The sequence below is a fragment of the Puma concolor genome, chromosome A1 (genome assembly GCF_028749965.1).
Source record: "Puma concolor isolate L17-30 chromosome A1, mPumCon1.1.hap2, whole genome shotgun sequence".
In the NCBI taxonomy this organism is placed as follows: Eukaryota; Metazoa; Chordata; class Mammalia; order Carnivora; family Felidae; genus Puma; species Puma concolor.
The window spans coordinates 222,717,653-222,831,082 of record NC_141667.1 but is presented as its reverse complement, the minus strand read 5'-3'; the positions used below and the strand labels follow the sequence as shown (position 1 = coordinate 222,831,082).

Here is a 113,430-nt window from a genome sequence, read left to right as displayed (position 1 = left end):
AAGTGTCCGACTTCAGCTCAGGTCATGATCTCCCAGTTTGTGGGTTCAAGCCCCGTATCGGGCTCTGTGCTGACAGCTGAGCCTGGAGCCTGCTTTGGATTCTGTGTCTCCCTCTCTCTCTGCCCCTCCCCAGCTCACGCTCTCTCTCTCTCTCTCTCTCTCTCTCTGTCTCAAATAAACATTAAAAAAAAATTTTTTTTAAAAAGGTCAATGTTTAAGAATAAGCCTATCAAGTTTGCTCCAATGACAAGATGTGTGGCTAAAGTCTCCTTTAGCTAACAGCCACCAACCCTTATTCATTGTAAGATTTTTAAATCTTTGCTGTAAAGTAGGAAGTATTCATTGTGATAAGTATACATATCTTCAAGGTTTTTCAACCTACGTCAGCTCCTAATTCACTTTACCCATCTTACGTACACTGTTATCTAAATCATGTTCTTGAGGCACAATTGATTACTTTATTCTGGGTTTAGACGTAGCTGCATTTGTTAAGTTGAAACTATTGATTACACCTGCATGTGTTTTTAGAATAAATTTTATTAAAAATTATGCATCTTAGGAACTATGTATCCTAGCTATCAAACTGATCATTCTTTAAATGTGTACAAACTTTTAACTTCCCTTTTAAGTATCTCGTACCATGTATAGTCCAAGTGAGCACGTAGCACTCGAATATTAGAACTGATGCTTCTTTGAAGCCAAGGGTGGCCTTAGATTTAGGGTGGGGACAGAGGAAAAAGAATTAGCTGAGGAACAGTGGGAGAGGTAGGGGAAATTACAGGGGCATAATGTGATTCTAGTAATTTGCAGAATTGCTTCTCATGGTTAACTTTTTTGTTGTGTCCACTGAAAGATTTAGCACAGACACCCTGTTCATATTAGAGTCCTGGAGTCTAGGGTACATTCACATAATTAAACACAAATATTCTGAAAGCACTGATAATTACAGGGGCTACTCAGAATTTTGTCTATGACTTTGTAAAAAAGAAACCCCAAAATTATTAAAACATATGAAGTTCTGCAGTGTTTGGTAGGTCCGAAATATTCATTAAAAGGAAAAAGTCTATTAAACTTGACAACCTATTCTTCTTGGGTACTAGAAGAGAGACAATTTTACTTTATCTTTAAATTTTTCATTTTTATTTTTTTGAATTCTTGGCATGTGGAGCTTAGAAGTACTGGTAGTAGATAACAAATAATTCTGAATTGAGAGCCTGCATGAGGGGACAAATACACCATATGCAGAAAAGTATCCAAGAGACTGAAAACCACTTCCTATCATACTTAGAGACAAATAGATTTTGTATCTATTAAAGTCATATTTAGATACAAGTAGATATACAAAGAACAGGTATTTTGTTATGCATAACTGAAATAAGAATGTGCATCCCCACTGCTGTGGGTTCAAAATATACTGTGTTTGGACCACTCAAAAACAATGTTTTACAGGAATAGTCACTCAAGAGTTCTTCAGACAGACAGCAGACATATTGCTTTGATGCTTTCCATGGTTATCAGTCCTTCCAAAAAAAAAAAAAAAAGACATGTCCTATCACATTAGGAACAGGGAAGATGAACATATATGCAAATTATGTTTCCAGTGATGTTTATGACAAATGAAAAAATAATTTTGAAGAAACAAGATTAAGAAATGCTTTATGGGATTTCAGAAACCGTTCTTCCTTTACTTCTTAGTCCCTTTCAATTTCTTTATCTTTATTCTCATGATTTTCTATGGGCTGATGGGTAAACTGAGGGGGCGGTGGTATGGATCTTACCACAAAAGACTAGCTGTAAGATAAGAAAGTGAACTGGGCTGGAGTCAGAAGTCCCAGGTTATAATCCCGATTTTTGTCTTTAAACAGCTTTGTGAAATGGAGTCTTTAGGTCTTTAAATTATTCTTGACTGTAAAGTTGAAAGGAAGAAAACTGGATTAGAGGATTTGTAGGGTTCCTTCCAACTCCAATGTCCACTAGTCTTCTTTTTCTTTTTAAATGTTTATTTTTTTTTTTTTATAAGAGAGAAAGAGCACAAACAGGGGAGGGCAGAGAGGGTGACAGAGGATCCAAAGCGGGCTCTGCGCTGACAGCAGAGAGCCTGATGTGGGGGACTCGAACTCATGAACTGCGAGATTATGACCTGAGCCAAAGTTGGATGCTTAACTGACTGAGCCACCCAGACACCCCCATCTTTCTTTTCTAAACTGAATCCTCTCCACCCAAAGCTATGTTGGTGTGTCATATCATCCTGGGCCTCTGTTTTGCTGCTTTTTGACCTGATGACAGAAGGTGGCCTGTAGAGGAGTCAACGACTGGACATAGACGATGAAGCTGGCCAGGTCGGTGACTGGATGAGAGGAGTTTGGAAGGGAAAAACATACCTCTTTCACATGCTCCTAACACAAAAATGTATCAGATTGACAGAGAAAGACAGATACATGATTTCACTCATGTGGAATTTGAGAAACTAGATGACCATAGGGGAAGGGAAGGAAAAATAAAATCCAGAGAGGGAGGCAAACCATAAGAGACTCTAAATACAGAGAACAAACTGAGGGTTGATGGTCATGGGTGGTTGGGGGGCGGGGAATTTGGGTGATGGGCTTTGAGGAGGGCACTTGTTGGGATGAGCACTGGGTGTTGTATGTAAGTGATGAATCACAGGAATCTACTCCTGAAGCCAAGACTACACTGTATGTTAACGAACTTGACAATAAATTAAAAAAAAAAAAAAAAAAAAAAAAATATATATATATATATATATATATATATATATATATATATGTATCAGACTGTGCAGGAGGTGGATTCACTGAACTAGAAGGAGCTAATTATGTGTGCAGAAAATGCCAAACGCTGTAGTTCTCTGTAATTGCATCTGCACAGCCACATACTTTTCGTGCTAGTTATTCAGCACAGAAGTCCCGTTAAATGTGTACTGATTTGTAGCTACTGACTTAGTAACCACTCGCCTACACTGAAACCTAATGCATTAATAAGGAGGATTACGAAAGACATATAGTATAAATTGTTATCTTTAAATTACTTTATAAAGGTACCTTTAAAAAACTTGGATAGTTATCCAGGTATTTTTCACATACTTTCCATCTCAGAATCACTAGGAGGTAGTGAGGACAGGTATTAGCATCTCCAGATTATAGATGTAGAATGTAAGTTTCAAAAAGATTAAGCAGCAGCTTGAGTATTAAGAGATCAGATGTTTGCAAATGATGACACAGGGATCAGGCCCAGGTGTTTTGCTAGTCCGGTGCTCTTTTCAAAATGCCACCTCATCATCTTACAAGGCATGATGCTGATAACGGAGACTGGGTGGACGGATCTGGCTACTCTATCATGGCTATCAGAAAAACAACTTATCAAAGCGATCTCACTCAGACCTTCTGAACAACTTAAACCTAGCTTCCAGCCTCCTGCGATGTGGAAATGTGAAGGGATGATGAGAGCATCCTTCTCAAATGTACTGATAGCACCAAACAAAAACCTAATTTCACAAATATGGAGCCGTGGGAAGGATCTCTGGAGGCCTCCTGGCCTCTGCGAGCCGACACATGCCCACGGGGCGGTCCCAGTCCCTGCCTTTTCACTACAAGCTTTCAGAACATGATTAAGCCTGCTTAAAGTCTCTTTTCTCTTTTAAGAGAATCTTTAGATATATCCAAGAAGGTCATCCACAATTATTATTTAGGATTTAAATGTACTAGAATTTTTCTGTGTTCCCAAGATAGCAAAACATTTCTAAAGTACCAAACTATTAATTATCAGTCTTCCATTTTCCTTTCGACATTTCCTTTTTTTCTAAAGGTAAATTCTCTTTCCTGGGTTCTAAAGTACAGTGATTTGACAAATAGGACTTGAAAAATGTGAATTAGACCAAAATTAAGATGGTTGGTTCATTTTTTTCTTTCAGATCCATATTTTTCAGAATTTGAGACAAAATCCTAATCTAAAATTTTTTCATTGAAACAATTTAGGTAATTTTGACCTTTGTCATTTTCACTGAAATAAATATCCTGTCTATATACATACTGCTGAGAGCACTGCTTAGGCTGACTTTATTACAATACAGAAAAAGCTTAGAAAAATTACTCACGAATGAAGGTATGTCGCCATTTCATATAAAATATCTTTCATCTGTACAGATATGACATTATTTGAATAAGCTCTCCACAGATGACAGGAACGCCAGTTCAAACTCCTGATCAGAGAATCTGCTTACAGATGCCCGAGCACTGCTTCGGATTTGGAGTCTCTTTTCCTCAGACATGGAAAGAATATGAGCCATGGTTTCCGCGTAGCCTTCTTCGCTTTCAGCCAGAAATCCAGTTATCTCTCCTTCGTGAGGGACGACAATGTCAAGCTTGGGGCCCCCTGAATTGTGTGCGAGGATAATCGTGCCAGCTGCCATACACTCGACAACTCCTGAGAAAGAAACAAAACCATGTGGTCTTTGAACTTTCTGAGAGTGTTCACAAGAACAAGGATGAGCAGAAACCTCTATAAATTTTAGGACACTCATGAGAAATTTAACCACATGTCTGTTGGGCCTATAAATCTGCTCACTAAACTTCCATGGTGTCAAGTAATTTTAAGTTTTTTAGTTTTTAGCCTTCACAATAATGCTACTTGGTTCTTAATTGAAACAGACAAGCAGGCGAGAGAACAGTCTATAAAAAAAAGATCCCTGCAGGTAATAAAACGAAGTAGACTACAGAATGCTGGCAAGATGGCAGACTGAAAGATAAAAGGTGTAAAGAGATACCAAAAGCAAAATTTCAGGAGTTCCAATTCCAGCATTAGGAGGTTGCCCTCCTCCCTCTACTTCTTCTTTGCTGGCTCCTCCTCTTCTGCCCACTTCTGAACCCTGCTCGTTCTCAGCATTTTGCAGCAGGGGCCTCTTCTCACTGGGCACTTTCCCTAGGCCACCTGACCCTCTTCCGTGGGGCTTCCGTAACAACCCGGTCGGCAACGAACTCCGCCGTCTGTGTTTCCTGGTCAGGTCCCTCACCTGCACTGCAGACTCGTAGAGACAAGTGTCCACTGGACACACCCACCTCCGTGTCCTGCAGATCACTCTAACTCTACTGGGAACCTGGCTCATCAACTGCCTCTCCTCTTGGGAGTCTGTCTCAAGGTGAGAGCCATCCACTGTTCATACATTTGCCTACACTCAAAACCCCAGGAGGTCCTCTTGGACTCTTCTCTCTCCTTCACGTAAGACGTCCAATTAATCACCACGTCCTGTTCAATCCTGCCTCAGAATTTCCCTCGAGCATGTTCGCCTACCGTGTTTGTACCACAGCACGTCACCCAGGTTGCCAGGGCAGCCCAACACATCCTCCTGCCTTCCTCCCCTGGCCCTCCCTGCTCCTCACTGATCCACCCCTCCACGGCAACCACAGTGAACTTGAGGAAATAGAAAGCTTTTAAATCCAATATTCAAAATCAGTCTATCTTTTCCCACTGGCTTCACCTGGCCCCAGCTCCCCTCTCCATCAGCGTGCTGTTCCTCCTGCATGCTCCGGCCATACCGAACCCTTAGTTCCCTGAGTGCACCTGCTAGTGCCCTTATGGTCCCACCTGTCACGATGCTGTTCCCTCTGCTGGATATTCTCCCATCTCTTGCAAGGCTAACTTCTAATTACTGTTCAGGTCCCAGCTTACGCATCACACCATTTCCTCGGGCAACTGTTCTCTGACCTCACAAATCTGTTAGGTGTTTCTCTTTGGTGCTTCAAATCACCCTGCACTTGCCCTGGCACAGCACTTAGCACCGTGTCCAGTAAAGTGCTGTTTAACTGGTCTGTATCACACACAGAGCTGGAAGTCTCGGAAGGGAACAACAGGTCCTGTCTCCCAGTCATTTTCCCAGCACCCGCCACGTGCCTGGCACACTGAATGCTCCAGTAAGTCTCTGTGGGAGGAGCCACAGGGAGTCAGACCCTGTGCAGAAGGTCTGAATCAAAAAGTTCTTGCTGTATGTCTGGGCTCAGTAATGTGCGACCCACTAGGGATAGACAGGAGGGTAAGAGAAATCATAGCCTTAGCACAGGAAACTTCACTTTATGTTTTTCCATTTTCCCTGAACACCTAGCAGTGTGGACACAAAGCAGCCATGTGAGAAATAGATGTTGAACCAAATTAGACACAAGACAGCAGTTGACTTTATACCAAATGTATGCATAACAGGAAGTCAGGATATAGAGAGCAGCTTGTGCTAGAATAAACAAGAAAGGCTAAATTAAAGGCTAAGGAGATGAAAGTCAGACACTTATAATGGGATTTGGCAGAAAAAGGAGGGTAGGCCATTTCAATAATGGGTAGGGAATCAACAGAAGAAACAACAGAATTGCCATGAGGAGCCCTATCAGCTCAGCTTTTGGTGTACATGAAAATCACCTGATGAGCTTTACTGAAATACATCTACCTGGGCCCCACCCGGAGATTCAGATTTGGTCCTTCAGTGAGATTAGGCCAGGAATCTGTACCAGTCCAGACATAGGGTTAGGTGGGGCAGAGAAACTGGTAGGTAACAGCAGGGGCTGAGTTAGGATCCAAGCTCTATCTCTTATTGCTAAGGCTGAACAAGGGCAAGTTCAAAACCTCTCTGTGCCTGAGTTTCTTTATTCGTCAAATGGAAATAACAGTACATCAAGCAGGGTTTCAGAGAGGATTAAATCAGATAATACTTGTAAAGATCTCAACAGTGACTTATGCACAGTAAGCTGTCAATAAATATCAGCTATTATTATTGACTACATACTGTTATGTCCTGCGGGGTCTCAAATGAAAAAAGTTTACTTGGCAGACTGGGAGAGGAGAATTAGACCTGATGTGAACTTCTAGAGTATTATTATTTTATCAAGAGAACCCAAATGTACATCTCATGACACCAAACGAGTTGCTGAAAGGACAAACTCACCAATCCCAAAATGCTCGTTCCACATGGTGTGCAGACCAATTGTTGCTTCAGACAAGTAAGTCTTTAACTCATCAAATGGAATGTTTATTTTAAATTCCACATCTTCTTGAACTCCCAGATCCTCAGAAAGCTTTCTCAGTTGGTTTACCCTGAGCTCATCATCTTGGTTACGACACCCTCCAATGAGGACAAGTTTAAGGGAAGGAAGTGACCCAGCCACCTTCTTATTCAGCAATTTAGCAAAGGCTTTGATCTGCAAAGGATGATTCTTTTCAGGCCGGAACTGGCCAATGGAAACCAGCAAATGTCCTGGGGTTGTCTTTTTCTCGTGTAAGGGAATGTCCAGAAAGGTCTGTACATCACAAGGTGGGTAAACAATATTAGTGCAATTCCCGACTTTCCACAGTGAGAGAATGTGGTTTAGTGTCCAAGAAGAATTGACCATCACTACATCACTGCAAGAACCCACAAGTCCATAAATAAAAGCAAATAAATAGTAATAGATGAGCTTTACTTTGCTGAGAAAAGGATTCCTGGTAATGAAGGCTGCGTTATTAAATCCGACATTTTGGTTCTTCACTACAGACAGCATATCAGTGCTGATCGTGGGATAATGAACGTAGCTGCCAATGCGACAACCACCTAGATACTTAAACAGAGGCAGTGTGAACGCGTATCCCATTGAATCGATGTAAACGTCAGGAACACACTGCATTAGAGCTTCCCAGCCAAGAAAAATGGATCCTAGACTTTGGCCCAGCAGTGTGAAGTGAGGATAGAGCGAATCTTCCACAAGGTAGCGTTTCCTCAGGAAAACAAACTTCACTGGGTGAGTGAGCCTGATGTTAAATCTTCGGAAAGCACCTTCTAGAATCTGTTGACCACTGACGTTCACGTCACCAGTATACACAACATAAATTGCTTCAGGATACCTAAAACAGAATGCAGTAGTTAAGATTTTCACTGGTTTAGGTTAAAATCGAGCAGAAAAGTTGGAGATAATTATTTTGTCACAATCATAAAGAAGGTTATTTCTATATTGAAAAAAAATGTTTTCCACTGTTTTTCCTTCATTGCACTTGGTCTGCTGATCCCGAGTCCTCTGCTGTCCTGGGAGTTAAATGTTAGTCCTCCAAATGAGACTTCGAGTTCTTTGCTATTTCCTCTTCTGAGAGTTTTGCATGGAGCAGACATCAACAGAAATTGCTGACATTTCCGCTTTTATGAAATACACAGAAACTTTATTCTGACGACCTTTTCAGTATAAAATGGTAATATCAATAACGTACTCCTAAACAAGAGTTAAAACTTACTAAATGTATCTTTAGACAGGATCATAGATGCTAAAGCGTTACTCTATTTTTATCTGAGAAATGCAATAAGATTCTAAAAGCTAGATCAGGTGCCTGCATCAAAATCAGATAGGGTAGAATAATAATGGAAGTCTTTAAAAGTATATATTCTTATGACTATGCTTTTGGCATTTGCTCTGATGGTGTTTTTGGCTACTGAGTCATAAAACATTTCTTAAATATCTAGTATGAGCTACTAGGTTCTGGGGATTCAGGGATTAGAGGGTCTTTACCCTCGAGGAGCTGAGTTCAGTGGGGAAAACAGATATATAAACAGAAAACTGCAAAACTGTGATATGTGTTGATAAAGACAGCCATGGGATGCTGTGCAGACCCAAAGGATGAGCATCTAACTGCACTTCCCCACAGGCAGAATGATACTTAGACTGAGGTGTTTTTTTTTTTTTTTTTAACGTTTATTTATTTTTGAGAGACAGAGAGAGAGGGAGAGAGCTTGCACACATGAGCAGGGAGAGGGGCAGAGAGACAGAGAGAATCGCAAGCAGGCTCCGCACTGTCAGTGCAGAGCCCAAAGCGGGGCTCAAACTCAAGAACCGTGAGATCATGACCTGAACTGAGATTAAGGGTCAGATGCTTAACCCACTGAGCCACTCAGGTGCCCCTGGAATGATCCTTATAAAACGTAAAAACGATTGTCATCTCCGATTGCTTAAAGATGGCCACAAATTCTTTGACACTTATCAAGTGGTGGGATCTATGTCCCTTCCCCTGGAATGACGGGCTCTGTGACTGCTTTTACCAATAGACTATGTCAAAGGTGACATTTTGCCAGTTTCTAGAGCCAAGTTCTATGGGGATGGTAATTTCTGCTTTGCTCTAGAGAAGTCAGCTGTCACATAAGACGTCCAACTATCCTGAGACTGCCATGTTGTGTGCAAGCCCAAGCGAGTCACGTAGAGAGGCTGCGGGCGACAGAGATGCCTGACCAGTGTTCCCCACCCTCACCCACTGTCACTGTTGCAATCATCCCAGCCCAGGAAGCAGGTATGTTAGTGGAGAAGCCTTCAGATGACTTGGAGCCAGCTGCCATCTAACTGCAGCAGCTTGGTATGCAGGATTTCAAACAGGGCCCATCAATCCCCAAACTGTGAAAAATAATGAGAAATTCTTGCTTTAGCCATTACGTTTTGGGGTGGCTTGTCACGTAGCAGCAGATAAGCAGAATATCATCTCTCTGTCTGAAACACTCATATAGTTTCCCACAGCACTTAGAATACCAGCTAGACTCCTCACTCTACTCACTCAAGCCCTGAATAATCTGGACCCTGCCTCCGCTCTCTCACGTACCCACAGGGTCAGCCAAACTGGATTCCTTTCTCTGAACGAGACAGGCTCCTTCCAGTCTTAGGGGACTTGCAAGAGTTGTTCCCTCTGTTTTGAACTCTCTTTTCTCATCTTCACTGTGTTTTCCTGAGGCAGACGGTATGGCATGTGATTTACAACATGGGCTCTGTAATGCAGTTCCCTTATCTGTCAAATGAGGGTAACAGTAACAATCTCGTAAGGTTACTCTGAAGATTGGGTGAGCTGACACGTGTAAAACACTTCAAACAATGCCTGGCACATAGTAAATGCTAAGTACACGTCAGCTGCTTTTGTCATTTAAACTTCAGTGAAGTATCACCTCCTTGGAGATTTTCCCTACTTACTCAGTCTAAAATATGGAATCATTCCCGGGGCACCTGAGTGGCTCTGCCCGTTAGGCATCTGACTCTTGATTTCGGCTCAGATCATGATCTCATGGTCATGAGATCAAGCCCCAAGCTCTGCTCAGTGCAGAGCCTGCTTGGAATTCTCTTTCTCCCTCTCTCTGCCCCTTTCCCATTCTCTCTCTCTCAAAATAAGTAAACGTTAAAAAAATAAAGTATGGAGTCCTATTTTAATTTCTTGCGTAGCATCTCTCACCATTTGGTATTTTTCTTTTTAGGTATTATTTTGTCTCCTCTCCACTAAAATCTAAGATCCATGATCTATTTTGTTCACCATTCAATCTCAACTCAACAGTGCCTGACACAGAGTAGGTCCCCAAGAAATATTTCTAGATCGAATGAAAAGTGTATTGTAGTTTATGCTGAGTCAGGAGAGGCTTGTAGAAATTAGCTGAGGAGAAAAGGTCAGAAAAAAAAGGAACACCGTATGCAAAGGCAAGGAATCTATAGAGAGAGCCTGATGCTCCTAGTTTGGTGTGCTGAGCAAAGTATACATGAAGGAATGGGGAGGGATGAAAAATAAAATGTGGCAAGAACAAGATGAAAAAGTATCTTCTATGTCCTACTGAGGATTTGGACTTCTTTCACTGCAGGTGACTTGGGAATTACAGAGTTTGCTGGGGAGTACAGTAGAGCTATCACAAAACTTTACCGCTGCCCTCAAGAGTGAGAGAATCCAGGTAGACAAGTTAATGCACAGAGTTAGGAGAAGGAAAGAGCAGTAGTGATTAGAGAAGGAGCAGGGAAGGCCTCAGAAAGGTGGGCAGTACGCTGAGATCTAAGAACATGTTTTAGATCCAGGGAGTTATGGAAGATGGCAGAGGAAATACAAGGGTGGTGGCTGGAAGCCAGGATGAGCCGAGAAACAGAGATGTAGAGTGAAGGGAATTCTGTGTGAAGGCTCTGGAACTGGATGAAGGGCATGTGCCAGGAAGTAGCATAACCAGGGAAGAATAATAGTTTCCTCCTATGATAAAACCACAAATGGAATTTGTACTTTACTGTGTTTATTCCTCCTACGTTTGGAGATGCAGGTGGGGAGAAGGAAGCCTAAAACATGAAATGACCGGGTAGTAGCATATTCTTTCGAACATGGTAACTTAAGACTAACTGGTAATGATATCAACATTAAAATCAGATAGATGCTCTCACAGAGATTATCTCCTGTGTGCCACTATGGACTAAATGTATTCAGGCTTAAAGTGTTCCTTGGTATTGCTCGATATATTTCTGTTTACTATTCAACTTCTCCACACGTTCTTCCAAGGTGACAGTTATCCCCGCTAAATTTTGCCATTAAAGGGTGGATACTTTCCATTTCTTTAGCATATCAACTAAAATTCAACAGGATCTTGTAAGGCAGGCTGGCACATAACAGGAGTGTTTCCTTATTGAAGAACAATTAATTTCTGGCCACCAGTAAGGTGAGAGAAAGTTAAGTTTCTGGGCAATGATTTTTTTTTTTTAAAGGTAATACGAGAGCAAATGAGCTAAGAAAGATGCATACCTACTTTTTCTGCAGAGCCCTTAAGGCACACCACAAAACTCTTTCTCCTCCGCCACCAGCATTGCAGTACGGATGAAAAAATGCAATCACCAGTTGATTTTTCCCATTTTTGCTAGTTGCTACTGACTCTTTCTTTCTTCGTACCAGCAGTCTGATTCCCCAGAGGATAATGAACAAACATATGCATAAAATTCCACATACTGTCAGGCCAGGGAGGAATAATGAATAAAAAAACCTGAAACAAGAAGGAAAATATAAAAATCAACAGAATGCCCATTCAAAAGAAACAACAAATTAAAGTCCACTTTTACATATCCACTTTATGTATCAGTAGTAAAGACAGATTTTTATACCTGGGAGTCTGCTAACGAAATACTTTTTAATCAGCAGTAAAAATCAATGTTGAGCCACTTTTCTCCTAACAGTGTATGTGTTAAGGGACTAAAAACAGGGGCACCGGGGTGGCTCAGTCGGTTAAGCGGTCGGCTTAGGCTCAGGTCATGATCTCGTGGTCCGTGAGTTCGAGCCCCGCGTCGGGCTCTGTGCTGACAGCTCAGAGCCTGGAGCCTGTTTCAGATTCTGTGTCTCCCTCTCTCTGACCCTCCCCTGTTCATGCTCTGTCTCTCCCTATCTCAAAAATAAATAAATGTTAAAAAAAATTAAAAAAAAAGGACTAAAAACTAAAATTTAATTATTAACCTAAACAAGACATGATCAGGAATGGCATCTGACCCCCAAAAATCACAACACAGAACCCGAGCAGTATGATCTTCTGAATGATCAATAATGAACATTTAATTAGTTAAAAGTTTGGTGAGGTAGCAAATCATTTTTATTCTTTCACTTCGCCTCAAATAGAACAATTTCTGGGGTGAGAGGAACTTAGATCTCTCCATTTCTATTACAAGTTCTGCATCTGATCTGTTTCTATGACCCTAGAACACTGCCTTTCCTTATGTGCCTCTAAATGAGTTGCCATAAATGCTCTGACAACATACTTCTACTCCATACTCACTCCCCCACTGACTGCTAAAAGGCTCTTACTGCCAGGCTGACTGAAGCTCTGCAAAGGCAAGGAAGGACCCAGGCTTGTTTACCACTGGATGCCAACGCCTAGCATAATGCCTGGCCCAGAGAAGGCATCCGTGTTTGTTGACTGCATACAAAATTCTTTACCTCTTCAGACGTCTCTTAGATGATGTTAAAATAATTTTTCAAAGTGTGTTTTTCTGTTAGCATTGGGCAATATAGTTGGTATCTAGCTTCATATTTTTTATATCCTGCCTACCCTTTATAAAGGATCCGGGGAGCTTGTAACACATAAAGACACTAAAATACTAAAACTTAAATAATGAAAACGCAGGGCCGGGGAGTTCAAGTATTTGGTGGGGAGCAGTGACAGGTGGGGGACATAGATATACAGACTCTAAGTTTGTACGTGGTAGTGAAAAGCAGATTGGGCTCTGAAGGGCTTAATGATCCAAGCATGTATGGGGATATTTTGTGTACTTGCATAGTTTTCATTGTCCATAAGCAGAAGACATAAATTCTTCAGAGAAATAACTTTTTTTCTTAATTTTTAAAGTTTATTTATTTATTTTGAGAGAGAGAGACAGAGAGTAAGTGGGAGGGGCAGAGAGGGAGACAGAGAATCCCAAGCACAGAGAGAAAATCTGACAGTGCAGCCTGACATAGGGCTGGAACTTACGAACCATGAGATCATGACCTGAGCCAAAACAAGAGTTGGATGCTTAACCGACTGAGCCACCCAGGAGCCCCGGCAGAAATAAATATCTTACTTATATTTAGTTTGGAAACAAACTTCTCATGTGGGACTTCCTATTGTGAATAAGTGCACTGTTTGAAGACGTATTTGACTTATTAGAATGATTGATCTCAGGATATCTTTAAACTCTTAAAAATTCCTGAAGACCCCATACAGCTTTTATTTCTATCAGGATTTCCCAACCTCGGCACTGCTGACATTTTAGACCACAATAATTCTTTGTCTGCAGGGACTGTCTTATGCATTATAGGATGTTTAGCTGCATTCCTGGTCTCAACCCACTGGATGCCTACAGTACCCTTCCAATCATGACCATAAGAATTATTTCGACATTGCTAAATGTCCTGCAGAAGTTAAAATCAGCCCTTGTTGAGAAATACTCATTTACACTGATTATATCTACCAATATTTAGCATATCAGAAATGAAACTGAGGAATTTAATGAATTATTCTGACAATGACAAATCCATTACAAGTTAATATAAAACACATTTTTATTAAAAAAGCCCTTTTTTCCAAACAAACAAAAAAGAAATTCAGTAAGAAGGGTATTACTGTTTTAGATATTTGCAGACCTCTTTAATGTCTGGCTTAACAAAAGACAGTGGCTTTTAATATCTGCTTCTGCATTCAATCTTAGTGATATGTTGTTTTACTTGAAGTATGTGAAGGAAATCTAAGCTCACTCAGATATGTAGTAGGAAAAGGGAGTGTGTTTAAATACCCTTTTCAGATGGTTACAGCATTTTTCTGTGATGTTATACCAAATTAGACAAGTGGTAATTTCTTAATTGTCAGGTGCAACATGGAGTTTGAAAGCCAATCAATGCCCTTTTCATACTCTGTTATACTGAAATCTTGTGCTTTAAGTGGATCTTTTACCTATACATGATTTTGTAAAGCCATGACTTGATTATTTAGAAAATATTGGTTCATGACTCATGTAGACTTTCCAAATGTGGGCACATTTTTTCATTGTATAATATCCCCAAATCACATTTGTTAATATCACTACCCATCTCTTCAGGAAAATCTTTTAATTATTGGAAAGTGGTCAAGCTTTGGATGGCAGATACAGGTTCTCCAAATTCTAATTTTCACTTGAGAGTTCAAACTTTATTATTAGCAATAAATTCTGTCACTTGTTTTCTTTGAACTGACAAGGTTACTTCATTCATTTTCAAAGCCAAGTCAGAAGAACCATACTTTGTCAGTCATTCTTTCAAGTAGAAACCACGTCCCATAAAAAAGTGTCTTGAGCTTTCAACTTAGCAATCATGCAAGAACTTTTCCTTGAGATAAGCATCATACTTCAGTATGAAGACATTATATATATTAAAAAGATATGTATTCAACTCAAGGTTAATTCTTAAAAAAATTAATTTTTACTGTTTCATCAAGGACATTCTTAGTAAAACTGGCTTTAGCAAGTGCACGGTGGTGAAAAACACAAGACTTCTCGTATACTTTGATTTCATTGCCTCGATTTGTAGTAAGTAGCAGTTTTATCCACTATTACTTTTGCACCATTGGTGCAAATGTAAACATAATGAGAAAGCAAATGTTAGCATAAATTATTTTAAAAATAGTTTTGATCTTGAAGAACTATTAAAAGAGTCTTAAGGACCTGTCAAGGTCTATGGACCATACTTTGAGAACTACTGACTTAAAGGATGAACAGGGTTTGACATAAGTGGTAAGATTTGTCAATTATTTAATGTTTGGAATATATCTGTTCATAAAAAGAATATTATACAGCTTTCCCAGGAAAAGTTAAAAGCCCATTTAATTTAAAATGAGGCTGATCCATAGAATCCAAGGATTTTTATGGCATTTCCTTCTAATGATTTAAGTGGGAAGATTCATGTGATAGGATTTTCAAACTGAACTATTTAACTTAAAATCAGAAAAAATAAATCCTACTAATAACTAAAGTTGAGCCAGTCCTTATTGAGTCTCTTAGTTTCAAAGATACAGACTATATAAATTTATTAAACATCCTACAGTACTTGCACATCAAAACTATCCATTTTAGAATTTGTTTAAATCTAACTAAAAATAGGGGCGCCTGGTGGCTCAGTCCAGTTAAGCATCCAAATTTTGGCTCAGGTCATGATCTCAGGGTTTGAGAGTTGGAACCCCGCATCTGGCTCTGTGCTGACAACTCAGAGCCTGGAGCCTGCTTCAGATTCCGTGTTTCCCTCGCTCTCTGCCCTTCCCCAACTCGTGCTCTCTCTCTCTCTCACTCTCAAAAATAAACATTCAACTATACAGTATATACATACACACACACACACACGTATATAAACTAAAAATATGTGCCATTAAATAATGTTTACCACAGAAACCCAAGGCTTTAAAAGATAATTAATCAACAGTGACTCATTCATTCAACAAACATTTATTTAGCCATTGTGATGCGCAAAGCACTGAGTCAGGGATATTTCAAATGTCAGGGAAGAATATGAAGCCTCTGAAAATAGACTTTCCTGTTCAAAATGTTTTAAATAACCATTATAGAAATTGGAGTAGAGGGGACAAAAATGAAGAAACAATACCTGAATTTTGGAGAGAATATGTATACACTGCAGGATGCTATCATGTTAATTACAAATTTCAACCTGAACAAAAATAGGTAGGTGTTAAAAGAACTGTGTAGATGGAATATAATAGGTCTTTTTTTTTTTTTTTTTTAATAAATTTAGGGCAAGTCAGGTAAAAAACAGTAGTATTACAACAATAAAAGTAGGGGGAAAAAAGTCTGGGTTTTTTTTCACCAAAATGTTAACAGTAGTTATCTTCAGATGGTAGCACGCCTGGCCAGTTTTCTTTTTTGCTCCTCTATTTCCTAACTCTTCTATAAGAAACAACGTATCACCTACGTAATACAATTTTGTATTACTCCTACATCAACCGGAAATAAGGATCAATGGATGATCATGAAGCAGATGATTCAACATAAACTTTTTATTTGTGAAAATAAAGAGAAATCTCACTAAAATGGAGTCAGGAGGCCAGAAGGGGGAACGCAGAGGAGCTCTATCACTCAAATGTCAATTTCATGAAGAAGTGTCAATTACAGCATCCAACAGTAGAATCCTAAACACGATGGAATGGTCACTAACAGGCCCCAACAGGGAGAGATGTACGTCGCATTTCCTACAAGAGTACTCCTGCAACTCAGCCAATGAGAAACCCTCACTACTCTTGCTTTTCTCCAGCGGACTTTACTTCAACCCCCCCACCCCTTCAACTTCCTCCTTCTCCATAAAACAACGGTCCTCTCGTTGGTAGAACTTGCCAGGTATGGTTTTGTCATAGCTTGTATATCCAGAAATGCAATTCTCTGCTACTCCCGAAAAAAACAAACAAAACCAACCAAACCACTTTTGCTGGTAAGACAGCTGTTTTATTTTTAAGGTTAACATATTTAAGTGACATATGTTAACAGTGACCATTTTGGTGAGTGAAAGAGGGGAAACTAAGACGTGACAAGAGCTAGTTTATTCTTTACCAAAAAGAGACACGATAGTTTGGAAAATGACCCATGGCTCAATTATAAAGGAAAACGAGAAATGAATATGGATAATTTATAACAGAATAGTTGGAGTGTGAACAAAAAAGAAAAAGGAAGGGAAACTACACCCTTCAGCCAGAAGTGGGGCAGGCGAAGAAAACGCGGTTAACTGAGTCTTTAACCCAGTCAGCTTCAGTCTAATTAAAAGACTCCGGGGGCGCCTGGGTGGCGCAGTCGGTTAAGCGTCCGACTTCGGCCAGGTCACGATCTCGCGGTCCGTGAGTTCGAGCCCCGCATCAGGCTCTGGGCTGATGGCTCAGAGCCTGCAGCCTGTTTCCGATTCTGTGTCTCCCTCTCTCTCTGCCCCTCCCCCGTTCATGCTCTGTCTCTCTCTGTCCCAAAAATAAATAAACGTTGAAAAAAAAAAATTTAAAAAAAAGACTCCGAAGTGAGAACAGCGCTATCCTTGAGGCCTAGATTCGTGACTAGAAGATCCCCCTTCCCCGCAAACTTCAGTTGCCCTGGGCGGACAAGAACCCCCGCAAAACAGAAAACGCCTGGGAGCCCACACCACCAGCTCCTCACCTCAGTAACTCGCACAAGCACCAACCCCCTTTGGTGGTCGCCATCTTCCCTCGACCCCCGAACTCAGGAAGCGCTTCGCTGTTCCTCTTCTCTATTGGCTCCAGAGGAAGCGGGCGGTGTTCTCTCCGCCCCCATGGGGCAGGTTTCGCGTCTCAATTGGCTGCTGGTAGTAGCTTCCCACGGCCTTCCAGTCAATAGAATCTCCCGGGGAGGAGACAAGTTTTCGGCGTGGCGCACAAGGGTCCCGCCCCCCCAGCGGGCGGGGCCGTAGTGGGAGTAGGGCTGGAGAGGGCGTGGCCTGTGATAGACAGCCGGGCACCCGCCCTCGGCCCCCTCCCCCACTGGAAGCCCCCAGCCCGGGGCCCGCCGGCCGTTGAGACCAATGGGAGGCCCTTGCGCATCTCGGATCGATTTCCCAGGTGCGGAGTTCACTCCCGCGGCAGCTGCGGCATTTGGGACCCGCGACGCCCCGGAGCGAAGCGCGGAGCTGAGAGGCAGCTGTGCGGAGTGGACCCGAAGAAGGTGCCCGCCACGCCGCACCTCTCCGCCGGCGGTTGGCGGGCCCTGGGATCTGCATCTCCGGCTCGGCTCTGCGCCGCTCGCCCGCCCTCTTGTCCTTCACACGCCGGGGGCCTAAGTCCGCAGCGTACCGGCCCGAGGTAGCGGAGACTTGGGAGGGAGGACCGGTCCCCGCCAGGGGCATGGGCAGGGCCGCCTCCGGGTGTGAATGAGGGTCCGAGGCCAACCCTCCGCCCTTGCGCTTATCCCCGTACCCCCCACAAGGGCCAGGGCGCCAGGGCGCGCAACTTTGAATTAGCTGGTGGGGCGAGGGCTGCTGATCCCCTGGTCTGAAATGCAGGAGACCTTTTCCAGACCCTTCCCCGGGTGAGAGAGCCGAACCGCAGAGATGCCACCCACAGCCCGCTCCCGGGGTTTTAACACCGCACTTCTCCACTAACCAGGTGACCTGTGGGCTCTGGGCGGATCACAGAAGAAATTGGTTCCTCCGGAGGAGGATGCTTGAGCAGGAGAGGCAGCTTACTGCTAGAGTAGGGGCCGGTTGGAAAGTAAGTTTCCCTACCCGAGCGCCGCGTGCTCACACCTACCTGGAGGACTTTCCACGCCCACCTGCCTGCCTTTCTCTGCGGCCTGGCCTGGCTTGCTCGGGGAAGGCAGGGGGCTAGAGCCCTAGCTCCAGGAGAGCGCCCTTAGAAATGCTATGCCTTTAACGGGTTTGCAGGAACAATTTAAAACCCAGCACTTTCCCACTCCTCTTTATGTCTGAAGCTGGATTTGTAAGTGAGCGTTGAGTTGCTGTGTAAGAGCCCTAATTGCCCAGGACGAGTAAATTAGTTACCCAGAGAAGTTATGAAGAGTGCGCGGGTCTCTTTTTATCCAGGTCCTGCAACTTTTTTTTTTAAAGAACTGTTTTGAATTCATTTTAATTATACAAGTAAGGCATTAATGTGGTGACTTAAAAATGCAAACAGCACAGAAATATTGAGCATGAAAAGCAGATCTGCTTCCTAATCCTTTTCTGTACATTTACATATGTCATCCTTTGTTCTGCAAATATTTATTGAACACTTACTGCATGTTTCAGGCATGGTACTGAAGAGCTGAAAATACAGTGGTTAAAAAATATGTGTGTGTGTGTGTGTGTGTGTGTGTGTGTGTGTGTGTATCTCCAGATAAATCTTTAGGTTTTGTATGTATGTGGTTTTAAAATTTTTGTTTGTTTGTTGTAAATGAGATCACATAGTGTGTATTCTCCAACCTTTCTTTTCTTCCCCCTCCCCCCCCCCCCATAGAACTGTCTTTTGGAGATTGTTTCATATCAGTACATAAACATCTATCTTGTTGTTCAGTTTAACCTCTATACAGTATGGATGCATACCATAGTAAGTTTTATTTTTTCCCTGTGGGTGGACATTCTGTGTATTTCTAACTTTTTTTCCTCCCTTCACAAGCCATGCTGTAGAGGACATCCTTGTACATGGTTTTTAATGCTGACACTTGAGTATTTCTTCAGGATGGACATGTAGGCCTGAATTGCTGGTCTACAGATTTCTAAAGTGAACTCAACAACATTATTTTGTGCCCTTTTGTAGTGAAATTTGTCTTAGGTTCTGGTGGTACAGAAATGAAAGGTAAGTGGATTAATGGATGGGTAGACAGAGGCTGGTCAATAGATGCCTCTAAGTGTGATGGCTCTGCATTTAATGGAGGTGCAAAGAACACATGGGGGAGGGTGGCTCAGACAGGGGCACACTTCTAACTCCCTACGGTGCCCCCCACCTCTCTACCCATCAGAACAATCCTTATCATTCCAGATCAAGCTCAAGATGCTTCCTCCTTGAAACTTTGGTGACTGCTTCTCCCTGTGTTGACCTCACCCTCTTCTGGATTTCTTAGAGAATAGTATTAGCTGATATTACTGAGCCTACTCCCTGCTAGGCACTGTACTAAGCACTTTATATTCTTTCATGTGCACTGTCTTATTTAATCCTCACAAAACCCTTTGATGTAGGTATTATTTTTTGTTATCACCACTTATTTAACAGTTTTTTTTTTTTTGAGGGGGGGCATGAGTGAGTGAGGGGGTGAGAGAGAGAATCCCACATAGGCCCCACACTGTCAGCGCTTCAACCCAAAGCGGGGCTCGAACTCATGAACAGTAGGATCATGACCTGAACCAAAGTCAGATGCTTAACTGACTAAACCACCCAGGTGCCCCTAACAATTTTTTTTTTTTTTTTTTTTTTTTTTTTTTTTTTTTAGTATTTACTCTGTGCCAGCCATTCTAGGCACTGGGGATCCAATTAAGACTAAGACTAAGACCCTGCCCTCAAGGAATTTATGTCCTAGTGGGAGATGCAGAAATAAAAAAGGGTAGGCAAATAGTGTGATTTTTGGCACTGGTAAGTGTTGTGGAGTAAATAAATCCGAGTATGGGCATTAGGCAGGACATGGGAGGGGAGATACTATCTAGGGCAGGTCGTCAGGAAATTATCTCTGAGGAGGTTGTATGAGTAGAGACCTGAATGGTTCAGATTTGGGAGAAGCGTTCTAGGTTGAGGAACCAGAAGGTGTCAATGTCCTAAGTCCAGAGTGAGCCGAACAGGGGAGGAACAGTAAAAGAGAGCCAGAGTGGCTGGAACAGAGAGAAGGAGAGGAAGTAGTACAATACGAGGTCAGAATTCATCCTCTTTACAGGTGGGGGGACTGAGGCAGAGAGAGGTTAAGTCACTTACTCAAGGTCCTACAGATAATAAGAGCTAGTAACAGGGAGATCTGGAATTGAGTCCTCGCCAGGCTGCTTTGACTTTCTTGGGTATATATTTTCTTTCAAACTTCCTTGACACCTGGTCATATGGTATGATTATTTAAATTTATCTGAATATAGCTTTTTTTTTTTTTTTTTTGCTCAACTGTGTGTTTCTTGAAAGCAGGGACCAGATTTGTATCTCTTAAAAAACATTCTCCAGGGGTGCCTGAGTGGCTCAGTCGGTTGAGTGTACGATTCTTGATTTCAGCCCAGGTCATGGTCCCAGGGATGGAGCCCTGTGTTGGGCTCCTTGCTCACTGTGGAGCCTGCTCAAGATTCTCTCTCTCTCACTCTGCTCCTCTCCCCTACTTACCTGTTCTCTCTCTATCTCAAGAGAAAAAAAATTCTCCATAGCTATTATAATAGGTGCACCAGAGTTGTTCTTGAATGAATGAGTTATAGCAAGATTTTTCCCTACCCCCACCCCCAACGCATTGTTTTCTCTTCGGAGGCCTGTCTGGGGCAGCAGTAACCCTGAAAGGGAGGTGGTCCATGAGCTGGGTCATTCAGCCTTCACTCTACAAACATGGAGTGCCTTCTGTTTCTCTGACGCTGGGCCAAAGCAGAATAGAAGTGCAGTAGTGGCACAAAGATGAATAGAGGTCAGCCCCTGTACTCTTGGGGCTGACAGTCATAGGTGCCAGAACAAAGACGTCTGTATACAGCATAGCACGCACAGGCAAGAGCAATTGGCCTTTCCTGGGAGGAAGGGATGCAAAAAGAACTTCAAGAAGAGGTATTTCATGACTGAGGTTTTGAAGGAGAAATGTGTCAGCTGGGCACACAGAAGAATGAGAAGAAGAATGTCGCAGGTACAGTCCGGCATGTGCAAAGGTGCAGAGGCTAGAAGTGGAAAGACAGATTTGCCCTGAGTGGCTTGACAGCCTGGAAAGTGGTTGTGGAAGGCTCTGTTTCTCAGGCCTTTGGACTTTATCCCACAGACGGGGGAGTTTGCACAGGGGGAAATGGTGTATGGTGCTCTTCGGAAGTAAAGGGCGAACTGGGAACAGAGGTGCTGGAGACATGATTAGAGGCCTTTGCTGGGGTCATCCCATCCAGATCCAAGGTGGCCAAAGCCCTACAGAACTGGGAGTCCCGTTCCCAGTGTCATGTCAGGAGACAGTGGAGGTTTTCTGCACTCTTCAGTGTCCAGAGCATCAGAGGCAATGGTAGTCCTTCTAGCAACAACACAGAGAATGGTGGGTACAGGACTAACTGGGAGTAAACTGCGGTGGGGGAGGGGTGCCGGGGTGGTTCAATCAGTTAAGCATCCAACTCTTGATTGTGGCTCGGGTTATGATCCCAGGGTCGTGAGATTGAGCCCCACGTCGGGCTCTGTGCTGATAGTGTGGATCCTGCTTGAGATTCTCTTTCAAAACAAAGAAATAAACACTAAAAAAAAAAAAAAAAAAAAAAAAAAAAAAAAGCTGGCGGGGGGGAAAGAGAATTGGATTTTAAGTGCTTCTTTATCTGACATCTTCACTGCAAGGATGGAGATGACCCAAGTCCATTACTGTCCACCGATGCCATAGCACAGGTAGCAGAAAGTGTCCATGTTCAAGCGTGTGCAATATTATTTTATCAGTAGGATTAGAAATCCTTACCCAGTGAAATTCTCGAATGTCTGACTTTTTTTTTTTTTTTTTAAACTAAGTTAAAGGAAAAAAATCTAAGCAGATCAAAGGTCAATGAGATAAAGTAGAGGGCAAAGCAGAGAGGGACTTTTCATTGTGATGTAACCAACATGGCAAATAAGATTTAAAAACACCAGTGGTTTGAAACCTGTGGATTCAGAATGCAGCAATTCTGTTGAAGCCTCCGTTCCCACAGAAACTAAAAATTACTATTATAAAAGTAATTTAATTCTGTGACTGAAATTTGGAAAATAAAGACCAAAAGGGGAAAATTCACTTTTATTCTTTCTTACTCTTAGGATGGCTGTTAGCATATTTCTAAACTTCCTTCATTGCTTGCTTTCGCTGCATCAAGTTACTAATTATTAGAAATAAATACAATCTTGTTTCTGAAAGATAACCACATTAACGTCTTAGGCCTATTTCAGTCCATTGAGCTCAGTCAGTCTTTCCTGTGTGTGTGTGTGTGTGTGTGTGTGTGTGTGTGTGTGTGTGTGTGTTTCTTTCTTTCTTTCTCTAAACTCAGTGGTGTTTTTTTTTTTTTTTTTTTTTTAATAGGCTTTAAAAGCTGCCTATCATGGAGGCTGTTATTATTATCAGTAAACTTGTATGCTCTCTCCCTATCTTGGAGGACCACTTGGTGTAGTCTGAAGTTTCCTCCCAGGCTCCCTCCTGCTGCCCCCGCCCTCCAGTCCAGGGTCCTCCAACTGCTGTCCCAGGGCCCTGCTGCCACACCACAGGGACAGAACTGCTGGGAAATGCAGGCAACCTCCCCTTGATGCTGCTAGTGGTTTCTTGTTCCTCATCTCATCTGTGCCTGCTTTTCACTTGTTCTGTGTCAGCTTCTTGCGACTCTTTCAAACCTTCCCTGCTTGCTCATCTCTGCCTTCCTTATTTTCAACAGATGACCTCAGTGCTTACTTCAAGAAAGCTGGATACCATTGTATATGGTTTTCTTCATCTTTCTGCCTCCCTCAGTGCATCTTCTTCCAGAATTTTATTTATATCTACAAAGTATTTTCACTTCTTCATCTAGTCTCAGGACAGGCTTGCTTTCTTTTCAAGGTTCTCTCCCTGGCCTCAGTGCCCTTGTCCCGTAGCCCTTCTTCTCTACCTGTTTTGGAGCCCTTACTGGTCATGTCTTTTCTCACTTCCAGTCTTTTCCTCTTTATGCAGACTTCTCCCTTTGGTTTATAAACTCATGCCATTTGACTTCATTTTAAAATCTCTCCCATTACCTGTGTCTCCCATTTGCTCTTGTACTATTTCTCCCCTCTCCTTCTTTCTCAGTCTTCCAGAAAGAATCGTCTTCATTTGCAGGTTTCCACTCACCTATTCACTTTAAGATTTTTCTTTTATTATTCTATCAGTTTATTGGACATAAAAGAAATATATATAACCATATATGTAGTTATAAAGCATAGTAAGATAGAGAATGCCTGTGAACCTACCACCTGACCCAAGAACGAGAATGTTGTCCATGCCAACATGGACATGAATGGCATCCACTCAACTGTTCCTTCTCTGGTGTCACTGTTAGGAGTACCCACTATAGAGGTAACTGCCATCCTGTTCTTTGTTCGTTGTAACTCAGCTTTTGTTTTTGTTTTTGTAAAATTTTATCACACATATATGAATGCCTGAACAATACATTATTTAGTTTTGCTTGTTTCTGAGCTTTATAAAAATTCTGTTGTCGTGTGTTTAGTCTTCTGTGCTAGCTTCTCTAAGTAGACATCACATTAAGAAAATTATTTATTTTAGGGGCACCTGGGTGACTCGGTTGGGTGTCCCACTTCAGCCCAGGTCATGATATGTGGTCCATGAGTTCAAGCCCCACGTCAGGCTCTGTGCTGACAGCTCAGAGCCTGGAGCCTGCTTCGGATTCTGTGTCGCCCTCTCTTCTGTCCCTCCCCCACTCATGCACTCTCTGTCTCTCTCTCTCTCTCTGTCTCTCTTTCTCAAAAATAAACAAACATTAAAAAAATTAAAACAAAAAGAAAATTATTTATTTTAAATAAAAATTTTTAATTTTTAATTCCAGTATAATTAACATACGGTGTTTATGTTAGTTTCAGGTGTACAATATAGTGATTCCCCGATTCTCTACATTATCCAGTGCTCATCATGATGCGTGTACTCTTAATCCTCTTCTATTTGCCCATCCGTCTACCTACCTCCCCCCTGGCAATAGTTTGTTCTCTCTGTTGAAGAGTCTGTTTTTTTGTCTCTCTCTCTCTCTCTCTTTGCTCATTTGTTTTGTTTCTTAAATTCCACATAAGAATGAAATCATTAAGTATTTTTCTTTCTCTAACTGATTTCACTTGGTAATATACTCTCTAGATCCATCCATGTCGTTGCAATGGCAAGATTCCATTCTTTTTTTTGTGGCTAATACCCCATTTCATATATATACACACATATACCCCACATCTTTAGCCACTCATCTGTGGATGGACACTTGGGCTGCTTCCATATGTGGACTATTACAGATAATGCTGCGGTAAACATAGGGGCGCATATGTGTTTTCAAATTAGTGTTTTAGTTTTCTTTGGGTAAATATCCAGTACTGGAATTACTGGATCGTATGGTAATTCTATTTTTAATTTTTGAAGCAACTCCATACCGTTTTCCACAATGGCTGCATCAGCTTGCATTCCCACCAACAGCGCATGAGGGTTCCTTTTTTCTCCACATCCTCATCAACACTTGTTGTTTCTTATGTTTTTGATTTTAGCCAGTCTGACAGGTGTGAGGTAATATCCTATTGTGGTTTCGATTTGCCTTTCCCTGAAGATTAGTGATGTTGAGCATCTTTGCATGGGTCTGTCAGCCACCTGTATATTTTTTTAGACATATGTCTATTTAAGTTCTCTGCCCTTTTTTTTTTTTTATTTTTTTTTTCAACATTTATTTATTTTTGGGACAGAGAGAGACAGAGCATGAACGGGGGAGGGGCAGAGAGAGAGGGAGACACAGAATCGGAAACAGGCTCCAGGCTCTGAGCCATCAGCCCAGAGCCTGACGCGGGGCTCGAACTCACGGACCGCGAGATCGTGACCTGGCTGAAGTCGGACGCTTAACCGACTGCGCCACCCAGGCGCCCCAAGTTCTCTGCCCATTTTTAATTGGATTATTTGTTTTTTTGGTGTTGAGCTTGGTGTGTTCTTTATACAGTTTGAACATCAAGCCTTTATTGGATATGTCATTTACAAATATCTTCTCCCATTCGGCAGGTTGCTCTTTTGTGTTGTTGATGGTTTCTTTTGCTGTGCAAAAGCTTTTTATTTTGGTGGAGCCCCAGTAGTTTAATTTACAGGCCATTACATTTCTGAGATTCGTTGTTGTTCAGTATGCCATTGTGGGAATATAGCACCGTTTATCCATTTTGCTTGAAGGATACTGGGTGGTTTGGGTGCTTTTGCAAATATGAGCATTCTCCTGGCATATACACTGGCGCTCTGTCCACTTCTGTTCCTGTTGCTTCACCTCTTGTCTGGAACCTCCTTTGTTGAGGATTCCATGAATGCCAAAGGCAGATCCTCCCTAATTCTTATTTTAATGGTCTCTCTAACGATGTCAAAAAGAAAAAAAAAACCGCTTAGGGGTGCCTGGGTGCCTCAGGTAAGCGTGAATCATCCCACTCTTGATTTGGCTCAGGTCATGATCTCTAGGTAGTGAGATCAAGCCCTGCAGCGGGCTCTGCACCAACAGCGACAGTGTGCCTGTGTGCTCGTGTGTGGGTGCTTTCTCTCTCTTTCAAAATAAATAAACACTAAAACATTTGAAAAACAGCTTTATTAAGATAAGAGTCACAGGTACATGCAATCATCACAACAATCAGTTTTATAGTATCTTCATTACCTCAGAAACAAAGCCTAAACCCTTCATCTATCACTCCCCACCTCCACATGGTCCCCTTGCCTAAGCAACCACTGATCCACTTTCTATAATCTTTAGATTTGCCTATTGCAAAGATTTCATGTAAATGGAATCTTTGTCTATTTCTGATCTTAGGGGAAAGCTTCCAACCTTTTGCCATTAAGTATGAGGTTAGCTCTTGGTTTTGCGGAGATATGCCTTACCAGGTTGAGGAAGTTCCCTCCAATTCCTAGTTTGTTGAGCGTTTTTATCATGAAAGGATTTTGGATTTTGTCAAATGCTTTTGCTGTATCTGTTGAGTTGACAATGTGTCTTTTGTTTTTTATTCTATGTGGTGTATTCCATGAATTGATTTTGGATGGTAAGCCAGACTTGCGTTCCTGGAAAGATCCCCCTTGGTCATGGCATGTAATATTTTTTATATGTTGTTGGATATGGTTTCCTACTGTATTGTTGAGGAATCTTTGTGTCCATATTCACCTGAGATATTGGTTTGTAGTTTTTTTATGATATCTTTGTCTGGTTTTGGTATCCAGGTAATGCTGTCCTTATACATAGAATGAACTGAGACACGTTCCCTTGTCTTTTGTTTTTTGGAAGACTTTACTGAAATTTTGTATTAATTCTCTTTAATTAATCTTTGATGGCATTCAGTGTTGAACCTGTCTGAGCCTGGGCTTTTTTTCTTGGAAAGCTTTCCGATTATTAATTCAGTATCTTACCTCTTAACAGTTGATTTAGATTGTCTGTTTCTTCTTAAGTCAGTTTTGGTAGTTTTTCTTTTTAGAATTGGCTGTTTCCATCCAATTTACCTTATTTGTTGGCATATAGTTGTTTCTAATTGTATCTAATATAAACCTTATTTCTTTAAGATCAGTGATAATAATCCCTCTTTCATTTCTCATTCTAGCACTTTGAGTCTTTGTTTCTTTGGTCATTGGTCATTCTAGCTAAAGGTTTGTCAATTCTATTGATCTTTTCAAAGAATCAGCTTCTGGTTTCAACAGTTTTCTGTATTTTTCTATTCTCTATTTCATTAATTTTTTTTCTCTAATCTTTATTATTTTATTGTGTTGTGGGTTGAATGGTGCCCCCAAAAGATAGGTTGAAGTCCTAAGCCCTCGTACCTGTGAATGTCATCTTACGTGGAAATAGGCTATTTGCAGGTGTAATTAGTTACATTCAGATGAAGTCATACAGGATCTGGTGGGCCTTAAATCCAATTACTGCTCTCCTTATAAGAGTGCCATATGAAGGCATAGAGAAGAGAAAGCTTCTTGATTACCGACACAGAGATTGGAGTGATGCTTCTATTAACCAAGAAATGCTAAGGATTGACAGTAACCACCAGGAAGTAGGAGAGAGGCATAGAACACTTTCTCCTTCAGAGCCCTCCAAAAGGAAAATCTTTGACTTCTAACCTCCAGAACTAGGAGAGAATAACGTTCCAGTACTCAATTTGTGGTATTTTATTACAGCAATAGTAGGATACTAATATAACTTCCTTATGCTTCTTTAGGTTTAGTTTAGTTGTCTTTTTTTCCCAGTGTCTTAGGCAGAAGGTTAGGTTATTGATTTGAGATCCTTCTTTCTTAATAGAGGCATTGACAACTATAACTTTCCCTCTAAGCATTGCTTTAGCTGCATCTCATACATTTTGGTACGTTGTGTCTTCATTTTCGTTTATCTCAAAGTATTTCCTAATCTCCCTTTTGGTTTCTTCTTTGACCCATTGTTTATTAGGAGTGTGTTGTTTAATTTCCACTTATTTGTGAGTTTCCCAGATTTCTTTCTGTTACTGATTTTTTTATTCTATTATGAGTGAAGAACAGACTTTGCATTATTTCCATTTTATTAAATGGGTCTGGTTGGTTTATAGTGTTGTTCCTGTCTTCTGTTTTGTGATTCTGCTACCAGTTCCAGCGTGTGGGTCTTTTTCCCCACGCCAAGCACTTCTTGGGCCAACTGGGTGTTCTGCAACCTAACTTAATTCGCTTTCTGGAGATAGCATCAGATCCCACAGGTTAAGAGCTCAATTCTGCAAGACTGAGTTCTAAAGACTCCTGCTTCGCCAGTTCAGACACCGGTTGCAAGTCCAGACTGTTACCTGTGCTTCTGACTGACTTTTGACTCCTTGGGTTCAGTTAATTTGCTAGAGGGGCTCACAGAACTGAGAGAAGTACCTACTCACATCGTGTGTTGTAAAAGGATGTCACTCAGGAACAGCCAGGTGGGAGAGTTGCATTGAGCAGGGTATTAATGAGAATTTTAATCTGCCATCACTTAAGAGATTCCAAGGGCTTTAGGTTTCCTATAAATCACAGTGCCACATGTTTCCTTGTTGATATTCTGCACAGTTTTGTTCATTTTTGAAAGTGGGTATTGAAGTCTCCAACTGTCACTGGTGAATTGTCTTTTTTTAAAAAATATGTTATTTATTTTTTAAAATTTATTTTAAGTTTATTTATTTATTTTGAGAGAGAGAGAGAGAGAGAGAGAGAGCGAGCATAAGCAGGGGAGGAGCAGAGAGATGGAGAGTCCCAAGTGGACTCTGCACTGTCAGCGTAGAGCCCCATGCAGGGCTCGAACTCACGTGATCATGACCTGAGCGGAAATCAAGAGTTGGACACTTAACCACTGAGCCACCCGGGCACCCCTGAATTGTCTTTGCTCTTCTCATTTCTGTCCGTTATTTTTGTCTGGGAACCCATTTTGTGTTCTGTTTTTAGATGTATATGTTTGTAATTTTTACATTTTCCTCATGGAGTGACTTTTATCATTATAAAATGTACGTCTTTATTTCTGGTAACATTGTTTTCAAGTCTGTTTTGTTTGGTATTAGCATAACTACCTCAGTGTTCTTGTGGTTGCCATTTGCCAGATGTATCTTTTTCCATTCTTTCATTTTTAATCTATTTGTGTTTTTGAGTCTAAAGTTCATGGAACTTTTTGGATGTGTAGGCCATTATTATTAGTAGTAGTAGTAATAGTAGTTTTTCACTAGATTTGGAGAAGTTTTCAGTCAATATTTCTTTGAGTATTTTTCCTACTTTGTCTTTCCTGGTCTCTCATTACACCTGAGTTGGCATGGGCAGTGGTGTCCCAAATTTCTATGAGTGTAACCGAACCCAAATCCATCTGCCCAATATGCAGCAGAACCGATCACCAAAACATTAGGTTTGCAGCCAGGAAAGGGTTTATTTGAGAGGCAGACAAGTGAGGAGACAGGAGGGCAAGCCTCAAATCGGCCTGCCTAAAAGAGGAGAGAACAAGTGTTTTTTTTTTTTTTTATAATCGTAGGGGTTGAGATTGCATACATATTGATGAATAGGGCAGGGAAACTTATGACTGTTCATGAAGCACAATGTAGCATGTGCGTTGAGCAGACATGCATATAACATGTATCCCATGTTCACTTTAGAGGAAGACTTAATATTCAGCCCTGATGTCAACAGGTTATCTTATATCTTAGGACACGGAGACGGGGTGTGGGCATGTTCCAAGAGCTAGTATAAACTGGATGGGGTCTTGGCTTGTTATCTTGGGTAAGGAAGGCAGGGCCTTGCTTGTTCACAGGCTGGAACTGTATCAGTTGACCACGAGCCCAGGCTTCTGCAGAGACAACTAGTGGGTTTGATAGCGGGGTCTGAAAAGACACAACAGGTGATTAGGGGGAAAGAGTTCTCTGAGAAACAAGCTTTAAACTTTATGCTAGTTTCAACCTCATTAACCTTGTGGGTCACAGTTTCATGAGGTTCTATTAATTTTTTTGCATTCTTTTTTTCCTCTCTGAGATGACATTATCTCTTTGATCTCTCTTCTTGTTGGCTGATTCTTTCAGCTCAAATCTACTGTTAAACTCAACTAGTAACTTTTCATTTCAGTTTCTATACTTTTCAACTGCAGAATTTCCGTTTGGTTCCTTTTTTACGATTTCTGTCTCCTTACTGATATTTTCTATTTGATGTGACATTGTCATCATCCCTTTCTTTATTTCTTTAAAACTTTTTTAATGGTTTCTGCCTTTGTATATTAAATCCTACATCTGGTTGCAATTATAGGCTGCTCTTTTCCCCTGGTGTATGGGTCATACTCTTTTTTTGCGTGTCTCATAATTTTTTGTTAGAAACTGGACATTTTATTTTTTTTTTTTTTTTTTTTTTTTTAATTTTTTTTTTCAACGTTTATTTATTTTTGGGACAGAGAGAGACAGAGCATGAACGGGGGAGGGGCAGAGAGAGAGGGAGACACAGAATCGGAAACAGGCTCCAGGCTCCGAGCCATCAGCCCGGAGCCCGACGCGGGGCTCGAACTCACGGACCGCGAGATCGTGACCTGGCTGAAGTCGGACGCTTAACCGACTGCGCCACCCAGGCGCCCCGAAACTGGACATTTTAGACAATTCTGCATGCTGCTACTCCCTCACCACCCCACCCAAGGGGTTGCTTTTTTTTCTTTAATTTTTTTAATGTTTATTTTATTTTTGAGAGAGAGAGAGAGACTGAGACTGTGAGTGGGAGAGGGGCAGAGAGAGAGGGAGACACAGAATCTGAAGCAGGCTCCAGGCTCCAAGTTATCAGCACAGAGCCTTATGCGGGGCTCAAACTCACAAACCATGAGATCGTGACCTGAGCCGAAGTCGGTTGCTTAACTGACTGAGCCACCCAGGTGCCCCCCAAGGGCTTGCTTTTTTGTTATTTAATGACCTGCTAGATTATTTTAGTGGAAACCTTTTTTTTAATGTTTATTTATTTATTTTGAGAGAGAGCAAGAGCAAGAGAGAGAGAGAGAGAGGGAGAGAGAGAATCCCAAGCAGGCTCTAGCTGATGTGGGCCTTGATCTCAATGACCATGAGATCATGACCTGAGCTGAAATCAAGAGCCAGACCGTTCACCCTGGCAGTGTTGAGCCTCTGTTGTTGTTTCTCAAGGGGCACAGCCCTGAGTGTGCCCTCAGTCACCTTGTAATAACAATTATTTAGTCTTTGTGGTTTTTCCTGGCTGCACCTAGCTATTAAGCTCCACTAATTGCTGGCTGATCTATTGTTTTCAGTAATGCCAGGGGCATACATTGCTCCACAGCTGGGCCCATTCAGACTCAGGCTCCTTTGATGGGATGTTCCTGAGCTCAGTGTTTTGAGATTTGTTCTGACCCTGGTCATATTCTCCCTCGTGGCCTCTTTTCCCAGGTCACTCCAGCAAACTGGCCAGCCTATAGTTTCGTCTATATGTCCAGTCGATCCACCTGTCTCCTCCCAGTTGCCTCTCCCAGGCACAATTTCTGAGCCAAGGCTCGAACTGGGGATGGCGACGATGTCACACTTTTCTCTGGCTCTCCCTCTTTTAGAGTTGAGTGCATGGAGAAGGGAATTTGCCAGGGGCACGGGGTCGGCAGTACCCTCCGTTCTGCTCAGCTTTCCCCTCATGGGTTGGAACCACAATGTTACGAACCAGAGCAAGGACAGTTGAGGCCCCATATTCTGGGTGCACCATGCTCAAGGTAGAGCCTTTGTACCACCAGCGGGGACTAGTTGGAAGAAGGGAACCTCCACCTCTTGGCTGCATCAGCCTGCAACTTAGCTTCAACGTCAGGATGAGATGGACAGGGTAAGAAGTGCCGATGCCTTGCCCCTCCTGGGAAGAAAGCCCACCGACTGGTTGCTGGGTGGAGAGTGATCCCTGTGTTCTTGGCTGCACCAGTCAAGTGGAATTTACACCTCGCTGAGTTCGGAGAGGTGAGGGAGTGAGGTCTTGATTCACACAGCGCAGACTCGGGGCTCCGGGGAGGGGGGCGGGGAGGAGGGCCTCAGTCAATTAAGTGATTAAGCATCTGACTCTTGATATCGCTCAGGTCATGAACTCACAGTTCTTCATCAGCACTGTGCTAGCCAGGAGCCTGCTTAGGATTCCCTCTCTCCCTTTGCTCCTCCCCCCACTCTCTCTCTCAAAACAAGTAAATAAACTTAAAAAAAAAACAAAACAGCACAGACTCTTGCTGTTTTTAACTAATGTTAGTAGGTTTTCAAAAAAAATTTTTTAAAGTGCTTATTTTTGAGGGAGAGAGACAGAGAGAGAGACAGAGAGCAGGGGAGGGGCAGAGAGCGAGGCAGACACAGAAACTGAAGCAGGCTCCAGGCTCCGAGCTGTCCGCACAGAGCCTGACGCGGGGCTTGAACTCACGAACTGTGAGATCACGACCTGAGCTGAAGTCAGACACTTAATCGATTGAGCCACCCAGGAGCCCCTAGTAGGTTTTCTTGAATTAAATCGTTTCTTCATTTGCTATATGTCTTTAGGATCATTTCCAGCTATTTTTCATATTTGTTTGGTTGATTTAAAATAATTTTCAGAGGCACCTGGGTGGTCCAGTTGATTAGGCGTCCACTCTTGATTTTTGGCTCAGATAGTGATCTCATGGTTTGTGAGATCAAGCCCCGCATCAGGCTCTGTACTGACGCATGGAGCCCGCTTGGGATTCTCTCTCTCCCTCTGTCTCTGTCCGTCCCCCAAATAAATAAATTCAAAATAAAATAATTTTCGCCAACTTCACTGGGGAGCTGATCTGCATAACTCATACTGCCATGCCAGAAGTTCCTACTCCTCTACCGCATTTGACACTTATAATAGAATTGTATTGTGTTTGGCTGTGTATAAGAGAAAGCCCAAAGCAACGTGGCTGTCAGTGAAGTCTAACGGCATGTGTCCCAGGTTGGTTTGGCATCTCAGGGTCATCAGGGATTCCGCCTTCCTTTTCTCTCTGCTCTAACAAGCTAGGATGCAGCTGCATGTTCCTGAGACCTCATGGCCTTAAGCTGGCTGCCAGGACTCCAGCCATCTAATCCATGTTATACACAGCAGAAATGAGGAAGGGGTAAGGGCAAACCCACTCTCTCTTTTAAGGCGCCTTCTCAGGAGCCCTGACAAACAGCTTTTCCTTATATTTCATTGACCAGAACTTTGTGTCTGTTTTCAGCATTTTTATTTTTTTAATATTTATTTAATTTTTAAATGTTTCTTTATTTTTGAGAGAGAAATAGAGAGGAAGAGAGCACAGGGGAGGGGCAGAGAGAAAGGGAGACAGAATCTCAAGCAGGTTCCCATGCTACTAGCCTGTCAAGGGGCTCAAACCCACGAACTGTGAGATCATGACCTGAGCCCAAATCAAGAGTTGGGCTCTTAACCTACTGAGCCACCCAGGTGCCCATGTTTTCAACATTTTTAAGTTAGAAGATTTTATTGTGTAAAATTTCAGCTACTTACCTTCTCTTGGAAACTCTGACAAGGCCCTTTGAAAATAATTGGCCAGAGTGCAGGAGTAACTGCCTCTTTTAGGTGGAGCAGGTTAACAAGAAAACCACAGGATCAAAATGGTGCCACTTAGGTTAAGGACCCAAGACTGTAAACCAGGGGTTCCTACCTAACCTAAGTGAAGTTTCAACCTCCTGCAGAAATACAACCCTTAACTGGTTAGGAGTTTTCTGATAAGCGCCAGTGAGGTATTCTGTCATGCAGGTCTTGTCTGTCCCCTAAAGGAAGATGAGGTTTGGCACATAGTAAGACCCTCTCCCCTTCCCTCTCAGGGAAGATGATCTTGTCTGAAACAATCCTTTCAGTCTTTTCTTTTCTGTTGCTTACAGCTTTCAGGCGCCACCCTCCTTCCCTTAAAACCTTCCATTCTGTCCAACCCCTTGGGGTGCCCCTTTACTTGGTCGATGGGGTGCTGCCTGATCCATGAAGCATTCCATAAAGCCAATTATATCTTCAAATTTACTCAGCTGATTTTTCTCTTTTTTTTTTTTTTTTTTTTTTTTAATAAGTCCTGTTCTCAATAGTAGTTGAGTTTAGACCATTGGCTTAGAGGAGAAAAGAAGTAAGGGAGGAGAGAGCCAGCTTAGGATGGGGTACCTTCTGAATGTTGAATACTTGTTTGAAAGTTTGGCAGTCTGTTTTTTATAGCAGAAAATTACGTGAGTTGTTTTTGTTTAGTTTTCTGTGTCATTCATTCAACAAGTACTTAGGGAGAAACGTAAACGTAAGCACTGCTGTAGTGCTGGGAATACAGAGGTGAGTAAAGAAAACAGACAAGGGTTTCCTGCGCTTGTGAAACTTACATCCTAATGGAGAGACAGTCAGTAAATATGTAAGTAAGTAAAATGTATATCACCGTATCAATGGCAGTTGAGTACTCCAAAAGCTTGGCAGGAAACGATGGGCAGCGGGAGTGTTTGAAATGAAAAGGGGGTAAACGGGTAAGTCACTGAGAAGGTGACATTTGAGGAAGGTGAGGAAGCGAACCACCTGGGTATGGGGTGTTGGAGGAGGGTAGTTTTTAAGCTGAGAGAGTAGAGAGTGGTGGGCACAAAGGCCCTGAGGCTGGAGCATTTGTTTTGTTACAAAACTGCCGGATCAGAAGAGATTTAGCCCAGTGAGTGAGGGGTGAGCAGTGTGTGGATTGGTCGCAAAGGAGACGGGAGTGGAGCTGACTGCTGTCGTCTGACTTCCCCTTTAAGGGGACTTCTCTGGTTTTTGTGTTGAGAATAGACTTTAGGGGCCAAGAACCACCTGGGGGATTGTTTTAGTACCGCAGGTGAGATGTGCTGGTGGTTTGGACCTGAGCTGTATGTAGTAGGGGGTACACATGGATACTGCACATACTTAAACACGGAACTGACAGGATTTGCTCAACATTTACCTGCGGGTTTGAATGCAGGACACAGTTCTTATCAAGGGTTAATGCAAGTGTTTGCGCTGGGCTAGTGGAAGGGAGGAAATGGGAAAGACGGTGGTAGAAGCAGGGAAGGGGCAGAATACTGGGAGCTCAGTTTTAGGCAAGTTCACATTAGAGATGCATATTAAATAGCCAGCAGGGGATGCTGGTTGAGCCTTTGGATCCCTAAGTGTGGAATTGGGAGTTACTGGGTATAAGTGGTATTTCTACTGGACTGAATGAGTTCACCGAGGAATGCGTACAGACGGGGAAGGGGTCCAAGGGCTGAGCTGCAAGCCACTCCAGCACTAAGGGGTTTGGGGACCAGTAGGCTCCTGTGAAGGCCTCTGAGAAGAATCTATTGGGGGGGGGGTGGGAGGAAACCCAGGAAGGGGTGGGTACTTGGAGCCTGACCTTGGGGGTAAGAACAGTTCACCCTACCGCCAGAGGGAAGGCGCTAACACAGGTGGGCGGATGGTTGAGATGTTGGCAACTTGTTTTCTGATTGCTTCTGTTATTTCAGCGTAGTAGAAAGCAGGCTCATCAGTGGAGAGAGACTGGAGCTGGGGGTAGGGAGTGGAGGTCAGAGGAGCAGCGGGGGGGGGGGGGGGGGGGTTGGTGGTGAGACGTCTGGCACGTCCTCCAGGAGAGTGGAGAGGGAGGGGACTAGGGAGGTGCACAGTTGGACGGCCAGCGGCCTCTCCAGGTTCATGGTCTTGAGGCAGCATGGCCGGCCAGCCTGGCCATGTTTGGTGTCATCCTCATTCAGCTGGGGGCCGACAGACCCGGAGTTTGGGGTAGTCTGGGGCCGTGGAGGAAACCAGGGCTGGGATTGCACCAGGTGGGCATCAGATGACCAGAGCAGCCAAGGGAGTTGAAGGTGTATGTAGTTAACTGTGGAAGTGAAACATTGGCCTTTACTCTGACAATCTCAACTGTTTCTCTTTTGGCCCTGTCCAGTCTCTTTATGGTTTAGAACTATTGTAATTTTTTTCACTGTAGGCTATCAAGCCAGGCATGTTTTTTTTTTTTTCGTTTTTGTCTCCTGCTAGCAAGCTAATATAAAAACTGTGTTTAGCTAACTGTTTCAGTCTCAGAAACCACCAATTCCTGGGATGTGAGGAGCAGCCCCCCAGTCCTTCCCCTGGCAAGTCTGCCAGGGTAATTGGCCTGCAGCAACCCCTCCCACCCCGAACACCTAATGTTTGAAGGATGTCTTTTATACTTTCATACTGTCCTCTCCTGTTCTTCTCTCCTAACCTGCTAATGAACTCCTGAGGGCAGAGTATGTCTTGTGTCTTCTGTTGCACATAAGCGCCTGAATGGTTGGCTCTCAGGCTGTAAATTATATTCATTTATTAACATTCCGCCTCCGTTGTGAGGGATGTGCTGTTTGTACTGCTCATGTTCTCTGTATGGGAACCTTCTGGGCCACTGCTTCCCAGCATATGGCTTAGTGTCAGGTTCTGTTGTCCTGTCCTGTCCTGTCACAGGATCTGGGGTTCCTCTGCCTGTCTGGGGAGGACTGGCCCAGTGTTTTTCCTAAGAAGCCCCACCCAGGGTGAGCCTCGAGCCAGGCCAAGCTGGTCATCTTTGGAAAGTGCTGAAATATTTGAACCAGATGGCCCTCTTGCATATAAGGTCGTCTGTCCCGGAGGCCCTGAAAACGTGAGCTGCCCATCTGCCTTTGGGCCCAGGATCCTCAGGTTGCAACAGGAGGGTTTAGGACATCAAAGGGATTTTTATTTTTATGCAAACAAGATCCACAGAGACTGGGAAGGTGAGTCGGAGATAAACAAGGTGAATTTATTTTGGAAAACCGCTGAGATAATTTGCGCATGTGGGAAGCAAAACAGTTTAGCATGAGGAGACCCTTGAAGACCTGTAGTTCTGGAAGGAATACGTGAGAGGTGAATGTGCCCTTCCCCCGTGGTAAGGGGGACAAAAACCACCGTGCAGTTCTAGGTGGAAAGCGCATTCAGATCTGTCTGTACTTCATCTCTGTGAGCATGTATTTAACATCTGGGGGATGATATTTGTTCATCACCGTGTTAGGTAAGACGGAAGAACCTTGTCTTCGGGTGCTTGCAGTGTTTCCTGCCACTGGGCACAAGGGCTGGTTCGGATACAGCCTCAGTGGAGAGAGAAGGCTTGGCCTCCTCTAAAGAGGCTCCATACCTGCCAGGTCTGTGGTGTTGCGTTAGTGACACTGGAATTCGGGTGAGGGAGAGAGAGAGCCCTGCTGGCGTGAATAGAGGCCAGTCCGCTGAGAGCAGGACTTAAAAGGATAAGGAGGATTAGCCGAACAGAGGAGGGGACCCGGGGGTCAGGTGTGAGGAAAGGGGGAGGCGCAGGAAAGAGGAGTTTGGACCTGATACTCAACCAGGGAAAATGGCTTATGCTTTGGCTGTTTGGCAGGTCCCCTAGAACTTATGGGAACAAAGGAGAAGGCACCGTGTTCACCCCAGAGGTACCTCCCCACCATTCCTCCTCATCTCTGCCAAACTGGAAATGGCCCTGTCGGCCTCAGGTCCTCGCCAGCTGTGATCACTTGATCGCTGAGCCTGGAGGCCCTCCTCATTTGTTTAATCCTACTCTACTATTCATTTTCTCTGCTTCTTGTAACCTGATAGTCCCCTCTTCTCTGAGTCTTAGCTCTCATGCCTGCCCAAACTGTATTTCTAAGTCACAAATGATATAAGTCCTCTGTGTTAAAAATTGGCAATTCTCTGCTGTCTGTTGGACAAAATCTAAACTTGATGCCTCTTCTAACCTGGCCCCCAGTCTCCTTTTTCTTTTCTTTTCTTTTCTTTTCTTTTCTTTTCCTTTTCTTTTCTTTTCTTTTCTTTTCTTTTTTTTTTAAACATTTATTTTTTGAGAGACAGAGACAGAGCGTGACTGGGGGAGGGGCCGAGAATGAGAGGGAGAGACAGAATCGGAAGCAGGCTCCAGGTGCTGAGCTGTCAGCACAGAGCTGGATGTAGGGCTCGAACTCATGAAAGGTGAGATCATGACCTGAGCCGAAGTCGTACACTTAACTGACTAAGCCACCCAGGCGGCCCTCCAGCCTCCTTTTTCTAGCTGTGTTCTGGGTCTGAGTGGCCATTTAGGAGAGGTAAAAATATTTTACAGTAAAGCATTTATATTTTCCATAGGTCATGGAACAGGATAGACTCTTGAAAAGCACTTGGGATGTATGATGCCAACTACTTTCATTATTAACTATTCATATCTGTAACACAGAACTAGTATTTATATTTAGAATGATCCCATATCACCAAGGAAAATTTGAAATATGGTTAGTAACTCAGCTTTTAAAAAGACAGCAGAAATACACGGCATCTTTGGGGGAGGATTTCTACCCAAAATGACAAAAATTTTTTAAATATCTGGTGCTTAGGGGCGCTTGGGTGGCTTAGTGGGTTATGTGTCCTTCTCTTGATTTCGGCTCAAATCCTGATGTCACAGTACGTGGGATCAAGCTCAGAGGTAGGTTCTGTGCTGGCAGCATGGAGCTTGCTTGGGATTCTCTCTCCTCTCCCTGCCCTTCTCCCCACTCACCTGTGCTGTCTAGTGCGCGCGCTCTCTCTCTCTCTCTCTCTCTCTCAAAATAAATAAACATTAAAAAAAAGATCTGGTGTTTAAAGAGATCAGATTAGGTTATCTGGAGAACGCACTTACTATGCCCAATAAAGGAAATGTGGGGGGGTCGGCAGGCACACCCAGACCCTGGGTCTGGACCTTATCGGGAAGACCAGAGATGAGCAAGATTTGAGTGATCGCGAGAAAGCAGGGGCAGATATACCGGACTCCTCTGTGCCGGCGGCCCCTACATGGAGTTGGGGCCCTAGCATCACACATGCCATTCCTTTGTTGTCACTGATTTGAATGGCACTTCTTAGAACTGCAGGCAGATTCTTTTTTGACTGAGCACAAGGAGGATAAGAAGCCAAGGGAGACACATTTTGGAGCTGGCTGCCTGGAGCGTTTTTCAGAAGTGGGAGCAAACACGTAGTCACATCCCCACAGGCTAAATAAGAGGCAGAAGAGGAACCGGGTCTCCTAGGACGTGTGGCTCATGGGCCAGTGGTGAGGCCGCCTTCCCTCAGGCAGAACAGGGCTCTTGCTCAGCATTTCTGGGGGCAGCAGTGGCAGTTTAACGGGGAGGAAGGGTCACTGTAGGTAACTCCTTAGGAGGCAGAATCCTCAGGGAGCTTGAGCAGAAGCGGATGTGTTCTAAATGCCCTCAGGTACCTGCCACTGTGACCTCACCCTCCCCTGCCAGGGGCATGTTCATTCCGCGAGAGGAATGTTTTTACCAACTCAATTCAGTGGGCAGCGTGGACACTTTACACACACTGGCAGGGGGCGGCGTTGCCAGGATTAGTGGCTGGCGGAGCCTTTCCTTCCCGGGGGATGAGGTTGCCTCCTTCCCGGTCTGTGAGCCAGTGGGGGTGGGAAGGGAGACAGCGCTGCCCAGCCAAGTGGGAGGCTGCCTGGATTACCACACTGCCCCCTTCTCTTAATCCTCCTGTGGACAGCGGGGGGTAGCTGGAGAAGCCTGAATTGTGGGTTCGTTCCTGGCTGTCCTCCCACGTACAAAAAAGGATAACAAGGATGAGCCTTTGTTATCCAGTGCATTTTTGCAGTCAGTTCTTACTGAAGCCAAGCCAAGTTGGTCCAAGGGAAAACAAAGCTGCAGGAAACATGGACCTTTCTTACACCTTCTTGAAAATGCAAGTCATGTTGCCTAGGAAATACTTCTGTCCCCTAGCGTGCTGCACACCGCCAGCATTGGAGCTATGGAAGAGGCCGCTGAAGTTATTCCAAGAAAGCGTTGGAAGTTTGGTAATGAAAGGAAGTGTCATCTCTCCCCTGCCTCGAGGCTGGGTTTCTGGGAGTGCACACGGCCAAAAGGAAACTGTGCTCAGCTTTGGGAGGTGACTGTGTGCCGGGCTCCTGCACACGCTGGCCGGGTGTCCTGGCAGGGCTGGGTGAGGGCACGCGTGGGGCCGTGTGCAGAGATTCCCAGGGCCGAAAGCAGTGTGGTGAGTGAGAGGGTGCCAATTGGTTGGAAGGATGTAGGTAAACAAGAGTAAATATACATACAGCAGTGTGCAGCCTGCCCAAGTTCAGAAGCTGGCTGCTAGACTTGGCCGGCAGCCTCTCCCCCGCTGGCTCCAGAGCAGAGGGGAATCTGCAAGACTGACAGATCACAGGTGCCTCCCCCTGCTAGTTAGGAGGACACTTTTAAAGCATTTCCTTCTCACTCGACCAGGTAGCCTGGTGAGGGTGAACAGCTTGCTTGAATGGTGGGTAAAGGTGTGACCGTGGACACAGCGATGGAGAAAGCCGGGGGTGACACGCCCGGGAGCCCTGAGCCGTCCTTCCTGGCGACTCTGGGTGACCCACAGGTGACCCTCGTGTCCGTCCACAAGCGGTGGTCCTTCAGGAGGAATCCTGGGACCGGGGGCTCCACCAGGCCAGTGACTTCGGAGGAGGAAGGAGAGTTTTCACAGAAGGTTTTGAATGGAACACGGGGAATCCGTTCCAATCAGGTCAGTGCAATTGCAGAAGGGCTAAAAAGCCGAGAGGGAGTTGGACGGGCTTTTAGATGGAGGTTCCTCCCTTGTCTTACGAATGGGGGATCAGGGAAGCGCGGCCGGGGTGGGGAGCCAGAGTTGAGGTGATTCTCCAGACTTTATCCAGAGATAAAGTCCATCATGGTAACCGTTGGGTTTCTCGCTTGTTTTTAGGATATTTTGTAAGCCTCTGTGGGCCAAAAGTTTTCCGGAAGGCAGATCAGACAAAAATGGAGTTTTGCCCTCTTTTTGCTTTTTAAAATGTGTACCTTATTTTGTTAATCTCCGTATTTCGACTAAATAAACATTTTGAATGTGTTGCTGCAAAACGAAGCTGTTCTTCTTAAGCAAATGAACATTTTGTTAACCCAGAGGTCAGGTCATGTTCAAAAGTAGGGCAGTGTAACGTTTTATAAGAGCCTTGTAGTAACATTTCCGGGTGGGACTGGTGGTTTGTGTGGGGTCTTTTTCATTGATCAGGGCAGATGAAAAAATACCAGTTAGCAACAAAGGAAAGTTTTTGAAGTCCTTTGACCCTTTAAGAGTTATGTTTGTTTCTCCTGGGTTTTATTGTTTAAAAAGTCCCCACATTTGCTAAAGGAAATTTTGTGAAAAGAGATTTTTGAAATGTACTATGCAAGAGATTTACATCTGTTGAAGGAAATTTCTGAATGCCCTTATGCAGTGCATGGTTAACTTTATATTTTTAGCTGAGTGTGTAAGACAGAAATATTAGATTGGGGTGGGAATGCTTAACATTGCTTTAAAATGTTCAGAATACTACGTCACAAAATCCAGCCTATGTCTGAGATATTTGAATGTGAAATATCCTAATTTTTAAATGGCCATTACTAATCTCATGTAACTAGGGGAGCAACCTGAACCTGGCTGGGGGAGCCTGTCTGAAAGGAGGACCCAAGTAGAGGCCCACGTCCAGGCTGTGGTCCTGGGGATCTGGTGCAGATCTGGGCTCTGCCGTTGTGGGTCTGGGGGACCTGGCAGGTGAGGCTCGGGCTCCTCCAGCTCCAAATGCCCCACTGCAAAGTGGAAGTAATAAGTGCCACCTCACGGGATTGTGAAAGCACTTTGTGGAGTACTACGGAAATGCAAAATGGTATCGTTTCTGCCAAAATTATGATTTTCAGTAGAATTCCCAACTCAAGATGTGTTTGGTGCCCTCTGAATGTCTGGTAGAACTGTGTCAGCCAATTAATCTGTCGGACCACAGTTCTAGCTATTTTTTTCTAGAGCTCTGATTACACAAGTAACATGTGCTCATTATACAAGACAAATTTCGGATGAGGCAGGGGGAATAGAGAAAAGTATTAGGAAGAAAATGTAAGCAACCGTATGCCTTAGCCATATATGTGTACATGTATCTTTATTTATTTACAAACAGAGGATCAGGCCGTGCATAGTATTACGTACCTTACATTTTTTACTTAATATTTTGTGGACATACACCCACACACACATGATGTATATTCATCTATATTTATATACACATCTGTATCATCAGATTTAATTGCAGTCCTGCTTTTAAATTTAGGATTACTTTTAGAAAGAATCTAACTATTCTCAAATGGGGGAAATTTGTAGTAGCTGGTTTAGGATGAGAAGAACCAAGCTAAAAGTCATTTGTAATTGAGTATTTGTTCATTGTCAACAGTGTATTTGCTCAAAGTCTATTATAATCAAACTTTGGATCTACTTGAGAGTTAACTTGTTTAGTACTTAGTATGTCTTTTGATGATAGCCATTTTAACAGACCTGAGGTGCTATCTCATAGTGGTTTTGATTTGCATGTCTCCGGTGACTGGTGACGTTGAACACCTTTACATGTACCTGCTGGCGATTTGTACGTCTTCTTTGGAAACGTGTCTGTTCATTTCCTCTTCCTATTTTTTTGTTTGTGTGTAAATATAAAAATAAATATAAATATAAATTTTGCTATTGAGTTGTATGAATTCTTTATGGATTTTGGCTATTAACCCCTTATCAGATATGTGGTTTGCAAATATTTTTCTCCCATTCTGTGAGTTGTCTTTTCATTTTGTTGATGGTTTATTTTGCTGTGTAGAAACTTCATAGTTTGATGTGGTCCCACTTGCTTATTTTTGATTTTGTTGCTTGTGCTTTTAGGTGTCATATCCAAAAACTCATTGCCAGGATCCATGTATGTCAAGGAGCTTTTTCCTGTATTTTCTTCCAGAGTTTTATGGTTTCTGGTCTTCCATTTAAGTCTTTAATCCATTTAGGGTTAATTTTCATGAGTGGTGTAAGATAGGGGTCCATCTTCATTCTTTTACATGTGAATGTCCAATTTCTCGAGCACCGTTTATTGAAGAGACTATTTTTTCTCTCCACTGAGTATTGGTTCTCTTGTCAAATATCGTTTGACCCTGTATTGTTATTTTTTAAAAGGTTTATCAATGATTTGCAATTCTTTTTCTGAGGATTATATTTCGTAGCAAGTTCCTGTTGTGCATTACAGAGTAGCATACATTATAAATATGTATCCATACCTAAGTCTTTCAAAGGAATATACTTGTTTTATGTTTAGCTGATCATACCTATAATTCTAGGCATAAACTTACATTTGTTAGCCATTCTAGAAGACAATTTTGTGTGATGAAATGCTAACTAGATTATTTCACCACATGTGACAATCACATGGAATTTATCAATAATGATATAATAATAATAATAATAATAATAAACAAAAATAATCCCAAGTTCATTGACTTCGGTCATATAATTATCTGAGTTCATAGTGTTGCTGTGACATTTCTTCTAACCAGTGGTACTGTTGCATATATTTAATGTAGGTCTTTTACATCCTGATCTTGTAATTCTAGCAAACGACCTAAGGGAATTATGACCTTATGATTCTGGCTTAGACGTTTCATTCAAATATTAAAAAATATTCCAAAGAAAAAAATATTCCAAGATACTCACAGTTGCTTGGTAGTGACAGGCTCGTTATGTAAAATTTCTTTGATGGGAAGGGCTTGCAATGTAGTGTTCTCAGAGAAGCTGAAAAAATGCTTTTGATTTGGTAAAAGTCTGATGGAATATTTGTTAGGATAGATGTAAGTTAAAAGCAATGAAATTCTCTGAAACTGTTCATAGTAAAGCTGTTTGGAATGAGATTGCAAACAAGCTCTCTGAGGTAATAATCGTGAAGTGCTTCTTGGAGAGGTCTTATCGTTTGTGAATTTCTAAATTTTATTTTGTTGTGTGTAGAAAACAGCATGCATCGTATGTATATATTGAGACTGGTTTATTTTATTTAACTTAATGTGCTTTTTCTCCCAAGAAAATGGATGTACTGCACCCAGTTTCTCAGTAAGAGTTGATATTTTTCCTTGCTGTGGTCAAGGGAAGGAAATAGGCAATACATTTGTCCAGAATTTCCCAGGAACGACATAGTCAACCCCACAGCGGGGGTGGCCCTCGAGGGCAGAGATCCAAGTGTCACACACAGACGGCCCAGGTATGTAGTCGGCCCTCATCAGTGTTTGAATCAGTGCCTGAGTTTTGGTTGGTTCGTTTTTTCAGTAAATAAAGTTGAAATAATAGTTGGTGGAAGCTGTTTCTGGACGCTTGTAAGACATCCTGGAGGGACAGTTTGAAGGGGTTGGAGTGGGGGCTGGGGGATTATGTATACTAGTTTTAATCATTAGTTTTCCTTATCAGTTAAACGGTGGAAATAGTAAGTTCCCTGCCTACCTCCTTGGGCCACTTTTGAAGACCAAATGAGCCATGTGTGTTGTCATAGTCCCTGTCACACATTTATTATGTTAGCCTTTTAAATCTTTTTAGCTTTCCGGCCTTCCTGCAAAATTGTAGGGTGGGTATTTTTACTACCCCACTTTACATGGAGCTAAGAAAACTGAGTTTCGGGTTTGCTCAGACGTGGCTGGAATTCATACCTAAGACTGTCAGATGTACCCTCAGTAAATTCCCAGCAAGTAGGAAGGACAGATACTTACCCAAATATGTGAAAGTGTGTTGTAGAGTATGAGACCATGTGTATCACTGGTGCATCGTTGTTGTCATCTGTATCACAGTGATTAATAATGTTTACATCGTGTGGTTTAACAAGACATTTTCTGGGGCGCCTGGGTGGTTCAGTCAGTTGAGTGTGGGACTCTTGATTTCTGCTCAGGTCATGATCCCTGGGTCATGGGATCAAGTCCTGATTCTGGGTCCACGCTGGGCGTGGAGCCTGATTACGATTCATTCTCTCTGTCTCTCTGTCTCTCTGTCTCTGTCTCTCTCTCCCCCTCCCCCCATCTGTCCCTCTTCCCCGCTCACATGCTTTCTCTCTCCCTTGCTCTAAAAACACAAATATAGAACCCAAGGCATTTTCTTCTTTGCCTTAGAAAAAGTACAAAACCACATGTGTTTTCTGATGGAAGCTTTTTTTTTTTTAATTTAAATTTTAAGAACCGAAAAACATAGACAGTCTCACCCACAGGTAACCTCAATTTTATGTATTAATAAATCTGCCTACATACAGGTTTAGCAACAAGACATTGATTCTTCCTCAGTGGAGGTTTTAGAGACTGACGCCAGTCCGCCTGGGTGTTTCATGTGGGATCTTTTCTTGAGTCAAACAATCTCTTCGGACCCTCCCTCCCTTAGGAACCTCTGACATCCAGGGATTTCTCAGATAAGGGTAGGGCCTGGCAGTGACTCATTCACAATGTATTCCAGAGGATGTGGAAGGTCCCAGAACCACTGCCACCTCTCCTTGCGTCCTGCCTCCTCTTGCAAATGGAGTTGCCTTGAAATGCATTTGCAGTTAGGAATATTGAAGGGAGCAGAATGAGGGCCAGTGTTCTGCTGTAGTTTTTCTGAAGTACCAGAGACCCCGAGAGGTGACATACTAAGGGGCGAAGGCCCGACTCAGAAGCCAGCAGCCGGGCTCAGGGCTCCCGGCTGCTCCTCTGCCTCCTCCTTACTTTGCTCACTTGCTGAGGTGTTAGCCTGTTCCTTATGTGGCAGGTAAGATGTGGCTCTTTTTCCATGTTCTTCTGCATCTTGCTTTTCTGCATTGCAGTCTCCTCCTGTAATTAACATGGCTAAAAGGAAAATGTAACCTTAAATGTTGTTTTTAAAAAAATAGCCTGCTGGACTTTTGAGCCGGATTTAAATCCTAGCTCTTACTTAAATTGCTTTGTGACCTTTGATAAATCGGAGTCTGTTTCCACAGTAAAATGGTGATAAGAATATCTCTTTGTAGAATTATCTTGAGCATTAGAGATATAAAGTGCCGTCCCCATAAAATACCACTGAGAACCATTAACTATTTTCTCTTATTGGATCTGCGTGCGTATGGAAGAACCAGGACTTCTCTGTATTTTGAAAGCTCGGGTGCGTAGAGTTGCGTGGGGTGGAAGTTATATGCTGGAAGAATTGCATGCATGTGTATCATTTTTGCCTTCAAAGTTGTTAAGGGTGTCACACACCCTTCAAGGTGAAAGAAGTCTCAAGGATAAGTGGGCGAGCGGTGTCCTTAAGGTTGACGGAGATCCAAGTGAGACTAAGAGCTCTCAAAAGTGGCTCTAGCGGTCCTTGCTTTGTGCACACGGTAGAATTGCTCTTTGATTTGTGGTCACGGGCATTTTCTACAAGGCATGTCATTTCTGGGCTTTTCAATTTCAGTCTGGCTTTGAAACCTTTCATCAAAGCGTGGCACCCCATTTCCAATTTCTTCATACCAGGCTGGCCTGTCTGCACATCTTTTTTTCCTTTCCTGGCTCCATCTTGGTGAATCGACCACTTGTATTCCTTTACCCGTCTTTTCTTTTACAAGCCCTGGCACTCACAGCAAAGTCCACGTGCCCTGGGTGTCCAGAGAGTAGCAGAGAATTGAAGTTCATGTTTGGATTCCCCTCTGTGGAATTTCCCCCTCCTCCTGTGTTTCCAGTCCCTTCTAATCCTGATGCCCAGTATACTGATAGTTTGTTAAAAATTCCAAAGTTAGTTCTTCCCCAGTGTGTTGTTGGGCTTGCCAAAGAAGTAAGTCCCAGATGTCTGTTCTCAAGAAATATACAATTCAGTGAGAATTAGGCAACATTAGGGCTTCCATAAAGTTTTCCCAGGACACACTTTGTTCCCTGGACCCCCTCTCCAATGTGCCCTTAAACCTCAGCGTGTTTGTTTGAATTCATTTGAGTTTCCCCCCTGACAAAGATTCTCCTCACTGAGGAATGGAATTAAAACCACACACACGTACCAATTGTATACACTTAAAAACTATCCAAACACCCAGCAACAGTTATGAGGTTGCTTCTAAACCGGCAGAGACTTTCATGTTTCATAAAGTTGTGTTCCGTGCAAAGAAAGCTTTGTCTTTCGTAACTGCTTGTCTTTAGGAACCTGCCTGTCTAGAAGGGGGGCCTCTGAGTATTGTTTGCTACAAACAAATAGCTTCTAACGCTTCTGCAAACCCTTTTGGCAGGAGCATAGAACCCATAATCCAGGGATTAAGAGCTAGCATTGTGGCCTGGGATTTGGTGAGTTATAGCTAGATCTACCTAGGACCAAAAAAATAAGTTGGGTAGTAAATCATTAGGGATTGTTTTTCCAACAGACTAGGTGATTGAGGGTTATGTCTTGTTTTAGGGAGGCCATTCTACTTATTAAGATACTGTATTAAAGCAAGTGTCCTTGAATATCATAGTTTTTCTTTTAGCTTTTTCAATTAATTATTTAATACCGGTTACAATCAAGTCACGGTTCTGGATCTCCTTTTACTCCTGTGTGTGTTTTTTTTTTTTCTTTAATTTTCAGTTTTAAACTATTTTTTAGAATTTGGTAATGTGTGCGCGTTGTACAATAGGTTATACGTTGAAAAATAACTCTTCCTCCCCTCTCCTTGCCTCAGCCCCTGATCCTCCTCAGACTCTGTACCAGTTTCTTATGCCTTCTCCCAGAGCCCGTCCATGTATATACAAGTAGCTATGGGGATAATACTCCTTTGCTCACAAATAGGGCTAGCATGCTATGATAGAACGAACTTTGGTGACTCTCCCAACGAACTACAGCTCCTTGTATTTAAGCCCTTATATAATTCCTTCCCGTACTGACTGAGCTTGGCCATGTGCCTGGCTGTGGCCAATGGTGAATTAGCAAATGTGATGCGAGCAGAGGCTTGGTAAGCGCTTGCATACTGGGACTTGTTCTCTGGGAATGTTCACTATTGTGACACTCCCTCTCGGAACCCAGAAACCACCAGCTGTGAGATACCCAGCCTAGCCACGTGGAGAGGCTCCATGGAAGAGAACTGAGGTCTCTGCTAACAGCTTCCAGACAGTCACCGACATCAACCTGCCAGCCATGTCGCGGACAAACCATCTTCTTGGAAGTGGAACCTCCAGTCTCACTGAGGCCGCCCCAGACGATGCCATGAGGAGCAGACAAGCCTTCCCCGCTGAGCCCTGTCCAAATTGAAAAACTGTGAGCTATCTCTCTGAGCCACTAGATTTGGTTTGTCAGGCAGCAACAGATAACTAAAACACTGTATTCACCGTAAATTCTGTGTCTTGCTTTTGTTCACTGAATGATATATTTGCTATTTCAGTATATTTAGAGCTGCCTCATTCCTTTTTTAAGAGCTGGAAAGCATTCCTCTGTATAACTGTGCAATAATTTAGTTAATTGGCCTCTTATTGATGGGCATTTATGTTTCCGGTTCTTTGCAGCGTTTAATATCTTTGTTGCATGCTTGCTTTTATACGTGAACAAATATATTTATTGAGTAAATTCGTAGAGATAGAGTTGTTGGGCCAAAGAATATTTGGATTTGTCATTTTCATACGTAGTGCCAAGTTGCCCTCATGAGAGGTGATGCCCCCACCAGCTCTAGGGACTGCGTGGATGGTGCCAGCCTGAGTGGTGAGAAGGGCCACCGTGCTATTGGAGTGTTACATTTCTTCCTTACTATTGTTTCTGCAGATGTTGAAAAGGCGTTTGCATTTCCTGTTTGATGGACTGCCTCTTTTCTGTTGGATTGTTGGCCTTTTTCTTTTTAGAAGGAGCTCTTTACATTTTAACAAAATTAGCTCTTGCTTAGTATGGAGCAAATCTTTCTCCCCCCCCCCCCCCCCCCGGTTTCTCATTTATCATTTTCCTTGGTCAGAGCCATATTTTCTCTTATTGTGGTTAGATTTATCAGTCTTCTCTAGCTTTTGGATTTTCTTGTTTTTCTGTTTCTTTTCTTGTATTTAGACTTGCCCTTGCCTGAGATTGTAATGGGTATTTTCCTATGTTTTCTTGTATTATTACTATCTGAGGTCTCAGAAATATCTCTTGGTGTATAGGTCCCAAATTGTGTTTTTCCCAGTTATCCACTTAATACCGTTGTGCTATGTCATCCTTATCGTATAGTGCACTTCTGTACCACAGGTAATTTGATTTGTACCACAGGTAATTTCAGTATATTTATTGAATGCAATGAACGCTTGAGTGGCTATCCCGTAAATTACTTGTTTACTTTTTTTTTCTCTACTATTTTAGGGAATACTACAGTGAATGCTGTTAAAACAGTTCTTTATAATTATTAATCCCAGACTAGCTTCGGATTTCCTTTGTGGATGTACAAATGAACATTTATAGTCTGCTTTAGAAGTTATTTAAACTTTCAGGGCACCTGGGTGGCTCTGTTGGTTAAGCATCAGACTCTAGATTTGGGCTCCGGTCATGATCTCGTTCGTTGTGGGCTGTGGCCCCGCATCGGCCTCTGCACTGACAGTGTGGAGCCTGCTTGGGATTCTCTCTTTCCCTTTCTTTCTGCCCCTCCCCAACTTCTGCTTTCTCTTGCTCTCAAAATAAATAAATAAACTTTAAAAAAAAAGGTTAAGGTTTTGTTAAGGTTCTCAAAAAGCTGAAGTTGGAAAGATAGGCATTTTATTTTATGCACAGGGTTACGGAGAAGGTCAATCCATGTAATGGAGATTCATCTGAAGATCTAAGTAGGATTGTGTAAGCACAGAGACTGACATGCTTTTTTGTCACATACCATAATATGTAAAGGCCTGTTCCCGAATTTCTGAAGCATGGAATAGTACTGGTATAAAAACTGCATCTAATTAGGAGAGTGGTGAGCCTGGGACCCTGTGAAAGGAGGATTTGGTTTTGTGAGTGGAATAGGTGAAGCCACATCATTATGAGAAGTCAGGAAATTATGTGTATATACTCTGGTACATTAAGAAGATGGGTCCACTTAATTTGGTAAAACACTTTTAATTTTAGGTAGCGACCACAACTGTCCTGAACACCCAGGAGGGCAGTGACGCTCAGTGGAGGCAGAACAGAGAAGTTCCCCCAGCTCTTGGCCTCCTGCCCCTCTTGGCCCAGCCACTCGTGCTCATTTCCCTGGCTCGAGGAGCATACCGCCAGGCCTTTTTCCCCAGGCATGTGGTCTGACCCCACGGGGCCTCGGAGGTCGGCATTCAGAGCAGGTGCCCTACGGTTGTTGAATTTAACCCCTGCTGAGAGAATGACAGGGACACCCCTAGAAGGAGATACAGAAGTCAGGTGTTGCCTATTCTGTGTATGTGCATTGCAGCAGCACCCCCAGCATTTGAGCTCAAAGGACCACGTTCTGCAGGGAGATTTCAGGTATCAGCCAGAGGTGAGGGGGGCTCTGCTGAGAGCCTCCGCCCTCCCGTTGTGGGCCACTGTGCTGTCTGCCTCTGCTGGGGGCCTGCCACGCTCATTCTGTGCACGTGAGCTGCATCACACTCCCCTCCTTCCCTGTAGAGACCTCCACGTCTTCGAGGTAAGGAAAACAAGGTGGGCAGTTGACTTCTAGGTTCAGAGTCACAGAATGTTCAAGCTAAAAGAAACCCACTGGAACCATTTCATTTGATAAATAATGTTTTTATATCTTCCTTTCCCTGCATTTAATGTTGTTATACTCTCAGGATGTTTTGACACCAGTGGCACTGTTTTCCATTTTCTCAGTGCCAGACAAGCTGGGATATTTTAGCAAATATTAAGCTTTTTTAAAAAAAATATTTATCTTTGAGAGAGAGAGAGAGAGAGAGAGAGAGAGAGTGTGTGTGTGTGTGTGTGTGTGTGTGTGTGTGTGTGTGAGTGGGGGAGGGGCAGAGGGAGAGAGAGAATCCCAACCAGGCTTCCCACTGTCAGCACAAGCCCGACGCAGGTCTAGATCTCACAAACCCGGGAGATCATGACCTGAGCCAAAATCAAGAGTCTGACGCTTAACTGACTGACCCACCCAGATGCCCCACAAATATTTAGTTTTAAGGATGAAAAAGTGTTATTTCTTTTCCTTTTAGATCCTGTCTAAACATTCTTTGCCCGCTCGTGTCTGGGAGCCAGCAATGCAGCAGAAGCAGAGTTTCGCCTTTGACAATGTTGGCTACGAAGGTGGTCTGGACAGCGTGTGCCCCTCTCAGACGACCACCGGCACCATCAGCATTTCGGGCATGACTTGCCAGTCGTGTGTAAAGTCTATCGAGGGCAGGATTTCGAGTTTGAAAGGCATCGTGAGCATTAAGGTTTCCCTGGAACAAGGCAGCGCGACTGTGATCTATGTGCCGTCGGTCCTGAGCCTGCCGCAGGTTTGCCGTCACGTCGAGGACATGGGCTTCGAGGCCAGCATCACAGAAGGAAAGGCCGCCTCCTGGCCCTCGAGATCCTCGTCTGCCCTGGAGGCCACGGTCAAGCTCCGGGTGGAGGGCATGACCTGCCAGTCCTGTGTCAGCTCCATCGAAGGCAGGCTGGGGAAGCTGCAAGGGGTAGTGAGGGCCCGAGTCTCCCTTGGCACCCAGGAGGCAGTCATTACTTACCAGCCTTATCTCATTCAGCCCCAAGACCTCAGGGACCACGTAAACGACATGGGATTTGAAGCTGTCATCAAGAACAGAGTGGCACCCGTAAGCCTGGGACCAATTGATATTGGGCGGTTACAGAGGACCAACCCAAAGACCCCTTTGACGTCTGGTACCCAGAATCTCAATAACTCTGAGACCTTGGGGCACCAAGGGAGCCGTGTGGTCACCCTGCAACTGAGAGTAGATGGAATGCACTGTAAATCTTGTGTCCTGAATATTGAAGAAAATATAGGCCAACTCCCAGGGGTTCAAAGTATTCAAGTGTCCTTGGAGAACAGAATTGCCCAAGTACAGTTTGACCCTTCTCTTGTCACCCCCGAGGCCCTGCAGAGGGCCATTGAGGCTCTTCCTCCTGGGAACTTTCAAGTTTCTCTTCCTGATGGAGCAGCGGGGAGTGGCACCGATAACAGGCCTTCCACGCATCTCGCCTCCGCCCCCGCCCCCGCCCCCGCCCCTGCCCAGGGAACCCGGATGCAGGGCCTGTGCAGTACCGTGGTGCTTGCCATTGGTGGCATGACCTGTGCGTCCTGCGTCCAGTCCATTGAAGGCCTGCTCTCCCGCAGGGAAGGGGTGCGGCGAGTATCAGTCTCACTGACTGAAGGGACTGGAGTGGTGCTCTATGATCCCTCTGTAATTAACCCGGAAGGACTCCGAGCTGCTGTTGAAGAAATGGGATTCAAGGCGTCAGTCGTTTCTGGTACGTAGTTGGCCCACGTGAAGCACACCCTGGGGTCCTCTCCTTTCTCCTTGCATCTTAGGACATAGTGACAGCGGCCACACTCACTGCTCACTGGCCAATGTTGGTGACAACATTCTGCAACTTTTCCTTGCGTGTCAAGTGTATCAGGATAGAAGAAGTAGAATTTCTGGGTGTATAGCCTTTGCCTCTCGTGTAGCTGGGAATAAAATGCTAAGTTCTTTGCATTTTTCTGAAGAGAACTCTGACTCTGTGTTCTTTTTAAAAAAGAGTCCTGTGGGGCCAGGGGGAACATCAGGCTCTTCTGTCTCCAGAAGAACCATCATCACACTCTCTGAGATTTCTCTGCCCAACGAAACAATAAAAACAGAACCATAGTCTCACCTGGATCCCATTCTGTTGAAAGTGGGAATTGAGGGGATTCAGTGATGACTGCCCTTGCCCTCCTTGATGGCTGTGGGTAGAGGGGTGCATTTCTGCCGGGCGCCCGGGCCTGGGAGTGGTGGGCTGGTGAGCGAGTGAGACTCTCCTGAGAGCTTATGTTGTAGCCCCGTGTGAGCCGGTGAGCTCCAGGATGGGACGGGGATGCTGGAGGCCAGGAGGCAGTGCAGTGTGCTGGGGTTGCTGACAGGAGCCCGAGCAAGCGTGAGGACTCAGGAAGGTGGAGAGACGGGCGGGACAGCAGGGGGGCCACTCTGAATGGGTCTGAGTGTCAGCTGAACTTGGACTTGACTGTAAAGGCCAGGGGGGTCAGCAGTGGATTTTTTTTTAAGTTTATTTACTTCTTTTGAGAGAGAGAGAGAGAGAGAGAGCAGGTGAGGGGCAGAGAGAAAGGGAGAGAGAGAATCCCAAGCAGGCTATGTGCTGACACTTGGGGCTGATCTCATGAACTGTGAGCGTGTGACCTGAGCCAAAATCAAGAATCGGATGCTTACCCGACCTCGCCACCCAGGCAGTGGATTTTAATCAGAGGAAGCGCAGGTGAGTTTGCACTTGAGCTGGCCAGTCGGTGTCAGTGTAGTGTGGATGGAGGCACGGAGGCTGTGTGGGAGGCTGGGTGAGAGGAAGTGGGGCTGGAGGTCAAGAGACGGAATAGGACGACATTCAGGAGGTTGGGTCCAGCAAGCTTGGTCCAGAGGAGGGGTGTGATGGGGCAGGCCGTGGAGGAAAGGGAGAGCCGGCGGGGAGCCCTAGGTGTGCAGTTGCCAGAGGCCAGCTTGAATTCCTGGAGAGTGGGGCTGGAAATGCAGATTGGAGTGGCAGGAGCCAGGGGAAGTGACGGAAGACCAGGGAAAGCGAGCATGACCGGGGAAAGGCAGAGGGAGGAACGTGATGGCACTGGTGTGGAAGGAAGGGGTGTCCGGAGGAAGAAATTGTCACAGACAGGGACGGCACCCTGGAAAGAAAGGAAGCCGTTTCAGGGGCCTCAGGCTCCGTGCAACTAGGAGGTGGGGGAGGCTCCGGTGAGCCCAGCTGCATGGTGGAGCCGCAGACCTCCAGGAGCCGAGCCAAGCGGCGGTGGAGAGGTGATGGATAGGTGTGGGGGGGTTCAGAGCCAGGCCAGAGATGAGGAAGCGCGGGACATGCCACAGCCAGCTGTGTGGGCAGCAAGGTTTTAACCGTTTGGGTCCCAAGGTACTGGCCTCCTGGGGGGTTGAGAGTTGCAGGCTAGACCAGGACAATACAGTGCCAGCTGCGGGCACTCAGACTGCGCTGCAGGGCGGTGGCCAGCCCGGCACCAGGAGGGGCTCGTGGGCAAAGCCCCCCGGCCGCGCCCAGGGCCAGCTGGACTGGGCCTTCCCACATGTACTTTGCAGCGGCCGCTGAGATAAAGTGCGTCTCCTTGGAAAGGTCCCCTGTCAGTGGGGCTGGCCTGCACTTACACCCTTAAAGGCAGTGGGTAAGTCATGTGGAATCACTCGGCCCCGTTCTGTACTTTGTCTTTTGTACCACGTTTCAGGAAGGAGTTTGTTTTTAAACAAAAATCAGTAAGGAACACACAATGGAACAGTAAATCCTGTACTTAAATGGTAGGAAATGTAGTACAGAGTCATCATCTGCTCTATTTGTATGAGGTTTCAAGTCTTTAAACAGTAGAGTCAGGTTGTTGGCAGTAAAAAGAAATTTGCATTGAACTGCATAATCCAGAATAATTGGATTTGACCAAGTAAGCCTAGAAAGAAAAGAACAGTGATTTTTATTGGACAGAATTATGTGTTTAGCCCAAGAGGTATTTAGTGTACCAGATTTAGCAAATAAAATATAGGACACTTAGTTCAATTTGAATTTCAGATCAACAGTGACTAATGTTTTGGTATAAGTATGTCCCAGGCAACATTTGGGGCACGCTTATACTAAGAAAGTATTTGTTGTTTATCTGAAATTCACATGTAGCTGGGCGTCTTGTATTTCACCTGGCAGTCTTAATTTAGGATAAACCGTAAGTGTGCCGTTAACTATCATTGTAGCCCCTTAGATATTAGAAAAGAATTACGTGTATTTGATTGGTCATTCTGGATTGACCAGGAAGAGGGGCTTCTTGAGCACAGTCTTCAAACCAGCTGATTTGTTTCTCCTTGGACTCAGCAGCACCCAGCACATAGTAGGTATTTGTGAAGGAAGCGAAAGAGAAAGAAAATAACAGGCTGTGACAAGCCGGCTCGTGGGGTAGCTCAGTGATGGGATTTAATCCAGGAGCTACTCAGACATGTTAGAGAGCCGAATAACCAAACCAGGGAATGGGAAGGAAACCCAAGAGATGGCTGGTAGCAGAAGCTGGCACCCCAGGCAGGAGGGTGCCACCGGAGCCCAGGGGCTGAGGTCGCCTGGTGGGAGCTGGCTCACTACTGGAGCTACTAAGGGAGAGGCCGTGGCCAGGAGCTGGGCTCCTAGTAGGTAGATGGGAAACACATTAGGTTTCCCCCATTTCTGTCCTGTTTCCCACTTGCTACCTCCAGTGTACCAAATTTAACCAGAAACCAGTTGACAAGGGAGCCTGGAAAAGTGGTTTTGCAGGGTCAGCCCCCTTGATAATGGAACAGGGAGAGGAAGGGGAATGATCAAGAGCATGTAGGCAAGTGGCAGGCACTGAATTTCAGTCAGCTTATTTGACAGCTAAAAATACATTAAGATCTGTTTTTTATCTAGAAATCAGCTCTGCATTTGTGGACTGGTTTGCCTGGTAAATATTTTTTGTATGAATGAATTAATGGATAGGTGATTGGATATATGAATACAGTGTGAGGAAAAGTCATCTATCATGTATGACATGTTCCCCTCAGCCTTGTAAATGGATAATGTCACTTCTGGGGCACTGTTCCCTCATCCCAGCACGTACTGAGGGTCTTCTGGGCCCCAGGCACTGTGCTGGCCGCCGTGAGTACTCGGAGTCCATCCAGGACCTGCCCACATGCAGCTTATACTCTAACAAGGAAGCAGATCAGAGACCCATCATCCAAGGCAGGTTGGAATACATGCGACAAGGCAAGTGTAGGTAAAGCACTCTTGAGATTCAAAAGATGAGAAAAGCCAGCATCTGGTTGTGGGGCTCCCAAAGACCGGATAATGGAGGTGACACTGAAGCTGGGCTCGGGTAAGACTTCAGAACGTGATGGCATCTCAGCAGGCAGAGAGGGGCAGGACCACACACCGGGAAAAGTCGGAGGAGACATGAGCTCCAGCTTGTCTCGGGAGCAGTCTGGCTTGGGTGGAACTTGAATGTAAGTAGTGGAAGATAAGGTCAGACGGGCCAGCATCCTGGTACAAGCCACCATCAGCTGTGTCCACTAGACAGGCTCCGAGCTAGTCTCTCCTTCCTGCCTTTCAGCCTTACAGTCTGTTCCCTGCCCAGTATTCACAGTAATCCTGTTACTCTGTTAATACTCTGAAACCTTCCCATCTTAAGAGGGAGTCCTTAGGGTGATCTAGAAGCCCCCTCCCCCCGACTCCCTACCTTTCTAACCCCTTTCCAATCCTCATATCAGTCTTGTCCTCACCTCAGGGTCTTGTACCTGCTATCCCTCTGTCTAGAATATTCTTACCCCAGAATCCACATGGTGTACTTTATTTCACATATACTTTTCTGGGATTTTCCAAAGCATGTGTAATTTATATTTAGAAATACATAGATTTGTATTATACATAGTGGTTTTGTAATCTCTTTCACCCCACAATTTATCATAAACATACTTATAGGTCCGTCTATATGTCTGCAACACCATGTTGAGTGGCTGCAAATCATTCCGTCGTATGGATGCACCGTAACTTAGTCATAACCAGTTTCCTACTGGACTGTTCCCATCTACTTCATGTGCATGTGATTGTAAATAATACTGATGGGCATCTTTGAGGCTAAATTTTGTGCACACAGTTATTTCCTTACGGTAAATACCCGAAAGTGTAATTGCTCGGTCACAGAGAGTAAACATTATTTCATTCCATTACAAATACTTATTGTGCCTCTACTAAGTGCCAAGCAGTTAGAGGTACTGTTTTTGATAATATTGTCAGGTAGACTTCCAGAAAGCTGAATGCCCACCCATAGTATTAGCATAGATTGATAAAGAAAAACGACCCAATAACATAGTCTTGTTTGGGTCTTGTTAGTTTAATTCAACTTTCTTTAGCAATCTCCAGAAGCCCCGAATTTAGTTGAGTTAGATCTCAATGTGGAAGAAATGGCAATGTGTAAATTATAAGTCAGTAAGGGGGGTATGAAATTCTCTGTAATAGTACAAATATTAAAGTTGTTGACCACAATATTTGGATAGACACGCAGGTGAATCCAGAAAACAGATGATGGACTGGGAAAATCAGGAGAGGTTGGACAGGTGCAGGAGGGTTCATGGGTATGGGAGGGGTTGATGGGTACAGGAGGGTTGGACAGGTATGGTTGGGGTTGTTGGCTACAGGGGGTGATGGGTGCGAGGGCGGTGATGGGTATGGGAGGGATTGATGGGTATGGCAGGGGTTGATGGGTGCTGGGGGATTGATGGGTACAGAAGGATTGGATTGGTAAGGGGGGGGTTGATGGGTGCCGGAGGGTTTGACAGGTAAGGGAGGGGTTGATGGGTACTGGAGGGGTTGATGGGTGCAAGAGAGTTGGACAGGTAATGGGAGGGGTTAATGGGTGCTGGAGGGGTTGATGGGTAGAGATAGAATGTCGAGAGGCTGAGGCTACAAAACAGCTTTTGTGAATTTGAGATCCAAAGGCCAGAGTCATTTTGAACAATGACAAAGTCCAGGAGAGTACACCTGTGCTGATGGATGGAGGTGTGGTCTCTGCTTCCGGAAGGTAGAGGGGTCCTGTAAGGCCAGGTCCTTGGAGGGTTTTCACTGAAGGTGCTGGAAGTGTTGATCAACTGGACTCTTAGAATGAGTTTCGGAAGTAGTTTTTAGCACCTTTCAGAAAATGAGCAAAACATCCCAGGATGTGAGATTTATTTAGAAGAAAAACTTTGCAAAGTCATGGCCTATCGTCAGTATAGGTTAATGCCAACTTCTATCTTCTGCAGCTGTGGATTTTCAAATAGCGAGAGTTCGTTTTTTAAATGATGTAATTATCTTTTGTATATACTCTTAAAGGTCCTTTCTGTTATCAAATTCTGTTATCAAAAGGTCTGACTTTCTGGAGTGATGAAAACTTTCCACATCTTGACCTGGGTGATTAGTTACGTGTGTGTGTGTATGTATATATATATATATATATATATATATATATATATATATATATACATATATATATACATAGTTACGTATATATATGTGTATATTTGTATATATATACACATGCGGTGGGCAGAAAAATACATAGTTACATATATATATATATATACGTATACGTATATATATATATACATATATATATGTATATTTGTATATATATACACATGCGGTGGGCAGAAAAACGGTCCCCAACAGCGTCTGCACCCTCATCCCAGAACTCGGTGGGGGAGAGGGTGGTCTTTTTGGTTTATGGAGCTGGTTCCACTGGATATCCAAGTGGAAAGAAATTAACTCTAACTCTTACCTCTTACCTACACAAAGTTAAAATGCAGGTATCATAGGCCTGATGGGGAAGTTCATTAAAATAGCAGCTTCTAGGGGCGCCTGGGTGGCGCAGTTGGTTAAGCGGCCGACTTCAGCCAGGTCACGATCTCGCGGTTCGTGAGTTCGAGCCCCGCGTCGGGCTCTGGGCTGATGGCTCAGAGCCTGGAGCCTGTTTCTGATTCTGTGTCTCCCTCTCTCTCTGCCCCTCCCCCGTTCATGCTCTGTCTCTCTCTGTCCCAAAAATAAATAAACATTGAAAAAAAAAATTTAAAAAAAAAAAAAAATAGCAGCTTCTAGAAGAAAGCAGCATGAACATTTTCACTGTTTAGGTAGCACGAAACATACTAACCATGAAAGTTGGTTTAGTTGGTTGATAAGTCAGACCTCATTAACATTCGGGACTTCTTTTATCAAAAGAGACACCATTAGATGAGAGTGTAGGTATGGAGCACAGACTGGGAGCAGATACTTGCAGTGCGGACCCATGACAAGGATTCGTGTCCAGAGTACGTACAGGACGTAGGCAAACGATAAGAAAAAGGCAAACAACTCAATAAAGGTGTGTTGGGTTGTTTTGATTGTTGTAGGGAAGGAGTGAAGGACTGCTAACCAGAATGTGACAGTGGTTAAAGGGACAGATCCTGGAGGTAGAGACCTGGTTTAGAAATAGCTTCATTACTTATCACCTGAGGAATTCGGGGCACATTTTTAAATTTCTTGTAACTCAGGGGCACCTGGGTGGCTTAGTCGGTTAAGCATCTGACTTCAGCTCAGGTCATAAACTCGCGGTTCTTGAGTTCTAGCCCCACGTCAGGCTCTGTGCTGACAGCTCGGAGCCTGGAGCCTCTTCGGATTCTGGGTCTCCCTCTCTCTCCCTTCCTCCCCCACTTGCACTCTGTCTCTCTCTCTCAAAAATAAAGAATAAAAAAAAATTTCTTCTAACTCAGTTCTTTATAAAATGGGGGCGATAGTCCTATGTACCACAGCTGTTTTAAAGGACGTGTGCTTCGCAGAGGGCCTGGTGAGTTCTTCTTGTTGTCATCATCTAATTAGAGCACTCATCCAACTGGAGCATTCCATTCTTGAGTATTGGCATCTTTTCATGTGTCTGTCACTGTATGCCTCTGTCTCTAGTTGTGGGGAGGTGGGGGGCAGTGATGGAAACACCAACCTTCATGGAGCTGTTTCAAGAACTTTGTCAGGCTTGAACCTCCTGTTGTAAAAAAAGTTCTTTGTTCTTTTAATCTGAATGATTTCTTCCATTTTATCCTAGAAAACTGTTACAGCAACCATGTTGGAAACTGCAGCGCAGGTAATTCCACAGTGCACACCACAGCTGGCGGACCTGTGTCTGTGCAGGGAACGGCTCCCCACGCTGGGGGGCTCCCTGAGAACCACAACCCCGGCAGCTCGTCAAAGTCCCTGCAGGCCTCTACAGCAGTGGCACCACAGAAGTGCTTTTTACAGATCACAGGCATGACCTGTGCATCCTGTGTGTCTAACATAGAGAGAAACCTTCAGAAAGAGGCAGGTAAGCCATCTACACACTGAACTGGGGAAGCTGCGTGTAGGCTGTGAGCCCCTGCGGTCAGCAGAATGGGCACTGTGCTCTCCCTTCACGATCCTCATTGACTCAGTTTGTCAGCAGCCCTGATACTCTGGCAGCAAGTTCATTAGGTGATGGTAGAGATGTTTGTCTGATGTTCTTGGGCAATTGGCATTCTTCTGCTTAGGAAGTATGTAGTTTGTTTAAGATAAAATGTCTCCGAGTAAGTTAGTGAGGGGCAGTCCAGTTTAAAGGTCGGGGACATTCCATGGGTAACTTCCTCAGCTTGTCCTAGTGGTGGTCTTTATCTCCTCCACCCCCACCCCCAGTCCCATCCATCAGCCTCCAGCTAGCGCATGAATACGTAGCCTGCAGTTTGCAGAGAAGTTGCAATTTTGAATATTCTGTCCTTTGTCCCTGTAAATCATAGGGTGTTACGGAAGTGCCCAAGTTTTATCCTCTGGACTACATTTCCAGTACTGTCTCTGAAACCTGAAAGTGCAACAAAGATCCTGTCCCACTTTTGTTTGGAAAATATCTTAACCATGACGACCTTGCCACCGGAGTCCCTTTCTCTCTTTCCATGTATCTCTCTGCTCAGATTCCTTGGCCATCACAGCCAGCCCCAAATTAGGATGATGTGTCTCCAGCCTCTTGTTCCCTATGTTTTATCGTGGCTGGAGCTCTAGAAAGACTCTTCTCAAATTTAGGTGTTCTAAGAGTTTCTTTGTCATCCATGGGCTGGCTGTTCATAAAATATCCTACATCTCATGGTTCCTGTGTTTCTTTTCCTGACTTGCAGCCCTCATTTTTATTCCTTATGGCATCCTTTCTAAAGCACGTTTCTTTCTTTTATGTGAATGAGTCTTATTTCCCCCCTCAAACTCACAAATAATCTCACTGGATATACAATGGCATCATGTCCCAGTCAATGCATCGTATGTTAAAAATATTGCAAGTCAAAAATGCATTAAAGCTCAGTCAGTGAAGCATCAGACTCTTGGTTTTGGCTCAGGTTCACAGCCCCATGTTGGGCTCTGTGCTGATGGTACGGACCCTGCTTGGGATTCTCTCCCTCCCTCTCTCTCTGCCCCTCCCCCCTACAAAAATACATGAACATTTAAAAAAATGTGTTTAATACACCTAACCGACCAAACATCATAGCTTGGCCGAGCCACCCTGAAATGTGTCACAATGTGTATCTGTCACTCGTTGTCATGATGGCGTAGCTGTATTGCACAACACAGCGCTAGCCCCAGGAAAGATCCAAATCCAAATTCTGAAGTCTGGTTTCTAACGAATGTGTATCACTCTCGCACCAAAATGAAGTTGAAAATTTTTAAGCCAAATTAATTGTAAGTCGGGGTGGTCTGTAATCTGTAGGATTTCTCTTCCACTTCTGAATGGGATCAGAGCCTGAAAAAGAGTAAGGACAACCACTTTTGAAAGAATTTTTTTCTCCGTGTATGAAAAGTGTCTGAGGGCAAAGGACACCATTTAACTGACATTTAGTAGTTGCAGGCTGCAGACTGTATGTATCCCTTGCTGTGAGGTGTGGACACAGTCCGTGTCTTCTCCAGCCTGACTCAAAGCCACCCACCCCACCCCCCACCCCACCCTGCTGCCATCCCGGGGCCAGCAGCACAGGCATCACCTGGGAGCCGGGTGGACCTACAGAACCTCAGACCCACTCCAAACCTACTGAGCCGGAATCTGTAGTTTATCAAGGTCCTCGGTTGATTTGCCCATCAACATGTGAGGAGTGCTGTTCTAGAACAGTGGTTCTCACACTTGGCTGGTACATTAAAGTCGCCTGGGGAGCTTTACAAAAAGATGCCTGGCACCCACCCTGAGGGGTCCTGGTTTAACTGGTTTGGGTTTGGGGCCAGGCATGGTGCTCGTTAAAAGGCCAAGTGATCCTAAAGTGCAGTCCGGTTTGAGAACTCCTGTTCTAGAGGCTTCTGGGAGCAGATGTGTTTCTTTGTTAGGTTGTGTTGAATGTGTCATCCCAGAGGCCCTGCCTGGAGTGTTGTAACTGTGGCCCGACGGTTCCAGGTATTCTCTCGGTGCTGGTCGCCTTGATGGCTGGAAAGGCAGAGGTTAAGTACAATCCGGAAGTCATCCAGCCGCTGGAGATAGCTCAGCTCATCCAGGACTTGGGCTTTGAGGCTGCGGTAATGGAAAACTACACAGGCTCAGATGGTGACCTTGAGCTGATCGTAAGTGTAGCGGCCGGGCGGGCGCTGGGGCAAGAGGGCTGCAGGCATCTGACAGGGGCCGGGAAACTTCTCCCATTTTGCACGTATGCTGTGTGTTGTCGGAGTTGCGTTCTCCTTTGAAGCCAACAACAACGACCTGTTCATTTTGTGCAGGAATGTCAGTTATGCCACAGAGTCATAGGGGTACATCCCACTGGGTGCCTTCAAGGTGTGAGGAGGAGGAGCAGGTGGGTGGCGGGAATGTAGGAGGAAGAGGAGCTAAACATGGCAGCCACCCAGAGCTTGGTTTTGAGAGAGTTGAATATGACCACATTCCATAAGGCCCAGAGGGAAGCTAGAATGCAGAGATGTGGCAAGGCCAGGGGAGGTGAGTCGGTGTGGTAGCCAGTGTCAACCAGTGCCACCACAGCGGGGGAGGGCCGGCTCGTAGGCACAGGGGTGTCTAGAAGGTAATTGGCGACTGGCGTCCTGAAGCACACAGTCCAAGATGAACGGTAAGGGTGGTTGCTGTGCCTAGTGTGGACGGGGAGGGGATGGTACGGGCCTCGTTTTTCCTGTCTGTCTACTGTCATCTGCACATGACCGCAAATCACTGAAACATTGGGTATATCTAGTATTTCCACTATGCTGTGTTCACAGGCACTTCCGTACAAAGCTTTTTATGTGTAAATAAGGGGAGACTGTGAGTAATGCTGTTTTACTGAGGTGAAAGGGTCTTGCTTCCTTAACTGTGTTCAGTTGCTGCCATTAGTAGTAAGTAAATGTTTAAAGAAAGAGTACTAAGGACACGAGTGGCACTTTGAGCTCTTGATAAGTGAAATTCTTTGTAGAGCAAACCCTTTGCCCTGGACAGGCCTCCCAGTGTGTGGTCAGGTAACACGACCTGCTCTCTGGGTTCTAGCCCCGGTCATGCCCGCCACAGGAGCAGGACCCTCGCTGCAGACCCTCAGCCCCAAGGGGATACCTCTGCCTCTCTCAGACTACTGTGGAAAATCTAGATCACAAATATTATTGGGAAAGGTGAAAACATTAAAAAAAGATTGTTTTTAATGTTTATTTGTTTTTGAGAGAGAGAGAGAGAGAGAGACAGAACATGAGCGCGGGGAAGCAGAGAGAGGGAGACACAGAATCTGAAACAGGCCCCAGGCTCTGAGCCGTCAGTACAGAGCCCCAAGCAGGGCTCGAGCCCATGGACCTCGAGGTCACAACCTGAGCCAAAGTCAGACGCTTAACCAACTGAGCCACCCAGGCACCCCGGTGAAAACATTTTTTGAACAGTGTTTTTTATCTTAAGCTGAGCAGTATCAGTTATATCGTTATCACATGCTCAGACACCGGACATTTTATGTCTGTATTTAATTAGTATTCTGGGAAATGTTGACCTCTGATACTTGGAAGAGTGACTCATCTGACTTGCCTAAATACATATCCAGGGATGGCATGTCTCACTCCGTGATGTGAAGACACACAGCGTGGCGTGGCAACAGTGGCCTCACGGAGAGGGTAGGGTGGCTCACGAAAGCCCATCACTGTCAGAGCTGGAAGTGAAGCCTCGGTCTGTTGCCATCTGCTCAGTGACTGGCTACGTCTCTTGTCCCCGAGTTCGGGAAGAAGCACTGTTTCTATGCCCACAGCCCCTGGGGGAATGTTCCGGGTGAAAGTCCTGCACACAGGTCTGGAAGTGGGAGTCCAGGGCCTCAGGAAGGGTGCTGTGGAAGGAGGAAGGGCTCATGGCTACCTGTTAACCCAGCGCCCCGTGTGCCTTTGACGGGCTCCTCTCAGTCCTGAGTAGTATTTTTGTCTTGTGCGGCAGATCACGGGCATGACCTGTGCATCCTGTGTTCACAACATAGAGTCCAAACTCACCAGAACGAACGGCATCACCTACGCCTCTGTGGCCCTTGCCACCAGCAAAGCCCACGTGAAGTTTGATCCTGAAATGATTGGTCCGCGGGATATTGTCAAGATTATCGAGGTAAGTTGTTCATTTAAAAACATACAAACTAATGTAGTGTTGTGCATCAACTATACTTCAATTAAAAAAAAAAAAACCTTCCTTTTTCAAAACAGTGATTTATACACACTGTAGGAAAATGAGAAAATATAGCTAACCAAAAAAATTAAAAAGAAAAAAGTCACCTAACCTATCCTTCAGGTTTTCCCATGGAAATAAAGGTGGATCGTTTTAAAATAAACTGTGAAATCAAGTCAACATCAGACAGTCTGAGGGTGAAAATCAGTGAATGGGTAAGAAAAAGGATATTATTGTCTTAATTGCAGATATTCCTGGAGAAACATCAGTATCAGCAGGATACCTGGCACATGGGGTTTAATTACCTAAATATAATTGTGAAGTATTATTTAAGCCTGGACCAAACATCTATAGACCGAAGGATTGTTGGAAATGAGAAGAATTGTACTGCGTTTTACCACTATGTCAGGACTGTTCGTTGATGGGAGAGTTTGGTCGTTTCTCTTTTGGAAAATTACTTAGTGTTCATGCACTCCCTGCCTCTGTTCCCTCCCTCGCTTTGTCCACAGACACCGCCATTTCCTTTTTAAGGCCCGTATTCTACCACACCGTGAGCGGGTGAACATTAGTGCTGAGCTGAATGGGTGAAGATAGTCAAAACTGAACGAGATTAACTCGTAATGACTGATGGTCAGGATAAATGGAGTTCAGCAGGACGTTCTAACGCAGGGAAGCATCTTGTGGCAGGCCTGAAGTTGTCATTCATTTTCTCTTCACTGCGCGCGTGTTTAAGGGAGATGTTGTCTGTTGTGTGGCTTAGCAGAGCTCTTTGATGTGTGTTATTCAGGCTGCTGCCGCTGCTGCTAATAATTCTGTCCTAGAGGCACACAACACAGCTTCTTTATCAGGTGGAGAAAGATCCCCAGAAAGGTTAAGTGACTTTGCTCGCTGGTACCCAGCTAAAGGTTGCAGGACTGGCCCTCAAACCCAGACCTTACAGTTCCAAGCTCAGCGGCCTTTCGAGTTTTGCCACACCACAGGTCTTACAGAACAGCAGTGATGTGGCCCTGATGAGGCCAGGAAGTCAGACTGTTGTGCTCGTAGGCGGGAGAGTCGCAGGTGGTGCTTTGAGCACATGTCAGTCACCCTTCTTACTTACCATGCCCGTCCCGGCCCCCATTCTGCCCGCCGATCTCAGGGCGGTGCCGCCTTTATCCATGTCTGAGGAATATTGCCAATGTCTGGCCTCCGTTCTTGCATCTCTGGTGCATCTTTTCCTAATGTAATTAGGTTGGTATTAGTCGTAAAAGGATTTGTCTTTACACGGTCCTAGATGCTCTTTCTCCACCCAGAACTTTTAATTTTTGTGTGAAATCCCAACATGAGAGTCCGAGGCCCCTCTTTATATTGTGCTGACTCTTGGGACATTTCCTGACAGCTTTTCCTGTGTAATTTCCTAAAGGGGTCAGATCAAATAAGGAAGAGAGGGTCAGGGAGCGAGGCGGTGCAAGAAACGCTGAAAAGAACCAGCAGATTGCGGTACAGTCCCCATCTGGCTTCAGTGGGAGCCGCAGCGTGCAGGTGTTGAGGGAGCCAGGCTCTGCTCAGTGGGAAGGGGCCTGGGCTGGGAGTCCGGAGACCTGAGCACCAAGCACTGGGCCTCGCTCTTCTGACAGCACGATGGCTCTGGGCAGGATCTCTAACCTCTGACCTTCAGTTTCCTCATGCAGGGAATGAGTGACAGCCCCTGACCCCTCCATGTTTGGGGTTCTTCACACAGCAGTTCTGTGTGTCTAATTCAGCATTGATCAGCCTCGGGGCATGCTGAAGTTTCTTCCAGAACCTGCTGCCTTAGCCCACAGAAGGAATAGGAGTCACCGTCTGGGGCCACCTCCTTGGGGATGACACAGTCTGTGAGCATAGATGGTGCTGGACCTCTGACAGGACTTGTAGAATGATTTGGGAACGGAAGTCATGAACGGAAAAACCCATCCAGTCTTTTGAGCGATTTTCGAATGACTTTCTAATTTCAAAAGATGTAAAATGCTTTCTACCAACGCATGTTTTAACCAAGTACCTTCCTCCCTCTTTCTCACTTTTCTTTTTTTAATAACAAGGAAATCGGCTTTCATGCTTCCCCGGCCCAGAGAAATCCCAACGTGCATCACTTGGACCACAAGGCGGAAATAAAGCAGTAGGTAGAACAGAAAAGATTCGCTGCAGCTCTTGTCTAAGGGTCCCCTGCTCCGCCCGCCCCACTGGGCCTGACTGCCTCGTTCTGTGCTTAAGGGTGTCCCTGCCCGCCTGGCTTCCCACAGTGCCGTCCACATGGACTAGCTGCCTTACTACCCTTGTGACATTAACCCTCTAGAGGAGCGCTGTCCCGACAGACCTCCTCGCGATGACAGAAGTATTCTCTACCCTCAGGGCCCAGTCTGGGAGCCACCAGCTGCTGAGCTGTTCATGGGACTAAGGAACTGAGTTTTTAATTTCATTTGATCTTAACTGATTTTAATTTAGATAGCCACTTACAGCTGGTGGCTAACAGACAGGACAGCACTTAAGTTGGGATGGGAGGGAGAGGGTGTGGGTTTTTCCTTTTACAACACAGTATCTTAAGACTTTATTTGAAAGGGTTCTAGAAGTGGGGTCTGAGGGCAGGAAGCATGGTCACTGGAAAGAAAATGGCCTGGGAAGAAGGAGGCCTGAGTTTATTCGTTGATGCAGATGTGCACTTAGTCATTCAGCAAACACACGGGCACTGTTGTATGTAGGGCGCTATGCCTGGTGTTAGGAATGAGTGGGATACTGTCACAGCTGGGCTAGGAAAGAGTGGGTGGATCAGGTGGGTTAAGGGGGTCTGGGAAACCAACTAGCAGGAGACACATGATCTGAGCTTCAAAGAATGAGCGGAACTTTGCCAGGCAGTGGAGGTGGGGGTTGAGGTGAGAGTTCTCAAGGGGCATGGAGGTGACAGTGGGGGTGGCCCTCAGGGACTCCTGTCCTTTGCTCTGGTTGGCATGCCTGGAGGAGGCTAGGACTGAAAGGAGATGCACCTGGAAGGCCAGCGGCCGGGCTAAGTCCAGGGCCCTGGCGGCAGCCTGAGAGTGTAGACTTCAGTGTTGTAGGCCAGGGTCTGTGGGCCAGGGTGGAGACATGTCAGAGCTTCCACAACAGTCGGTGGGAATTGCATGGATGCTGACGCTGACAGGAGACCAGAGCTGTCACTGTGATGTCCATCAAGAATGCTTTACGGTTCTCACTGACTCTTTAATTTGTTTTAATATTTATTATTTTGAGAGAGAGAGAGAGAGAGAGAGAGAGAGAGAGAGTATGAGCGGGGGAGGGGCAGAGAGAGTGGGAGTCACAGAATCGGAAGCAGGCTCCAGGCTCTGAGCTGTCAGCACAGAGCCTGATGGCGGGGCTTGAACCCACAGACGGCAAGATCATGACCTGAGCCGAAGACGGACGCTTAACCGACTGAGCCACCCAGGCGCCCCAGTCACTGACTCTATTTTGAAGGTCAAACGTATAAGTATGTTCATAGTAATACAATTTTGCTCTTATCTGCTTTTTACTTGGGAGTCTGTATAAGATTTTATTTTGAAGAAAGAGCAGCAGGCAGCCATGTGGACTGGGATGTTCAACTTCCTGGGTCTAGATTCTCAGTTCTGGGCCTCAGTTGCCTCCCCTAGAGATTAGAGGCAACAGGTCAGCCATGGGCAGGCAGAGGCTGTCTGTATGTCCCTGGAACAGCCCTGAGAAGTGTGAACGTTTAGATATCCTCTCAGGTGGCGGGCGTCAGGGAGAGAACCTTCCCTTCATTTTCGTACCCTTGGCCGTCCGTCCCAGACGTGTGCCAAAGGCAAGTCTTAACCTGAGCCCCCAGGAGGAGACTAGCCCATAACCCAGCTGGCAGGTGACAGCTAATAGGTTGCTGTGCTGCTTTGCTTTGCAGGTGGAAGAAGTCTTTTCTGTGCAGCCTGATGTTTGGCATCCCTGTTATGGGTTTAATGATCTATATGTTGGTGCCCAGCAACGAGCCCCACGAGACAATGGTCCTGGACCACAATATCGTTCCAGGACTGTCCATTCTAAATCTCATCTTCTTTATCCTGTGCACCTTCGTCCAGGTGGGTATCTTCCCTCCCTGCCTCTGTGTGGCCAGCAGATTCTCTGCCCTGTCATGCCAGACACAGCCCATCAGCTTGGCTTAGGCGGCATTTTATCACAGCTTTCCTGCAGGGGCTGCTGTTTTCCTTTAGGACCTGCGGGGGGCACTGAAAGGACCTGGTTTCGCTGTCACTTTCACAGTGGTTGTAGGTGGTTGTAAGGTGTTGGTGACGCGGTGTGTCCCGTATTTGTTTATTGTTTAGTTTGCACTGCCTTTGTTGTCAAAAGCAGTGGCTCATGCCCCGAATGACAGGGCTGTGGTTCTGAGGAAATTATAATTTATTAAAAAATTGTTTTTAACGTTTATTTATTTTTGAGAGACAGAGACAGAGCATGAGCAGGGGAGGGGCACAGAGAGAGGGAGACGCAGAATCCAAAGCAGGCTCCGGGCTCCGAGCTGTCAGCAGAGAGCCCGACACGGGGCTCGAACCCACGAGCCGTGAGATCGTGACCTGGGCCAAAGTTGGACGCTTAACTGAATGAGCCACCCAGGTGCCCCCTGAGGAAATTATAATTTAGAAGAGATGGGCCTGCTGGAGCTTCTACTCTAGGGACGATATTTAGGAGCTGGCTGTTTCTGGTGGGAAGTGTGCCCTCCCATCTGTTTTAGAATAAAAAATAAAACTCCTGAGGTAACGTGAAAATGTGTCTGGTTTAAGACTGAGTGTAATTATTTGTCAGCTGAATTTGCTTTTCTCTGTATTTTCTTTTTAATTATAAATGTAATATATATTTATTGTAGATAATCCAAACCAATCTGAGGTAGGAGAAGCAAAGGGGAAGATATTCTTTTGCTAGAATCGTACCCTGCCTCCAGCCCAATCCTGTTCCCCAGGGTTACCTTAGTATTATTACTGGTTGGGCGTGCGTGTATACAGATCTTCATCTATGTAGAAAAAATACTCATTTTCACGTATATGTATGTGTGTACATGTTCACATAATATAGACACACGGACTTTGTTTTTTTTTTTAATTTTTTTTTAAATGTTTGTTTATTTTTGAGACAGAGACAGAGCATGAACGGGGTAGGGTCAGAGAGAGAGGGAGACACAGAATCTGAAACAGGCTCCAGGCTCCGAGCTGTCAGCACAGAGCCTGATGTGGGGCTCGAACTCACGGACCGCAAGATCATGACCTGAGCCGAAGTCGGACGCTTAACTGACTGAGCCACCCAGGCACCCTGGGACTTTGTATTTTTTAACGGAAATAGGATCATACTAGATAAACTGATTTATAACTGGCTTTTTCACTTAACCATGTCTCATGGGCATCTTTCAGGTGAGTGGTTTATAGACCTAGCACACATTCTCTTTTGGGACTGCATAGCACTATCCATGTTATAAATGAACCATGATTGATGTCACCATTGCCACCATTCTCTGCTGATGGACATTCAGGTCATGTGCTGTGGGTTTGAAAGGTCCCCCATGACCTTGACCCTCCGTTCCTGTGGCCAGTAGTCTTATGAATCAGGAAATACTTTTCCTACATGTCACTCACAGAGTAGAAAGTAATGTCTAAGCATTTGCAGCCCTGAGGGGCCTCCGGGTCTCTGGTTGCTCCTTGGACTGGATGCCTGCTCATGCACTGTTGCTGTCCTCTGTCTTTCAGCTCCTTGGCGGGTGGTACTTCTACATCCAGGCCTACAGATCTCTGCGGCACGGGGCGGCCAACATGGACGTGCTCATCGTGCTGGCCACGAGCATCGCCTATACCTACTCAGTCATCATCCTGGTGGTGGCCGTGGCTGAGAAGGCGGAGAGAAGCCCCGTGACCTTCTTTGACACCCCCCCCATGCTCTTTGTGTTCATTGCCCTGGGCCGGTGGCTGGAACACGTGGCGAAGGTAACTGCAGCTCCGGGTGAAAAAAAGGAACTGTGTCTTCAGTAATATAAGTCTTAATTCATGTGAACGCCTTGTTTAGAATTACTAATTATACACAGTCTGGCAAAAGACTTAAAGAAATGTGAAACCGACATATAATTAGGTGTTCTGATCGCTAATCTCCAAACTGATTGCTACTTCTGAAATCCCAGCTAATCTGGTTAATTACTGAAACCTTTATTCAGGCGCATTGTGTAATGAAAAGAACTCCGGATTTCAGGCCCGCACGTATACTGCCTCTTTGTACATAACTGAGTATTTGGCTCATGAGTCTAGAAATCCATGTTTCTATCTTACGGTCAGGCCATTTTTAACACCCTGCATTTTAATGTATTCTATAAAAGAGTAGGACTGAGACCCTAAAAGAAATTAAATTGAACCTTAAAAAAAAAAAAAAAAGAGGCAGTTAGTAGGCAGACTGGTCCTGTCTTTTCAGCTGGAATGTAACTCATAGAACTTGGTGGTATTGTACCTTCAGTGTGGAGATGACTGCAGTGAGTAACATCCATCCTGGAGGAGCCTTTTGATGTGCACTGTGTCTGTGTTATGAGGGGTCGGCCTCTTTCCGCAGGGGTTTTCTCTGATACCCGCCTGGTAAGCATTGGTGTGGGTTTGCACCGGTCAGCTTATGATAGCTTGTTTTCCATTCTGGCCGTTTCCTAGAGCAAAACCTCAGAAGCCCTTGCCAAACTCATGTCTCTCCAAGCCACAGAAGCCACCGTTGTGACCCTTGGTGAGGACAACTTGATCATCAGGTGGGTTGTCTTCATCCAGAGTTTTCGACCAATGTATATCAGACTGTGTAAGACACCTGAGACACCCATTGTGTTCATGACCTTACACTGGACATTGTGGGGGCCAGCAAAGACTTGTGTGGCCAGGTCCATCCTGTTGATCCAGGTAATTAATAAGGCGTTTACAGATTACAAGATCCACAAGAATTCAAGGTGGTGTGGTTTGCTGAATGACAAATGAGAGGTATAGGTGATTCATGTTTCTGCAGTTGAGAAGAGGAAGGCTAGGGGTGGTCAGGGAAAGCTTCACAGAGCACGGAGCACCGTCCACACGTTGGGCCTTCCTTGCAAGACCTGAGGATTTACAAGGCTGAGGGATGAGGTTCAACTTGCCAAGGAATACAGATGGGAGAAGTATTTTTCTTCTTCATATAGTTAGCAGATACTAAAAGTAATATGGTGGTTATTATTATTGTTGGAACTTATATAGCATTTATTGTCTGTCAGACACTTTTAACCTCTTTGTATTACATCTAAATTAAAAAAAAAAAAACTGTAGGAGGAGGGGACTATTATTACCTTTATTTTGCAGATGAGGAAAGTGAAGTTCAAAAAGGCTAAGCAAGTGGCCTGAAGTCACACAGGTATTCAGTAGTGGAATTGAGTTATAACCCAAGCTCTTGGTTCCACAGCCCATATTCTTAACCCTTACACATACTGGCTTTTAAGGCATATTTGCTTATTTTTTTTTATTTTTTTATGTTTTCTTATTTTAGAGAGAGAAAGAACATGAGTGGGGGAAGGGCAGAGAGAGAAGGAGATAGAATCCAAAGCAGGCTCCAGGCTCTGAGCTGTCAGCACAGAGCCCGACGTGGAGCTCGAACTCACGAACCGTGAGATCATGACCTGAGCCGAAGCCAGATGCTTAATTGACTGAGCCACCTAGGCACTCCAACGCATATTTAATAATACAGGCATTTTCACGAATTCAGGCTTCTGTATTTCCCTGGTCAGCCTCGTTTTCATATTCTAGGCAGTGCTTATTTCAGACCTTCACATTCCTGAATTCTCTCTCCAGCCCCACCACTCTCCCCTTTGGACTGTGATCTCGCTCTGACTCCGGGGTGGGAAATGCATCAGTTTCCTGTCACTCAGCCTACAAAGCTAGCCTTCCCTCTGTACGCTCCCTTCCTCTCCTTCTGGGCCTCTGCTCAGGAACGTCCCTCTGTCAGTGTCTCATTGCTCTTCAGTGTGTCTGTCTTTGCTGCTTCTTACCATCCAGCATGACTTACAGTCCAAACTCCTGTTGTCGAAGCAGCCCTGTGCCCCACCCCAATGGTACTGCCCGTTCTGCACGCTGTGGCCAGTGTGGGTTCGTGAGTGTGTGCCCCAGAATGGCCGTCGGAGGCTGAGACAGGCCCTCCTCCGTTGCTTCCCGAGGGGGTACTCGGCGAGCCTGTGCCGAAAACATGAATCAGAGAATGAGGCACCGGCCGACCACGGCCTGGAAGCACTGGTTTTTGCCCTGATGCTGGTTTTTGAATATGAGTCAGAGTTACAGTAACGATAGTTGAGATTTGAGAACTTACAGGATACCATTCCCAGTAGCGACCAGTAGGTTAACCTGCCTGATTTAACCCGATCACTCCCCTGGGGGGGTGGGTGCTCCCACGGCCCCATTTCTTTAGGAAGAACCCGAAGCCCAGTGGGGTGGCGTGACTTGCCCAGAGTCCTTGGCGGGCGGGTGAGTGGCAGAGCTGGGACAGGCGCCCTCTCGGCCACCGGCTCACCTGTCTTGCAGGTGGGTGGACACTGTGTGACAGCAGCTGGCACGTGGGGGCTCCACGCACTCGACTGTCGTGGCTCCACAGCGGTTGCACACCTTGGCTTCTTTTTCTCACAAATTAATGACCTGAGAGTCTCTGAGATGCGGGAATGTTCCGGCTGGGAACAAAGCCATGGACCGGCCGCTTTTACTGGCCGCCTTTCATTTTGAGGTGCTCCTGAAGGCACTGGCTGCAGATACAGGGACTCCTGCCTTGATTTGAGTATGAGGAGACATGCGTCTCTGCCAGGAGACAGAAGCTACCTGAAATGGCCCAAGGATGCTGGGGCTCCCCCCGTCACAGCTCCGTGTTTTTCCAGAGATGGTGATTAGTATTTGCTTGTGGACACCCCGTGGGCCCTTCTACTGCCATCATCACTGTGGTGGTGCCGTTTTCAAAGCCAGAGCTCCTTCTGGCTTTGCCGCAGACGAGCTGTGTGCTGGGAGAGCGTCAGTCAAGGCCTGTGAGGCACGATTCCCGTCTGAAAATAGGGTGCTTGTTCCCTCCCCCCACCTTCCTGAAAGGGTGCTTCAGGCCACTGGGAGGTGACGGTCCCCTGGCCACACACTGCCCTCCCGAGGCATTGACTTTCTGTGTAACATGAGGCCTACCAGTGCTGTGACCCCCGAGTCGGCCTCTGCCTTCTGCGGGGTCTTGCCACGTCCGGGCCTCGGCCGGTGGGGACGTGTCTGTGGTGCCTGTTTTCACCACGCCTGCTCAGGCCACCGCTCTGTCCCCTACAGCACTGCAGCAGGGTCTTCATTGGCCCCCTGCTTCCAGCCAAGGCTCTTTCTAACTCTTTTCCCACATTCAATCCAGTGGTCTCTTGGACACCCGGATCTGACTGCATTCCTCTGTAGCGCTTCCCTGCTGTCCTTAGGGTGAAGTCTGTGAGTGCACACGTGAGACTTTGGCGTCCGCCGGTGTCCCCAGTGGACCCAGCCCCTTGTGCCGCCGTCCCTCCACCTCGTTTTGACCACACCCCACTGGCAGCTCCCAGAAAGGGGCTCTCAGGTCTCCCCCAACACCTTTCTTCTTCCCCTTCACCTGTCGTCTTGTCCTTCAGGGCTCGGCTTGGGGGTCACATCCTCAAGAAGCCTTTCCTGTCCCCTGGCCCGCTTGGCTGTCACTCCTCTGTGTACTCCATGTCTCCACTCACCCTGGGACACCCATGTGGCAGGTGCTCAGATACTCATTGAGTGAATGAAGTGACTGTGAAATTACACCGTGGTTGTGCTTGACCTTAAAAGGTCCACACAGCCTGGTCCCTAGGCTCCTGCATTGAAGGCTCCTGTTAGAGTGGGGAAAACAGAGTTACAAATCTTACCTAGGTTTGTGTCTGTTCTCTTCTAAGTTTTTCTTTGTCTTTTTACTTTGTGTTAGATGAGGAAGGAGAGGAGAGAGGAGACAGGTGAGGTAGATAGACTGCTGGCAGAAACTCTTAAAGCGGAAGAAATGCTAGGGAAAACACCGCCTTTCCATTAAATGTATTCCCACAGGGTGGTGTTTTGGGGGGACACAAGCTTCTGAAGAAGAAACGCTGGGAACTCGCTGGAAGGAGCCACCTTGACTCCCAGAAAGTGCTGTTCACCTTAAATCAAGCTGTTTAGGCTTAGAAAGATGTGGTCAATTCAGATCAAAGGGGCAAGTCACAGATTAAGCGAACCTTCCAAAGCTTGGTAGTTAGGTTACGCTGGGGGAGAAGGTTCTGCTGTCAGCTCCCGACGCCCCTTCGCTAGTGAGCAGGTGCTCCTTCTCCTGACGCAGGCCTCGGAGGAGATCTTGTGTGATGAGAAACTCCTCCGGGTTGTGTGGACGGGCCTCAGAAGGGCAGGGCCTGGGCGTCTCCCATCACTGGAAGATTTGAAGAAGCAGCAGAGAACATTCTCAGATTATGGAGAAGTCTCCTCTTCTTGTTTGCCACCCTGCCTGCCCAGCCACCAAACAGATTTCTGCACATCTACTCCCAGCACTTGAGACTTCAGGGTGCCACTCCCTGTCCTTTTTTAAAAATTTTTTTTAAAGCTTTTTTTTTTTTTAATTTTTTTTTTTTTTTTAACGTTTACTTATTTTTGAGACAGAGAGAGACAGAACATGAACAGGGGAGGGTCAGAGAGAGGGAGACACAAAATCCGAAACGGGCTCCAGGCTCTGAGCTGTCAGCACAGAGCCCGACGCGGGGCTGGAACTCACGGACCGCGAGATCATGACCTGAGCCGAAGTCGGCCGCTTAACCGACTGAGCCACCCAGGCGCCCCCACTCCCTGTCCTTTTAAAGGGCCCTTCTTGGGGCGCCTGGGTGGCGCAGTCGGTTAAGCGTCCGACTTCAGCCAGGTCACGATCTCACGGTCCGTGAGTTCGAGCCCCGCGTCGGGCTCTGGGCTGATGGCTCAGAGCCTGGAGCCCGTTTCCGATTCTGTGTCTCCCTCTCTCTCTGCCCCTCCCCCGTTCATGCTCTGTCTCTCTCTGTCCCAAAAATAAATAAACGTTGAAAAAAAAAAATTTAAAGGGCCCTTCTTTTCCTGCTCCATTGATTGTATTGTGGCCATTATTGAACTTACATACTCGGATCTGCTTGTAGCTTCTGGGCAGAAAACCTCCTGAGAGGAAGGCTCGCTTTGTCCTGTTCGTACCCAAGCCCAGCACGGTGCCTGCTGTGCAGAGGCCTGTCAATAGTGAAAATGTCCATTAGGTGATATAATAGAAGTCACCAGCATTCACTGGGCACTCACTGTATGTCAGGCACTGTGCTCAGTCCTTAACATGCATCATCTCAGTTAATCCTGGAACAAAATTGCCATTGTTGAATGGAGGACACTGTGGCTTTGTACCAGGACTTGACCCGGATGGCACCACTGCCCTGTGACTCACCAGGGCCCTCACAAGGACTCTGAACTCCCAGGGTCAGGGCCGTGTCTTCTTTTGCTCACCACTGCGTCAGTGGCACATGTGGCACTTGGTCTGGGGACACTAAACGCTTACTGCATCCGTATGCTCCTGGGGGGGGGCAGCGTGCGCTCACAGCCTTGCAGGGAGGCGGTGGCATGGAGCATGGCGGCAGCACCAGACCTTTGGGGACAGACGGACAGACAGACTCTTGAATCCTCGTTATGCAGACGGTCCTCCTGCACAGTTTTTAAAAAAGAAAGTTTTGATGTCAATACTTAACATCTCTGCACACTTTGGCTCTGCGGTTTTATACGCTTACACATAGCAACGTTGAAAGAAATGGGCATGTAGGTTCAATTCTGTGCCTTCCTAAGAAATCTTCAGGTTTTTGCTCAAATGGGAGTGAATATCACTTACCTCATATACTTTTGGGAAGATTCAATGAGAAAATAAACAAGTAAAAATCTAGCACAGGACGTGCACTCAGTAAATGTCCATTTTACCTTCTCACATTGATAAGGCAGCTTGTTGTACATCCTTCTCTCTGATACTTGCAATAGTAGTACTTACAGAATGAAAGAAGTGTGTAAAATAACCCCGGAGCCTGCTTAGTTGACTTTGTCAGCATTTGATCACGAGGCACGGTTCTCAACAGTCGACCCTTGAGCAGCAGTGGGGGTTTGGAGTGCTGATCCAGTGCAGAGTCGAAAATCCGAGTATAACTTTTGACTCCCCCGAAACGAATCAGCTACTTTGACTAGAAGCCTTACCGATAACATAAACAGTCAGTGAACACTTACTTTGCAGGTTGTTATATACTCTATTCCTATAATAAAGTAAGCTAGAGAAAAGAAAATGTCAAGAAAATCAGGAGGAAGAGAAAATCTGTTTACAGTACTCTGTTGTATTTATTGAAAAACCGCGTATATGTGGACCCACGTGGTTCAAACCCGTGCTGTGCACAGTGATGTGTTATGTGGCCCCTGGGTGGTTCTCCAGCAGCCTCCCTTCGCTCTGTCCTTCCCTCCTCTCCCCCACCATGTGTCTCTGTGTGTCTGGGGACCAACATCCACTCCACACACACACCTACGACTCACTCGCGCCTGTCTGACTCCACTCTCTCTTCTGCAAAACTTCCTGTGAGAGTTTCTTGAGCCGCGGCCTGTCTCCTCGCTTCGCGCGCTCTCCTCTGCCCATCCCGCTGGGCTGCTGCCTCCATCGGTTGCTGAAATTGCTTTTCCTTCACACATCAATTCATTTCCATTGCCCCGACCCAGCCATTGCTGATTTTAATGCCTCTCCACCAGCATTGCCCCTGCCCCCCAGTGTCTCCATTTGAAACTTGTTGTTGGTTTTCTTTTTTATGAAAGTGTGACTTACCTTCACGGAAGTAGGCAGATCTTAAGTGCAGAGTATGATGAAGTTTGCCCGTATCGCGTCTGGGTAGTGACGCCTGCTGTGGCTGAGGCTAGGATGTCTGCTCCCGCAGTCTGCCACCCCCACTGGCCCGTCTGCCTCCCTGCCGCTCTGGCTGGCCCTCCCACCTGTTCAGCCTCCAGTGTGGCACCGGCACCAGGGCTTGGATCTAGAACTCCCTCTCTTTTCCACTTATGCTCCCAGGTGACCTTGCACCATTTCAGGGCTGCAGGTACCATGTGTTTTGACAACTCCGGGATTTGTACCTCTAGCTCTGCCCTCTTCTCTCAGCTCCAGTCATGTTTTCTGCTCCCTACTTGACTCAGATAGGCATCCCAGACCCGACATGTCAAAATGAAGGTCTTTATTTCATCTCTTCTCTTCTGTCTCTGTCCTTCAGTGGCTTCTGCACACTTGTCTCCATCTCAGTAACTGAGAATTTCGAGCTCCTCTTTGCTTCTTTTCTTTACTCATTTAGCATATCTGCATGCCCTGGAAATATCCTGGGTGTTCACGCCATCTCTGGCCCACGCCACTGCCATCTTTTGCTTGCCCACCTCTTCTCCCAGCCTCTATTATTGTCCCTGCCACCCCGTGTTCATGCAGCAGCCAGAGCGATGACTTGAAAATGTGAATCAAATTATGTCACTTTCCAGTAAAACTCTTAACATTGGAAGCCCGTACTCTGTTCTGCAAGACTCAACGGGATCTGGACTCTGCCTGCTTCACTTCCTGTTTTTCAAAGGCACCCTTCCTTCCTGCCTTAGGGCCTTCGCATTAGCAGAGTTTTCCCCCTTGAACTTTCTTTCCCCTGTGTGTTGGCCCTTCTTGTCTTCCAGGTCACAGCATGTCTTCCAAGTGAACCCCCCCCCACCAAAAAAAAAAGAAAGCCCTTGAGTCACATTATTTGCATCATAACACTTATTTAATACCTCGGACTATCCTGTTCATTGTCTGTTTTTTCCGCAGAATTGGTCTTCATGAGGGTAGGGACTTTGCTGTCCTGTTCACAGCTGTATTTCCAGTGTCTAGTACAGCACCTGTCACTTAGCTGTGCACTAAATATTGACTCAATCTGTAAATGAACAGATAAAATGAATACTGCCACTCAGTGTAAAAGCCAAGAGTGTAACCAGTCCAACACGTTGTCTAGAACCTGACCCGGGTGGCAGACCAGCAGGGGTGAGCTCCAGTTAATTGCTGTGTGCGTAACTTGAGTGGCATTTGTTTCAGAGAGGAGCAAGTACCCATGGAGCTGGTGCAGCGGGGCGACGTCATCAAGGTCGTCCCCGGCGGAAAGTTCCCGGTGGATGGGAAAGTCCTGGAAGGCAGTACCATGGCTGACGAGTCCCTCATCACAGGTTAGGTGGCTTGTTTCATGTTCCCTTTGGGTGGGTATCACAGCACCTGCCAGGTCACATGAGTGCTGAGTGGGGCTGAATGCATGATGGTTGGTCTCTTCCCCTCTAGGAGAAGCCATGCCTGTTACTAAGAAACCCGGAAGCACAGTGATTGCTGGGTCTATAAACGCACATGGCTCTGTGCTCATTAACGCCACCCACGTGGGCAATGACACCACTTTGGCTCAGATTGTGAAATTAGTAGAAGAGGCTCAGATGTCAAAGGTAATGAAGAAATTTAAAAAAATAACACAACTTCAGCTTCCTCATTTTAGGAATGACTCCAAGAGCTTCGTAAAATCAGGCAGATTTTGCGGAGTAGAGATTGATTAGTAGGTGTAGTTAACGAGGGGGCTCGGAACCCCAGTTCTTGCTCATGCTTGTGGTGTTTTATTTCTTTGTGGATTGTAATTTCCCCTGGTCTTGGTGTTTTGTTTTCATAGGCACCCATTCAGCAACTGGCTGACCGGTTTAGTGGATATTTTGTCCCATTTATCATCATCATTTCAACGTTGACGTTGGTGGTATGGATTATAATCGGTTTTATCGATTTTGGTGTTGTTCAGAAATACTTTCCTGTAAGTTGAATGCTTTGGGCAGTATGGTTGCTGTGTTTTAAATAACCTCTTGCCATTAATCCTATTCTCTCATGTCTTAGATTCATTGGGCTTTAATTACCCATTACATTTATTTGCTTGTTTTGCTTACTTAAGGCAGCAAAGTCTTAGCCAGGATAGGATGATCAGTCACTCTGTTCCTGCAGGTTTTTTTTAAAGATCCTCTTGGCTCTTTAGTTAGATGATTATACAGATACCAGTTGGCTCTCGGTTGTAATGCTTGAAACATTTACATTATGTGATCTTGGCCATTTCTGGGGTTATAAGGCACATATCGTAGGTCACTTCACAATTTTGATGGCATGATAACATTACTTAACAGATGTTAAGAAAAATGTTTTTTGCTGTCTATGTCCATCAATACCATCCTCAACCTCACAGCTTCCCAAGCAACGCTAAAGCTTCTTAATAACTAAATATTTATTAAACATAACATGAGACCATGGAATATACTTTCTCGAGTTAAAAAGTGATTAAAGAATATGATCTTAGGAACTACAGTTTTATCAAACTTCCAAAAAGGGTGTAAAATACAAAAAAAGCTTTTCTGCCTGAGAAATAGGAACTGTGGTGATTCTCAGTTGGGAGTAATTTTGTTGCCCCCAGAGACATCTGGCAATGTCTGGAGACGTTTTTGGTTGTCCTGACCGGGGAGGGAATACTACTGACATCTAGTGGGTAGAGACCAGGGATGCTGCCAGATGGCCTACCACACAGAGCACAGCCCCCCACAACAAAGAATTATGTGACCCCAAATGTCAGTAGTGCTGAGACTGAGAAACCTTGATGTACATCAACAGTGAATGGCCCACATGGTGTAGTATTTGATAACTGCCCAGTGAGTGGAACAGTGTTTTATATTCAGCCAAGTCTAATGCGTATTTTACCTTAGGGCCATAATATAAGAAACATGGACCAGAGCATTTTTTTCTTAAAAAAAAAAATACCCATAATTAAAAGCACACCTTACATTCTCAGGGTGCATGTCATATACAAAGATGTCACTTTCTGTCTCCAGTTTCCTATCTTAAAATGAAAAATGTCCATGTTAAACTCTTCCTGACATCTTAAGGAGACCTCAGTGCTTTTAAGAGTAACCTGGGACTGTATTCCTAGAATTTGCCTGGGGCTATTATGGCACCTGACTGCCCCCAAATGTCCACTTTTGCGGGAGAGCAGCTCCTTGGCACGTGGCTGTGGGAAAAGTCATTCCCAAACAAGTTGGAATATGTGACTTTCTGCTGGTCTCTGCCTTTCCATCTTACGTTGGCTTCTTTTGTTTTTATCCGCAATATCAGGGAGGATGCTGGCACATGAGGTACTGCATGTTCCTTTAAGATACTGTCACCCTGCTGTGTGATGTCACTTGTAGGGAGACGTTCATGTCACCTTGTAGAAGTCCACCCAGTCCCGTCAGAGTGTCCGGTGTTATTTTAACGAGAATTACTGTGTTTTTTTTTTTTAATCATATCATCTTTATCTCTAAAAACCACAATTATGTCTTAAATACTGCGTCCTTCTATCTAAATGCAACTGTTTCTAATCAAAGTGAAATGACTCTTTAATAATGCACCTTATTTTAGGATTCTGCCTTTCAAAATCAAGGAATAAAGTATAGATGAACGCTAAAGAGATTGTGCTCTGTATCCTTGATTTAGAAAACATACTATAATTAAAGTGAATATGATGTCTCCTGATTGTACCTCAGAGACAGCTGCCATTTTGAAAAATAAACCAAGATAAATCACGATGTCAGAATGCAAAGAGTAACAACCTTGTGGGTCGCTAGGTAACTGGAAAAGAGACCCATATTTTTTTGTTTGGAGTTTACCAAGAAAACAGTAGTGAAAAAAATAGAAGAAAATAAAGGTGGCTCCAAATCCCGTCCCTAGGAGTAACAGTTTTTTGCACTTTGGTGAACATCCTTCCAGTATTGTTGAAGGACTATGTAGAGATATGGGCAGATAATTTCACACTAATTCAGTCACAACACATGCCATTTTGTGGTTGCTTTTTTTATCCAGCAGTGTTACTGATGTCTTTCCATGTCAGCAAGGATAGATACACATCATGATTTCAACAATTGCATAATATTCCATTATGTACATCATACCCACAATTATTTTTTTCATACCCACAATTTAATTCATTCCCTATGGGTTGTCTCTAGTTTTTTGCCATTATAAAAAACGCTGTGATAAGTATCTTTGTATCTTTAGCCACTTGTTTGATTATCATCTTAGGGTAGATTCCTTAGAGATCTATGATTTTTTAAAGTTTTCATAAGAATGATAAAAATAACATGTAATATTGTTACTATGTAATACGGAAAGTGTAATAGTTACAATTTTTAGGTGCCTTTCTTCTGCTAGATATTGTACAATGCACATTTATATGTTTATATATATATATATATATATATATATATATATATATATATATATAATCTCATTTAACCCTTATAACAACCAGCTGGGCATTACTGGTATTATTGTCTCCGTTTTGTATGTGAGGGAGCTGAGACCCAGAGAAGTCAAATTAGTGTCAGGGCCAGGAAATGGATATACCTAGTCCGATTCTAGAGTCCATGCTCCTTCCTCCAGCAGAGTTTCATATACCTCTCATCATGCCTCTCTCAGAGGAAAGCCTGTGGGATCAGGTTGGAAAACCGGGCTGGGGAACAGTGAATGAACCATGTGATAACACAACACTGAGGCAGAGTGGAACGCACCATGTTTCCCAAACCCCCGCTCGTCACACAGGCTCAGGTCCCCCTGCCTGCCTTGAAATGTTCTCATGTGATTAGGAGTCTGTGGGATCCCTCATCTAACCCTCAGCCTGCCTGTATCTGTTTCCTCTTTTCAGACCCCCAACAAGCACATCTCCCAGACAGAGGTGATCATCCGGTTTGCGTTCCAGACATCCATCACGGTGCTCTGCATTGCGTGCCCCTGCTCGCTGGGCTTGGCCACACCCACGGCGGTCATGGTGGGCACCGGGGTGGCCGCCCAGAATGGCATCCTCATCAAGGGAGGCAAGCCTCTGGAAATGGCCCACAAGGTTGGCCTTGCTCTCCTGCCTGTCCTTTGGGGTCTTGGCTGGAATGACTTTGTAGCTGTTGCTGTGTGATTTTTTTTTTTTTAAACTTAGTCCTCGTGAAAATGCTATCTGTTTAAATTCTGTATTAAGAGGACAACCTGGAAGAGGCTCGAGGGCACTCCATTAATTAAATAAAACAGAAAGCCAGGACTGACTGGGAATGATAGCAACAACAGCTAAGAGTTGTAAGATTAAATACAAATTGATTTCGTCCCATTAACAACTCTTTGAGGTGGGTGCTTATTATTACCGTTTTGCAGATGAGGAAGCTACAGCGGGAGGAGGTGAGGCAATTTGCCCAAAGGCCTACAGCTTTGGCAGAGCTGGGACTCACACCCGGGGAGCCAGGCTCAGACAGTACTGGAGCACAAACATGTGATTAGCAGAGGGATCCTCACTCCCGGGAGTGGAATAGTCAGCAACCGTGTTTATGAAGAATCTTTCTTCGGCCCAACATGCCCATCCCTAACCTTCCGCCCCTCCGTTTATTTACGTTTGTTGAGCATTTACTTTGTGTGTGTGGGTCCTGTCCTAGGCCCTGGCAATGGCCATGGGCCTCTGCTGTGAGGGAGCTCACACGTTAGTGGGAGAGGCAGGTGTGGAGTATGCAGACCACAAATCCGTGAGAGCGTGTGAGGCTGGCAGGGTGGTTTAGCAGGGACCTAACCTTCACTTGTGTGTGTCGGCCTGGGGGTGAGTGGGTGCAGAAGCAGGAAAGGAAGTACAGGGGGTCCACCTGGGACCAACCAGTAGAGCCAGAGTGAGCCAGACAGCGGAGGTTGGGAAGGATGTTCTGGCAGTGGAACAGCCTGGGGAGGCTGTACTGTCCTATCATAGGCTCCATAAGATCAGGGACTGGGAACTCTTTTCTCACCGTTGTGTCCCCAGCATCTTGCCCAGGGTCCGGCACATCGGAAGCACTCAGCGGTTACTTGCTGAATAAGTAATGAGGGACCAGAAGGAAATGAGAGAGAGAGAGAGAGAGACTGACAGGAGAAGAGGCTGCTGAGGGAGAAAGTCAGGGAAGGCAGGGCCTGGGAGTTTCTGTCAACTCCAGATTGGATCCGGAACTTAACCCCAAGAACAACAAGGGGCCATGGAGGGGTCTGAAGCCCCGCAGGATGGAACTGGGTTACTTGTTGGGAAGACCGCTGTGCCTGCAGAGTGGAGGGAGGGACGAAAGGCGGCAAGAATTGTTGGAGGAAGAGCAGTTACGTGCGTTGCTGAGGCTGGCGCTCGGCATCAGAAACAAAGAGCTGAGTGTTGTTTGCTAAGTGAGGGAGAGCCGGGCCTGTGGGGCAGTCTGGGCACGGCGAGCAGCTGGCCTTCGACAGGGCCTGGGGCCTGGGGGAGTGTGGAGTTCAGGGGTCGCTGGGCTGTGGCCGTGGACACAGGGACCGACCAGCGGAGCCCAGACCCGTGGGGACCACGGACCCAGTGGGACAGGCGGAGAAAGTGGCTCCGGTGGTTGGTTACATGGCCAGGGGCACCGCCTTCCCCTCCCTCCAGCTGCAGTGTGAGCGCCTTATTCTCAGGCGGCCGCAGAGACACTGCAGGGCGCTGACACGGACAGATGTGCGTGGTGGCATTGCCCAGAAGACGGTGCCATGCCATCTCCTGTCACACCGGAGTGACAGTTTCTGGCTCGACCTGGCAAGGGTTAAGTCACAGCGCGGATTGTTCCAGCTGGACTGAGAGGGAGACAGTGTCTTTGTCGCGGGAATGCGTGAACCCGGGATTGATCGTGGAGGATTGAGTTAATGGAGTCATGAAGGGATGTTACTCACTCGAGCTTAGTTGAGTGGAGTTCTGCCTCAAGGTTGTGTGGACTCTTCAAGTCCCTTCCATCTGTATACGTGATCACCAAGGTGTGGTTGTTTTGGCAGATAAAGACTGTGATGTTTGACAAAACTGGCACCATTACCCACGGGGTCCCCAAGGTCATGAGGGTCCTCCTGCTCGTGGATGTGGCCACGCTGCCCCTCAGGAAGGTTCTTGCTGTGGTGGGGACTGCGGAGGCCAGCAGCGAGCACCCCCTGGGTGTGGCAGTCACCAAGTACTGTAAAGAGGTATGTCGACCTGGGCATTGCTCACCCCGCCCCGCGCCCTCCCCCCCCTCCACCTCCCCTGCTGTCACCGGCTGGGCTGGAAGCCTCCAAGCGCCTTCCTCCTCACAGGCCTTTCTCCTTGGCCTCTGTAACCGGCGTCAGCTGCCTTCCGGGAGGCCTTGGCTTGTGGGGTCCGGAAACCCCTCAGCAGCCCCTGCGGAGCAACAGGTTAGAGATAGGGCTCACAGCGCTGGGTCCCTCATCCCGTTGCCAGATTATTACAAAAGCAGTTCAGCGTTAACACTCATTTACTGAGATCGTACCGAGCTTCTGTGCTCTGGGAGCTGGTGGTCGGGTGGGAAGGACAGATGGTGGAACAGTTCGGTCCCTTACGAGCACTTAGTGCAAGAGGGATACGAAACCAAATGAGGGGTCGGGGTGAGGCAAGGAGGGAGCCCTCAACTGGGGATGGGGAAACGGAGAGGAACCAGCAGCAGTGAGCGAAACGCCCCGTGGGTTCTTGGCAGTTAATGGGGAAGCGGTCATCCTTCGACCTCTCCAGAGGAAAGGCCTGTGTAGTTTTCCGTTTTCAGTCTAAACGTAGAGGCAGCGGGATGTGCCGGAATATTGCCCCGAAAAATTTTAAACGGTCTGGGCGAATAGGATTATGTGAATGTAGAAAGGTGGTGTGGATGCCTGGGGGAAAAGTGGACAGCTCCACCTGGACAGGGACTCTTCCAGAAATCTCCTTTGGCATTTTGTGTAGGGTCCTTCGGACCACCATGTCCCCTCTCTCCTGATGTTTCAGGATGAGCTGTGCTCTCTCAGCCCTCCTCTGCTGTGTAGTTAACCCAGATGAAACAGCTCCTCAGTCCTTTCTCCTGCCACTGTCCTCGTCCCCCAGGGTCTGTAAAGGGGTGGTTACCCTGTTGCTGGGCTCAGAGCGGCTCTGTTACCATTTCCCCATTCCATCGCTTTCATGAAATGATTTGCAACATAAAAATAATCTTTCCTCTTTTTGCTCTCCCACCTCCTTTAATCTGAGGCATTTGCTGTGAACTGCTCTTCTCCTTTCAGTCTGCCCTTTGTCCAGTATCATGAGGCATCAGTTTAATAATCATAGTGTCGGTGTCGGATAAGAGAAGGGATTGCAGAGTTGCTAGTCCGTCTCCTCCCCTTCCCGGTCCTGCTTACCCCTCAGTTCTGGCTGGTGCTGTGCCTTCCTGCCCCGCTCCCGGGTCTGTCCTCCCTCCTACTCACCTCCCCTCCCTCCCTGCCTCCACAGGAGCTGGGAACAGAGACCTTGGGGTACTGCACAGACTTCCAGGCGGTGCCAGGCTGCGGAATTGGCTGTAAAGTCAGCAACGTGGAGGGCATCCTGGCCCACGGCAAGCGCCAGTGGAGCACACAGGCTGGGGTCTCGAACGGCGTTGGCGGTGTCCCTGAGGAGACAGGTACCCCTGGCCCTCGTCTCTCTGCCCGGCCTGCCAGGGGTGGGGTCCGGCCGGCTCAGGTGGCGGCGTGCCAAACCAGGGAGCCCGGGCCAGCACCTCTGGGTCCCCTGCTATGGATGGGGGTGGCTCATGGCTGGGGTGCCGCATGCCCTCCTCCCCCAGGAAGACCTGTGGCTTCTCTGTTGTGTTCTCTGATACATCTGAGTCTTGACGCTACTGAAATTCATAGAGGGTTGTTTCTGCGACCCGTAATCTTGAGTCTCCTCTTTTTCATCCCAAGTGGGTCTTCTCCTAAGCTACAAAGCAGACAGATGGGAATTCTGCTTTTGCCCTTCCTGTCTCCCTCCCGTGCGGTGGAGCTCTGACGGGATGTGTCGTGTTTACAGAGCTGGCGGCAGAGAATGCAGAGGGGAATGGTCTGCCCAAGCCAAGAAGGGGTACTGCGTGGAGCGACAGCTGTCTTCAAATAGCGGCTTTTCTGACTCTAAGCATAGCTTGCTAGCCACTGCCGTAAGAGTGTAGAAACCCTCCCAACCCCAAAACCCCATGTCGAGTATTCTCTCTTAAGTGCATTGGTAGTTCAGTCTTGCTTGGGAATGCATATTGTTAGAAGCCACCTGCCACCTTCTAGCAGTTTAGAACCCTAGGGTGACCCTTCCATTTAGCTTCCGGCGACTGGTCTGTGTGGTGACACCTAAGTTAGTGGCACACAGAGTTAAAAGGTGACAGGAGATGGGGTGCCTGGGTAGCTCAGTAGGTTAAGTGTCCGACTTCAACTCAAGTCATGATCTTGTAGTTAGTTCAAGCCCCGCATCAGGCTCACTGCTGTCAGCACACCCGCTTCAGATCCTCTGTCCCCGTCTCCTCCTCCCCAGCATGTGTATGTGTGTGTGTGTGTGTGTGTGTGTGTGTGTGTGTGTGCGCTCTCTCTCAAAAATAAATAAACATTTAAAAAGAAAAAGGGAGGGGCGCCTGGGTGGCGCAGTCGGTTAAGCATCCGACTTCAGCCAGGTCACGATCTCGCGGTCCGTGAGTTCGAGCCCCGCGTCAGGCTCTGGGCTGATGGCTCAGAGCCTGGAGCCTGTTTCCGATTCTGTGTCTCCCTCTCTCTCTGCCCCTCCCCCGTTCATGCTCTGTCTCTCTCTGTCCCAAAAATAAATAAACGTTGAAAAAATTAAAAAAAAAGAAAAAGGGTGAGGGGTGCCTGGGTGGCTCAGTTGGTTGAGTGTCCGACTTCAGCTCAGGTCATGATCTTGCAGTTCATGAGTTCGAGCCCTGCGTCGGGCTCTGTGCTGACAGCTTAGAGCCTGGAGCCTGCTTTGGATTCTGTGTCTCCCTCTCTCTCTGCCCCTCCCTCCCTCTCTCTTTCTCTCTCTCTCTCTCTCTGTCTGTCTCAAAATAAATAAACATTAAAAAAATTTTTTTTTAGTAAGTCTTTAAAAAAAAAAAAGGCGACAGGGGAAGACTCGCCTAGACTTTTAGGAGGAAAACCTTTAAGACATTTCCTAGATACAGACTAGTTATTTGCTGATGCCCCTTGGGTCAGGCATCTGTACCAAGCTACAATTGCTGCTTCAAATCTCTGCAGAAAAAGAACCAGCAGATACCTCTTAAAGGCAAACAAGAACACTGCCTAATGGTTAATGGGCTCATAACATTTTCACACACACTGCATGTACCTTTTAATCCACCCCGTTTTAATCCACACGCTCACATTCCACACATTAATTACTGTTTTTTCCCTGGTCCTTCAAGGATGGTGCTACGAGAGGGGCTTACTAGGTACAGTTTTTCAGAACGGTTGAAAGGACATTCTGCTGTTCAAAGGATCCCACAGTTTTTAGTCCTTTCTCACAGTAAATTTGGACTCTTTGGGAATAACCACAAACTCTTTTGAACAGATGCAACCCCCCAGACCTTCTCTGTGCTGATTGGGAACCGCGAATGGATGAGGCGCAACGGCTTAACCATTTCCAGCGACATCAGTGACACTATGACAGATCACGAGATGAAAGGCCAGACAGCCATCCTGGTGGCCATTGATGGTAAAATGCCCCACCCACCCCTGCCTTCTGCTCGCAGAAACGAAGTTTCCTTAGGGCTATCTGGCAAAAATAGACTTTCTCGGGTTTTTTTAAAAATATATTTTCCTGTCTGTTAATTTAAATTCTATAGCCCAAAAGGCTGCCTTGCCAGTTTTTCACTTCGTTCTCGGTCTGGAGGTGTCTCTCTCGTTGTGTCCATCCTTCCCGGACACCCAGAGTGAGGCGGTGTCGGCCTCCTTGGTCTTACGTTCTACGCTGCCCTCGCTATCATTGTCTGTGTCCGTCCAAGCCCGACGTTCGGTCACCCGCCTCCCCCATCACTGCAGACGCAACCGTGGTTTGCTGTCCGGGAAGGTTAGCCGCGGGGTGCCCTCCAGTAGCGAGACCCACTGCCCCGCTCCACGGAGCTCTCCAGGATTGCATGTGTCTCAGTCCTCAGGTTATGTCCGCGGCTTCACGCCTCAGTGGATTGGAATCTTCCTTTGCTGGTGTTCTCTCTTTTTTTTTTTTTTTTTTTTCAACGTTTATTTATTTTTGGGACAGAGAGAGACAGAGCATGAACGGGGGAGGGGCAGAGAGAGAGGGAGACACAGAAACTGAAACAGGCTCCAGGCTCTGAGCCATCAGCCCAGAGCCCGACGCGGGGCTCGAACTCACGGACTGCGAGATCGTGACCTGGCTGAAGTCGGACGCTTAACCGACTGCGCCACCCAGGCGCCCCTCTGGTGTTCTCTCTTATAGAAGTGAAACTGTATGCAGATGAGCAACATAAATTATTCTCATTTTTACTGCTTCAACCAGATATGTCCTCTGTCACTCTTTTCTCCTGCTCACACCACCATGCCCTTTCCAAAGTCCTTATAAGCCCGCAGTCCCCTCAGCTCCTCAGATCGGAATCTGCTCAGCTGAAGGGGCCGTGCCCTCGGTCACACCACTCGCCCGCATCTGTCCCCCCGCACCCCAGTCCTCGAAAGCCTTCCTGCCTCAGGATCCGAAGATTCACGCAAAACAAAACAAAACAAAACAAAACAAAACAAACAAAAAAGTTATACAGAGATGCGTTCTATAGGAAGGACTGATTTTCTGTTTGGACATTCATCACTTTTAAGTAGCGTTTATTGTACTCATTCCGATTCTCGTGTTCCAAAAACAATAGCTAACATGCATTGCGTTATTATGGCCCAGACACTCTGCAAAGTGATAGATGTTCCTTGCAGAATATTTGGAAGATTCTGAGAACTATAAAGAAGAAAATGAAATTACTCCTTATCCTAGCCTTCGGAGAGCCACTGTTAGCATTTCATGTTCCTTCCAGACTTTTGTATGCATCTACAAATGTAGGTAACTTTTAAGAATGCAGAATCAAAGCCACGTTATGTTTTGTACTTCGGTGCTTTGCTTTCGCATGTGATGTTGCATTATAGAAATGATCACCGGTAGTGGAGCCTCCTTTCTTTCCTCCTTTGCCCCTCGGGCCACCCAGCGCCCGCCATTGAGGACTCACCTGAGGGTGTCCCCTGCAGGCGTGCTCTGCGGGATGATTGCCATCGCGGATGCTGTCAAGCAGGAGGCAGCCCTGGCCGTGCACACGCTGAAGAGCATGGGCGTGGACGTGGTTCTGATCACTGGGGACAACCGGAAGACGGCCAGAGCCATTGCCACCCAGGTGGGGGCTGGGGGCCGGGGATCTTCCCCCTTTCAAATTGATCTTAAGCCCACTGGAGCAGTTTGAGGGGGAAAAGTCAGCGACAGCCAGTGCATCCAGTGCCCCACCTTGTGTCTGGTCTTTCCCCGTGCTGGGTGCATTTCTCTCCTCATGCTCTGTTCTGGCCCGAGCTATGCAGCATCCCACGGGAGACCACTGTGCTGCTGTCGCAGAAGGCAATTCCAACGTCCTCTGCATCTGTATTTCCAATGGGGGAAAAAAAATCATGGCTTGAGAGTTGAGATATACAACTTTCTAGATTTTGGGTTTAAGGGAATGTTTTGTCAGCTCAGCTCTTTTTTTTTTTTAATGTTTATTTTTGAGCGAGAGAGAGAGAGAGAGAGAGTACGCATGAGTGGGGAAGGGCAGAAAGAGAGGGAGACACAGAATCTGAAGCAGACTCCAGGCTCCGAGCTGTCAGCACAGAGCCTGACGTGGGGCTCGAACCCAAGGACCGTGAGATCACGACCTGAGCCGAAGTCGGACGCTCAACCGACCGAGCCACTTGGGTGCCCCAGCTCAGCTCTTCTCAAGCGTGTGCAGCCGACATGGCTGGGTCGCAGGCAGTTCTCCAGCAGCGCTCACTCCTAGGTACTGCTTCCTGTCCGCCCGGCTCCGCCCAGGCTGATGGCTCCGGTGCAAATTCCTAAAAATTACACAGCCTCCCCAAAGAGGTGTAAAGTGTATGTTTTTGAAAACGAACTGCTTCCTATAAGGGAAGCCCCAGTACCTCTCTATATGTGGCCTTCCTTGCTAACGATGGTCTTGTTGAGTACCCATGCCTCTTCCTGGTTAAAAATCATTTATCAGTTCAGCAAGCACTTCCTAAGCACCACCTATGTGACAGGCTACAGAGCAGAGTGAAGAGGGCACCTGCCCTCCAGCAGCTCACTGCCCTGGGGGGAGGGTGGACCAGTGGCCAGGGTTGAACTGAGGGCTCGGTTCTCCAACAGAAAAGTGCACAGGACGTGTGGGGGATGCCAGATCACACCCCCCACCCCCGCCCTGGCAAGGGCTGGAGACCCCTTCCCAGGGGAGGAAATGCTTGAGCAGGGGTGGTCAGATGAAGAAAAGGGGGAGGGATAGAGAAAGGGTAGCTGACGGATCCAGGACAGAGCAGGCAGCGTGAGCTCCCCAGCAGTGGGCTGGAGAGCTGCCAGGAGCTGAACGGGGCAGAGTCCAGGCTGGGCCTGCTGGGCCACAAGGCAGGAGGCCAGAGACACGCAGAAACCAGTTATAGGGGGGGCCTTGGGAGGCAGACCGAGGAGTGCGGATGTCATCCTAAGGGAAGTGGGAGCCACTGGAAGTCTTTAAGCAGGAGAGTAGCGTGATTGGCTGACCACTGCTTCGGGAAGACCATGGTGGGCATAGGGGGAGGGGAGGCTGGGAGGTGGGCAGGGAGACCCGCAGGGGCCTAAGCCTCCGTGGAAGTGGGGGAGGGCACCAGGATGGGCACGCATGCCCTGGGGTCTGCAGGGTTTGGTGACTGACGTCATCGACTGGACCGGGGGAAGATGACTCGCACATTTCTGCTACTGTTCACCGTCCTTTGCCAACAGCAGGTGTCGTGTATTTGTTCCTTGACTTCTCTTTTCCTTTCCCTTTAGGTTGGCATCAACAAAGTCTTTGCAGAGGTGCTGCCTTCTCACAAGGTGGCCAAGGTCCAGGAGCTCCAGAATGAAGGGAAGAGAGTCGCCATGGTGGGAGATGGGGTCAACGACTCGCCGGCCTTGGCCCGGGCCGACGTGGGCATTGCCATCGGGACAGGCACAGATGTCGCCATTGAGGCTGCTGACGTTGTCCTCATCAGAGTGAGCTTGGCTCTGTCTTCTCCCGCCCTGTTGTCCAGGTCATGGGAGCGGTGAGGGCCGTGGGACAGAGCTCCTGACTGACCGTGTGTTCCTCCTACAGAACGACTTGCTCGATGTGGTGGCGAGCATTCACCTCTCCAAGAGGACCGTCTGGAGAGTACGACTCAATCTGGTGCTGGCATTGATTTATAATCTGATCGGGATACCCATCGCGGCAGGTAGGGTGGCTCTCACCTGTTTGCTGACCTTTGACTCCAGCTTCTTTGACAGCAGGCTTCTGTCTGCCTGCTGGGTTCCTGCCAGCCTAGTGGGTAACCCGCTTCACTGGCTGCCAGAGCGTTTTAGAAAGAGTTTGGTTTCATTATGTTCTCTGCTTCATAAGTCTCTAAAGGTAAATGAAAGCTGCAGAGAGGGTCCCTGGGGTTCCCTGCTCCCTTGGAGCTCCTCCTGAACCCGTGATGCCATTTGGGGACCGTCCCGGGAAGGCCAGGGTGGGTGGGTGAGCCCAGTCCCTTTGATGGCACCCCTACCCAGCTCCGAGACTGCCTGTTGGCACATGGTCATGACATGGCAGCAGGGGCTTCTGAGCCACCCCAAGGAGGAGAACTTCACAGTGGGCAGCCCAAAGCGGTGCCCCTCACCTCTGGGCTGTGGCGTGAGTGTCGTCCTTCCCTTGGCCAGGGGTCTTCATGCCCATCGGCATCGTGCTACAGCCGTGGATGGGCTCAGCAGCCATGGCAGCCTCCTCCGTGTCTGTGGTTCTCTCGTCGCTGCAACTCAAGTGGTGAGTCCCTGGAGGCGGGAGCATGTGCCACGGCGGCACCCCCCAAGCCTTCTCCCTCCGCCCAGCTACCCCTTTCCCTCTGCCTCCTGGGCTGGATGGATGTGTGCCATGTGCAGGTTCCCAGCGCACCTGAGGCAAAGACAGGACGATGGAGCCGTATGTGTGTGTGTGTGTGTGTGCGCGTGTGTGTGTGTGTGTAATGACTTAATCAGCACCACGAGTGAGTAATTCTTCACCTCGCAGCCATCATCATATGCTAGGCTGTTATAGTTAGTCGGCTCAGGGGTTGTTGACGTGGAAATGTCATGTAGACATGGGATCCTCGTGCATTATTATTTTTCCTTTTTTGAAAAAGATATTTGTTCATGCTTTCACTTAACAAAAGTTAATGGCAGCCTACTATGTGCCAGGCATTTAGATAGCAAGTTTCTGAATCAGGTGAACTTTACCTGAATCCTAGGAGCTCAATACCCTTCCCTTTAAAATCCATGAAGTTTTGATACTGTATGTTATTGAAAGGCTTTGATGAGAGGTCTTTGCCAAGTTTCCAAAAAGAAAAAAAAAAAAAGCCTCTGTCCACAATGTCTCAAATGCTCTTGGATCCTTGCCTTGCAGCTATAAGAAGCCCGACCTGGAGAGGTATGAGGCCCAGGCCCAGGGCCGCATGAAGCCCCTGACTGCGTCCCAGGTCAGCGTGCACGTTGGCATGGATGACCGGCGACGGGACTCACCGAGGGCCACGCCCTGGGACCAGGTCAGCTACATCAGCCAGGTGTCTCTGTCCTCACTGAAGTCGGACAGGCTGTCTCGGCACAGTGCTGGGGCTGACGACAGTGGGGACAAATGGTCTCTGCTCCTGAATGACAGAGATGAGGAGCAGTGCATCTGAAAGTTCCGGGCGGGGACGGTCCCGGGGCTCAGTCTCCTTGCTGAATAGTCGGGCCGGCTTTCCTGGTAGACGAGGCTCGGGCCAGTCAAGTACGACACCAGCAGCAAGACGGATGAGGTTCCTGTCCGGCTCGGGGACTTCCGCTCCCTGGACATTCCTGGTCATCTCTCCTAGCACGTGCCGCATCCAGACGTGGCCCCTGGGTCGGCCCACCCTGCCTAGATCCCACTAGCACAGGGACCAGGCATCCTGGCCAGACCCTGCTGTTGGCACAGGCTTATTGGGAACGTGGCTGGACTCTCGCAGAGGAGGGGACAGCCAGCCCTCCGCACAGGCCTCTGCTTTTGTGTTTGGGATGATTGCTTGTAAAAGGACCAAAAACTTGGCTGGGCCTTTCCTTAAAACTCATGAAAAGCCATGAGTTTTGACAAGACCCACACACATCAAGTATCTGAGACCGCAGTTTACCTCAAATGCACCCCATTGACTTCTGCCGGCCCGGTCTCTTCCTTTTCTGTTCTTCCCACTGGGGATGTGCCGCCCGCCTCCCCCCCGCAAGCCCTGCCCGGTCTCTGAGGGCATGGCTGATGCCGTAGTGATCCCTGCTGCTGCTCCCGGGCGCCTCTGCCAGACTCTGCTCCCTCACATGCTTGGCCGGAGAGCCTGCCATGCTTCTCTTCAGGTTGAGGAGAGTTTTCTTTCTCGCTAGTGTGCCGCTTGGCCACGGAGTCCTGGCCACGTGCTCAGCGGCCACGGTGGCCTCCTCCGTGTCTGTGGTTCTCTCGTCGCTGCAGCTCAAGTGGTGAGTCCCGTGGGGCGGGAGCGCGCACCACAGGCGGCACCCACTGGGCTGTCTCCCTCACAGAATGGCCTGCTGTTGTGGATTGTCGCTGCCCCACTGGAGGGAGGGTCTCAGAGCCTGAGACCTGAGAAATTCTGCTCCCTGTGGGGTCCAGGCACTTGGGACCCTGGGAGCCCTGTGGTGCTTGAAATGGGTGTCCCACGGGGAGGTGTGTGCGCTCACAGGAACCTCCTTGCAGGCCTCCGGGAGCTTCAAATTACATGGTCTGCTGCGTGACCGTCACCTCGTGGCATTCATTCAGAACTCCTGCCAGGCGTGCCCCTGGTGGTGTGCAACTCCAAGCAAACAACGATACCCAAATCAGAGGAAATCAGTTATTCTCCATGAGCTCCTACTTCTGCACCCTGAGTCAGTGCCTTAGGAAAGGAGTCACCACACCTTCCCCAAGGGAAAGTCTTTCACACTTTGAGTGGCTCTTTGTGGTGGGGCAGGAATGGGGCCAGTTTTAGACTCTAAAGTCGGTGGTAGTTGAGAGAACTACATAGGAGTAGACGAGTAGGATGAAATAAATTTTAAGGTAGAGCCCTGATCGCATACACAGAATAATTTTATTTATTGAGTATCAGTTATTTTTCAGGGACAATATAAGCACTTTCTATAGGTTACCTCTAATCCTCCCAGCATACCAGCAAAGTAGATGCTATTGTCCACATTTTATAGGCGGGGCAGTAGGCCCAGAGAGGCTACGTATCCTGTCCAGGATCACACAGCCAGCACACTTGCCAAAACGGGGATCCAAATCCATGTCTCTTGGCTCTGAAGTCTTTTCTTTATTGCCGCTGCCACCCGAATATCAGTTTGGTAAGAATAAATAGGAAAAGGGCACTTGGCTCTTAGAAGAACAAAGCTGCCAGGCAATACACTCATTGTTATCAACTGGGCATGAAATTTGACCGTGGGGTCAACTTCCTCACCTTCTCCTTGGATGGTTTGTTTCCATTTTCGCATATGATTCCATTCTGTTGGGTCTTGCCCTCTAAAATGCAAGTGCAGGGGGCTCTGTAGTGCCTCTATCATTTTCAGTCTTCCTCTCCTTCCAAGCCCCTTCCCGTTCTTCCCTTCCTTTATTCCTGGCTGTGCTTGGGAGTGTTTCTTGTTTTCTTAACTAGGTTAATCATTGTCTAAAGAATCTAACTGCATTGATTTTTTCCAAAGGCTTTTGGGACCATAAACATCATGCGTATATGGCCATGAAAATATTTATATAATTGCACAGAATGTAACCTTTAGATGTTCAAGGGATAAGGATTTTTGTGTGCGTCAGATAAGAGCAGTCCCTATTCCAGAAACTTTCCATGCTGTATTAGAATAAAGTTTATTTTTATTCATCTGAAAGTCTGCCTCTTGCTGGCTCCGCGTGTGTGAGAAGCATAATTGAGGCCAGTGTGGCTCCGTCTTCACTGAGAACTTCTGCAAGGTGCCGGCTTTGGTCTGCCTCATCAGGGCACAGAAGGGCAGGGTTTTAAACCGTGGAGGCCGTGGGGGGTGGCCAGACCCTCTGATGTGCCACCCCTGGCACCATGTGGGCCCCTCTCCTAGATACAGGGCCTGCCTTGGCGGTGTGTGGAGAGAACCCTGGGGGGCAACCCCATCCAGGTATCTGTCCCACCGGGCCAGACACGGGCCTCGGTCTGCCCCATTAGATGCACCTCTCTCATTGAGAGTAATTGTCAACAAAATGCTGCGTCAGACACACGTGTTTTAATCTGGAGGGATGTGTTTTGTGTCCCTTGGCCCTAAGGGAGCGGGGCAGGAGGAGTAGTCGAAGAGTCTGGACCAAGGGGCTCTGCTGGGAAGGCTCTGTGGGCATCTTGGGGTGGCGAGAGGGCCGCAAGTGAGCTCCAGCTGAGGCCGAGGTGACAGAGTAATTTATCATCCAAACCAGGACACTTTTAAGAGTGAAAGGAGGCGCTATTAATACTTGGCCAGGCCAGCCGGCCTGCAGTGACACTAGCCAGCAAACTGGGACGCGTGGTCACCTTCCCAAAAAGGGAGATAGACCTTGTGAAGTCACTGACACAAACTGCAGCACTTCAGAATGCTGCTCTCATTGTAGATTCTGTGGACATGTTGGTGACATATCCTTTATCCAATTTGAGATTTTTCCCTCTGTCATATCCTGAGACCAATGCTTCTCCGTAGAATCACTGAGGTGGTCATCTTTGTGGCCCCGTATGACCACATCAAGAACCAGTCACAGATGTGTCACACTTCCTGGTGCCCTACAGTTTCTCCAGCACATGTAGGACTTCAAGCCAGGCACCCTTGACTGTTTTTCTGGAAGCGCAGGTGTGGGGGGTTTCGTTGTATGCATGTCTCCTTGTGGGAAGAGAGGATTCCATTTCTTTAAAAAATAGATCTTTCTAAAATTTGAGCAGATCTCCCTGATACGATTCCACATGCACCAGAATAAATCACAGCGTCTATCCATTTCTGATAAGTTTTCAGCCTTTAAGATCTTCGTGAAGGCTTGTGAAGGACAGAATCTACAATGAGAGCTTATAGGGGTCACCCTATGAGCAAATAATAATTGTAGTTTTCTTGGTAAAGATGGCACCGGGAAACTGACGTGTCAAGAGGTAGATACTAAAGTTGTTCTGCTAGTTTACTAAGAGACCAAGATTGGGGTGCCTGGGTGGCTCAGTCGGTTAAGGGTCTGACTCTGGATTTTGGCTCAGGTTATGATCTCACAGTTGATGAGTTCAAGTCCCACATCAGGCTCTGCACTGACAACGTGGAGCCTGCTTGGGATTCTTTCTCTCCCCCTCTCTCTACTCCTCCCCAGATCAAGCTCACGCTCTCTCTCAAAATAAATAAATTACAAAAAAATTTAGAAACCAAGAATAATAAAAGTGGCCTTAATTTTAAGACAATCCAGCATAGACCAAAATCAGCCCACCAAATAGGTTAATTAGAAAAAGATTATTTGAATTAGAAGGTATTTTTTTTATGTTTTAAAAAATTCATGTCAATATTTCAGTAGGTAAATTCCCTAATGCATATAAAGTTCTCCTTGAGTTAGGAAAGTTTTATTTTGCATGCAACTTTTTCTTAACTGCATCTTTTATTTAAAGACAACAAATAGATATAGAGGAATGCATATACAGAGAAATGCTCTCAGCAAGCATTCACGCTGACTCAGTTTCCCTTTGCAGATGACCCTGTATGTGGGAGCGTGGATCTAGTTTGGAATGCACTGTGGAGCTGCTGGGAACGAAACCACTCTGCCTTCTGCATTTTCTCACTCAGCTCAGGCAGGGACACATACGCCACTGTGTGGGTTTATCCCAGAGGGAGATGTCTACTTGTCTGCTGTTCTCTTTTGTGTGAAGACAATGGCAATGGTTGAAATTACAGGATAGAGTACGAGAATGTTAAATAGTGCCACGAAATCCCAGCGTCTCCTTTATTCGATTCAAAGAGATGAATAAACACATGTGAAATCATCCAAGGGCTAAGATGAAAACAAGGATTGATGGAAATGTAACATTTTTTCCTCTGAAAAGGAAATAGCTGTTACTTCTTTTTACTTCCTATGAATGTGGTAACCACTTACAGCAAGATTTAAGCATAGAGATCTGTAAACTGGGGAGGGCGGGGGGGGGGGGGTGGGGAAATAGCACCCAAAAGGAAACCCCACGAGCATGATTATGTGGAGGGCGTCCTTCGTGGGAGAACCACATGGAGACCCTGAGGGAGCAAAGCCTGTCTGTCTCCGGGGGCCCAGCGTCCTGATCTAGTGGAGGGAGAGGTGCTGTAACGTGCCGGGGACGGAGCTGTTGTGAACCGACTGGTACCCAAGACCCCGTGACAATGTTCAAACCCTGGGAGGCCAGGCTGCCAGCTGTGTGCTGGGGCCACAGTGGGCTCTGTCTTTCCTGCTCACCCTGTCCTCTCAATGACAGAGCGGTGGGCATCAGTCAGTCTCATTTCCACAGATGGGGGTGACCAAGCTGAGGGGCCTCCAGCGGACTGTCCAGGGGACAAAGCCGGGAAGGGTGTTTAAGCCCACTCAGCTCTGGCCCTGTGGGGCCCACCCACCTCCCTGCAAACGTGATGCCCAGTGCTCTCGGCAGGAGAAGCTGGGCCTCCCTGGCACCCCTGGTCCCCGTCACATGCTTGGGGGAAGAGAGTGTCCTTTCACAGGACTGTGTGGTTTATCTCAAGAGCCACCAGGTGTCTCTCTGTCCAAAACAACCTCCTAGTTGGCAGCAGGATCCTAAATTCTCTTGATCATTTTTTTTTTTTTTTTTTTTTTGGAGCATCTGGAAATTCACATAAACCTCATCAAAATGAAAATGGGAGACGTTGCAGAGGGTGAGGCTGGAGTCTGGCTCTGGCAAAGGGGCCTCTGAACTACGATGTATTTGTCTGTGCTGGCAGCCCACATTTAGCCGTGTGGAGTACATGGTGGGGACGACTCGGCAGTGAATTTCTCCATCACCATGTGCGTCTGAGCTTCATGCTATTTCCAAGTTAAGGCTTTTTTTTTTTTTTTTTTTTAAGCTTGAACATTAAAAAAAGAAAAAAAAAAGAGTTTTAAAGGCTCATAGTGATTTTCAATGGCCCCTAGCTCTAAGTTCTGAGACTCCTGTGTTTGCCTTGGGTTTATAGGACTCCACCCCAACCCCCTGGGCAGAAGTGTGTTCCCCGAAGTGTCCAAATGACACCCTTGGGGGGTCACTTGATCCTGAGCAGGGCTTTCCTGCTGCGGACCTCTATTTCTTCTTCTGTTCGGTGGGGAGCCCCACCCTCTTTCCTGTCCCAAGATAACGTGGATAAGGGGCAGTCCGTAGGAAACCCCCACACAAGTGCAAGGTGGCCGATGGTCTCAGGAACCTTACCAGGCAATGCAGGTGTCTTCTATAGAGCCTCCTACCTCATTGCGATTGAAAAAATAACAAAGCATGACCTGGGGCCTCGGCTCTCTCATCTGTACAAAATGGGCAGAATTACAGTCTCCACTTCCCAGGATCATGTGAGGATACAATGAAGTCATCTGAGGAAAGCACATCCTCAGCACACCACAAATGTCAGCTGCCGTAGTTGATGTCACGGGTGATGGTGGATGTCACGGTGGATGTCATCTAGGATGAAAACAACTCAGCCTTTCCTCACAAGCAGGTAAAAATCACCCTATATATTCCCTCACTGGGCCGGAGGAAGGCCCACTTACGGGTCTGCTTCTCAGACTCCATGGACCATGTGGCTTGCTTTAAGAAATTTTTCAATGTGTATTTATTTTTGAAAGAGAGAGAGAGAGAGAGAGAGAGAATGAGCACAAGCAGGGGAGGGGCAGAAGGAGAGGGAGACACAGAATCCAAACCAGGCTCCAGGCTCTGAGCTGTTAGCACAGAGCCTGACGAGGGGCTCAAACTCCTAAAAGGAGCACTCTTGTCCAGATGCCGGGCACCGGGCTTGACTCCCGCTTCTCAATTCCTGGTGGTTCTAGAGTCTGATGCTCTGCCGTGGCATGTCCAAAGTTCCAGGAAGAACAGGGCAGGGGGAGACCATGCAGTGGAGGAGAGGGTAAAAGCATCCACTTTAGACCTGAGTTCAAAGCCTGATTCCATCCCATGAGAAGGTCACTCTGCCTTCTGAGCTCCCAAATCAATAACTCCTACTTCACCTGCTTGTGTGGCCCAAATGGAATTGTGGATTATGTATTGACAGTTTGCATGATGCACAGTGGGAATTAGGGAAATAAGGGTGCTAGTGAACAAGAGGCGTGAAAAAGGAAAGTGGCTTCTTTTTTTGGTCCTATCAGCCTGGTTGAGAAGGCAGGACCTGTCTCAACTCGTCTGCGTCCTATTTAGGACTTTGAGCATTTTTACCAATCTCTTTTGATGTCTTTCCTTTCTCTCCAGGGCAGAATTACATCACTTCGGGTATGGTTTCCTAAAGAATATACTGATATTTGATTAAACAGAACAAGCTTGCTCTCCTGTTTCTGATGACTCAGCTTTGGTGGCTAAATATGCCCCAGGCAGAGGTGTGCTACCTCCGTCACAGAAGTAGAGAGGCCATGACGTCATGTGGATTTATCACAGGATAACCTGCCTTTAATAAAGGTCCACTGCAGGGTGGCGGCAGAGAGGGGATCTTGTTTTCTGGAAGATTATACATGTTTTATAAACTTCTGTTTTCCCCTTCCTGTTAAATGGTCAGAATTAAAGCTAAAATCCATATGAGCTTAGAATCCAGCTAAATCTTGGAATTTATTACATTGGGGATTCTAAAAGAAGCTTATACTGCCAGTCCCTGACTTTAGGGATACTTAAGTTTGGTTCTAGTGGGGTGTCCACTAAAGTGTGAAAAATACTAGACACCTCAGGGTGACAGGTTTGTTTTCCATTTAAGGCTCCACCCATTTGTAGGTAATGTTTAGTATATATGTGGTTTTCACCATCAGTTCTCATTGCTGTCCTGTCCACTTGAAGGACAGTCAATGCAAATGACTCCTTCCTTCCTCCTCCTCTTGCCTCCCCAGTGTGCGCACACACACACACACACACACACACACACACGGCCCTAATGGGCAGAAATCCTCTCACAGGATGGTGATGACCCTCAACAGCCTGCCTCCTCTCCCAAGAACTGATAAGGAAGGCAACAGTTGGGGAAAGAGAGTCCAACGACATCTTGGCTCCAATCTCCAGATGGTCGCCCCAGGTGGCCCAGGGCATGGGCGCTGAAAGGCAGGGGACACAACAGACTTGTCCATATAGAGTCAGAGGCTGAGGAAGGTGTGATTTCCAGACTCAGCTAGATAGGAAGTTCCTCCTCTTCCCTACCTACCCCTGAGCCTGGAGTGGGACTGATGTTCCTTCATTCATGAAGTTCAAAGGATGCTTCTTCCCAAAGCAGGAACAGAACAGATACACACGCAGAAATATGGTTCAACTGGATACCTTTGGGCTAGAGTGAACCTGTGGAAGGAGATACACCTGCCATGGAAGCTGAAGAGCCTCCTGGCTTCTCAGCTCTGCAGGAGGATGGGCTGAGGGCCTGGGGGAGAGGTTGGCGGCGGGGGGGGGGGGGGGGGGGGGAGGGCGGTGGTTGGAGGGGCTTTTCATCCCCTCTCCTTCTACCCACCCTTCCCCTCCCCCCTCTTTTCCTTTTCTTTCTTTTACTCCCCCTCCCCTCTCTCTCTCCCTTCCTTCTTTCCATCCTCCTTTTTTATCTTTCTTTTTTTTTTTTTTCTTTTTTTGCTGTTTAACAGGCAGCTTTGGAGTTGTTTGTATCACAGGATTCTTTCAGGTCCTGGTCCTCAGTCCTCAACCTCAGTCACAGGGCAAGCCCACTTTCAAGAAGCGCCCCCCCTGGGGAGCTGCCCGCGTGGACCCCAGAGATGAGGTACTCTGGCTGATGCCTTTCCCAAACCTCAGTGTGGATCTGGCACAGCTGATTCTGTTTTTGTTTCTCCTGACATTAACAAGCCACCGGTTCCACCGCTTCCCCGGCTCGTCATGACCCGGGACGCAGAGGCCATGTCAGGTCCACAAAGCCAGCTCCTCATTGGCCCATTTGTATCTGATTTCTTGAGACACTTCATCATATAGCTTGGAAGCAGGGCCTCTACAAGAGGTAAGGAGGCCCGAGTCACAGCCCAGATCTCGGAGTCTAAAACCAGGGCGGGTTTGTCAAAAGTTTGTCCCTCTATCCCTGCTGGCATAGGTGGGCTGCAATGTTGAATTCCCAAGGCCCCGTCTGAACTTGCCAACAAAGAGGCTTGTCCAAGAAGGCCACATGAGGTGACCTGCCACCACCTGAATCTAGTCAGGGCTTCAAACAGCCCACTTCATCCCTCCGGTGCCACACACTCTGGTCGACAGAACAGTGGTCCCCACTGATGTGCACACCCTCGTCTTCCAACCCTGTGAATGGGACTTTGCGGGCGTGATGGAATGAAAGATCTTGAGGCGAGGAGAGAGTCCTGGATGACCCAGCTGGGCCAATATCCTCATGAGGGTCCTCACAAGTGTGACACAGGAAGGTCAGGGTCAGAGAAGGACATGGGAGGACAGAAGCAGGGGTTGGGGTGTTGTGCTCGAAGCTGGAGGATGGGGGCTCCAACCAAAGAATGAAGGTGGCTTCAAGAAGCTGGGAAAGGCAGGGAAATGGACTCTTCCCTTGAGCTTCCAGAAGAAAACACCCCTGCCGATGTCTTGATATTAGCCCATAACACCCATTTTGGACTTCTGACCTCCAGAACTGCAAGATAATAAATTTGAGCTGCTAAGTTTGTGATAATTTGTTTCAGCAGCCATAGGAAACAAAGCCACCCCACTAAGGTCACCGAAGTCCCCTGAGCCAACCAGTGCCAGCAGTCACAGCCTAAGCCTGCCCCTGGGCCCACTCAAGCTTCTCCAAAGAATCTCCGGAAGCCAGGTGAGTTTGGAAAACCCTGGTGTATAAACAGGACTCCTTCATGGAGACTCCTTAATGGAGCTCTCAGAAACTCTCGTGTATCTGTCTAAAAAAGAATAGGGCACAGGCAGAGGTTCTCCTGATGCAGTAACTGTGAAAGTATTTCAGGTAGTAACTCCAGGGGGTGGTCTGTGAAAGACTGACTGAAGAGTTGTCCACCTCTCCCCAGCCCATTTGTCTACACCCCATGACCTCTCCTGCATAGAGGCCAGTGTTTTCAGAGAGAGGTGGGAGGGAGGACCGGGAGAACGACGTCAGAAGTCATGCTTTTATATTTCAAAATGGCCCAACCCAGATGAGTTAATGGGAAGACTACACATCAGGCTCAACTTGCGCACCTTTCCCAACACACACACACACACACACACACACACACACCATAACCCCCCACACTGGTCAGAGGGAGGGATGATGGCATGGAAGTGTGAACCAGGAGAAGGCTCACCTTCGGTTGAATTCGGAGAAAATGCTCTGGACTCTGCCCCCGCCCCTCACGCTGCCCCTCCTGGCTGAGTTGGAGAGAGGGAAGAGGAGGGAGCATATATGTGGGAGAAAATGCTTGAACCCCTTTAGTTCTGATGGCTCAAAAGTAGAGCAGCCCATCCCCCTCCAGGCTGCGTTTTGCTGCAGTGGCTGCGGGCTGCTCAGAGCTCCCCTCGTGGCCGGGGCAAGCAGAAGACAGGTGCTGCCTGGCTGTCAGTCAGGTGGGCTTGTGATGGCACTTCCGAGGCAGAGGCCACCTGGCGTGTCTTAGAGAGGGACAGCCCCAGGACAGCCAAGCCTCAGAGGATCCCCTCGCCCACACGCAGCCTGGAAGTGGACTCCCGAGCACTGCTGGGAACTTAGACACTGAGGACTGAGGAGCCAGCCTGCCAGGCTCAGGAACAGAGGGTCCCTTAAGGCTCCTGGATTCCTGTGTGGAATGACTGACATGTAATTTCTAGCCAGGTGGAATTGGCAGTTGCAAAAGCAATTACCCGGCAGACCCACGTTTATGGACAGAGAGGAAACTGCTAGATATCTGAATGCCTACTCCACACCAGGTATTGAAGGAGAAACCCAGGCTTGCCCTCCCATCCCCTGATATAAGCCTTTAGTGCTCACAGTGGCCACACACACTTGACAGCTTGACAATCTGTGGCCACTTCTCGGTCCTCAGGTCAAATATCTGAGTGTCGAACAGGATGGACACTCCAGACAGCTTCCTCTCTGCCCGGCTCCTCGAGGCTTGCTGGAACTGTGAACTACACATATCAGAAGCCAAACCGAGAAAGTTCAAGCCGTGGGGGGATTTATAATCGGGATGTAGGGGTGTTGAGGGAACGCAGTCGAGCCCCAGGAATATTTGGGGCTGGGAATCTGAAGGCCACCTGGAACCCATTCCTTCCTACAACAAATACTGACTAGGCATCTATCCCAATTGTGGGCGTTGGGGCTACAGCAGGGGAATGAAACAGACAAGGCCCATGCCCTTCAGAAGCTGAAATTCTGTTGCGACAGAGAAAGAGAGCAATAAACAAACAGATAATATCATCTCTGCTAGTGCAAAGTGCTGCAGAGACACTGTAGCAGGACAGTAGGGTGGAGGTGATGGTGCTGACGGGTGGGGACAGAGTATTTTAGCTAGGCAGCAGGAGAGGTGTCCCCGCAAAGGAGTCAGTAGAAAGATGCAGCCCTTTGAGTGTGAAGGACTTAGGGGACCCAGCTGGGAGAGTCCCCAGAAAGTGCCAGAGAGTAAGAGGAAGCATGGTTGGAAGGGTAGGGCCAGATCTCAAAGGGGCGTGCTCTCCAGAGCAAGAAGCTGGCCTTTCATTCCAAGGCTGATGGAAGACATCAGAGGGTTTGGAGGAGAGGAGTGACGTGATTTCATTTTTCTTTTTTTTTTTATTTTTTTAAATTTTTTTTTTCCCAACGTTTTTTATTATTTATTTTTGGGACAGAGAGAGACAGAGCATGAACGGGGGAGGGGCAGAGAGAGAGGGAGACACAGAATCGGAAACAGGCTCCAGGCTCCGAGCCATCAGCCCAGAGCCTGACGCGGGGCTCGAACTCACGGACCGCGAGATCGTGACCTGGCTGAAGTCGGACGCTTAACCGACTGCGCCACCCAGGCGCCCCACATTTTTCTTTTAAAAAGACCAATCCAGCTGCTGTGTGGGGAGGGGACTGCAGCCAGGACACCACCTGAGAGCAGCAGGCAGGACGTTGCCTCATTGTGGTCAGAGATGGAGAAAGGCGGGCTTCATGGCTTTCGCCTAAGCCCAGCTGTAACCCAGATGGGGGTACCTGGAGCAGACAAATGGGGCCCTTGGGACCTGTCCTCTCTCCTTGCCTCCTGTCCTGCATCTCCCCTGTGTCTGCTTCCTTCCTTCAAAGGGCTCTCTTCCTTCAAAGGGCTTCCCCTGCCCCTGGTCTGACAGCATGGCTGCCCCAGTGTGTGGTCCTGAGTCCAGTCTCATGGAGGGACCAATCCTCCTTTAGCTCCATCTGCTCTGAGGTCCTCAGTCCTGTCCCTGGCTTTCCCTTGTGCACAGTGTTCGAAGATCTCCCCTGGGGCCAGTCCTGTCCCTGCCCTGGCTGCCCAGACCTCTTGTGGGTCTGATGTTCCAGGCCTTACCTGTCCAGGAGACAACCTGTACCTGTAGGAGATTAGTGAGTGACCCCACCACCCAGCAGAGCTCTGAAGAAGCCCGAGACCAAGTCCATCCTGGGTGCCACCCACCCCCGCCTGCCAGCCAGTCAATAATTATAGCTCTAGTGACTTTCACAGTGACCCCCTTCTCATCCTGAGGCCTTAGTCCAGACCGCCCTCAGAGTTCACCTGAGCTGTGCCTGGCACAGAAGTTAAGTGCACGTTTGCTGAATTACCATGAAATCTTGTCCTTTATCTGTCTACACTTGGCTGGCTGAAGACAATGTAGTTGTTCTTCATCTGAAAAACTACACGAAAGACTAACTATACCCGGCTTTTATCAGAAGCCTAAGTACCACAAAGTACAAGCAGTGGCTCTCATTTATTTTCTACTGAGAAGTAGAAAGCATGCTGAGAGTATGCTGTTTGATCCTAGGCATATAAATCACTATTACAATGCCTCTTGGACTCCTCACTACCAACTTCATACCTGAATTTCCACGAAATAATGCCCCTGGCTGCCTAAGTCCTTTGATCTTGACCTTGGTGGTGGGAAGTTCTATGACTTCCTTCCCTCCTTCCCTTCCTCCCTCATGTTAATTCACTATGAGTTAGGTATGATGTGATAATAGAGAGATGAAATGAATGTATTCTGCTTGGGGTCAAGTGGGCAAAACAGAAAGCAAACCAGCACAGAAAAGTGTTGAGGGCCTCCGGGAGACGATCTGTTGTGTAGATGCTCACGAATGTGTGCGCAGGGAGACAGTCATTATGGCATTGTTTGTACAGGGAACAGCCAAGGTGTCCGTCAAGAGGGAAAAGGGTAGACGACCTGTGGCATGTGTCATACAGCAAGAGGAACGAGCTAAGTCTGCAGGTATCAATATGGAGAAATCTCAAAAGCACAATGTTCGGGGAAAAAAGTTGCAGATGGAAAAATGAAGTGAAATTGCTTTGTGTAAATTTCTAAAAGAAAATACTTCCATATATTGTGGTAGACACAGGCTTTTGTAGTCCAAGTATAAACATGGTGTGGAAATATATGCTGAGTTCAGAACAGTGGTTTCCCCTGAGGAAAGAAGGAAGAGGAAGGGGTCTGGAAGAGTCTGAGAGGTATTTAGGAGGTATATGTTCTTTCTAAAAATATGAAGCAAAAATGTCAGCACTGGTCAAATCTGGTTGTGAGCACATTGGTTTTGTTTTATTATTCTACTTATATATATTTAAAATATGAATAATTTTTTCCAGATGCTTATTTTTGAGAGAGAGCAAGAATAGAAGAGGGACAGAGAGAGGGGGGTACAGAGGATCCAAAGTGGGCTCTGAACTGAGAACAGAGAGCCTGATCGTGGGACTCGAACTCACGAACCATGAGATCATGACCTGAGCCGAAGTCGAATGTTTAACTGACTGAGCCACCCAGGCACCCAAAAATATGAATAGATTAAAAAAAAATACATGGGGGTCTGGAGTTTGGAGAGAGGCCAGGCCCAAAGCTGCAGACAGAGGAGGGGTCATCTTTACCAAAAGCTCGGGTTGAGCTGCGGGATGGATGCACTTGCCCAGGCTCTGCGCCTTGATTCGCTACACCGATGGGAGCAAATACCTTGGGAATCACTTATTTTTAAGGGAGGATGTGGTGGTAAAGCAGAGATAGGTCTCAGAAGGGGACTCAGAGAAGGAAAACAGCCAGGAGGGATGATTGATGAGGAGGTCCAGGAAAAACACATTTTTTTTTACACCTCAGTATATAGAAACACAGAGAAGAATGCAGTGAGTCTCCATACACCTGCCCTTAACCTCTGCTTGAATTAAATAATTTTCAAGATTTTGCCAAGATTGCTTCTTCTCTTCCCCCTCTTCTTTCCTTTTTTGAGTTGCTGAAGTGGCTTAACATTTTTTTTAAGTTTATTTATTTATTTTGAGAGAGACAGAGATAGTGCAAGTGGAGGAGGGACAGCGAGCCCGATGGGGGCTCGAACTCACGAAACTGAGAGATCATGACCTGGGCTGAAACCAAGAGTCAGATGCTCAACTGACTGAGCCACCCAGGTGCCCCAAGTTGCTGAAGTAGTTTAAAGCAAATCCCAGACACTGTGTCTTTCTACCCCTCCATACTGCAGTATGCGTTTCTAAAATATCCAGGCATGGAGAGAGATTTTTAAGGAGGGAAACATCAGCAGCATTAATTGTTGTAAAGGACTTGAGAAAGAAGAGGACCGAGGGGCTTTCACCAAGGTTCCGGGTACCCGGAGGGGCACACCTGGGGGGCTGTGGTGGCAGGAGGAGGGGTTGACCCCAGAGGCATGGCTGGAATTGGCAATAGAAGGTAGTGGAGGCTGCCAGCTACGAGAAACGCAGCTCATCACTTCAAGAAGCGTGATGGCAAAAAGGGAGCAAAAGGGAACAGCATGTGAGGGTGGCAGGGAGGAGGAAGGTATTTCCAGGATGGAGAGACATCACTATCTCGGGGCTCAGAGGACAGATATGAAAAAGGGAGTGAACTGATGGAGCAAATTTCTGGGGCAGAGGTGAACGAGGCAGAGTACAGTGGGGTTAATTCTTCCGTAACCAGGAATGAATCGCTCAAACATCTGGGGGTGGGAAGAGAGAATGTTGACAATCTTTGAGGACACCGAGTCTGCTGTTTGGGACATGCGAGTTTGGAGTTCCCCACGGGCAAAGGGACCAGGGGTCAAGACAGGACGGTGATAATACTGTGATTTACTGGGCACCTGATGCAAGTCAGACACATTTGTGAATCTCATTTAATCCTCGCACACTTTACAGTTCAGGAAAATGGACTCCAAGGTGTAAGTACTGGCACACACACTTCGTAAATCACAGAATTGCTGTGACCTCAGGGCTCTTCTGCACGGCCTTGAGGGCCCGTTGTCCATAAATTGCAGGACTCCGGGAGGCACGGCTCAACCCCTAGGAAACAGCCAGCTGGAGTGGCTCAGGTGTGAAAGTACCTGGGACCCGGGCAGTGTGGAGGTGGCAGATTGCAGTCCAGGAACTTTGGGCTCTTCTGTCTTTGCTCTTGACCCGATCTTGTTCCAGTGTCTCCCTCTCTTCCCTCCCCCTGAGCATCCTCTCTGGGGCAAGCAGGACTGTCTGGGCGCCCCTCATACCCTCACACCTGGGCTTAGCTAACCTTGCCCTTCTATCCTGCAGGGTCACATCCCCACTGGCTTGTCCCCTTTTGTTTAGAAAGACCACGCCCACGGATGTTGCTGATCTGTTGGAAAGCCTTTGAGAAATGGAAGGAAAGATTGCTCTGCTGAGCTCCATTGTGATATTTGTCCCTTTCAGGGGTATGTTACAAAACAAACAGGTGTAATGTGGGGCTGGGAGGTGCGTGGGCTGTGATCCATAAACCACATCCTCCTTGTAAGAAGAGTCTTGGCCTGGCCAGTAGGAGGGAAACAGAGCCTCGCCCACAGTGAGTGTGGAGTGGGGGCCTTGATGGTGCTCCTCTAGGCAGTGGAGTGGACCAAGCACTGGATTTGGACACAGGCCTGCGTTTAAATCACTCCACAGATCACCTTGGGTGCATCAGTCAGTGTTCTGGAACCTGAGGATAAAGGGAGAATGCTGCATGCCAATGCTTGGAGGGCAGATGAATGAAGAAAGGGGAGGAGGGTATGAATGGTCAATCAATGCTTGCTGAAGCTAATTGGAGTGGACAGAGTATGTTTGATATGATCTTGAGAAGCAAATCACCGAGGTGAAGGAGAAATTTCATGTGGGTGACTTAAATGCTCAAATTTATTTATCTACCTATTTTTAAAGTTTATTATTTTGAGAGAGATGGAGACTGTGAGTGGGGGAGGGGCAGAGAGAGAAGGAGAGAGAGAATCCAAGCAGGCCCCGCGCTACCATTCTCGAAGCTGTGAGACCAAACCAAGAGTCAGACGCTTAACCGACTGAGCCACCCAGGTGCCCCTTAAATGCTCAGATTTAAAGATTCCTTGGGTAACTGGCCTGAGGTGACCCTGAGGGACTCTTGGCCGAATGTTCTCCAGGGAGCCAGGCCCTGCCTGGGAGATACACCCTGGGATGAGGGGCTGGCCTCGTCCCTGCTATGAAGGCCACAAGTGCCAAACACAAGTCAGAGCCTGGCTCTGTGTGACTTTTTTCTCTAACCTGAAATGCAGCTTAGAAGAAAATGCGTTTTCCAACAAGGGAAGAACTGGTTGAAAATAGAGATCACTAAATGAGTCTTAAACATGTTAGTCACCATGCTATGTACGAAGAAAGGCTTTCTGTGTCTCTTCTGCCCATTTCTCACGCAGCCACATGTAAAATACTGCTGTATTGGAGACTACAGGGGCCCTTCACTATGAGCCAATGCAGCTTCAGCTTCAAGGCCCCGCTGGTGCACAGGCCCCTGCCAGCCCGGGTAGGGGTCCCTCATCATGTTCTCACAGTCGTGTGTTTTGTAAGTTTTGCAAAGCAAGTTATTTCAGTTGCAAATGGTTGGGGCCGGTCTCTCTTTCCACGTGATGTCCCCTCTAGCACATGTTTCCTGTGTCAGGTGACATTGGATGATCACAGTAAGTTTTGGGGTGAGGGGATGTCAAGTACAGCATACGCTGATTTCAAGCAGAGTAAGATAAGTTTATGTGATGTGCAGTCACTTCTGTGTATGGTTCAAGCCAGCTCCTTGTGTAGATGGCTCCAAGGACGACTCTCCTGTCCAACTTTCTGACTCACCCAGTGTCATGGCGGTACGAGGGTTGCAGTATATATGGAGGCATATGGATATTGGCAGAGGCACAGGTCTGGACGCTCAAAGCTACTCTGTGGAGAGTTCTCCCAAAATTGCTAGCAGGGAAGCTGAGTCTCATCGATAGAAGTTCTCTCCTGTCAGGAATATACTTGATAGTGTGGTCTATACAATTATAAACAACTGTCAATGATGAAAACATTCCCATCAACCGTACTGGAGGAAAGACTGAATTATCTTTTATAACGTTGTCATATGAGGAGGCAATCAGAACCCTCAAATAGAGGATGAAGGTATTACACAAGGGTGTTAATTTATTTTTCTGGATTGTTCTGGATTGTTGGTGTTTGTGGCATTTAATACAAATGGCTATTCTTGTGTCAGCTCTTTAATATTTGTAATCTGTTTGCATTCTAAATTGTCACTTTCTTACCTAATTTTTTGTTTGTAATTTTACAGCCCTTCTTTTTTTTTTAAAAATGTTTAATTCACATTTTATTATTACTATTATTTTTAAGTAGGCTTCATGCTCAGCATGGAGCCCAGTGTGGGGCTTGAACTCACGACCTTGAGATCAAGTCCTGAGCTGAGATCGGGAATCAGAAGCCTAACCTACTGAGCCACGCAGGCACCCCGAGTCCTTTTCCTTAAAGAGAACGTACCCAACCACATAAACTTTAGGCCACACAAGACTTGGATCTATCCCTAATAAGGTCATTAAGTCACGGGCTGAAGTCATAGCCACAAAGTGGTCCAAACAAGATTCAAATCCAGAGTCCAAGGGCTGGCCCCACAGTGTGTCTCAGACTCCAACATGCACTGGTTCACCTGGGCTCTTGCTAAAATCAGATTCTGATTCAGTAGATGTGGGCTGGGGCCCCAATGGCATGATGGCCATTCTGTGGGCAGCACTCTCAGGACCCAGGGTCTCTAAGCTAATGCACGATTTGGCCAGCTCTCAAATGGTGTGATTGGGTCACTAGAACTGCTTCCTCAGCAACAGGGTCTGGCTCATCTGATTTCCTCGATCCTGGAGGCATGTATGACATTAAGAAGTTGCTTGAATACCACTTTTCACTACCTAACTTCCCTCTCACACATTTATGGAACGCCTATGAGTGGTCGAGTAGTTTCTGTTGACCATCACTGTGGCTGCAAGGAAGCATGTTCCCGCCTTGTGGACGAAGACACTGCCATCCAGGGAGATCACGTAACTTGCCTGCGGTGGCAGGGTCAATGGTTGAACTCACGTCTCCGGCCCTTCTTCACCTGGTGGCAGGGGGCTAAGTGGGGAATCAGAAGTCAGCCTGTGTTCCCAGGGAGCATTTCCCCACCAGGCCCCTACTGTCAGGTGGGAGCCACTTGTATCCCTCCTCTCTCTAGGTGTCCTCTGCCTTGGGATGGGCCCTAGATGCTGCATTCCTCCATTCCTGTCCATTACATGGGCTTACTGTGACCCACCTCAGAGAATTTTATGGGGATTAAATGAAGCTTTACCTGATGGGGTACATGATACCACTCATGCTGGCCCAGAACCCCCATCGAAGTGGTCACTGTTGTCCCCGGGATAAGCTGACCTTGGCAATCAAGTGGGTAATCCTTGCAGCTTGTACCCCAGGCTTGCTTTCTTCCTGGTGTGTGTTAAAAAGAGACTGTGTTAAAACACAAGGACATCTGGAAACATCTCCAATCCTGCAGAGAGCTGAGCAGAGAAGGGCTTGATGGCAGCCACTTGTTCCCTGGCAGATGTCAGTTTTGCCTGTCAGGCCCTCTCAGTGTGTTTGCAGCCCAGGAGCAGGCTGACAGCCTCCGGCGTCCCCTTCCTGTCTTGGTCCTCCCAAACGCACCCAAAGCCCAGCCACGCGGCTTCATCACCGCAGGCCCACCTAATGACAACATGCTGCGGTGATTTTGTCATCTTCAGAACACGTGAGGCAACGTTATTTTCAGAAACTTCCGACACTTGTCCTGTGGATACATTTTCCAGGAGAAAATGCCGACGGATGGGGACAGGCTGCGTTCTCTGGCCATCCCCATCCTCTGGAGGCTTCTGTTCATTAGCATCCCCTCAAAGGACATATGCCATAATGGCTGCAGACTCCGGGTGGTCCTGCCTCAGGCTCTGTAGCCCAAAAGGTCCGACTTCCACATCCGCATGCAGCCTGGCCTGGATTTGGGTTATTTTAAGCTGCCCCTGCAATGCAGCTGCAAATCCAGAGAAAGAGGAACGCGGGTCCTGCACACCAGGGAACAGCTCGCTAAGCACACGCTGTCACTGGCCTGGAGAGTAGGCAGACAATATAATTACAGTCATTCCAAGAGATGCATTCTGCTGAATTGCCCCTTTAGGGCCACCCCTCCTATTTCTTTGGTACCAGTACAATTTTTTTTCAAACCCTTTGGTAAATTTCAAAGTGTTACAGGTAAAAGCAAACCTCTTCACTTAGCTTCTTGGTTATCTGTTTAGGATTTTATGTATCTCATTAGAATTTTTTTTTTTTTTTGCAAATGGATTGAGGCCCCTGGCCATGCCTTTTGGGGGAAAGAGAGGGTTCCAAGAGTGGAGCAGGGAGATGACCTCAACTGTACTCCACGTGGAACCTTAGCTTCAGGACAACAGTGTAGACCAAGCCCTGGGGATGCAATTTGTTTTCCCCTCTGGTTGTTAATTTGGTGTCTGAATCAACAGGCTTTGCACCAAGAAAGAGGAAGAGAAGAAGCCATGGAATGTCTTTCCTTGGAAAGCTTTGTCTAAGGGACACCTATTAGCACTGGATGCCAGACAGTGCTCTGGGCTCTGGGGGTGAATTTCAGAACCCTGAAGTCCTTTCTCCTAATCATTTCCATCAGTGTACTTTATAGATTCCAAAGTATTTCTCCTGCTTCATCTGTTCATGTATTCATTCATCTGCCCAGTGAGCATTTATTACATGTGAATGGATTTATTACAGGTGCCAGGATGGCACTGGGCCCTGGGGATACTGTCCCTGCCTCTCAGCTGCCTATAAGCCAATGTGGGAGGCAGACACACAGAAAGCATAGTACTGCTTTTGGGAGAAGCCCAGGGTGTGGGGTGCATGGGGTGACACCTACTGAGTGTAGGGGGGCATATGAGGCTCCCTGGAAGGGACCTGGATAAATAAGTAGGGGGTTGCCTAGAAAGAAACTTTGGGGAAAGAACAAAGATATTTAAAGGGAGATTTTAAAAAGTGTGGCCAAATGATGTACCATGGAAACCCTCTTTCCAATCTTACCAGGTCTTTAGAGACCCCTCTCTGTGAATGCACTGTGGCTGGGGGCTCTGTCCAGGATGCACAGGAGGTGCTGATCTTGCTGCAAGAAGGGTGTGAGTGACACCTGAGGCTGCCACTTCCATGTGAGACAGAGAAGGCTGTTTGCAGAGTGGTCACGGGCAGCCACACCAAGATAAAGCCTGTGAACACAGGTCACAGGAGCTCTGCGTCCCTTGCATTTATTCAGTCTTTTCATATTAACTGAACACCTGTTGCATGCACTGTGCGAGGCACCCAGTGAATACCCCTGGATCGCTGCCCTGTCAGACCCTTATGTAATATGGGGGAGGTTAATCGACAGACAATTACATCTATGGTCTTCCAGATGGTGATGGAGGAAGACAAAGGATGGAGACGAGACAGGGTAGGGCTGAAGTGGGGGTGGGGGCACACCCTGGCAGGTGACATTTGAGCAAACACTCAAGGGAGTAAACCATGTGGATACCTGAAGTAAATGAGTCCCAGGCAGAAAAAATGGTAATGCAGAAGCTCAGGCAGCAGGGAGAGGCAAGGGGGGCCGGGAGTGTGGTAGGAGAGTTGGGGGGGAGAGGCACCGTGAGGGGGTTGCCTTGGTGGCTCTGCATCTGAGCAAAGTGAGGAGCCAGCAGAGGTCTGGGCAGAGAAATGGCATGATGTGACTTATGTTTAATAGCTTGTCCACTGTCAGGTCAGTGGGGGCCCCGTCTTCAGAGCAGCAAACTGGTGCCTAGCAAAGAAAAATCAGGAGCCTACAGAAACTGATTACACAAAAATATTTCTAGAACGTCTAGTACATGATGGGTACTTTGCTAGGCAGTCT

At 46.7% G+C, this 113,430-nt stretch overlaps 2 protein-coding genes across 7 annotated transcripts; one reads left to right on the top strand and one right to left on the bottom strand.

Annotated features, from left to right (window-relative positions):
- Positions 1-4,114: 4,114 nt before the first annotated feature.
- Positions 4,115-17,560, bottom strand: ALG11 (ALG11 alpha-1,2-mannosyltransferase). The gene is made up of 4 exons (XM_025924418.2): positions 17,418-17,560; positions 11,534-11,764; positions 6,941-7,872; positions 4,115-4,440 (listed from the first exon to the last, which is right to left on the bottom strand). The coding sequence occupies exons 1-4, from the start codon at positions 17,459-17,461 to the stop codon at positions 4,169-4,171; spliced, it is 1,479 nt and encodes a 492-aa protein (XP_025780203.2). The 5' UTR covers positions 17,462-17,560; the 3' UTR covers positions 4,115-4,168.
- A 153-nt stretch (positions 17,561-17,713) lies between these two features.
- On the top strand, positions 17,714-94,879 carry ATP7B (ATPase copper transporting beta). 6 transcript variants are annotated; one of them, XM_086712771.1, is made up of 22 exons: positions 17,714-18,076; positions 18,380-18,484; positions 50,867-52,121; positions 59,443-59,700; positions 61,771-61,934; positions 63,748-63,909; positions 66,024-66,100; positions 67,865-68,039; positions 69,693-69,926; positions 70,629-70,720; positions 78,064-78,191; positions 78,301-78,455; positions 78,674-78,808; positions 81,713-81,907; positions 83,833-84,015; positions 85,280-85,448; positions 87,350-87,493; positions 89,017-89,159; positions 90,806-91,009; positions 91,110-91,227; positions 91,691-91,793; positions 92,409-94,879. In XM_086712771.1, exons 2-22 carry the CDS (start codon positions 18,434-18,436, stop codon positions 92,680-92,682), a joined length of 4,419 nt encoding a protein of 1,472 aa, XP_086568897.1. In that variant the 5' UTR covers positions 17,714-18,076; positions 18,380-18,433; the 3' UTR covers positions 92,683-94,879. The 6 variants fall into 6 exon arrangements, 5 of the variants coding, with proteins under 5 accessions (XP_086568897.1, XP_086568909.1, XP_086568888.1 ...); XR_015253473.1 differs by lacking the exons at positions 17,714-18,076; positions 18,380-18,484 and adding an exon at positions 40,094-40,526 and having other exon boundaries at positions 92,409-93,484; positions 93,723-94,879; XM_086712783.1 differs by lacking the exon at positions 18,380-18,484 and having other exon boundaries at positions 17,715-18,076.
- Positions 94,880-113,430: the final 18,551 nt, after the last annotated feature.

Coding starts and splice junctions, on each gene's coding strand:
- ATP7B (XM_025923634.2), top strand. CDS start 40,278: ATGGTGGGTAAAGGTGTGACCGTGGACACAGCGATGGAGAAAGCCGGG. Junction 78,192..78,300: donor TGACGAGTCCCTCATCACAG/GTTAGGTGGCTT, acceptor CTTCCCCTCTAG/GAGAAGCCATGCCTGTTACT. Junction 87,494..89,016: donor CATCCTGGTGGCCATTGATG/GTAAAATGCCCC, acceptor TGTCCCCTGCAG/GCGTGCTCTGCGGGATGATT.
- ALG11 (XM_025924418.2), bottom strand. CDS start 17,461: ATGGCGACCACCAAAGGGGGTTGGTGCTTGTGCGAGTTACTGAG. Junction 11,765..17,417: donor TGCTTGTGCGAGTTACTGAG/GTGAGGAGCTGG, acceptor TTCTTGTTTCAG/GTTTTTTTATTCATTATTCC. Junction 4,441..6,940: donor GAACGAGCATTTTGGGATTG/GTGAGTTTGTCC, acceptor TTTCTTTCTCAG/GAGTTGTCGAGTGTATGGCA.